This window comes from Salvia hispanica, chromosome 3 (assembly GCF_029641045.1).
Source record: "Salvia hispanica isolate PSC_SH4W2 chromosome 3, Shi_PSC_v1, whole genome shotgun sequence".
NCBI lineage: Eukaryota > Viridiplantae > Streptophyta > Magnoliopsida > Lamiales > Lamiaceae > Salvia > Salvia hispanica.
In genome coordinates, this window is record NC_142694.1 from 38,094,108 (window position 1) to 38,209,313 (window position 115,206).

At 36.2% G+C, this 115,206-nt stretch overlaps 13 protein-coding genes and 1 pseudogene across 29 annotated transcripts; 9 read left to right on the top strand and 5 right to left on the bottom strand.

The window, feature by feature from the left end:
* The first annotated feature begins 6,449 nt into the window (after positions 1–6,449).
* Positions 6,450–15,479, top strand: ESP4 (HEAT repeat-containing protein). Of its 3 annotated transcripts, none has more exons than XM_048113964.2 (27): positions 6,450–6,769; positions 7,008–7,167; positions 7,329–7,421; positions 7,495–7,606; positions 7,698–7,866; positions 7,963–8,146; positions 8,459–8,593; positions 8,680–9,216; positions 9,330–9,956; positions 10,045–10,113; positions 10,620–10,736; positions 10,824–11,069; positions 11,578–11,625; positions 11,729–11,854; positions 12,353–12,508; positions 12,592–12,654; positions 12,755–12,862; positions 12,938–13,021; positions 13,426–13,473; positions 13,612–13,686; positions 14,117–14,212; positions 14,289–14,369; positions 14,443–14,514; positions 14,633–14,677; positions 14,751–14,834; positions 15,051–15,154; positions 15,228–15,479. In XM_048113964.2, exons 1-27 carry the CDS (start codon positions 6,549–6,551, stop codon positions 15,364–15,366), a joined length of 3,999 nt encoding a protein of 1,332 aa, XP_047969921.2. In that variant the 5' UTR covers positions 6,450–6,548; the 3' UTR covers positions 15,367–15,479. The 3 variants fall into 3 exon arrangements, with proteins under 3 accessions (XP_047969921.2, XP_047969920.2, XP_047969924.2); XM_048113963.2 differs by having other exon boundaries at positions 6,451–6,769; positions 7,492–7,606; XM_048113967.2 differs by having other exon boundaries at positions 6,634–6,769; positions 7,500–7,606.
* Positions 15,480–18,235: 2,756 nt separating this feature from the next.
* On the top strand, positions 18,236–20,691 carry LOC125211806 (selT-like protein). Its single transcript, XM_048111742.2, has 4 exons — positions 18,236–18,441; positions 18,963–19,027; positions 19,271–19,589; positions 20,395–20,691. The coding sequence occupies exons 1-4, from the start codon at positions 18,277–18,279 to the stop codon at positions 20,488–20,490; spliced, it is 645 nt and encodes a 214-aa protein (XP_047967699.1). The 5' UTR covers positions 18,236–18,276; the 3' UTR covers positions 20,491–20,691.
* LOC125211805 (uncharacterized) lies at positions 20,591–30,763 on the bottom strand. 3 transcript variants are annotated; one of them, XR_007174569.2, is made up of 25 exons: positions 30,320–30,763; positions 30,102–30,229; positions 29,501–29,585; positions 29,248–29,301; positions 28,770–28,861; positions 28,585–28,688; positions 28,045–28,120; positions 27,454–27,907; positions 26,616–26,930; positions 26,327–26,524; positions 26,151–26,249; positions 25,985–26,054; positions 25,347–25,474; positions 24,215–24,488; positions 23,912–24,135; positions 23,721–23,842; positions 23,479–23,596; positions 23,032–23,087; positions 22,845–22,938; positions 22,574–22,760; positions 22,359–22,430; positions 22,179–22,279; positions 22,034–22,096; positions 20,960–21,176; positions 20,591–20,814 (listed from the first exon to the last, which is right to left on the bottom strand). XR_007174569.2 is itself a non-coding variant. In XM_048111740.2 (24 exons), exons 1-24 carry the CDS (start codon positions 30,362–30,364, stop codon positions 21,069–21,071), a joined length of 3,267 nt encoding a protein of 1,088 aa, XP_047967697.1. In that variant the 5' UTR covers positions 30,365–30,763; the 3' UTR covers positions 20,816–21,068. The 3 variants fall into 3 exon arrangements, 2 of the variants coding, with proteins under 2 accessions (XP_047967697.1, XP_088925263.1); XM_048111740.2 differs by lacking the exon at positions 20,591–20,814 and having other exon boundaries at positions 20,816–21,176; XM_089069137.1 differs by lacking the exons at positions 20,591–20,814; positions 30,102–30,229; positions 30,320–30,763 and having other exon boundaries at positions 20,816–21,176; positions 29,443–29,553.
* Positions 30,764–38,916: 8,153 nt separating this feature from the next.
* TBL3 (trichome birefringence-like protein (DUF828)) lies at positions 38,917–40,845 on the top strand. 2 transcript variants are annotated; one of them, XM_048113278.2, is made up of 6 exons: positions 38,917–39,086; positions 39,174–39,411; positions 39,497–39,668; positions 39,741–39,940; positions 40,082–40,580; positions 40,663–40,845. In XM_048113278.2, exons 1-6 carry the CDS (start codon positions 38,942–38,944, stop codon positions 40,801–40,803), a joined length of 1,395 nt encoding a protein of 464 aa, XP_047969235.1. In that variant the 5' UTR covers positions 38,917–38,941; the 3' UTR covers positions 40,804–40,845. The 2 variants fall into 2 exon arrangements, with proteins under 2 accessions (XP_047969235.1, XP_088925264.1); XM_089069138.1 differs by lacking the exon at positions 40,663–40,845 and having other exon boundaries at positions 40,082–40,649.
* Positions 40,846–52,134: 11,289 nt separating this feature from the next.
* On the top strand, positions 52,135–54,754 carry MSFC1 (Mitochondrial substrate carrier family protein). Of its 2 annotated transcripts, XR_007174424.2 has the most exons (4): positions 52,135–52,627; positions 53,243–53,839; positions 54,105–54,207; positions 54,595–54,754. XR_007174424.2 is itself a non-coding variant. In XM_048110529.2 (2 exons), the coding sequence occupies exons 1-2, from the start codon at positions 52,235–52,237 to the stop codon at positions 53,768–53,770; spliced, it is 921 nt and encodes a 306-aa protein (XP_047966486.2). In that variant the 5' UTR covers positions 52,135–52,234; the 3' UTR covers positions 53,771–53,995. The 2 variants fall into 2 exon arrangements, 1 of the variants encoding a protein (XP_047966486.2); XM_048110529.2 differs by lacking the exons at positions 54,105–54,207; positions 54,595–54,754 and having other exon boundaries at positions 53,243–53,995.
* Positions 54,755–57,242: 2,488 nt separating this feature from the next.
* LOC148930672 (uncharacterized) lies at positions 57,243–58,297 on the top strand (annotated as a pseudogene).
* A 1,419-nt stretch (positions 58,298–59,716) lies between these two features.
* On the bottom strand, positions 59,717–70,469 carry LOC125214213 (uncharacterized). 3 transcript variants are annotated; one of them, XM_048115137.2, is made up of 24 exons: positions 70,011–70,468; positions 69,798–69,907; positions 69,309–69,381; positions 69,050–69,111; positions 68,753–68,894; positions 67,799–68,005; positions 67,561–67,627; positions 66,922–67,321; positions 66,635–66,782; positions 66,386–66,546; positions 65,913–66,012; positions 65,134–65,208; positions 64,925–65,059; positions 64,503–64,592; positions 64,228–64,404; positions 64,037–64,141; positions 63,794–63,952; positions 63,662–63,706; positions 63,354–63,575; positions 61,539–61,645; positions 61,391–61,447; positions 61,236–61,296; positions 60,891–61,136; positions 59,717–59,926 (listed from the first exon to the last, which is right to left on the bottom strand). In XM_048115137.2, the coding sequence occupies exons 1-23, from the start codon at positions 70,149–70,151 to the stop codon at positions 60,975–60,977; spliced, it is 3,006 nt and encodes a 1,001-aa protein (XP_047971094.2). In that variant the 5' UTR covers positions 70,152–70,468; the 3' UTR covers positions 59,717–59,926; positions 60,891–60,974. The 3 variants fall into 3 exon arrangements, with proteins under 3 accessions (XP_047971094.2, XP_047971095.2, XP_047971093.2); XM_048115138.2 differs by lacking the exon at positions 59,717–59,926 and adding an exon at positions 60,408–60,795 and having other exon boundaries at positions 61,236–61,293; positions 70,011–70,469; XM_048115136.2 differs by lacking the exon at positions 59,717–59,926 and adding an exon at positions 60,456–60,795.
* Positions 70,470–77,372: 6,903 nt separating this feature from the next.
* On the bottom strand, positions 77,373–81,402 carry LOC125214205 (DNA primase). Of its 5 annotated transcripts, none has more exons than XM_048115127.2 (13): positions 81,251–81,402; positions 80,908–81,133; positions 80,683–80,829; positions 80,553–80,604; positions 80,240–80,414; positions 79,962–80,044; positions 79,409–79,621; positions 78,963–79,079; positions 78,660–78,816; positions 78,405–78,512; positions 77,996–78,061; positions 77,698–77,903; positions 77,373–77,606 (listed from the first exon to the last, which is right to left on the bottom strand). In XM_048115127.2, the coding sequence occupies exons 1-13, from the start codon at positions 81,336–81,338 to the stop codon at positions 77,517–77,519; spliced, it is 1,728 nt and encodes a 575-aa protein (XP_047971084.2). In that variant the 5' UTR covers positions 81,339–81,402; the 3' UTR covers positions 77,373–77,516. The 5 variants fall into 5 exon arrangements, 4 of the variants coding, with proteins under 4 accessions (XP_047971084.2, XP_047971082.2, XP_047971083.2 ...); XM_048115125.2 differs by having other exon boundaries at positions 77,373–77,609; XM_048115126.2 differs by having other exon boundaries at positions 78,660–78,819.
* An 876-nt stretch (positions 81,403–82,278) lies between these two features.
* On the top strand, positions 82,279–83,936 carry LOC125209926 (DUF21 domain-containing protein At2g14520-like). Its single transcript, XM_048109503.2, has 7 exons — positions 82,279–82,459; positions 82,544–82,620; positions 82,693–82,776; positions 82,852–82,965; positions 83,030–83,116; positions 83,186–83,325; positions 83,390–83,936. Exons 1-7 carry the CDS (start codon positions 82,279–82,281, stop codon positions 83,934–83,936), a joined length of 1,230 nt encoding a protein of 409 aa, XP_047965460.2.
* A 3,018-nt stretch (positions 83,937–86,954) lies between these two features.
* Positions 86,955–88,219, bottom strand: LOC125214206 (heavy metal-associated isoprenylated plant protein 12-like). 2 transcript variants are annotated; one of them, XM_048115128.2, is made up of 3 exons: positions 87,736–88,219; positions 87,521–87,596; positions 86,955–87,431 (listed from the first exon to the last, which is right to left on the bottom strand). In XM_048115128.2, exons 1-3 carry the CDS (start codon positions 87,739–87,741, stop codon positions 87,079–87,081), a joined length of 435 nt encoding a protein of 144 aa, XP_047971085.2. In that variant the 5' UTR covers positions 87,742–88,219; the 3' UTR covers positions 86,955–87,078. The 2 variants fall into 2 exon arrangements, with proteins under 2 accessions (XP_047971085.2, XP_088925480.1); XM_089069354.1 differs by lacking the exon at positions 87,736–88,219 and having other exon boundaries at positions 87,521–87,605.
* A 185-nt stretch (positions 88,220–88,404) lies between these two features.
* LOC125214207 (large ribosomal subunit protein eL36y-like) lies at positions 88,405–89,874 on the bottom strand. Its single transcript, XM_048115129.2, has 3 exons — positions 89,723–89,874; positions 88,675–88,874; positions 88,405–88,576 (listed from the first exon to the last, which is right to left on the bottom strand). The coding sequence occupies exons 1-3, from the start codon at positions 89,822–89,824 to the stop codon at positions 88,546–88,548; spliced, it is 333 nt and encodes a 110-aa protein (XP_047971086.1). The 5' UTR covers positions 89,825–89,874; the 3' UTR covers positions 88,405–88,545.
* Positions 89,875–96,552: 6,678 nt separating this feature from the next.
* On the top strand, positions 96,553–101,180 carry LOC125212157 (ATP binding microtubule motor family protein). 2 transcript variants are annotated; one of them, XM_048112242.2, is made up of 16 exons: positions 96,553–96,835; positions 97,455–97,617; positions 97,733–97,933; positions 98,030–98,210; positions 98,316–98,512; positions 98,593–98,948; positions 99,041–99,080; positions 99,398–99,487; positions 99,583–99,732; positions 99,826–99,907; positions 99,990–100,255; positions 100,330–100,376; positions 100,623–100,644; positions 100,734–100,802; positions 100,885–100,923; positions 101,006–101,180. In XM_048112242.2, exons 1-16 carry the CDS (start codon positions 96,621–96,623, stop codon positions 101,045–101,047), a joined length of 2,160 nt encoding a protein of 719 aa, XP_047968199.2. In that variant the 5' UTR covers positions 96,553–96,620; the 3' UTR covers positions 101,048–101,180. The 2 variants fall into 2 exon arrangements, with proteins under 2 accessions (XP_047968199.2, XP_047968200.2); XM_048112243.2 differs by having other exon boundaries at positions 97,458–97,617.
* A 3,298-nt stretch (positions 101,181–104,478) lies between these two features.
* Positions 104,479–110,805, top strand: LOC125215465 (uncharacterized). 2 transcript variants are annotated; one of them, XM_048116887.2, is made up of 10 exons: positions 104,479–104,706; positions 105,715–105,902; positions 106,748–106,890; positions 107,082–107,126; positions 107,202–107,255; positions 108,012–108,116; positions 108,225–108,431; positions 108,801–108,886; positions 109,193–110,208; positions 110,321–110,805. In XM_048116887.2, the coding sequence occupies exons 2-10, from the start codon at positions 105,722–105,724 to the stop codon at positions 110,536–110,538; spliced, it is 2,055 nt and encodes a 684-aa protein (XP_047972844.2). In that variant the 5' UTR covers positions 104,479–104,706; positions 105,715–105,721; the 3' UTR covers positions 110,539–110,805. The 2 variants fall into 2 exon arrangements, with proteins under 2 accessions (XP_047972844.2, XP_088923795.1); XM_089067669.1 differs by lacking the exons at positions 104,479–104,706; positions 105,715–105,902; positions 106,748–106,890; positions 107,082–107,126; positions 107,202–107,255 and adding an exon at positions 107,291–107,803.
* A 517-nt stretch (positions 110,806–111,322) lies between these two features.
* Positions 111,323–114,683, top strand: LOC125216639 (short-chain dehydrogenase TIC 32, chloroplastic-like). 2 transcript variants are annotated; one of them, XM_089067670.1, is made up of 8 exons: positions 111,323–111,615; positions 111,995–112,226; positions 112,466–112,545; positions 112,723–112,876; positions 113,313–113,391; positions 113,837–113,921; positions 113,999–114,050; positions 114,353–114,490. In XM_089067670.1, exons 1-7 carry the CDS (start codon positions 111,510–111,512, stop codon positions 114,031–114,033), a joined length of 771 nt encoding a protein of 256 aa, XP_088923796.1. In that variant the 5' UTR covers positions 111,323–111,509; the 3' UTR covers positions 114,034–114,050; positions 114,353–114,490. The 2 variants fall into 2 exon arrangements, with proteins under 2 accessions (XP_088923796.1, XP_047974354.2); XM_048118397.2 differs by having other exon boundaries at positions 111,331–111,615; positions 114,004–114,050; positions 114,353–114,683.
* Positions 114,684–115,206: the final 523 nt, after the last annotated feature.

Sequence of the window (115,206 nt, forward strand, 5' to 3'; positions counted from 1 at the left end):
CTAGTTATCCTCTTGTTGAACAGTTGATTCCACTTCTCATCATCCGCTCCAAACTCCCGAACATTTCTCCCACTTTAGGTGAAGAATGGCGTTGGGTACTCATCTCTGAACCATTCGGTCATACAATGGTACGTATCCATTGCGATCGGACCATTCTTGGTAAGTGCGAAATGGGCAAAGCTCAAGGGCTCATCTCTCAGCAAGAACAATTCACATAGTAAAAGACACAACCACTCTCCCAATTCACATAATAGCAAGGATGAAAACTTATGTCTGGTTTTTAACTTATCTTAACTTGGTTTAAAATGACAGCTAGTTTTTCTCATTTCTAGAAGACATGTCATTTTTTTTTCCTTGGAATTTCTCTCTAATATATATGCTTATGCTCTGTGGGGAAAGTATCAGGAAAAAAAGGTGCAAGCGTTGTCGAGTATCTTATCCAGTTGTTCCACAAGTGCCTTGGGGTTTGACGACAAGCAGGTTAGTATAAACTTCACTATTATGGTTCTTGGCCATCTCCCATATCTTTTTAACATGTAATTAGTGATTATATAAAACTATTATTTATGTCTTTTCACTTTGAAAAATGAGTGTGTTTTGTTCTTTAGATGATGTATAAGTTGAGCATGTTGTAACTCTTTTTACAAAATCAAACCTTTATATTTGGCGTTAAGATGAGGGAGTATTTTGAATTCAGGAAGTCAGATTAATATCAAATAAGGTGACAATGTTCGAGCTCTTATAATAATTCATTTATCTCTTATTCATTGATTTTATATGCTTGTTATGATAAAAGTTACATAGGTGGTACTTGGTAGGTGTAGAAGGTGTTAGAAATAAGTAGCTATATTGGTTGATACTCCACTTTCCCATTCTCATATCCCCAAATTAAACTGCATAAAACAATTAAACTCAATCATAGTATATTATTCGAAAAGCTATAATGTATGGAAAGAAACTATTTCTTTAGGCTGAGCTAAGGGAATACGTAAAAAGTTTAATTGGGTGATAAACTGATAAGTGGTGTGTGATTAAATCGATCCTGCAGAGAATCGACATGTAATGTCTGGTGATAAAGATACATATGTGAGAGTGGTTTTTTGTTAAAATGTCAAAACATGCAAGAATCTAGTATGCTATATCTATGTACTTATTGGGTCATTTCTATCTATTTTGGCACTTTTTCTACTTTGCTTTTGGGGAACAAGGATTTACATGCTCTAGTCAGTATATCAGAATTACAAGGAGAAGATTGATTTTCATGTTTTATCTTAAGAATTTTTACTTTGGAGTTATATTTATGTGGATGACTCACAGGTAGCCTTTATGAGGATTCTTGAAAATGTTCCAATTAAGAATCAAATATTGATTAATTAAGGAGTTATTTATCCGTCAATGTGTCACGCCTGCACTTTCGAAGGATAGAAAGCACGATTGATCGCGACTCGGGGAGGAATTAAGAAGCAGAAAAGAAAGAGGAATCAAGGAAATATCATACTTGGACATTCTCTAATGAAGGAAATGACTTATATGAGTGTCAATGAAAAATAAATTCAAACAAAATATTTGTCTTAGCAGAAGCATTCAAGAGAAAAGAATGACGTCATGTATGAAGACATGACTCATTCGATAGGATAGACATGAATAGACTTCAGAGGCTTCACTCAACACTCACCGCGTCCGTCATCGCTCAACCTGCACATTTTCAAAACATATGCAAGGCTGAGTACTTGAAAAGATACTCAATGGGCACGTGCCAAAATATTTCATATAAACATATTTGTTAAGCCACCATAGGTGCTCTCGATTTTTCATACTTTTCAAAAGTCTGAGACACCAAAACATTTCCATTTTTATCAAATTCGAGTGATCACTCATTTTTCCGTTGCTCATACCATATCAGAATAAGTGAACCGGGAATGTGGCCACATTCTAAAGGGCCGTTGGATCGGCCAAATGCGCGACAAATAGCACACAGTCTCCACATGGTATACACTAGCCTAAGCAGGGTTTGCGGCCCATACTTAGATCCGAATTTGATTTAAACAGGCAACCAGCACAAAGCCAGGGCAGAATGGTATTCCACAAAATCCGAAACATGGCAACACAAATAATTCAAATATTTTTGACATCATAATGGGCTCAAAGCATTTTAGCATAGTTGGGAACAAAACCCAAAATAACATTTAAAAGGTATTTTCTTACAGTAAAAGAAAGTCCACCTCGTTCGTTTAAAAAGTTTCGCAAGTTGATAAATCATTGTTCTGCACTTAGAGTCTCACATTAATATTCCTTCTGGCGCACACAAATAATAGCACAACAATTAGCGCGAGAAAACTTCTGATTAGAATGTATACACCGTAATTTAAGTCTTTTAATTCTTTTCTCAATTTTCGTGTATTTTATTAAGAGTATAATCCTCTTTTGGTCCTAAACATATGACTAATTTATGATTTTGGTTCAGAACATTTGACCCAATTAGCTTACGAAAAAGCTCTCGAATAGGTCCTTTTTTTACGGTTCCGTCAATTCTCGACGGTCAACCGTCAATTAGCGAAAATTTGACCCAATTTGCTTATTTTAATTACTGTATCTAATTGAATTTATTTTTCGGATTTTATATTTTTAAATCCTAAATGAAAATAGTGACAATACTAATATTAAACACAAAATCCAACACTTATTTCATTCAAATTTCTCCCCCCTTTTCTCCCGCTCCTTCTTCTTCTTCCTCTCCAAGAACCCTAATTCTTTTTCTCCATCTCTGCAACAACCAAACACCTTCAAACATGGGTCGTTTGACGTGTAGCCGGAACTCCATCGACGTCGCCAGCAACTGCGACCGGGTTCGTGACTTCGGAGACCTCCGATTTAGCTACGCTTTCTGCTATTGTAAGAAGACGGCGGCGCTTCGTATTGTCAACGGACAAGGCAAGCCGTAGAGGGAGAAGCTTTACTTCATATGTGAGAGGAAGGAATGCAGTTTCTTCAAGTGGTACGAGCCAAATCGTGATGTCGAAGCTCGGGCCTGTTCTTCGTCAACCTCAGTCGGTGGTGCCGATTTTGAGGAGCTGGCTTTGAATTTTACCGAAATTAATGAAAAAATCCAGAAATTAGTGAATGTTTTGAGCTTGTTCTTTGTTGTTGTTGTTGTTGTAACACTTTTGTTTATGTTCAAGTAATTTGATGTAGTGTTTGCAAAGTGAATCGTATTTGAATTTTGAAGTAGATAAGTAATTTGAATTTGTTGTTGTAACACTGTTGTTCGTATTTGAATTTTGAAGTGAATCATTCACAATCTTCTTAGAAAAATCGCCAGAAAGCCCTAATTGGACAATTCTAAAATGCAAGACAAAGTAATCCTTCATATAAATTATTTACTTCCATTTGGTCCTAAACATTTATGCACACCAATTGCAGACTTACAGGTACAAAATTTTGTAGGTGATGTTGGTTTCATACGTTATGGGATTGCTTCTTCGTATGTGATGCTTCTTCGTCGACTATGTCTATAAACCGACATCAAATTGAACCAATAAATGGACAACAAAATAAAATACACAGTGGTCCTTCATATTCATTTTTTAATTCGAATTGGTCCTGAACATTTACATGATCAAAAAGCCATTGGCATAAGGTACTGCATCAATCCTACCACCAAGAAAGCTAAAAAACAACCACAGTTACATCCACAAAAAAATATTGTCATAAGGCAATGTATCAACCTTAACACCATTAACATCCAAAAACCATTAAAACCCAAAACCCATCAACACCAAATATTCATTGTATTTGTTACACAACATGACACGATTTTTTGACTTGCTTCCTCGTCGTCTTCAACTTCTGGAATCGGAGAACAATGGACTTCTGGAACCAGAGGAGAAGAACTAGGGTTTGAACCCAAAACATCCGACGAAGCCGACGCTCCTTGTTCGTCAGGCGGACGTCCTTCTGTCGTCTTCCTCTTTCTCGAGTATGCGTGTTTCACTTCACCGAGACCGTCGACGTAATGTAACAGCGAGTTGGGCATATTCCAACTAATGAAAACTAACAATAATCGGTCGGAATCGGGCTTTTTGGTCGGAATTGGAACTAGGGTTCTTAGGAGAGGGGAGCGAGAGAAGATAGAAAAGAGAGTGACATTTCGTGTTTTTCAGACTTAGAAAATTTTGGAAGAATGGAGGGTTTTAATTTTGGAAGAATGAGGAGATTTGTCTTTTTATTTCAAAGTCTAATATTGAATTTTTTAGCAAAATAATTAACATAATATTAACCAACTAATAATCTCAGATTAAGCCTAAGCAGGTTAACTTTTCGCTAAATGACTGTTGACTATCAAGGATTACAGTTCCGTGAAAAAAGGATGCAAACGATACCATTTTTCATTTGTTTTGGACTTACTTTTTGAAAAGTGAATGTTCTGGACCAAAATCATAAATCGGTCATATGTTTAGGACCAAAATAGTACTATACTCTTTTATTAATTATTCGGCGGCCACCCAAGGCATCATGCGCGACGCCGGTTGGCCGCTTGCGCCACGATCTCCTTTTTCGACTCCTCGTATTTTCCTCAATGATGTAGAATTAAATCCCAAGATTTAATTAGGCGTGTGATTAAAATTCTTGTAATTCTTTTCCTCGAATTAAAATATTTCAGACTTAGAAAAATTATCCACCCTTCCAATTATGCCGGAAATTAATTAAATAATTCTCCATAATTAATTTACTGTCAGACCCATTAAATTAATCGCAGAAGCAGTCCACTACATTATAAATAAATCAGCTCAAGTCTTTTTTATAATCTGACAGGCTAATAAAAAATTATATGGCCCAATTAATTAAATTATTTGGTGGCCCAACCCAATTAATAAAAGATGAGCCCAAAATTATACTCCTTTCTCCGTCTCGGTTCAGTGATGATCATTTATACCATTTCCTACTATATACACACAATCATGAGTGATGGATTCCACCATCAGTTATGGAATAGTAAATGGCATAGGTGATCTCTCTCTCTCTCTCTAACCACGCACCAACCACCACTGCTGGAGAACCACTGCTATTGTCTGGTAGCCTCACGAACTCTGTTGGTGTCGCTGAGAGAGCATCGCCGCTGCTGTTCGTTGGCCGCTGAATGTGATGTTGCTCCGGCAGCCACGAGTTTCTGCTCGTCAGCCCGATGTTGTTTGGACAATGCCCGATTACCTCCGAAACAGTCCCTAATGTTTTGGATGGTCATAATATTGGTTATACGGTGTTGATTCCTTGAATGTCTTTGATACTATCTGACCCAAGGTTGTCATTCAAATTTCAACGGCGACAGTTTTTTTAGTTGTGTCGTATGCTTATGACGATTAATAAAAGTCAAGGTCAATCACCTTCTCTTGTTGGATTGTTTTTGAGAAAATCTGCCTTTAGCTTATGTTGCTGTATCAAGAGTCACAAGTCATGAAGGTTTAAAGATTTTATTGTGTAAAGATGAAGCAACAACACAACATACTCGAAATTGTTAAGTCTTGACATCTTGGTTTTGAAACAGGTGATCTATTGTTAAAGATGAATAATAGCAATATGTAACTCTGTGCCAATGAAAGCCACATAGGAGGGTGTGGTGCGGTTTCCATAATCATTTGGTATAACCGAAGACTGTGTTGGTGAAGTTACAGACAACTTGAACACATTGGATGGAAAATGAAGGACTCGAAGCCATCCTTAACGGCTGCCCACGTCTCGAGTCACTTGACATCCGACGATATCATTTGATACCAAACGATGTGTTCGATAGCAGTGGTGGCCATTGTTAATGTTGTTCACATGAGGTGTTTCAAAACTTACGAACTTTTTGTTCGTTGTTTGCTTCTAAGTTTTTGTTTCTACTAATTAAAATGTATTGTCTTTGGCGTTCAAAACTTATGAACTCTTTATTTATTGATAATCTAAGTTGTGAGTAATTTTTGTTTCTTTTTACAAATTAAAATGTATTAATTTTTTTTCCTGAATAGAATTTTTTTTTTAGATTAGGACTAGATGGTAATTCTTCTTTTTTTATAAAGCATGCATAGTGATAAAAAATTTTACATTGTTTATAATTTTTATTCATATTAAAACGTGCATAGTGATAACTTTTTTTAATTGTTTATACTCCCTCTGTCCTTAATTAAATGTCTCATATTTAACCGGTATAAATTTTAAGAAATTGTTTAGCTTTATAAAGTAAAATGGATAGAAAAAGTTAATGAAATGTATTACCTTATTTTTATATATTAGTTTTATTATAATAAAATGAGAGTGAAATGAGTTAGTGAAATATATAATCCATCTAACCAAATAAAATAAAATTGAAATGAGATATTTATAGGCAAACAGACGCGGACGAAAAAAAGGAAAAATGAAATTTTTAGTAGAGAATTGTTTGGACCGTATATAATTAGCATTAGCATTCGATTATCGGACTAAGGACAAGCGGGAGTATCCCTCTCGATTCAGTCTTTACTCTCTATGAAACCACTCCGCTTTCCTCGAGCAACCTAGGGTTTAACGAGGCAATGGTTGCTATGGCGCCTGCGGTATCGCGGGAGAAGATTGCTGCTCGAATAAATTCGATTAAGTACGGAGCCTCCGCCGATCTGTCCCCGAAACTCGACCACCTCCGGCGACTGCGGGAGGAACTCATGTCGGCGGATTCCCATCTGGTTGTGGAACTCATTTCCCCTCTTCTCGACCTTCTCTCAGACCGTTTGAGCCCCGTCCGCAAATTCACCACTCGGTAAGACCTTCTGAGAATGTATTCCACTCCTATCTGACTGTGTATGTGTGTGCTCTGACATTGCTACTTCCATCAATCCTTCAATTTGGTCAATGCGAGTACATAGAAATGTTTCTTTCACAATTAGTATTAATTGCATTCGAAAATTACTCCCTGCTGTGATTTTATGATCTTTTTGAAAAGGGGGTGATATTTTGTTTGCTTTCTGTTTAATTTCTAACTTAGATAATTGGTGCAGGATGATTGGTGAAATTGGTTTAAAGCACTTGCAATTGTTACCTGAAATTATACCAGCACTCGTAAATGTTCTGAAAGATGATACACCTGCTGTTGCTCGACAGGCTATTTCATGTGGTTTTGATATATTCCGCTATTCTCTGGTCAACGTCGCCATCCAGGTCTGTTGAGAAGCAAAACCTGGCATGGAGTTGTTGTTATGCTTTTGATGAGGCATCAACACGGCATATGATTCTTTTCAGTCATATTTTAACATTTGATATATGTGCAATATGCTGCTTAAGCCTCTGTGTTACTCATGATGTTGCTCATTCTACACTAGGGGTTGTACTCGAGTGAGTTTGATGATTCACTGCGTTCATCATGGGCATGGGTTATCAAGTTTAGAGATGAAATATGCTCAATGGCATTTAAGGTAAGGGTCACTTGGAACTCAAAATGTGCATTGGATCTGAACATTGCTTGACTTCTAAACATGTCTTAAGGAGGAAAGTGAAGGGAGAAAGTTGCCTGCATTGAAGTTTGTGGAATCTGTAGTGTTACTTTACACCCCTGATCCTAATGGCTCTTTGGAGCCACCTTCTGATAAAAATTTTCAAGGTATATAATCATATATTTGTGTATTTGTTTTACGTTGGCATGTATTTCTTATATGAATTCATGTTCGTTGTGTGCTACTTAATTTTCGCAGGAAATTTTGATGAATTCAATGTCTCATGGCTACGTGGTGGACATCCCCTTCTCAATGTTAGAGATTTGTCAGCTGAGGCAAGCCAAAGTTTAGGTCTTTTGCTTGATCAGCTGAGGTCCCCATCTTTGAAATCACATAGTTATTTGGTGATCATAGTTCTAATTAAGAGGTATACAATCTCCCACTACCCAGATGGACAATTGTCTCCCCCCTGGCTCTTATGTCTCAGTCTCTCTCACTTCAGTTTTGGTTTATATTGCTTTAGTCTTTCAGCTGTTGCAAGAAAGAGGCCTGCCTTTTATGGCCGCATTCTTCCTGTTTTACTTGGTTTGGATCCTTCAAGTTCTGTAACTTCTGTTAGTAAAGGCATGCATCTTGCTGGGGTGCATCATGCTCTGAAGAATGCATTTGAATCTTGTTTGAATTGTACTCACCCTGGTGCTGCACCGGTACATTATTTTCTATTCTTTGTGCTCCTAACCTTCATTATTCTGTTCTGCCATGTGCTCTCTCTTTTGGCTTCTTCATGTATCTTTGCAGTCACTGGTACTAATTTGCCATATTTCTACTGCTTATATATAGATATAATATACATATGCATGCATAATTTTAAAGTCATCTTCGTTTAACTACCCAGTAGAATTTAAGTATTATTAGCCAAATATGCTATAGATTGGGTTAAATCAGGTAATATCTTTGGCATTTTCAATTTCCAATTCTCCACAATGAGCTATAAACTCGTCTTGTTATCTGTTTCGCAGTGGAGGGATCGTTTAGTTAATGCACTAAAAGAAATTAAAGTTGGAAAGCCAGTTGCACAAGCTGCCAATGATATGTCAGAGAACAATGGAAGAACTGAGTGGACAAGGGATTCCGATGTATCTCAAATTCTTGAGGTATATTCTATCAAAAGTTTATCATTATAAGGAGATCCATCCAAGGAAAGAGTCTTTTCTCAAATGATCGTACGAACTTCTTACAGGATGAAAAACCTTCTATTAAATCTCTGACAGAGCATGGTAATACTGGTCGAAAGAGAACTGGAGGGCTAGTTACAGTAGATGCTACTGAAGATGATAACTCCGGAAAGCGTGCAAGATCAACACCTGGCGATTTAGATGGACCAGGCAATGAAAGGAATCAGGGACAAGATAGAGTGCCATCTAGTGGAACAACACCATTTTCAGATGTAGATAGTGGGCCAGTGCAGCAGCTTGTGGCAATGTTTGCTGCATTGGTTGCTCAGGGTGAGAAAGCGGCTGCTTCTTTGGAGATTCTCATCTCTAGCATTTCAGCCGACTTATTAGCCGAAGTAGTTATGGCCAACATCTGGAATTTTCCTCCAGAAAGACTTCAATCTGAAGGGGATGAAGAGCCGCTCACAAGTGCGGCTGCTCATACTGAGATGGTTGAAAGTGATACCCACATCAAACATTTGTCGCTGTTGCTAAAAGATACACTGTTACAATTTACATCCTCTCAAGAGACAGAAACTGGAAATGGAGATAGTGAGCTTGAGGCATGTATTATTTTCTTATTTAATTTAATCTCTTCATGGTTTGTGAATTCTTCACTGCAATGGTGTTGTCCATGACATTCAGTGCTTTTGACACACTTTGATTGGAATTGCAGCAAAATCTAGAAGAGGAACCACCAGTAACCTTGGCTGGCAGTAATGTTGCACATGATGACTTGAGCAATACAAGGGAACATACTACAGTCCCTGTCAGTGAGTCTGCTTTTTCTGGGGACATTTCATATCCAATGGAGACTGGTTATGCAGTGATCACATCTGAAGTCACTGATATTGAAGGTAGAGAAAATGAAATTCCAGGACTATCTTCAGCTACTGAGGGTGATGGATTAACTGAGAACATGGATACAATTCCAAAGGGCTCGGTTCATTCAGATGATGCTAATCAAGAGAAATCTACTAATTTGGGTGGGATATCAATAGAAACAGATAGAACACCAAATGAATTAGCTCAATCTTTATCCACGGATAGGTCTGAAGAGCTTAGCCCTAAAGCAGCAACCACAGATGTGAGTAGCTTGAATTCCTCAACCGCAACTTCTATTGGGTTAGCTTCTCAGTTGGTTCTCCCCAAGATAGGAGCCCCTGTCATCCACCTAGCTGACGAGCAAAAGGATCAGCTACAACAACTTGCTTTCGTGCGCATTGTTGATGCTTATAAACATGTTGCTGTTGCTGGTGGCTCTCAAGTCCGTTTTTCTGTCCTCGCACATGCAGGATTGGAGGTAAACCCAGGGATGTTGTGATATACTATAGTATATTTTGACAATGCCAGTCACTAATTGCCTGTTATGATGTGATTGTTTGATGTAGTTCCCTTCTGAGCTAGACCCATGGAAGTCACTGCAGGCTCATGTATTGTCAGACTACGTAAATCATGAGGTAACTGAATACCTTTGTTTTTCCTGTGTATTTTGCATCTCATTAGTCGAATTTTCCTAGAGTTCTACTGAAAATTTCCTGACAAGAATACAATGCTATGTAATGCACAAGTAAATAGTCTTGTTTAGAAATCTGAAGATCTTCTAAATTCTGCAAAGAAAGGAAAAAAATGTAATGCTACTTCAGTCATTACTTACTTTATGCATCAGTTGCTTTTCATTTGTGTCCCATTGTGCAAGTTCTTTAGTGGGCCTTTTTTCTGAGAGCATGCTATCTATATTTGAAATGTAAAAGAGTTATGATGATTAAACAATACTTCCTAACTCATAATCCTTTCAATTTTCTTTTTCATAATCATGGATATTCTTTAATAGTACATTGTATACCATAGTACTTCTACTGCATGACTTGTGTTAAGTTCCAATTTCTCTATCCATCTTTTTGTGGCATGATTGCTTAAACCCTTTATATAATCTATGTTGTGGCTGATTAGTGTATATCTTCAGGGGCACGAGTTAACATTGCGCGTCCTCTACAGGTTATTTGGTGAGGCAGAAGAAGATCGTGACTTCTTTATTTCAGCCACTGCTAAATCTGTCTATGAAGCATTTCTTCTCCAAGTGGTGGGCATATGTGTTGCATCTGCTTTTTAACTTATAACAACTGTGATGGAGTATTCTTTTCAGATCTGGTCATTTTTATAAATACAGGCAGAAACACTTAGAGATTCTTTTCCAGCTTCTGACAAATCTCTGAGTAGATTGCTTGGGGAAGCCCCGTATCTTCCAAAGTCAGTTTTTGAAATGTTGGATTGCTTATGCTCTCCTAGTGCTGGTGCTATCTCAGACAAGGAGTTGCCTGGTGGAGATAGAGTTACCCAGGGGCTCAGTGCTGTCTGGAGCTTGATTTTGCTCAGACCTCCAATTCGCGATGCTTGCCTCCAAATTGCTTTGAAGGTTCTCTACCATGTGCTAGATTACATGGGTTGGGGGGGGGGGGGGTGTTAAAACTTATTATTAGAGGGAAAGAGTTATATGTCTGTTTTCCATCTTGAATCTTCTTTTCAGCAATAAAGACACTCACACTCTCATTTTATACACATAATTCCTGATTGACATTTGGATCATTGACAACTAGTGCTGGCTGATGTCCTTAAATAGTTAATTTCAAGTTCGTGCTCAGAATTCTGCACTTATGTAGTGTATAGGAATAAAAATGTATAATTCCTCTTTCTTGGTGATGTAGGTAAGCGTTAAGGGTGTTATCTTACAAATCAGCAAAATTTATTTGGTTAGCTTCATTTGGGATAGTTTCACTTCAATTATGATAGTTTCAAGCAGACGTAGCAGAGTAGCTTTGTCCGAACACATTGCAGTAGCTAGGCTACGACTCCAATCATTTTTATTGTGCTCTAGTTTATCCTTCCATTTTGGTTAATCTGACTATTATAGTTGTTCTGAACAGAGTGCAGTGCATCAATTAGAAGAAGTTCGAATGAAGGCAATACGGCTGGTATTCATGTGCAACAAACCTTCTACTATACATTTTTATATGTTTTTGAAAAGATTGCCACTTATGTTTATCCCACATATATTTTCTTATTTATACATTTTAGGTTGCAAACAAGCTTTATCCTTTATCAACAATATCTGGAAGAATTGAAGATTTTGCGAAGGATATGTTGCTGTCTGTTGTAACAGATGATGGAATCTCTACGAAGGAGGCTAATGAGCTGCAGAAGGTACCTATCTAAAGTATGCCATATGTTTCTAGTTCAAGTTTGGATATGCAAGTTTTTCCGTCATAAAGCATAAGAAATAAGAGAAAATTTAGCTATTTAATCTAAAATATCTTGATACGAATCCAAGCACGACATGGATAGCCCAAGACTTGTTCTTGTAAGGAACAATAAAAGCAACACTGAGATAGGGGTTTCAACTTTCTACCAACAGAAAGTTGAAACAAACATGAAATTTAATGGAAGACGAGATGGTAAGAAAAGTATTTGAATAGATGACCTTCAATGGAATCAAAGAACCCCCACCAAAATTATGGTAGCAACCCTTGACAACCATCTACAAAGCTTCATTCCTAGTTAACACCCAAACTAGGGACATATAAATGGGATTAAAAACTAGTGTTTAAGGGCCTAAAACTAGATTCTGAATCATACTGCTTATATTCCAAAATATTTCTTCTTAGATCTCCATCTTTAGATTTATTTTATTTTATATTTTAGGATGAAAATCCTTCAAGTGAAAACCAGCCAGGTAGTTCAGCATCTAAAGAGATTCCCCCAGATGGTCATCATATGACAGCATCTGAAAGCAGTTCATCTTTTACTGTGGTTGAGGTTCAGCGTTGCATGGCTCTTTATTTCGCACTGTGTACAAAGGTACTATCAATCTGTAGTCCAGTCTGATTTATGGCTGTAATTTCTATTCTTTCCTGCCTAATAGTACTATGTTTGCCTAACAGAAACATTCTCTCTTTCGACAAATTTTTTATGCGTATAAAGACACATCCAAAGTAGCAAAGCAGGTTTGGTGCAATTTCTTAAATTTGACCCTGACAAGGATTTCATATACTATGTGCCAATCTGCTATGAGGCTGTCATGATATCAGTTTTGTCATGGCGCAGGTAGTTCATCAACAAATTCCATTACTTGTTCGAACTATTGGCCCATCTAGTGATCTCCTTGATATATTATCTGATCCACCAATAGGAAGTGAAGGCCTAGCAATTCAGGTCTTGTTTTTTTCTTTCTCTTGTAATTTAGGCTTGATGGCATGTGTCTGATCATGATTGCTCATACAACTGCAGGTAGTGAATACACTGACAGATGGAACAGTTCCTTCTCCAAACTTGGTATCTACCATTAAGAGGCTGTATGATACAAAGCTGAAGGTAACCATGTATAATGTCTTTTTTCTGTTCGCTATTTGTGGATTTGTCCTATTCTATCTAGTTATCAAGTACTCTCTCCTTCCGTCCCACCATAAACGATTCGTATTCCTTTTTGGGATGTCCCATCTAAACCGGTCCATTTCCTCTTTTGGAAAAATATAACACAGTTACTCTCTCTTACTTTATTTTCTCTCCACTTAACTCACTAAACATCATTTTCTTAAATCATGTGCCCAAAAGAAACGCCTTGCTTATGGTGGAATGGAAGGAGTATTGTTTTCTTCTTAAATATGAACCAGATAACATCCAGAGCACTAGCATTAAATGTTTGGGGGAATATATATTTTTGTCCTGAGAAACCCTGGGTTGACTTTTCTGATCTATTATTGATTATCAATTTTCAGGATATTGATATTCTGGTTCCTGTATTACCTTTCTTATCAAAAGATGAGGTCAGAATCATCCATAACTTCCTTCAATTATTTAATCCTTCTTATTTGACACTCTGTATTGAATTCTTTCTTATTATATTTTTCCTTCTACTATTATCACCTTTCCTCAATAAAGATAGATCTGCTTCTGCTTTCTAGGTTCCAGTACTTTTTCCCCATCTTGTGAATGTACCGCTGGATAAGTTCCAAGTTGTGCTTTCTCGTCTTCTTCAGGTGCTCTATTCCTGATTGTATCTTAACCTGCCTTGAATTTCATGTCTTTATTATAGATAGTACCAAAGCAATTTGGAGGATATGGATATATTTTTTGGTGGAATTTTATTATAAAATATGCACGTGTTTATCAAATTTTCCTTTTGTAACAGTTATCCCCCCTTGTTGTTGTGCCTTTGGCCCTTACCTTTACGGCAATCTTATTAAGAAAAAAACTAATTCTTACACTTTCCCTGAATTATTTATGAAGAAGCATGCCGAATATCAGTGTCTTAGAAATATGCATCTGACATTCCTATAAGTTCTTACTCTGGCCTTAGATACAAATGAGCCATGCAGAAGCAGGCCACAAGGATATGAATCATAATCTTTTTTTAATAGTCCAGTTTTGCCTCCTTACCAGTTTTTTTGAAATGTTATTATCCTGTAGGGGTTCAATCATTCTACTCCAGTCTTAACCCCTGCTGAAGCATTAATTGCCATCCATAAGATTGACCCTGAAAAAGATGGAGTTCCTTTGAGAAAGGCAAGAATGCTGCTTTCTTTTTATGCACTTAGTTTTTCTGAACTACTCGTTTACTGAATATATTTCTTGCTAGCAGATAACAGATGCTTGCAATGCTTGTTTCGAACAGAGACATACATTTTCGCAGCAAGTTCTGGCCAAAGTGTTGAATCAATTGGTAAAGATATCCTTTTGCAAGTGTCCTGCTATTTTGTTAACACAACATACTATAAGGTTACATGATTGTGCAGGTTGAGCAAATTCCTTTACCCTTTCTATTCATGCGTACAGTATTGCAAGCAATTGGTGCTTTTCCTTCTTTGGTAAAGCACATAAAACCTATGTTCTTGAATTTTTATTAAGTTGATAAATTGTTTCTGGTATTTATATCGTCAGCCTTCTCTTTGTCACAAAGATTTTATTTTTATAAAAAAATTCCAGGTCCAATTCATAATGGAGATTCTATCCCGTCTTGTAAGCAAGCAGGTACCTGGTTAACCATGCATTAATGAATCCTCTTTTTCAACAAGATACTTTATTAACTACATTTGAAAAGTAGATTTGGAAGAATCCAAGGCAGTGGGTGGGTTTCGTGAAGTGTGCTCATGTGACCATGCCAGATTCATTTGGTGTTCTGCTTCAGGTTAATTATTCTACTGCAGTCGTTTTCTAAGTGTTCGCCTCCATTAAGTGGTTTGAGTTTAACTACTCATGTCCCAACCATGTGTTTGGGCTAGCATGCAAATATTACTAAAGAATTGATATTTCATCATGTCCTGAATCTTCAGGATAGCATCTTCTATGAATGTGTTGTGAAATGTTTTTAGTTGAACCAAGTCTTTTTAACTTAATTTTGCAGCTACCGGCAGCACAGCTTGAAAATTCATTGAATAGAATACCAGCTCTCAAGGCTCCTTTAGTTGAACATGCAAGCCAACCGAACATAAGATCCACGCTTCCGAGGTTTGAGCTGGCACCATCATATTCATCTGTTTAAATGATTCATGTCACCAAATTAACAAACTTTGTTATACAGGTCTACATTAACTGTTCTTGGCTTGGAGCAAGAGCTACCAACCTCTACCACACAACCAACTCAATCTCAAACTCAGACCGAAGAGGCCGATAATTTGGAAAAGGAAGCAGCGACAGAAAAGTCCAAAGAATCTATGTAAATCTATACTAAAACTGATTAGTCTTCTCCTCCCAAAAACATCTAATCCACAATTTCCATACAAGTTTTGTATTCTAACTTTTGGAAAATAATAGGCCTTATCGATTAATTTCACCTTCTCATCTACTAAAATAAATATTTATCTACCTGAAATTCAATACTCTTCTCTAAAACCAGTTCGGGGTTTTACATTTTAACAATCTCAATCTGAAAGAACTTGAGTTTTTTTAGATTTTCTATATCTATACCCAATTGAAAATATCGATCCCTGACATTTCCAAAGATAAAAGGCATCCTGGAATCGAGATTGAGTACAAAATTCTAGTTATATAAATGCATTGGGATCTTACTATAGTGTAATCTATATCTTTCTTATAAATTAATAGAATATGGTCAAAATTTTAGTCTGTAGGTTGTAGGAAAGATATAGTTTGCAATTGATTAGAGCAATTCTAATTTAGGAAAATTTTAAACGATTAATAATATGGACCTTATAATTTGTTAATTCTATTCTATCACATTTTTCTTTCCTCCCCTCTTTTTTTTACTTTGTCAATTACACATTAAATTTGTGTCAAATGTATATATTTATTGAACGGAGTGAGATTTTGTCATCCAATTCTCCACTCCATTTTGTTTCCAGACCGAATTTTGGCAACGTCCACGCCTCCTGCCTGCTAAGGGGCCATAATTGGTTTCTATTAGAAAGATAGCTAAGTGACTCCCTCAGTTTCCTAATATTAGGAACTTTGTTTTAATACAAAAATTAATAAAGTAAACAGAGATGAAGGGAAAAAATTGGATAAAGTAAAAGGGAGGAAAAACAATAGTGTAATTAGTATTAGTGGATTGTGGAGTTCATTTTCTAAAATGAAGAGTGTCTACTTTTAAAACACAGATCAAAAAAGAAATAGTTTCTATTTTTAGAAAGCGGATAGAATACTAGATAACTGAATTATGAAATTTTGATTATATAATGTCCAGTTTAAATTGTGATTCTATTATGGATGCCTCGGGTCAGTTCATTGGGCTTAGGCTAATCGGGTTATAAATTTTCGTCCATACTAGCCCAAAGGGCTAATATTGGCATATGATATGACACAGAAACTAAGATAAAATTGGTAAAAAGAGATTATGAGAAGGGTAATTAAAGTAGTGTTAGTTGATAGTAGGACCCGCATTATTATTAGTGTTTTAGTGGTGGTATAAGTTGTACTCCAAATAACTTGATGTATATGTGTAATATATTGAGATAACTTTCATATATGAAAATGCCCATATTTTTATGGAATGGATGAAAATGAAAAGTGCACATAATTTTATGAGAAATAGAGAAAAAATAAATAGTTAAAGTGGAGAAAGAGTAAAGTATGAGAGAGAGTTATGATCAATTGCTAACTAATTACCAATCATAAGTTAAGACTAAATCTTAGACATTAGATTAAGAGATCTAGTGATTGAAATAATGACACGAAGATTATATTTTAAATTAAAATAATTGTTAAATAAACTTAAAGGGTATTAATGTCAATTCTTATATATGGTACTCCCTCCGTCCCAACTAAGTTGAAACAAAACTTTTGGACAAAAAGATTAAGAAATTATGTTGAAAAGTAGGAGATGGGAATAAAGTAGGAAAGATAAAGAGAGAGCAAAATAGATGGTGGAATAAAGTAAGATTGATTGGATGTTTTGTTTTTTGTTAAAAAAAGAAATGACTCAACAGATTGATTGGATGTTTTGTTTTTTGTTTTTTTTTCTTTTCTTTTTTTTGTTTTCTTTCCCTTTTTTTTCTTTTTTTCATTTTTTTTACGAAGGAAGTAGTTAAAATTAACCACTTTTTCTCTCCTCAAAATCATTTTAAAAAATTAAATTTATGTAACTCTCTCGATTTATATTATCTTTTCATAAAAATATATAAAATTAAAGGTAATTTCATAAGTATTCTAACGAAATCTCAATTGTGGAACACGATCGAATGATGAAATTTTATAATTTTTATTTCAATTTTCGTATATGTTGATAAGCTGATTTTATATCAATAAATGAATCAAATAATGTCAATATAATGCATGTACGATATCAATAAAACTGTATTGATATTTTCTGGTAATTGTGTTGATATTTGTAATACACTATGTTGATATAAAAAAATCGTGAAAATTATTACTACCTCCGTCCCTGAATGTTTGACACAGTTTACCATTTCGGTCCGTCCCTGAAAGTTTGACACACTTCACTTTTTACCATTTTTGGTAGTGAAGACCCCATATTCCACTAACTCATTCCTACTCACATCTTATTATAAAACTAATACTTTAAAAGTAGGACCCACATCCCACTAACTTTTTCAACTCACTTTCCATTATATTTGTTAAAACCCGTGATGGGTCAAAGTGCGTCAATATTTGGGGAACGGAGGTAGTATGTTAGAACAGATTAGCTATTTTACCCTTTTATTAATGTTTTATCTATTTATTGAAATATGTGAGCTTTAATCTTATCAAATCATTTTAAAATCTAATGGTGTAGGATTGGTCTTAGTTGTGGATTGGATACTGTATGCATTTTAACACTATGAGAGAATACTCATTTCAGTTTAACTATTTATTAGTACTCCCTCCGTCTCAAGGAAGATGACCCCTTCCTTGGGCGGCACGAGAATTTATGCAACTTTATTTTGTGCGGAAAGTGTGGAGAGAGTAAAGTGAGAGAGAGAATAAAATAAAGAGAAAAATGTTTCTATTTTTAGTAATGAGTCATCTTGGCTGAGACAAATAAAAAAGGAAAGTGAGTCATCCTCAATGAGACGGAGGGAATATTATTTTTTAAAATTAAGGGCAGAAAAAAAAATTACTCCATCATAGTACTACTATTTTTGCTCCGACAGTCTGGTGGAGTTGGGTCACAAATGGATCGGGCACAGCTTCTGTTGGTAGGTCTCCCCCTTTTCCTCTTTTGCTCCGACATCTTCAGACTCTTCTCTCCGGCGCCGGTGAAGCCCGCCGCTCCCCACCACCACCACCTCCACGCCGATTCGCAGCCACTAATCCAGCCCCTGGAATTTCCTACTCAGGTTTGACTTTGACCTTAATCAACAATTTGAGGATATGATTGAAATTAAGTGAAGTTCTCTGATCAATAATACAATTTGAGGATATCAATTGAAATTAAGTTGATTCTACTGAGCTGATTACTGTGATCGAATTATTATGAGAGAATCATTTGTTTTAGCTTGTTTGCATTATTCCTTCGTTCGCGATATTAGGTTTTGTTTGGCTCCATTTTTGGTTGAGATTGTGTGGACTCATCTATTAATTGAAACTATGTGAAGTTCTCCAATCAATAATACAATTTGAGGACATCAATTGAAATTAAGTTGATTCTGCTGAGCTGATTACTGTGATCGAATTGTTATGAGAGAATCATTTGTTTAGCTTGTTTGTATTATTTATTCCTTCGTTCGAGATATTAGGTTTTGTTTAGCTCCCTTATTTTGATTGAGATGGTGTGGACTCATCTATTAACGTGGATAGGGTTAACTATTCAATACTAACACACTTCTTTTCTTTTCTTTTCTTTTCCTTTTTGGTTCAGAAACCAAGTGGGATTGGTTATGGAAACACTGTTAGCATTGACTTCTGTTCATCTTGTTCTTACAGGTATTTATACATATATATATTCAGTTATAATCAAAATTTACAAGTTATGGACCTATGGTTGATGTTTATTGAAGAGAACAAAAGAGAATGGTTTAATATATCCTTGAGAGTTGAGAAGGTTAGAAAAATAACCGTGATGATTACAGTGTGATCAAGAATAAAAAGTCAGTGAGATTGAAGACTATGAAAAATAAAGTTTATACTGTCTTGTAGTAGTACATTTATCTGCTTTCATTTTGGCAGAGGGACTGCAGTCACAATGAAGAATATGTTAGAAAGTCAGTTTCCCGGGATCAATGTTATACTTGCAAATTATCCTCCTCCTCTGCCTAAGCGCATGTTAAGCAAGGTCGTACCGGTGATACAATTTGGTGTGATTGGCATTATAATGGGTGGTGAGCATATTTTTCCAAGGCTAGGATTTGCTGCACCACCCCAATGGTACTATTCCATGCGTGCAAATAGATTTGGGAGCATGGCAAGTACTTGGCTACTTGGAAACTTCCTTCAGTCCTTCCTGCAAAACTCTGGTGCTTTTGAAGTGTACTGTAATGGTGAACTGGTAATGTTCCTCCTACCTCTCATAGATAATAGTTAATACTCCCTCCGTCCCTAATAATTTGTCGCCATTTGAACCAGCGCGAATTTTAATAAATGTATAGAAAGTGGGTTGAAAAAATTAGTGACATGTGGTTCCTACTTTTATGTATTAGTTTTATAATAAAATGTGAGTGAGAATGATTTAGTGGAATGTGGGGTCCACTACCAAAAAAGGTAAAAGTTAAAGGTGACAAATTTTTAGGGAGGGCCGAAAACGGAAATATGTGACAAATTTTCAGGGATGGAGGGAGTAATATGTAACAGCTGGTAATTTGTGCTGATAAATTTCAATTATCGACTTGTTTAGCTAGATACTGAAGTATTTGCTTTGGGAAATATTTCTTCTCTAGCTTTGTAGTCTGTTGGAGGATCAGATGTTTCATAGTATTTGCATATATTTTTGAAACTATAGCAATTACGGGGATGCAACCTTTTTAGTAATATGTTGAAGATATAGTGAGACTAGAAATAGTTAGGGTTTGTGATCACTTTCGCCGGCAGTTGAATTGTACATACTGTGGCGGAAGATGTGTTTGTGATCACTTTTTAGTACCTTGCCCCTCAAAAGGTGCAATGTTTCCCCCTAGTTAGCGATTGCAAAAGTTGTTACTTGTTGGTTCCGTTCATCTAGGATAACAACTTAAGCTTTCGTTTGTAGTAATTCTATTTAAGGCTTGTCATATTTAGGAAACAGGTGGTGTTTGAATGGTTGCATACATTACTTTTTCTACCAAATGATTCCTGAATCCTTTGTTTCTCTGATGCAGGTGTTCTCCAAACTTAAGGAGAATAGGTTCCCTGGAGAGATAGAGTTGAAAGAACTCATTGCTCGAAGGATTGTTAATTCAAGGGTGATAATCTGATTTTTATCGTTGATGCTCGTAGGATTGTTAATTCAAGAGTGATCATCTAGTTTTCATCGTTGACGGGTCTTAGAAGAGCTAGTAAAGTTATAACATGATATAACACAAACTTTTTGGTTTTTTCATATGGGAAGATATGTGTACAATTTGGAATCATTAGTACTCGTTTACAAAGACATGCTGCTTCTAGAGCTTCTATTTTGCTGCAGTTTCCTTATTGAATTCCATCACAACAAAATACTGTGCATGGATGAAAGCAAGTCGCAACAATGGTATAAATAGATAGAGCCAGGTAGCCAATTCTAATTGTGTACTATGCATTGCCTGCAAAAAAAAGTGGAGACTAAATTACTCTCACAATCATAATATTTAGCCATTACAAAAAAAAAAAAAAATTCTCATTCACTCTACGTGATATATATATAAGCTCATTTCACATATATGGGCTCACTAAAGATGTGTAATTTACATAAGAGAGAAGAGTTCCATCATCCATGCTGCAGACTGGTAGCAACGAAGCCAAGCCGTTGATATCCAGCATTCTCAACAGCGAATTTCCAGAAGCTTCCACAATGCTTCTATATTTGATACCACTTCTTGTTTTCCATTGCCTTGACAAGCTCATTGGCTAGGGAGGCGAAGTTTTCAGCTCCGTTTTGTAGGTCTTCTGTTCGTCTACTAATTTTCTGCAGGAACAAAGACAGGAGAATAGCCTTCTGTTATGGATGATCCATGGCTTAGATTATTGAACCAACATTTCAAATAACCACGAAGAAATCAATAAATACCCAAAACTGGTATGAATTAGCATGTGGCATCATGAAAAATCATGGAAGAACATAAAAATCGGAATCAAAACAGTTTTTGTCTAGAGTTCAATATGTGAGGCCATTCCTCGCCCTGTTACAGCTCATTTGCTATATATATAAAAGAGATTAAAAATATGGATTTATGCTTATAATTCTAGATATCTAGATGAACAGAGAGGTCTATCCTGGTTCACCTATTACTATTAAGGTATGCTTGGTAGGAGGGTATGTTAGTCCAACTAGATAAATTTAATCTTGTCAGGGCAGTGCAAATACACAGAAAAGTTCTGCCCACAACTAAAATGCGATCCACATTTTATTTAGTATCGGCCCGTTGCTACAGTACACTTTTACAACTGTTCAATCTCGTGGCGATGATTTGGGCAGCAGGGGTGTTAAGGCGATTAGAAAATAGAACTAGAGCTTCTTGATGTTGATGGTCTGTTGGGCGAGAAGGAAAAAAAGGGAACAGAGGCAAGAGGTGATTGATTAAGAAATAGGACTATAGCTTCTTGGTCCTTATGTTTCGAGTTTATCTCGCTTTTATCTTAGTCACACTGCCAAACGAACCCTCACTAATTCCAGCTTCTAATTTGGTTTATTTCATCCCTACCATCTATTTGCTGCATTTTATTTTCTTTGTTTCTTAACTCTTTTTACTTGGTCATCATCTACCTATAAGTTATTAGTACAAAAAATTTAAGCTTAGGATCATTCTTTTGCAGATATGTGACCTCAAGCTTCTCTTGGCGTTCCATAAGCTTGTTTTTTGCTTGTCCAGCTGCAGACGAGGCATCCTGGAAATGGAAACACAGATCGATCAATAAATGATTAAATAGCCTAGTGGTGAGAGCTGAAAGAACCAAAGGCATAAATTACCTCCGTTTTTCTGTATGTAGCAATGATCTCTTCCCGCGTTCTAACTCTGGGTTTAATCTCCGCATCATCATCAAACAATTTTTGTCGTTCGGTTTTTGTGTCTGCAAGATAATAGAAATCTCTCTTATTCCAAGAGTTGTCCAAATCATAAACAGCCAACCGAAACAGCATTTCGTGTACCTTTATTTTTCTTATCTAATTCATGGGATGAAGCAGATGACGAAGGCCCAGGCTCATCAATGTCAATATCATCTGTAAACACGTACTGTTAGCCACATGGGTCTAAACAAGAAAGAATTCTCACAACAACGCTAAAGCTCTAAGCAAGACAGCAGATTACGACACAAGGTACCATAGCAGAAAATTATTCAGAAATAGGCAGAGATGAGTAAAACCTATGGTAAGCTCAATATCTTCTGGTTCATCTGCTGTTGATAATGACCCTGGAACTATGTTCCTTTCGAAGATCTCTTCAAGGTGACCAAAATCAGCACTAGAATTTGAGTCATGATACACAGCGTTGTTTGGTTTTGGTGCTCTTAATCCTTTTACAATACCACTGAGAATGCCAGGATTAGCTCTCTGCAATAAAAAGTCCATCACTACCACCAAAACTGAAAATTGAAACACATAAACACTGAGAAAACAACAGTCAGCCTTCTTAACCTTTTTTCTCTTACGATCAGAAGATATACTGATCGCAGCATTGGCAGCAGCTGCAAGCACTTCATCATGAAGACCGGGAAGGGATTCTGGGATACTAGAAAATAAAAACCTCATTCATTTTTTGCATTCTGATGATTGTATAGCAACCAATTAAGTACTGACGAAATGGTAAAAACATGAGTGATACCTGAAATCATTTTGACCCTCCAAAAGGGAAACAAATGCCACTTCGGAGCCATTTGCCTGTGTGAAACATCCAACAAGAAAAGACATTCTTATAGAGTGCATAACAGAAGTACAAACAATGAATCCATTATGTTATCAAGACTCAAATTTCATACAGTTTACAGAAATTACGTTTAGCAGAGAGAACACAAGCAATAATTATTGCTCTCCGTCCCATTCAAGATGTTCACCATTTCTTTTTAGTTTGTCCCACTCAATATATCCACTTTCTTTATTTGGAAATAAATCCCTCTCTCCTCTCTCCTCATTAAAATATTCAACTACCTTTTTTTTCTCTCTACTTACTCCACCTAACAACTCCTCCTAAAATCCCGTGCCACTCAAGAAGGTGGACATCTTGAGTGGGACAGAGTGAGTACTTGCAGAATAGGCCATTTATAATAATTACCAATGCAATATGTAAGTTTTCGGCAGAGCTGATCATCCTTTCCAAGTTTGGCTTGAAGTTCCACCTTAACTGTGACAGTAAAGAAAATTCTTTCACCAATTCCAGATCAGGCAAAGATCTGCATAAGAGTCCCATTGACGGTGAGCTTCGGGAGGAGATATCCAGAACACCTAGTTATAAAGTAAATTATTCTGATAAAAGCTAGAGTCTCAGCTGGATGGAGTTCAAAGAAGGCAGGAAACCTGATCTCCATTTCTCCTGTCGGGTAGAATACTGCCAACCCACCCACATGATCTGTCCGGAACACAGAAGTCCAACAACAGGGCTTGGAAAGTTTGACTTTGCATATGTATTTGCTTTGGCCCTGATCAACCAAATCATGTTAGGAAAACACAACATCAAACAAAGGAAAGATGAAAAATGTGAGACTTACTTGAACCACAGACTTTGCAGGGTATATGAGTAGTTTATCTCTGCAACAAACCAGAACAAGCAACTCCTTCAAGCTTAATGTAGATGGATTTTTATCCAGAGCATGGTCTTCAGTTTTACATTTCTCACTCCGTAGATCAACACTTAGCAAAGGCTCATTTTTCAGTATATCGTCCTTTTTCTCCAGTTGCTCATCTACAAAACTAAAAGCTGACGTCTGGTTTTCTGAAAAATAAAAGGCCAGTAAGTTAGGGGATTCATCACAGGAAGAGAAAATAAATCATTTATAATATGATATACTTGCCTATAAAATGCAAAGAAATTGCTGTTGAGTTCTTCAACTGTATTGGCCTTGAGCTAATCATGCTACCATTATTGCCATCAATAACATATATACTTCCTTCCTTGGTTAATACGAATATGGACTCTCCTCTCTCTGGAATTATTGGTGCAGATTCATTTCTTTTCTTGGGCATTTCATACTCAAAAGCTTTGTACGCTACAGATATTACTGGGGATGTTTGTAAAGAGTCTGTTATAAATGCAACGGATGATGACTGCACATTTACCACTGCAATCTGAAACGGTACACATAAGCCTGTAAGTATGTATCATGCACATGATAACAATAAGTAGGGCTGTCAAAACGGGAATCGGGTATAGGGAATACCCGACCGGAAATCGGACACCTGATACCCACAAAACGTCAGGATGCTGGTATTAAGCTTTGCGGGTATACCCGATTACCCACACACAGCCCCCCCCCCCCACCCACACACACACACAACACGCACTTATTTATACAACACTCATCCAAAACATAGTGCACTCCACTTCAATGAGGGACAAAATATGTTTAAATACCCCTATCATTATGATACTCCATTTCTTTTTCTCATGGAGGCCATATTGTCCTATATTTAGTTTCAATCAGTTGTCCTTCAGCAAACTCAGTAGAGGTGATCCTGGAATATGTGAATGATTCTTCTTCAAAATATATATTGATGGACTCCAATTCTCTTTAAACATGAATAGTTGAAACTGCTACGCATATTCTATGCCATGATTCACCCATTGATAATATTAAATAATGGCTTCCTCAAAAAAGATTTAACTAACGAAAACACCATATGCAATGCTCTTATGGGTGTAGCTATACTGCAATTAAAGAAAAAAGACTCCCACATTGGTAAGAGAAGAACTAAATCTCCACAGCATTGTAAACAAAATACCAATGGCGTCTTGTCAAAATAATCGAAGGGTGTGGGTATCCGAACCTATCGGGTGTTGATACCAGATGCGGGTTTTCGGGGTACCCACGTTACACTTCGGGTCGGGTTCGTATATCAAAATATGTGGTTTCTCCGGTGCGGGTACACAAAAATTTGGGTCCAGATGCCCATTATGACACCCCCTAACTATAACTTATTACTTACTCGTGAAGATTCATGTACAACGATAAGTCTGGAGCCTTGGTTTATAAATTTTAGTGCCTGAACTCCTGATTTATGAAGATTGAAAACAGCTCCACACCTGGGTCCCTGAACTTGAGCAGAACTGCGAACTGCATGGAGTCATGATAAATAACAAGGAAAAAAAGCCATATTATGGCCTACATGAAATTTTCCTCTCAGCATGCCTTGTATATCTTCAATTTAACTTTGTCAAATAATAGGGAAAAACATAAAACTCATAGACCGACATAACATGTTTTCAAGTTTTAAATGTTTTTATCATGTCAAGTATTATGTTCAATTGTTAAACCTGATAGTTATGTAGATTCTCCAAATTCATGGAACTTAGGGAATAATAACATGGTCTACTCCATACTGCTTGCCATTCCTTCAAAAAGACTGGAAGACAATGTTTCTAAAGGAAAATAGCAAATGAGTTAGGAATCTCTCTTACTTAATACTCTCATAGTCTCATATACTGTCATACAAAATCTCCAAATATTGACTAGAAGCAAGTTAAACAAGGAGGATATGCATGGCACCAGATTTGTCTCAAATGGAAAACATATTTCTAATGACATGCGCCATCAAAAGAAACTGTAAATCAAAGGTCAATTTACCTTCAGTTTTTGTTTCTGTGACAAAATGGATGGTTGTCTCATTGCTGCTGCAGAGTTCGTAAATTTCAACCTGCTTGAGAACAATCAAAGGCAAGAAAGGATAGTGCACTGAGAGAAAGCTTGTTTTCTTTCCGAGCATGTAACAACTTTAAGAATAATTTCTAACCCGACCGCATTCATTTGCGACAGCTAATCTCAACGTGGAGGAGCATAAATCAACTGTCGTCAATGAGCCACCAGAATCAACCAGATCTTCACTGTTAGCCTGTCATTCATCAGAAAAAAACTCACATTAAGTTTGATGATTAACTTTATAGCTCTACAGATCCATTAAATTCTAACCTCATTTGTCAAAACACAGAGAGGAGAAAAAACTGGATAAGTAACATCCCATATTCGAACTGATCCATCATCATAGCCCGCTACATACAGTCTCTGGACCTTGTAATCTTTTCCAAGTGACAATTTATTTGTTACACCTCCAGTTAAGGGCCACCGTTTATTTCCAGGCAATGTCACTGTTGGACTTGCTACAGCTATCTAATTATACACAGACTAGTCGGTATGAAGTAAGGATAAGAACCATTAAAATAAACCAGGACGAATCAGGATAATGCATAAACATTATCACCTCCAATCCTAGGCCCTCTGTGCTTCCATTTACATAAAAAAGCTCTGCCACCGTAATCAAAGGATCAATCGTGGGTATGGTTGCTGGAAAGTTTACAGCAGAGACAGGTAAATCCTTCCCAGGCTGCAACTCTGAGGAGTATATACGTATACAACCAGGGTTTGACAATACAAACAGAGAAGCATCTGTAGTACTCCCAGTCGTACCAGCAGTTGGAACAATAATCATATCAGCAAAAGAACCATTAAGTGTGAGGTCAGTACGGCTAGTGCATCTCACTGCTTCCATTCCAGATGACCATTCAAGACTTAGAACCTGCCCAAAAGGAGTTTCTGAGAACATCTCAAACTACTGACTAGTGTTATCATCAGCTCAAATTTCTGCTAGAGGAGATTGTATTGTGAATCTAATAGGTGTATGACAGACCAAATAATAAAACCTCACATATGCAGAGGCATAGGTGGCTTCAGTTTGTATTCAGTACGAAAGCTGAGTCTACATTAATGAAATTGAAAAGAGAAAACGAGATAAGTATAACCTAATTGTTTTGCATGAGCTATTTAAGTTCATTAGATTGCTGTCATTTACCAACAAACAAAATCTTCAATCAATCCAAATATGTCGAATACACACACTCTATTATTCCAGATAAATTTTCTCTGCATATCATAAGGCAGAAAATACAAAAAGAAACACAAAAATTTTGCAGGTTTCAAATCATATATGGAACCCCCATGTTTGATAAGTCAAATAATTAACCTAAGAGTATCAACAATTATACTGAATAAATAATCTTAATTGAAAGAAATATCTTTCAAGAGTTAAGATGATAACCTACCGTAACAACTTCCTCACTGCCTATCTCATCACCACCATATATAAGAAGTTGACCTTCTCGGTGCTTACTGGATTTACTGTTGTCCAGCCAGTGTAAAACAATAACAGGTAGCCTCTTTTCAGAAGAAGACAACTGCAGCTTGACAACATTTGGGGACATCCCAGCTTCTTGGTTTTTTATGGAAGAATCTTTTGACATATTCCAGAACAAAATATCCCCGTCCACATATCCCATAGCGAGAATGGACCCATCAGTTGATGCCCAACAAAGAGCACTGATCTCTTTCTCCTCTAAGTCAAGGGAAGGTTCATCGTCAACTATATCAGTAATCCCATCATTTGGGGGACAAACATTATTTTTCAATTGCAGGACCCTATCACCTCGCACAACAACAGGTTGTGCTTCGACCACATCCCAGAGAACAATCAGCCCACTCTCATAAGCGATCAATACCCTACAGATATAGAAGCTTGTTAAGCATTACAGAAGAATAGAGTTTTCATCTTAAAGTTTAAATTCACCTAATCATATAGTTTCCATCAAATTTGACAAGAGAAAATAAAAGAAAAACAGGGCATAATCATATCTTACCTATTTCCGGAAGAATAGGGTTGAGGAAGGATCCCGACTATGGGTTGCCCACTGGAGACTGGGATTCCAGTTGCTTCTGTTGAAGAAGTATGAAAAAATTATTTACAGATGGCACCAACATGATAGGGAAGCAATACTGGACGTAAAACAGAATGTCTTTCATGTTTACCTTGGCTAACGATAGTAATTTATCATTTTAAATTTTAGAATCAGTCAAAAGAGTTCATAGTGAGTAAATGCATTGTAAAATAAAATATATTACATGCCTGTCTTTATTTTTGTGTGACAGGCATTTTGGACCTGTGAGTGAAACATGCTTCTGTCTTATGTGCACAGTGCCGTGAAGCAGAATTAACTTAACTTTAACAACCCATAGTCACAAGTAAGCTAATAATTTCGAGGACTTTAAAAGAACGTTTACAGAAAATAGCAGTTAGAACCTAAAACTGGCTTTTACTGAACCAACAAAGCAAAATAAATTGACAGTAAGGGAAGCATGTCTTCACTTAAATAATATTCGTGACTGTCAACAGTACTCACCAGCAAGAAAATCAGAAGATAGTTGATATGGCAGTCGCATAAGCTGTCCACTTTCTGCATCATACTTCAAAACAGACATCAATCCGTATTCATCACCAACATACCTAGAAAGTACAGATTAGGTCAATCAATCTCCATGGTGGAGAGTTGCAATATATAATAATAGACTTTTAAGCTATTCATACATAAATGAAGAGCCATTGATTACAGAGAAAGCAGTTACAATGGAGTCCCACTGTAAGCTACATGCTATTGACCTCCTCTCTAGACTCCAAACCTGCACAATTATTTTCAGAAGATTCAGTATTCGCGTCAAAACTGCAATACAACAATAGCAACCCGGACTGCGTAATTTGCGCTGACATTTTAGCACAAATATTGTTTAAAAAAAAGGTTGCTTTGCTTGAAATGAAAGAACTAGTTTGGTAGTTAATCAAATCTATAAAGCTTAAGTGAATGATACTACAATTATTTAGCAAAAAAATGATGCTTCGAACTGACCGATGTGTGAGAATGTAAAGGATTTACTTGATAACAATGTGGATTATGATGTGTACATTTTAATGAGTACTACTAAGACACTGAGTTGTGATTCTAGATAACCAGGTATCTGAAGCATGTTTTCAGTGATCAATAATGAAAGATCAAGAGAATTACGCATACCTGAATATCATTGTCGCTTGTAATGCTAACTATGAAGCCTTGATTCTGCAGAAACTGCAAAAGAGAAGTAGAAAATTATAATTTTGAAACATATTAGCAACATAAGAGAGACACACAACAAGATCACTAAGTATACACACACCAATAGAAAATGACATTCTATCAGCACTACAAAATTTGAGAGAGAAAAAATACCAAACTAATATGCCTTATAACAGAAACTGTTGGTATCATCCAAAGTCCTGAAACTGACCTCTAAGTATTTTAGAGGCAACAGCTTTGGAGAAATCAGAAGTCCTTCAACATTATCACCACCAATTACCTTGATCCTGCCATCCCTGTGAACAAATACTATGAATCAGATTCACGAGAGCAGAAGGTATGTTGTTAATTGCTGCTAATGCAGGAAAACCAAATAGTGGTTGACAATTGACAATGATTCAATAATCTGCCATCTCTCTTTAGAGTGATAAACTGCGAAAAAGAATGTATTCCAGATTTTACTGAACCTTAATCATGAGAAATGACTCAGTCTGACTATGATAAATATAGGATAACTCAACCAAGCTATAGACAAGATAAAAGAATAAATCTCAAGCATATGATACTTATAAGCCATAATTGAAACAACCAATCCAACCAATTAGCAAAAAAATCTACAAGAATTTTATCGTAGCTTCACGGATGACCAAATATCGATAGAATTAAGCAGAGAGTTGCCCGCAATCACCCTAAAGAGAGCTTCCACAGCATAATATACATCAAACTCACTTTCACATTCAATAGCAACTCAACTTACAAAATTCATAGCGCAAGGAACAGTTAAATAAGAGGAAAAGCAGACGCAAACTTACAATGTGCCGACGGCCAGTAGGCGCTGAATCGGATCAAAAGCGAGCATCGACGCCGTAGATGGAATTCCGTAGTGCACATTAATCCGGAAATTCAATTCATCCGGTGACAATGAACTCTTTCCATGACGCTGAATCAAACACGCACACAATTCAAGTTCGATAAAATTGAGTGAGGGAAAAACAGTGAAAGTCAAAGCAAAATTAGATGATTTTGTTACCTCTGGACGATTAACGGTCTTCTGAAATAAGCGTTTCTTGAACATGGCGATGTTGAGCTTATCGTCGGCGAGGAAAGATCGGAGTTTGGAGTAGAATTGAATTGGACGTGAAGCTTCGCGTTTTGTTTGAGAGTGGAAAGATCAGAATACATGGGACTCACTTCTCGGTTTGTACGCTAATAAGTGCACTCTATCGAAGACTTAGTAAGCTCAAAAGTGGAAAGGATCGCCAATGTAAATTCTTGGTATACTAATAATACATTGACAATTGCTTCCTTTCTTAATTATTAACTTTGGTAATCATCAACGCTATTAAATAGTACTCCATCCATCCCCCAAAATTCGTTACCATTTGATCCGACACGAGTTTTAAGAAATGTAAAAGAAAGTGAGTTAAAAAAAGTTAGTAGAATGTGATACCTATTTTTATATATTAGTTTTATAATAAAATGTGAGTGGTAGATGAATTAGTGGAATGTATGGTCCACTACCAAATATAATAAAAGTAAAAGGTGCCCTTGCCCATCCCCCACCTGTGAAGACTCCCCTGCCACCCCCTTGCCCTTGCCCCTGCCCTTCTTCTTCGACTTCCCAGCAGAAGAACCCCGACGCCCTACCGCCGGTGCACCCTCACTAGGAGGCTCCCTTATCGGAGATAAACCTAACTCCTCTAGTGAGAAAGTCTCAAGGCCGGTGAACTGAGTCCCCACTGGAGTTGGAAACCACCTGTCAAAAAATCCAGAGAGGGTCGATAGTAGGGAAGTCAATTGGGCCAGCCCGTTGTGTTTCGGTCCAACCCTACTTGGGATGCGGGTCAATCGGGTGCGGGCTGATCGAGTTGTGATTTTTTTCGACTTATAGAAGTTCAACCCTAACCCTAAAAGCTCAGGTTTCGAGCTAGCCCAGCGGGTTAATCGGGTTGTTGCCGATAATATTAACATGCGATTAATCCAATAAATAACGATTAAAATTAGTTATATTCATACAATGTAAAACCTTTAATTATGATATATTTGAGATATATGCTTAAACTCAAACATAAACATGATCAAATGCTAATATTTGAGATATTTCGTTGAATTTTAATGCATGATTTAGAAATTTAAATATTTTTTTAGTTAACTTGAAGTTTTTAATTTATTAATCGATTATTATATTAATAAAAATTTAATATATAATTTGTATATTTAATATAAAATCGAAAGTTATTTTTTTGGTTATCTGTACTATAAAATTAATCAATAAAGTGTCGAAGTAAAAAAAATAGAATAATAGAAATTTTATCGGGTTTTCGGGCCAGCCCATCGGATTTTCAGGTCTGGCGCTAACAGGTTGCAAGTTAATCGGGTGCGGGCTAATCAAAACCTAGGGTTAGAAATTTCCAATCCTAACCCTATAAATTTGGCGGGCTATTCGGGCCAGCCCACAGGTTATGGGCTACACTGACGTCCCTAGTCGATAGACATTGTCCCCAGTCGATTGGGGGAACCCCACTCTACGACCCCCGCAGCGGCAGGCATGCCCTGCATCATCCTGCTCCCCATTTGGGGCACCATCCCGCTCATCCCCGCCATTTGGGGCACCATCACCCCATCCCGGCACTCATACCAGGCATCACCCCGCCCATCATCCCGCCAGCCATCGCCATTATTGCGGCACTCATGTCCGCCATTTGGGGCACCATCCCACCCATCCCTGCCATCCCGGCCCAAGGGTACATATTGTAGTACCCGAGCATCATCCCCGCCATTTGGGGCATTACCCCGGTCATTCCAGCCGTCCCGCCAGCGTTCCCGCCCATTCCAGCCACGTATCCCCCACCTCCAACGGGGAACGTCGGCGTTTGTGATTCGCTCGTGGCAGAAGAGTCACTATCGTTATCTATTTTATCTTGAGTAGAAATGAGAGTAGAGAAAGAAAAACTCGTTAATATAAGTAGTGGAAATGAAATGAAGTGCAACGAGCCGTATATATAGAGTTGAAATAAAAAAAAATTAAAAATAGCGTTTACTGGTCGCTTGTCCGTCGCGTCACCGCAATAGCGGACGAGCGATCGGCTAACTCCCCACCCCCGCGGATGAACGCTCGTCCGTCGCCCGTTAGCCAACTCCAATAGTGGGCGGACACGACGGACGAGCCGCTAGCCAGTCGCTCATCCGTCCGTTCGTCCGCTATTGTGGATGCTCTAAACCCGACAGCAATGCCTCAGTGGCGGGAGCTGTAATCCGAGCGTCCAACTTCCCAAGAGCATAGCGAAACTTAGGGGTTGTGATAGGTCAGGGAGAAAGTCATCATTGGTGGCGACGACAGATGGACAGTTTGACGGGGATCCTTTGGCAGATGAAGGGTTGACAGAAGAAGAATCTGAATAACCAACCAGGCGGTGGCGAAGCGACTGACTGCCATTTGTTGGAAATCGAATAAGTGGAGGCAAATTGTAGGGGATAGAAGAGGTGGTTAGCAAGCATCGTCTTCTTCTTCGCTTAGTGAGTTGCCTCTCTCCTCGGGTGATTGAACTCGCTTTTAAGCAATCAGAGTAGGGATCTCTCTTCAATGAGTCAGGCTAGGCTATGATTCCTAGATAGGAAGAAAGAGCATTGGCCACTTCAAGCTAGTTAGTAGAACTCCCTCCTTACTTAGATCTTCGTGACCCAGGGGAGAAGCTTGGGCAGTGGAGATTATCCACGGGGAGTAGTAGGGGAAGACGTTAGTTTGGAAGGAGGACGAGAGAGGCAGAGGAGGCCTCTAGTGATCTGGGATTCCTGTGACTAGCGACTAGCGACTAGCGACTAGCGACTAGCAGTGGGTGCTTCGAGGCATTGTGGTGGTGGTGTTGCTTTGGCCTTTAGTGGCGGCGATTTGATGGTTCAAGATGTATGGCGGAGATTACGAGTAATAATTCAAGAAAAAGTAGTTGAATTTCAGCGGACAGAATTTATTCTTTTTTTATATTTTTCTTTGAGTGTATTGTGTACACATGTCAATTTATGAGTAAAGGCCAAAATTGATCCTGAACATATGGTCATTTTACGTTTTTGGTCCTAAACATTATCTTTTGGATTTTTTGGTCCTGTACATATGGAAATTTGATCATTTTGGTCCTCCGTCAATATTTTCGTTAGAAACTAACGGTGAACGGGTTTAAACCCGATTTTGACCAAAATTAACATTTTAATTCTGATTTTCTCCTAATTAATTCACTAACTATCATTATAAATATTCTTTTAAAATTAGAAAATTAGAATTAAATATTATGAAGAAACTTGGGGGGATCGTTGAGAAGGGTCCAGCACCGCCACCGAAGAAGTGCTGGAGCTCCGGGTGGTGGTGGTCGGCGATGCTGAACAGCGGCGAGGCGACGGCGAAGGTGTAGGGGTTCGCCGGCAGGTGCATTTGCGCGGGCGGGACGAGCGGCGGAGGGCGGGGCTAGGAGGCCGGAGGTGAAGTAGTCCATGGGAGTGCAGGACCAGTGTCTTGGGGCGGTGGAGTTGGAATTACCGATTCCGCCATTCAAGAGCTCGGTGAAGGAAGTGGCGTGAGAGATATGGTTGAGAGAGGGCGGATGAGTCGACTCCTTCTCCTTCTCCACGACTCGCTCCTTGGCCCGCTCCCTCGCCTTGATTCTACTCTCAGATCTAGACAGAGACAGCCCCGACCCCTTGCTCGTTTCAGATGTGCTGCTGCACGCCGACGATTTCGTCACCTGCTGCAAGTAATTCAAATCGCCGCCGCCGTCCAAATTGACTTCACCGGAGTTGAAGCAGAGGTGAGCGCAAATGCACCTGCCGGCGAACCCCTACACCTCCGCCGTCGCCTCGCCGCTGTTCAGCATCGCCGACCACCACCACCCGGAGCTCCAGCACTTCTCCGGTAGCGGTGCTGGACCCTTCTCAACGATCCCCCCAAGTTTCTTCATAATATTTAATTCTAATTTTCTAATTTTAAAAGAATATTTATAATAATAGTTAGTGAATTAATTAAGGAGAAAATCAGATTTAAAATGTTAATTTTGGTCAAAATTGGGTTTAAACCCGTTGACTGTTCGTTTCTAACGGAAATGTTGACGGAGGACTAAAATGATCAAATTTTCATATGTGCAGGACCAAAAAATCCAAAAGATAATGTTTAGAACCAAAATCGTAAAATGGTCATATGTTTAGAACCAATTTTGGCCTTACTCTCAATTTATCATTGTTATAGCAGGAAAGGTTGTAGGAGATAGCATAGGTGATCTTCCTGGCATAAAATAGCCTTCAACTTTAGCACAAAATATGCAGGGCTGATGGAATGGCCCTTAACTTCAGGGTTTGATGGAATAGCCCTTAACTTCAAGTGTCTAACGTCCGTTCCTTCGCTACTATAGCCCGTTTCACCTGTAACTCTACATATTCTCAACAAAGTTGTTAACCAATGATTATGTGATTTATTGAAAGCCACGATTCAAACTACTATCAAACTTGACAATGAATACAAAAATAAATTAATAAAACCTACAAAACTAAGAGTTTATTTACTCCTCCAAACTAAAACCCTTGCTTGTCCCCGAGCAAGGAAGAAGTAACTCAAAATAAACTCATGCATAGGGGCTTAGATTATCATCATTGCTTCATGCAGAAAAATTAAGATCAATGTTTTCAGTGGCATAGCAACAAACATAAAAAGACTGGATAAATATGTTTTAACTCGTAGATCACTTTGTCAAGATACCCTCACAAATACATATAGTGTGATTTTGTCTCACTATCAACTGGATAGGATGCGTCTATACAGTCAAATCAAAGCATCATGAAATGTTTGCTATAAACTTATATCAAAATCTAAGATCTCATATGCTAAAGCATGAATGTAATCATAAAATCAAATGTCTTTAAATTAGATTATAATGTAGACTATAGAATTTTTTTTAAAAATCACATAAATATCACAAAAAGTGAAGTTGTTCAAGTTCCATTTTATAATCAATCATAACACTAACAATAGCAATTAAAACTAAACTTTTATTATTCTTTTATTTCTTCCTTTTCTTTTAACACCATTTATTCTTTTATTTCATCCTTCAATCATTCTTCCTTTATTTTTAATTTTTTTTCTCTTTATTGATATCTTTTTATATTTCAGTGATGTTACTACACAAGAAAATCAATTATCTATTTTGAAGAGGAGTTTTTTGAGTTTATCAAATTTGGTTATTTATCATACTCCTTTGGTTCCACTTTTAAGTATAGTATTTCCTTTTCAGCATGGGATATTGCATAGTGTTATTTTCTGAGTTAAGTGGAGAGAGGATAAAGTAAGAGTGATAAAAAATAGAGTGTGATGTTTTATTAGAAAAATATGTCATTCAATATGGGACATCCAAAAAAAAAAAACATGTCATTTAAGATGTGACAGAGGGAGTAGTACTTTTTATCTTGCATCTCAGCTGTAGTAATTCATGTAATGTTTTTTTTAACTCAATTAAATTTGTTTTATACTACCTTTGTTTGCTAAAACCTGACACATTTTGTCATTTTAGACTGTTCGACAATTAAAGACACTTTTTTTTCACCTTTAGTATACCTCATGCTCCCTTATCTCATTACATTCATATTTATAAAATTAATATTCCACCTGTTCATAAAAGTAGTCACATTTGTGGACGACACAAATTTTAATGAGAAGTTGGTAAAGTAAGAGAGGAAAAAAAATGGATAAAGTAAGAGAGATAGAGAAAAAATGTGAGTAAGTATGATAGAGATGAGAAAAGGTGGATACAGTATGGGGAAAAAAAAATTCATTTCTAGAAATTAGACTATTTTTTGTGGGCATCCCAAAATGGCAAAATGAGACTATTTATCGTGGACGGATGGAGAATATAAAAATGGAAAGCACATTCTGCTATCTTTTTTGCTAATTTATTTTATAAAGTTAAACAATTTCTTCAAATAAATGCCCGAGACAAAACATGTCGTTAAATGGCAAACGGGGAAATAGTTTGTGTTCTTTTTCTGTATTGGATTTCTATTCTACTCCTATTTCATAGTTTCATGTTAGGAATAAAATATATACTATTAATAATTAAATGTTATTCCGTCCATCCCTGAAAAATATGAACTACTCCTTCTGTCTCACAATAAGAGTCATGTTTTGCCTTTTCGGTCCGTTCCATAATAAGAGTCATATTTCACTTTTACCATAAATGGTAAGTAGATCTCACATTCCACCAACTTATTTCCTAACATTTTATTATAAAACTAATATATATAAATGAGACCTATATTCTACTAACTTATTTAACTCACTTTTCATTACATTTCTTAATTCCGTGCCATAGCTAAATAGGACTCATATTCTGGGACGGAGGGAGTATTTCGTTATTAGTCTGTTCCTAAAAGTATGAACTTTCTAATTTTGGAATAATTAAACAACACATTACCCATACACATCATTTTTTTTACAACTTATACCATTACACTACACTTCTAATGATGTAGAGCTCACTCTCCATTAACACTACTTTCTACTTACAATATTATTTTCTTTCTCTCTTACTTTATCAATTATTTCCTCCGTTCTGCGGTAGTAGAGGCGTTTCTTTTCGGCACGAGATTTAAGAAAAATTGTGTTAAGTGGGTTAAATAAAGGAAGAATAAAGTAAAAAGTGAAAAAGGTAGAGAGATGAAGAAAGAATAAATTAAGAGAGAGTAAAATAAGAGATAAGAAATGTGTTGACTTTTGCTATAAAAGAAAATGACTCAACTACTATGGAACGTATCAAAATGGAAAAATGACCCAACTACCGCGGAACGGAGGGAGTACTACTTATTATACATTAAAACTTATATTGAACCAAATATTCGTACTTTCAGGGACAGATGGAGTATTTTATCATGCAATTGTTGTAATTCAATTCAAATATTCTTCTAGATTATTTTTACTTTACACTCTCTATTGTTCTTCCTTAATAGAGACATTTCATTTTTTACACTCGTTTTAAAAAAATAATAATAAATAGTTAAAGTGGAGAGAGAGTAGAGTAAGAGAAAGAATAATGTAGAGAAGACTTTTATCTAAATTATTCTCTCTATGAACATGGGGAGAAAGTAGGAGTATTTATTTTTTAAAATTGTATCACAACATATTTGTCCATTTAGTATTTTTCCAATACAAAATTATTTGTAATTCTAATATAATAATTTTTAATTCTATTTTGCATTGTACAGTTGAGTTAATATAATTTTTCTATATTGTTTTACGTAAATTTTGAATAATAGTGATGTATATAATACTCCCTCCCTCTGTATCATGTTATTTGCATTTTTATGTATGATGTTATTCGCATTTTTTTTGTTTCGACTTGTCCCAACTACTTATACTATAGTCTTAGTTAGGTTAGAATTAGGGTATTTAATTGATAGTATATTACAGTTAATTAAGTGTTCCCTTATTAAGTGATCTCTCATTACCCTAAACATACTAATTTAGTTACACTAAAAAATCAATCCCAAATTAACTGTCTATAATAAAAAGTACGGGTAACATGGTACGGAGGGAAGAATTTATACTATATCCGTCCTTTTAAAAATATAAATATTTACATAAATAATTTACCTTCTGTATAATTTTATCTTTAACCATTTTATTTTTTAATAATATTTTACATTTTGTGTGTAGAAAATTTAATGGGTGCGGTGATTTAAACTAGTTTCCTAAAAATACATATATGGATTCGGCTGAATCACAGATCTCTTCTCTACACCATGCTTGTAAGTAAAGCAAAACTTAAAGAAGATCATTTTGAAAAGTAATCCACACAAAATAACGGTAATATATGTTACTTAGTATTTAATGAAATGTCATTATTATTATATGGTGAAAATACGTTTACATGGAAATATTAAAAATATAAACTGCACAATGCCCATTAGAGGATTCAGAAAACATTTAAAAAATATACGCTAGAATAAACAAAACAGTGTTATATAGTACTGCCATAATAAGCCCAACATGTATTTGAGTACTTCCTCCGTCATATAAAAGATGTCACACTCATAAAATTGTACGAGATTTTATGAAGTTTTGTTTTTTTGTTTTAAGTGAAAAGAGAAAATATAATATTTATATTATTGTGAGAATTTTTTTTTTTCTAAAAATAAAAATGTGATATCATGAGACAAGTTAAAAAGGAAAATGAAACATTTTTTATGGGACGGAGGGAGTAATATTTTTGGAAGCAACATTGTACTAATAGATTAAAGTTGGATTTGTTAAATTATCTACGCTTTGGATTTGTTAAATGAGGATTGACACCCAATAATAGATAAAAAAATTAGTGTAGAAGCTGAGCAATCGATTCAAGCCTATGAATGGTTTTAATCTTATGTAATGAACTAAATCAACATTGTCTTTTCCCGTTTGGGCTTATCTTCCATTATCTTATCCTATTTATGTTGATTTGATAAACAAATTAAACTTTTGAAAGCAAGATGCACCAAATCAATAATGTTACTTTAAGTTAAAGCCTCACTTGTTTCCCTGTATCTATCAGTAGTTGGACCAAACAAACTTAAAGTTAAAACCTTGCAATATTTATTTCACAAACTGAAGAAAATATGGCTTTAGCTTCACTTGTGAACAACTGCAATGGCCAATTTCAGAGGAAATGTGCCGTTAGCTACAATCACCATCACAATCTTGGCTTTCGCCGCGCTCTTATACACTGAGAGACTAGGCTCTTTATCTTCAACAGCCAAGTTGAGGTTCAAGCCATGCGCTAGAAGTAATGCTGGTGAGAAAAATCTATGTTTTCACCTCAAACATATTTACATCGTACGTAGTACTATTATTTACTGTTTCATAACCACCAACTTTGCAGTTGAGAGATTAGTTGATGTGAATGGCTTCAGTTATGCAGATGATGAATTGTTCGATTTTGATCCTGATCAATGCAGCCTGAATCATGGGAAATGGGTGTTTAATCGCTCCATTGAGCCCCTATATTCGGATAGAACTTGTCGATTCTTAGACAGGCAGGTTTCGTGTGTGAAAAATGGTAGGCCGGATTCGGATTATAGGTACTGGGAGTGGCAACCGGACAACTGCAGGCTGCCGAGGTAAAATGCCCCCATTTTTTAGCTATAGGCACATAATTGATCTTATTATAAAAAACTTGAATATATCTTAAATTTTGTTTTGCAGGTTTGATCCAAGAATGGTTCTGAGGAAACTTAAAGGGAAGAGGCTAATGTTTGTTGGGGACTCACTTCAAAGAGGGCAATGGCAGTCCTTTGTTTGCCTTGTTGATTCAGTGATACCGAAAGGAAAGAAGTCGATGAAACGAGGCCGTTTGCATTCTGTTTTCAGAGCAAAGGTGAGTAATAAGTAAAAAAATATGAAAATGTTTGGGCACAGATGTTACCTTGTTCTTTTTGGATTTGGTTAGGAATACGATGTGACAGTGGAGTTCTATTGGGCACCTTTCCTGGTAGAATCCAACACAGATGTTCATATAAAAGCAGATCCAAAACAGAGAATAGTGAAGGTGGACTCAGTTGAAAAGCATGCCAAACACTGGTTGGGTGTTGACATCCTCATCTTCAACACTTATGTTTGGTGGATGAGTGGCCTCAAAACTAAGATATTGTAATACTACTATAATAACATAGCATAGCATGTTTGGTAAGGTAGATAATTGAATTCTATGAACAAAAATGATCTATCCCACCAAACATGCGCTTAGTATAAACCCATGTGTGTCTCATCGCTCATATTGTATGCGCGCAGATGGGGTTCGTTTGCAAACGGAGAAGAAGGCTACGAAGAGGTGGAGACACACATTTCGTACACGCTAGGGCTCAGAACATGGGCAAATTGGGTGGATTCAAACGTTGATCCCTCCAAAACACGAGTGTTCTTCACTACCATGTCGCCTTCACACCATAGGCCAGCAGACTGGGGGAATGAAAACGGCACGAAATGCTTCGATGAGAGGCTGCCGGTGCTGAAGAAAGGGCACTGGGGAAGTGGGTCAGACAAGACGATGATGGGCGTGGTGGGCAGCGTCATGGCAAGGATGAAGGTGCCGGTCACACTGATCAACATAACGCAACTATCGGAATATAGAATTGATGCTCACACCTCAGTTTATACTGAGTTGGGTGGAAAAGTGTTGACGGGAGAACAAAAGGCCGATCCCTTGCATTATGCTGATTGTATACACTGGTGCTTGCCTGGACTTCCCGATACTTGGAATCAAATATTCTACACAAATTTGATGTTACATGTATGACATGAGCATAAATTGATTGATTTTGCCGCTAAATTTACACCAACCAAGTAATTACACCATTTTTTTCACATTGCAGCTGCTCCATAAATTCAATGATTTTGGAAATTCGACTGATTCGGGTTTGCATTTCTTCGAAACCCAACTGTTCACGGAATCACAAGCTAATTTATTTGACTTTCCTTCATATTTTGATAGTACGTGTGTCTCTCACCCCTAGATAGTCTTGCATCACATTTCTTCTTAGTAAGCAAATAATGTGTAAAGCGATTGTTACATATTTTCCAGTATTGTACTACTACTAGAGCTATATAACCTTTAGAGCATTCACAATAGATCACAGACTAGCTATATGCTATCCAAAAACTCCTCCTACCATGCTATCAAGGACTTCGCACAGGCTGCCACATCATCAAGGACTTTCCATAGCCCAGCAATAGGCTAGCCAACGCCCTAGCCTAGCAAATAAATTGACAAAAATAATTAATTCATTTTAATTGCTGGTGTTTTTCAAATATTAAAAAAATGAAGTGCAATGAGTTGTAAATATAGAGTGTAAAAATAATAATCAGTTAGCCTATCGAGCGGCGATCGGCTAACACCTATTGTCCGCGGATAACCGCTCGTCCGTCTTCCGGACGTCCTTCGCGTTAGCCTAACGCAATAGTGGACGTCCACCACGCCCTACCCGCTAGCTTATGGCTAGTCTGTGCTGACGTCCCTTATTATGAATGCTCTTAACATTCCTATCAAATCTATATAGATAATAAATTAAATATAGACAACTAAGAAAATTTAGACAATGAATAATAAGATAAAATACTAAATAGTGATCGAATGCAAACCCTAAATATTATACAAACTTCAAACTATGATCTGGATCACTAAAAAGTGTCAACAAATGACAAAATAATAGCAATAAAAAATATCAACAAAGTGTCAATATTTGAATTGTATCACTACCATACTAAATATATATAAACATTTTTATGCAATAGTAGTCGTGCTCTAATATACAAGCATTTAACGTATTCATTATTGAAGTAGATGAGAGTCCATTTATGTACAAAGAACTAATCAAAATTGTCACTATAAAATCAAGCTTTGTTGTACCTAAAGCTACTATTCGACGCATAATCATTATTTGATTATATGGTAATCGGTTGATTGTGATTGAAAAACTCTTACTCCATGCAATAAAAAAGTTGTAGAAACAAAAATTAATTATCATAGAAATTTGTGTGCAATAGAAAACCTATATAAACAAAAATCAATTAGAAAATGTGTTGGCCTTGGAGATAGGAGACAAAGCACGACAGTGGCGTGGCAGCACAACTTACAATAAAGACAAAGCACATATGAAGAGAGAGAGATTGGGATCGAGTATGCAACTTACAATACTGTCGATCGATCATATAAATGTATTCTCAGATGTTCTATATAAAAAAGAAATTCTCGTATCCAACAATAAAACTTAGATATTACAACCTGTTAAGAACAGGGTGGGTGATCACAATTCACAAACATAGTACTCCACTCATTAAGGCCATGGTACTGTTGAGCAAGCAAAACCTTAAAAAGTTTTTTTTTTCCAAGCAAAACCTTTAGTTGTTCAATCTTATTGTTCATATCATGACTTATTCAATTTTTCTAACTATTTTATAAGGACTTTCTAGTATTGACAATGCAAATTAGAAATTAGCAAAAGTCAAAGTCCATATTACCATATAGTCTGAAATTTGAGAGTCCAAAATCGAACTTGTTGCTGACAAGGGGATGTGAATGCGCTTCACTTCAATCCGAAAAAAATTCTACTGCAGTCGTTCACTATAGCTACAATCAAATAATTTGATTCAAATAATATGGTGTAAATCATCGGCAAACAAAAAACAATTGGAAGCAAGAATGTATTATACCTTCAAATAATTTGATTCAGTCAAGGGATTAGAAGGAAGAATACAATATACCTTCAAATAATTTTATTCAATCAAAGGATGCGCCGCCTCTATGAACCTGGAATAGTTTAGTTTAGTTTAGTTGGTGGAGCTCGAAATGTTAGGGAATTTATTTGTCTTATTCATATTAGAATAACGCGTATAGTAGACAGTTTAAATATATTATATTTATTATCATATAAAAACTAATCAAGTTTTACATTTTAGGGATAAACATGTTCGGCCGTGTACATACATATTCATAGGGGTGCGTTAGGCTCCTTTGCACCCTAAGTGTCCTATTTCCTTCTTAATCTCAGCCCTTGGATCATTGAATTGGATGGTTGTGATCAATGCATTATTAGTCTATAATGTTGCATTATTACCGTTGTGCATTATTAGAATGAAAATGTGCATTATTAGTCTATAATGTTGCATTATTAGCCGTTGTGCATTATTAGAATGAAAATGTGCATTATTAAATGACACGTGGCATTAATCTAACCGTCAGATGACAAAATCGTGGGGCTAGGATTAAGAAGGAAAAAGGACAAAAGATATGAAAAGGATTTGAATACATCCCCATATTCATATAAACGGACGTAATCCCTTGCTAACTTTTTTGAAGTTGCTAACTTACTGACTTATCAATGCAATGTATTAAAAATGTTAACACAATGATATTGAAATGTCAACATAAACTTAAGTTGATATTTTAATACATTATGTTAACATTGATATTTAAATATCAACACAAATATATGTTAATATTTTAATATGATCGTATTGACATTTTTAATATTATACATTGACGAGTCACTAAGTTAGCAATTTAAAGAAAGTTAGCATTTTAATGGATCTGTTGTCTAATATTATACAAAGTCACATATATTTATACATATTTTATTATCTTACAGATATTTGCAAAAAATATACTATTGTATATTAGAATAATACTATTAATATTATATTAAAATATTAAATAAATCATTCATTTATACATATATAGTTTTGGCCATAAGATTAGTCTTTATGCATTTATGGAAATAATAATTTTAGGGAGTAAAAACTAATAAAAGGCTGGAAAAGCTATTGTGTGACTTCCTTCTCCCACGTTTGGTAGCGCTTGATCTATTCAGACGACATGGAACAAAAATGGCTGATTTTGCAGGAATTGATATTAGTTTCAGCACACGAGGCATTTCACTATCTGTGAAAATTGGTGGTATAATTTTTTATCTGCTTCTCCGAAAATCTGAATTGGATCTTTATACCTAATTTGCCCTTTCACTTTTCCACCTCTACAAGCACGTACCCATAACAATATGATCAGCAGCCAGTCATTTGTGGCGGCAAATTCAGCAGGTAAGCTGGTGCTGCTATGAATCCCTCATTTTTTTACCCCCTAAATTTTGGGGTTATACACTAACAGCGGACCCATGTGGGGTCGAGTGGGGTCAGCCGACCCCATCGTTGGTCCATGATTGCTGTTGGAAAATACCACTACTCAGCCCGCCGACCCTCAAAAGCCTCACCTCTGACCTCACGCCAGCCTTCTCCAAGGAAGAGAAGCAAAGAAGACAATGAAACTAAAATTTAGAGAAAGAAGGAAGAGACTCAATTTGGTGAAGAAGAAAAACATACAAGATTTCGATGGGAAATTTGGAACAAAGAAAAAAGAGAGCTGAGAATTTTACGGAAGAGAAGTTTGGGAAGAAGATGCGTCGGTGTTTTAACTTATTCGATTCATCCTTCATTCTGTAATTTGATATTTGGGCTTAAAAAATGAAAAAATTGGAGATTTGGTGATACGATCATGGAGGCCGTGCGTCAAGGATTTCAGCTACAACTGAATTCAACCGGCAACCGTTCTGTCGAGATGATATCCGAAAGCTATGAAACTACCACCATTGTCTTCATCTTGAAAACAGCTTCGAGTGGGTATCTTGCACATCCCAATCGGAGTCCGAATGAGGGAGTTATGGCGGTTTTACGGAAATCGCACAGAAAAGGCGGGGAGCTCCAGAAGGAACACCCGGGCGGGTGTTTTTCAACCTGAAAGACACCCGACCGGGCGAAATGATTTGGAGGTCCAGAAGGAACACCCGGGCGGGTGTTTTGCACCCCGCAATTCACCCGACCGGGTGAATAACCCGAAACTTAGATTTTGTGGGCCTTTTTCCACATTTTGGACCCTTGGTATAAATATCTTTTGATGTCATTTTTCATTCTAGATAAGGTTGTGATTGAAGTTATCACACTAGTGAGTTTTTCCTCTTTGAGGAATGTATCCAATTCCTTCCTTGAAGGTTGCTTGTCTCAATTTCATAGATTGATTCAAGTAGAGGTATGCATCAATGGAGTGTATCCATTGAGTAGTGGAGCCAAGGGGTGATAGAGCTATTGAAAGTTACCTAGGGTTGTTTCCATTCTTTTGGTCAAGTTCTTATGGTCATAACTCTTTTATCTCTTCATTATACGCATGCTTTTCATTCCTAATCTTCAATCAATTCTTGTTTAGATTCAATTTTTGTTGGTTGAATATTTTATTATCTTTTGTTTTGTGTTGAGAAATTGAAAATAGCATCACAAAAATAGTTAGATCAAGCATCATCAATGTGTAATTTCTTGGGAGATGGATCATAAAATACATGGATCCTTATCATTTGGTATCAAGCATCTTATGATGCTTACTATGATTTTACACAAGTTACATATGCATGATGTTGTGCTTGTTATACATGTGGAGCATAAACATTTATGGATACATTGTGCATATGCTTTTGACCACTTTTTGAAATTGCTGAAGCAAGTGAGTGAAATCCATTGTGATGAACTTGATTTGTTGGTTGATACACCTTCTTGCAAACTTGGTGTGTGTGGAATCCGGATTTGAGGGCCAATCCTTTCCAAGAAGGGGAGAATATATGACCATGAGTGCTAGATGTCAAGTGTCTTCACCTCGACGTGAGCCATGGATTGATTGGGGTCCAAGGAAAAGAGTGAAGACATGCCAAGGATTCAATAAAGCTATAGGGCTGCCCGAGGATGCGAGGAATAGAGGAGGCTCGGATTTGAGGACAAATCCTTTCCAAGAAGGGGAAGATGATACGATCATGGAGGCCGTGCATCAAGGATTTCGGCTACAGCTGGATTCAACCGGCAACCGTCCTATTGAGATGATATCCGAAAGCTATGAAACTGCCACCATTGTCTTCGTCTTGAAAACAGCTTCGAGTGGGTATCTTGCACATCCCAATTGGAGTCCGAATGAGGGAGTTATGGCAGTTTTACGGAAATCACGCAGAAAAGGCGGGGAGCTCCAGAAGGAACACCCGGGCGGGTGTTTTGCACCCCGCAATTCACCCGACCGGGTGAATAACCCGAAACTTAGATTTTGTGGGCCTTTTTCCACATTTTGGACCCTTGGTATAAATATCTTTTGATGTCATTTTTCATTCTAGATAAGATTGTGATTGAAGTTATCTCCCTAGTGAGTTTTTCCTCTTTGAGGAATGTATCCAATTCCTTCCTTGAAGGTTGCTTGTCTCAATTTCATAAATTGATTCAAGTAGAGGTATGCATCAATGGAGAGTATCCATTGAGTAGTGGAGCCAAGGGGTGATAGAGCTATTTAGGGTTGTTTCCATTCTTTTGGTCAAGGTCCTATGGTCATAACTCTTTTATCTCTTCATTATACACATGCTTTCCATTCCTAATCTTCAATCAATTCTTGTTTAGATTCAATTTTTGTTGGTTGAATATTTTATTATCTTTTGTTTTGTGTTGAGAAATTGAAAATAGCATCACAAAAATAGTTAGATCAAGCATCATCAATGTGTAATTTCTTGGGAGATGAATCATAAAATACATGGATCCTTATCATTTGGGTTGTGCATATTCATAAATGAATTTTGCTTGCTATCAAGGACGATGGAGGGTGTTGCTGTCATTTTCTTCCCAAAAGTAAGGTCATTTTAGTCATCACATAATGTGATATAATGTTGGCCTTCAACACGTAAATCATACCAAACAATGGAGTAGGTGTATAAGCATCTTCTACCAAACAATAATTTACAAAGAATTGCTATCCCTAATCATAGGAAAAAAGTGTTATCTGTAAACTCAATAAAAGTTTTTCAGCGAACCAATCACGCCCTTAAAATAATACTAGCATTAATGTGAACAAACATTTTTATGGCATTTTATTGACTATGTAGCATTAATATTTGATACGAGTGTCATGACATATTACTCTCTCTGTCCTCAAAGAATATGCACTTTGAGTTCGGCACAAGTTTTAACGCAAAATTAGTAAAGTAAGAGATAGATAGAGATAAAAAGTAATTAAAGTACTATTAGTGGAGAATGAGTCACACCTCAATAGAGAAAAAAATTTCCAAAATTAAAAAGTGCATATTCTTGTGGGACGGATTCAAAAGGAAAGAATGTTGAATGTAGTAAAAGTCCATTTTTCTAGTAGTATCCGTCCTTATTCTATGTAGGATGAAAATGTGTAAATCTTTCTCTTTAATAACTCATTCTCCAAATGTCATGATACTCACCAATCTACAACCACTAAAAATCGGCTAAACTCACTATTTTCCAATGTTTTAAAAATCGGATCGGACTGGCCGGTTCGACCGGTCGGACCGCGAACCGGTAGGTAGTCCGGTCCGGTTCACTCCTCTAAACCACCAATGCATTGAACCGCTGTGAACCGGCAGAACCGGCCAGCCGGACCGGTTGGACCGTGAACCGGAAACCGGTTTAATATTGTTGTGTTTAAAATTTGTTGTTGGTAGGAGTTGAACTCATGACCTCTCTTCTACATAAGAAGACCTCTACCACTCCACCACATGAGGTCATTGAACAATTTGAACATCAAATATTTTTATACATTAACCATTAAATTTTTATCTACAAAAACTAATCATTCATTTTAATTTTATATTCTTTAATATAATTGTTAATTATAATATAAATAATTATCATCCTCTATATTTTAATGATGCTCTACTTACCATCTATATTATTATTAGTACCATATAAGATTCATTATTTACTATAAATAAATTTTTTATATTACATACTTAATTTATATACCCTAGCTATTGACATCAATGAATATTTTTATATAAACTTAATACCTAATTCGTATTTAATTATAATATTATTTTACGAAATAAATTTTCTTAAATTAATAAACATCATCTATTTTAATACATAAAAATATTAAATTTCTTAATAATATTTAATATATGTGTTTATTATATATTCCGGTTCAACCAATGGTTCGACCAGTGAACCAGTAACGACGCCGGTTCGCCGGCCGGTCTGATTTTTAAAACATTGCTATTTTCAGTGAAACTCACCAATATCAACTGTTTGTTTTGATTTTAGCTGGTTAGTGTTAAGTGTTTCATTAATATAGTAATACTAAGAGTGTTCATAATAAGGCAAAACACTCACGTCACAGTAAAAAAAAAATTGTCCGTCTAGTCATCACAACCACAAATATTATCTGGAAACTTATGACCTTAATTCGGAAACCCGATCGAGCAGGATTAGTCGGATTCCGCTGAAGGCTGGTCGGTACACCTGTGGTCAAACCAAAAAAATATGTCTTCTACAGTTACACCTACGACTACAATTCTAAATTTGCATAATGCCACCTATAAATTTATATATTCCACCATCAAATTTCTATAATTTATATTTTGATCCTTCAAATATTTATAAATTACAGTTGTTAAATACTTTAAATTTACATGTTCTTTATCAATATACAAAATTTTTATAAGCCCCCAAAATAAAACGCCTAACTGTATATATCCAAAATTTTAATCCTCAACGTGCTTAATACGGAGTATGCTACTAGTACTAATATTTTACATAGGTGTGACTCAACTAGAAATGTGGTTTTTAATTTTGGTTCATTATTGCAAGATATTTATGTTTTTGTCAACTAAAATGTTGTAATTTGACAAAAAGGCTACTCCAAGCATTTATGTGAAATTAATGATTTGGTAAAATAATTTTTAAATTGCTGAATAATTACTGATAGCATAACATATTATCGGCACATTGGTTCTACATCAACTACATAAACAACACAAGTACTACAAATTTTAATAGTCTAATCCATCCAATAGAGCATAAATAGATTGTCTTGCGCTTCTTCTATTTCCTGAAAAATCTGCATAATCTGGAACAAAGAAATTTGATAATTTCAAATGTGTAACAAAATAACAGAAAAGTAAAAAGAAAATAACTTTCATAAATAATTCAAATACCAAATTCTAGCCACATGTATGAAATATAAAAAACACATTGGAAGAAAACACATTGTAATGGCAAAAGTATTGAATGCATAAACAAACTACTCCCTCCGTTCCATAGTAACGAAGACGTTTCTTTTCGGCATGGAAATTAAGAAAAATTGTGTTAGATGAGTTAAGTAAATGGAGAGTAAAGTGAAAAATGAAAAAGGTAGAGAAATGAATAGAGAAAAAAGTAAGAGAGAGTAAAGTAGGTGTGAAAAAATGTGTTGACTTTTACTAAAAAGAGAAATGACTCTATTATTATGAAACGTACCAAAATGGCAAAATGATTCTATTACTATGGAACAGATGGAGTATTATTTATAACTCCAATATAGCATTTCATCGAGAACACAGAAAAGTATTGAAAATACAATACTAGCAATATAATTAGTTAATTTAATTTTAGAGTTTCTGGAATCCAAGTATTGCGAGCGACTGCTGCTGCCGCTCCCTCACAAATCGCCCTGAACTTTAGAGACTCTTGGAGAATGAGATATTTGTTAGGGAGATTCAATATATAGAACAGAAAAACGGATATCTGAAAGTCGTGATAATCACTTTCAGATCAAATCAATTTCGGTGGTTCTACCAAACTTATTTGATCGGATAAAATTCAGAGAATTCAGAAAATTCATATGTGTATTTGAGATCTCTGAGAATTGATCAGATTTTGAAGAAGACGAACCGGTGCAGCTGTTGACGAAACAGTGCATCCATTGGGAATATTAACCAAAAATAATTGATTTTCAAAAAGTTTCCGAAATTGCAAATTAGTCCTTTGACTTTCAGAAATTATATTTTCGGATGAATTTCTAATACAACTAGACCCCAGCCAGGGGCGCTGCCCCCGGACCCCCGTTCATCTGTTTAGGGGCTTCGCCCCTAACATCATAATGAATTCAAATAAGTGTGCACTCCGCACCTTCATATTTAAATGATGTATCATTATAACAATAACCGATCAATCAAGTTAATCCAATTACACTAAAATATCCAACAATATTCGTCCAATAGTTGAATTTGGGATGCTTCCCATCCCCTCGATGCATCTCGTACGACAGAGCCCGAATGTCGGAGGTTGTTCTCGTGGATGCCCACGAACCTCTTCACGGCAGCCTGAATCCCCCCCCATTTGTTGCGGATCTGGTCCGCATTCCTCTCCGCCGCGCCGGCAACAACTCATGGTAGGCTTCCAGGACGCATGACCAGTAACCGCTTTCTGTCTGATCCGTCCCAACGCCCGCATCCTCCATGATGGAGTACCACACCTTTGACACATCAATGGACTCCTCCCTTGAGTTGTACGGCCCACCCCCTTCGCTCCGGTCGCCTCCGCCTCTTCCACCGTCGCGGCCACCGCGTTGGCCGCCTCTGTGTCTCCGGCGTCGTACTGGCGTTGCCGCGCGTCCTTGTACCGGTGTCGATTAGGGGGGCGGTACAGGATTCTCCCACCCCTGGAGTCAAAACCATCTGCTCAAACATGAAAGAATAAAAATCTGGTTGGGACAAAGGGAGTAGCGGTATCCATCTGCCGATTGTTGACCATGTCCATGTTGGGCTGGTAGACCCCATATGGTGATTGGGGTCGACCCACAGTCCTTCGTGAGGAGGACTAACCCCACAGCTGCGGTGGAGGGAGAGGGGCAACCCACGTCTTGGATGCGTGGGGAGGGGCACCCCACATCTGGGATGGAGGAGGAGGGGCACTTCACGTCTAGGATAGAGGGGGAGGGTCACTCCACGTCTGGAATGGAGGGGGAGGGGGACCATACCAATATAGCCGGCGTTTGCCCCCACATCGACGGCGGTGGTGCTAGTGCCGGTACTCGCGGCACTAGACCCGCAGTTGTGATACCCATTGCTCGGGTAGTGCGATTCTCCGGTGCCAGGGGAATCACTCTCTTGGCTTTGCATTGTGATAAATCTAGAGAAATGAAAATAATTGTAGTGTGGAAGTGTGAAGTAGGAAAAATGAGGAAGAAGTTGTATTTATAAAAATGAATAAATAAATAAATAAAATAACAAAAAAATGGAACCGCGGTGGCCACATTACCCGCTGCCTCCACCACCACACAGCCGCATGCGCCGCATTGCCCTCCCTGCAATAGACCGCCGCGGCGGTCCTATAGTGGCCACTCTAATAACATACGTAGTAAAATTCACGAACCTTAGAATAAGTAAACAAAATCCAAAAAAGAGTTTGTTACAGCTTGGACCAGAAACGAACTCGCTATGAAAATAACATAGTGCAACCGAACAATTTTGGGAGTATTATATAATGAAAGTGTACCTAGACCAAACCTTTGGATTCAAATATGTACGTATTGATTGATTCAATTTAATTGTAAAATGAAAGTGATCATAAGCCAAATATAAATGAAAGTGTACCTATCATAAGCCAAATATGTAGTTACTCCGTATAGATTGATTAAATTAAATTATATTCAATTAATACCAACTTTATTTTAAAAAATTAGTAGTATTTCGTAAGTGAATGCAAAGAAAAAAATTACTCCTTTATCTTTTAACAATAGACCATGTTCGTCATTTCTTGAGGTCACTTAAAAATAGATTCATTCTATTTAAGAATTATTTTTTTTTATCTAATGAGGTGGATTTCATTTTCTATTAACAATACTCGAATCACTTATTTTCACTGTCTCTCTTACTCTACCATTTGTAAAATAAAACTTGTACTCCCTCAGTCCTACCGAAAATGACCCACTTTCCTTTTTAGTTTGTCTCACTCAAGATGACCCATTACTTAAAATAGAAATCCTTTCATCTTTACTTTATTTACTCTCTCTTACTTTATTCCCTCCACCTAACACACAAAATAAAATCGCATAAATCCTATGCCGTCCAAGAAAGGGGTCATCTTCCTTGGGACAGAGGAAGTACCTTTTTAAATATTCTTTATATTTATATTTGAGAAACAAAGAAAGTACATCTTCCGTCTCATAGAAATAAGTCATATTTCCTTTTTCGTCCGTCTCATAAAAATGATTTATATCCATTTATGGAAATCTTTTTCTCCTTCTTTCTCCTTTATCATTTATGGGCCTCGTATATAATTTCAACTATTTTTTTTACTTTTTTCTTATTTTATTAATTATATATTAAAAGTTGTATCGATCTGAAATGACCTATTTTTAAAATAAATAAATAAAAGGCTACTTAAAAACCAGCAAAATTAAATATCGCGGACAAGAAAGGAATAGGGGTGAGTTAGTTGTTGGGGAAATTTGTGGGCCCCTATCGATCACAATTCACAAACACAAATTCGAATCAATATTCTCTCATACACGACTGTCAAGTGTAAACAACTAAGCTTCGTTTTCATAACCCGATTATACCCTTTCCCCCTCACGCGTCGGTGCTCCGAAATCCCATGGCGGAGCAATCGGAGAAGCAGCCCAAATCCATCCCTCCCTACATGAAGGCTGCGTCCGGTTCATTCGGCGGCGTAGTCGAAGCCTCGTGCCTGCAGCCAATTGACGTCATCAAAACCCGCCTCCAGCTCGACCGCACCGGTTCGTACAAGGGGATCCTCCACTGCGGCTCCACCATCGTCCGCAACGAAGGCGTCCGCGCATTGTGGAAGGGCTTGACTCCTTTCTCTACGCATTTGACGCTTAAATACGCGCTCCGGATGGGCTCCAATGCCTACCTTCAGTCAGCCTTCAAGGACTCCGAGACGGGGGAGCTCAGCCACCATGGCCGATTATTGTCTGGATTCGGTGCCGGAGTGCTCGAAGCTCTCGTTATCGTCACTCCATTTGAGGTTACTCAGAATCTGATTAATTCGAATTATTTGGGGATTTTAGCTAGTTCTACTTAATTGTTCTCACAATTCGAAGGATTTTGTATTTGATTGCTGAGAGAAGTTGTTGTGGTTGAATGCATATAATTGAAATTGATGTATGATCTCGATCGCTGTAGATAATGCCTATTTGAAGATCTCAATCATTAATTCCTCTATCTGTCAGTGCAGGTTATAATACATTGGTAGTTTAGCTTTTGTTGCTGCAAATAATTTTTCTACAATTTGCAGTTGATGTGCTTTTCAGATCACCTAAGTTTCTCTTAGAATCGTGTACTCAACTACTGAATAATTGGTGGATTTATTTTAACTGGTTGTGTATGAAACATCTGTTTCACTTGTGTTGTCCTTCAACATTTGCTTTTGACCATTGAAAATATACTCTGCTGCTCTCCTTCTTGTCGTTCATTGTTGCCCTTTTCTCGTGCTTGTTTACAGTGACCGTGTGACGTTCAAATTCTACCTATTTAGTTTGTTTCCCATGAGTTGTAATGTAGCGTGAGGCGATCATCTAAGTCTGTTCATTCAAACTTGTTCTCGGTTGCTAGAAAGTTGAACCTGCTTATTCAAATGCAGGTGGTGAAAATTCGACTGCAGCAGCAGAGAGGATTGAGTCCCGAACTCTTCAAGTACAAGGGACCTGTACATTGTGCTCGTATGATTGTCCGTGAAGAAGGGTTGCGTGGTCTGTGGGCTGGAGCTTCCCCAACTGTGATGCGTAATGGAACAAACCAGGCTGCCATGTTCAGTGCTAAAAATGCATTTGACGGGTTATTGTGGGGGAGATGCGAAGGTGATGGGAAAATGCTCCTACCTTGGCAGTCTATGATATCGGGATTTCTTGCTGGAACTGCTGGTCCAGTATGTACTGGGCCCTTTGATGTCGTGAAAACAAGGCTCATGGCTCAAAGCAAATCGAGCGGGTTGAAATACAGAGGTATGTTTCATTGTATCACAACTATATATGCTGAGGAGGGAATTCTTGCATTGTGGAAAGGATTATTGCCAAGGTTAATGAGGATCCCGCCCGGGCAGGCGATCATGTGGGCTGTGGCTGATCAGATAACTGGATTTTACGAGAGGCGATACCTACAAGCCTATTGAGCATTTTGTAATTCACTTGGAAGTGAAAGTTTCAGAGTTTTTGATGCCCTTTATCTCGTGTAGAACTCGGTATTTTCTTTGTTCTACATATTTAGCTTTTAATTTGCTCATTTGTAGGACATTCTTTATGTTATAACTAGCGTCAATATTTTGAGAGCGAAATTGTTGGGTGTTAGAATTTCTGCTGGATTTGATTCATTGAAATATGTAATTCATTTTAGTAAATTGGATGATTGGTTTCATTTAATGTCGAATGAATTCTTGATTGATCAAGATCTTCATTGGCTGGTCACATTGTAGCAAAAATAATGGAAGGGTTTTTACATTTGTGCAGACAACATGCCCTTGTTTCAGCAGCCCATGCGCGGATGTGGCATGCGACTGTCTTGGGTCTTGGCCAATCGCGCGCAATATACCCTGCTTCTGCCCGCTTAGATGTATGATTCAGCGGAATTTTAATGTTTTCTTTTTGAAAAAAGAAAATCTTTGACAATTTGAATTTTTAATTTTTAATTTTTTCAGTTGAAATTCAACCATTTTTAATCAGTTTTTTTTTTTAGTCCTAGCTATTGAAAAACTATTTTAAGTTTTTTCACAACTATAAATATTAGTATTCATTTCGAATACAATTCCAATCCCTGTCCAATTTGTTTTCAATTTTTTCCGTTCATTTTATTATTCAGTGATAGTTCTTTATATTATCTTGCGCGTTTTAGTGTTTTTTGTTCTCTCAGATTTTGCAATTGGATTGATTTTCTCTCTTCTTTTTATATGTTGCAAAGTAATAGTGAGTGAAAACTGATCAACGATTTTATATTATGCAGGTGGGTGCATCTAACAATTTTGGAAATTTCCAAATTTCTATCTCCATTTTACGTATAATTTCCACTGAAGATCTCTTCTTTTATTTTAGCTCCACGTGGAAAAAACGATTGTTCTGCTCTTTTAATTTTTTTTTTATCTACTAGGCTGTGCTTCCCCCCATTTTAGTTGTTTTGTTAACGTGTTTGCTTGAGTGAAATTGCCCACAAATTATTACTGCTCTGATGCCTTTTAGAGCATCTCCAACCATTCCACTAAACTCAAACTCATTTTAGTGTAAATCTCACACTAAATATTGATTTTACTCCAACCATTTACACTAAACTCAAACTTAAAAGAATATTCTCTATATTATGCCTTTTTTACTCACAAAATTTGAAAAACTTTTAGGTATTGGTTTAGTGTAAACCTAAAGATAGGTATTTTTTTCTCAAAAATTAAAAATAGGATAGGTTTTTGAGTACTATTGGAGCAAAATACTTATCCCATTTTAGGTTTTAGTGTACCCTTGGAGATGATCTTAGACACCATCCATTTCTAGAGTTTTGGGAAGCCTCTTGATCTGGGGATGTGTTGTAATAGCTCAACGTAGAGGATAAACTAAAGTCATTAGGCATAACATTTCCCACAGTAGTACAGACAAGCACACAATCAGCATATTATGTTATTATAATTGCTTTGATTGATGAACTAAGTATGTAACTTTGCTGTTACATGTTGACCTAGATTATAATGATAATTTCTTGGTTCTCCCTCTAATAAAATAATGATTCAGATGGTTAGAAGATTGCAACTATGACTTTCTAACAACTCTTGCTAACTGTATGTATTTATATGCTATTGAATCTTCTTGTTTTTCTATGCCAAGAGTTTATACCATGTTTTTTCTTTTAAGTTTTGATTATGTTTGAGAACTTTATTATATTCACTTTTACTTTCTCAGGATGTTTTAGAAAGATGACAAAAATAGAATCAAATTCAAAGATACTTCTTTGTCTTATAGCTTGTCTGCAAATGAAGAAAATGACTATGTTGAAGCTAATGATGTTTGTAATTAGAACTATCACTAATGATCATTTTTGAAAATATTATTTAAGGCCCCACACATTCAGAATGAGAATGACTGATCACGCTGCATTCATAAATTAATCTATGAGATTGATGTCACATGCTATGCTATGAAAAATTACATATGGATAGATTTTCATTTAGAAGATTAGTTATCATGCTTGAAACGGTTGCAAGACTAAGGACTACTAGTAATCTAACTGTTGATGAGCAAATAGCTATTTTCTTGTACATTCTAGTACATCATCAAAAGAATTGTACAATGAAAACTAATTTTATGCGGTCAGGTGAAACAATTAGTAGGCATTTGTACTTAATGTCTTTCTAAGGCTTTTCTAAGGCTTCATGGTCATTTACTAAAAGCTCTGCCCCTATAACTAAGAATTCCTCTGATGTTAAATGAAAATATTTTAAGATATCATAAAAAGTATTGCTTTATTTTTATCTTATATACATAGATCTTGAATATTGATTGAATTAAAATTGTAGAATTGCATAGGAGCTCCGGATGGTACCCATATTGAAGTGAAAGTATTCGAGGTTGATAGACCTAGATATCGAAATAGAAAAGGTTATACTTCTACAAATGTTCTAGGAGTATGTTCACAAGAAGATTATACTTGCGGGCTAGGAAGGCTCCACGGCAGATGTTAGAGTGCTTCGAGTTGCTTTAAGTAGAAGAAATGGATTACCAATATAGGATGGTACGTAAACTATATGATATTAATAATTTCGATGAATTGACATGAATAACAACTACTTGAAAAAATTAAAATTAGGTTACTACTCTCTTCATCCCACTCTAAGTGGAACATTTCTAATTCGGCACGAGAGTTTATGTAGTGTTGTTTTATGACTAAAGTGAAGAGAATAAAGTAAAAGAAAAGGAAAAAGTAGATAGTAATATTTCCAAATTTAGAAATGTGTCATTTAGAGTGAGACATCCCAAAAAGTAAAATGTGTCACTTAGAGTGGGATGGAGGGAGTACTATTTAGTTAATGCAGGTTGTACGAACGGTAAAGGCTTTCTTGCTCCTTTTAGAGGCCAACGATATCATCTTAGTAAGTGGAGGAATGACGTCAACCAATATCTCTAGAAGAATTTTTTAATATGATCTGCTAGAAATGTTATTGAGAGGCGTTTTGGAATGCTAAAGATGCGTTGGGGAATCATTTGAAATTCGAATTTTTATCCAATCAAGCAACAAGACAAAAGTATAATGGTGTGTTTTCTTCTTCAAAATCATATTAGAAAAATGTGCTTGTTGATCCATTGAAAATAACTATGTGATCATTCTCAAAATGAAGAAGTGGTTAATGGATTAGATGGAGAGCCAATCACTTTTGTTGAGCCAACTCAAGAATGGACAGATTGACAATATAATTTCTCTAACCAAATGTTTAATAATTGGATGCAACATAGACATGTTGCTTGATATTATTATTGTACTTTTTTCACAATATTTGAACTTTACTTGTCATACTGTTACCTTGGCTTTTTATGCAATACTTTAGGATACTTATGACATTTGAATTGCAGTGCTTAATACTTTTTTTATTATTCATATAAGTTTTTTATTAGTAGATTCATGAAAGTTGTTGGTTTTTTAGCATTAACTCCATTATATTATCCGATAGTGCTATAGTGATTTGTTGAGCTTTAATTTTTTAGATGGCTCGTCGCGACAAGAGAGGTAATTATGTATGGACTATTGAAGAAGATACGAAACTTGTAGAACCAATTATTGAGTTGAAGAGGAGTAGGAACTAGGACGGTGAAAGTGGAAGTCGGTTAAAAAAAAGGTTTATCTAAAGGAGTTGGAGAAAATATTGCCGGAAAAGTTGCCAGACCATGGTGTTAGAAAAACCACATATTGAATCGCGTTGTAAGTTATTGAAAAAACAATGTCATGATATTTATGATGTGCGTACCAATCGAGAACTAAGTGGATTTGGTTTGGATGATGAAAGAATATGTGTTACTGCAAGTGCAGACGTGGGATTATTACTTAAAGGTAAAATAAATATATTTCTTATTCATTCGTTGCTTCAATATTGTACGTTAGTATCAAGAAATCATGTTACTATATTTGTGTAGAGCCATCCAGATTGCACTTTCATGAGAAACAAACATTTTCCTTTGTTCAACTATCATTTGTTAAGGCAAAGATAAGGCAAAGATAGAGCTGTTGGACCAAATGTTGAAGCTGCGGCAGATATGGTTGAGGACTTAGATAGAGATCAAAATGTCGATCAAGGAGATGAAGAAATTGATGAAGATGGTGCACCTTCAATAGTTACACATCGAGGTGAAGGAACTTCAAAAAAACATGAGCAGAAAAGAAGGAGAAGTTCTGATGGTTTGATATTAAGTTTGGAGCGCATGACTAATATGTTTACTGAGCAAATGAAAATTTCTAAAGCAAATGGGTAAGTTTATTGAAAGTTTTAACGCATGTGACAAAGACAATCGTCACAAGCTTTACCAGAATTTGGAAGAGATTGAAGGCTTATCAGCTTCTAAAAGATAAAAAGCTGCAATGAAATTTGTTCGAGATCCAGATTTATTAGATTAGTTTTTTCACTCTTCATGACAAGAGTGCAAAAGAGATATTTTAGAAAGAATTATTAGGATGAATTTAGTTCACTTTTTTTTGCGGTTCTTAACTTTTACTCCCCTTTTACTCCCTTTGTCTGCGACAAGAGTCTCATTTCTTTCCAGCATGAGTTTTAAGAAATGTTAAGAAAAGTGGGTGAAAGAAAATTAGTAGAATATGGGTTCCACTTGTATATATTAGTTTTAAATTATATGTGAGTGGAATGAGTTAGTGGAATATAGGGTCTCTTTACCATTTATAGGACTCCTTCCGTCCCTTGTTAATAGAGGTGTTTCTTCTCGGCACCGAGTTTAAGAATAGTGTGTTAAGTGGATAGTGAATAAAGTAAGAGAGATGAAGAGAGAATAAAGTAAAAGAGATAGTGGTTATTTTTTGTCAAAAGTAGAAATGACTCAATTATCTTAGAAATTACCAAAAAAAAAATGACTCAATTAACATGGAACGGAGTAATTATGAACCAAACTCCTATTCGTGACGGAACAATATGAAACTCTATTTAAAAATTATTTATTGTTTAGTTTCATATCTCTTTTAGATAAATGCATCGTTATATTTTTTTTTCTACATAATCTTTGATTTTATATTTTATAATTTTCTTAATTATTATAGATTATTGTTTAATTAAAAATATAAATCTAAATTAATATAATATAAAATTAAAATTAACCATTATATTCTTAATTTAATTTTAAAAGTAAATATAAAATTCAAAATATTGTTACGTTTCCAAATACATTAAAATAAAGTTATCAGCAATCATATTTTATGAATCATTTTTCCTATCAACTTTACTTTCTGACAAACAAATGGGGCCGAAGGATTTTTACATGTGTGTTGACAACGTGCCCTTGTCTCATGTCATTCGCGCAAAATACCCTGCTGCTCCCCGCCTAGACGCATGATTCGGCAAAAATGAATGTCTCTATTAATATGGAACAGAGGGAGTGTGTGGTAAGTAGGATTGATCAATTAAATTCAAAAGTTTTGGGTCTCTTCTTTTTATTTGTAGAATAAAGATGTCAGCGAGGCAATTCAAGAGTGTTGAAGGAGTCCTAAGTCATCAAGGTTGTATTATGTGCCAGAGTTGATGATGTTGAATTTGAGGGAAATGAGGTGTATGCCATTGACATTGTTACAAGTACTGGTGAAGGCGAGGCAAATATGTCTCTACTTGTTTGTTTCACATATCATTTCGAAGTTTTTTCCTACTTTTTTAATTGTGGCTTAGCATGGAATCTTATAATTAAACTTACAGCCAAAATTGTTTGATGAAACACAAACAACTATTTATAAAAGGGCAGTTGACAAGAAGTATCTCCTAATGATGAAAGCATCTCGGTTCATATTCAGTGAAATAAGCCAGAAGTTTCCGATCATGACATTATCTACAAGGTTTGTTGTTTTGTGTGAATTGTTGCAGTTTTGAGGTTTCCAATAATTATCACCTTGGAAAAGTGTCATGTTCGTTTGGGCATAGTAGAATGTGTAAACAATGATCTTTTACAAGTTTAGTGTAAATAGTCGTTATTGTGACTTAATCCTATGTGCATTACAGGTGACCTATTTGCCAACATCAAGTTTACTGTTTTGCTTCTTCCAAATGGGTCAGATCGAGTCACCTTCAAGCCCACAAAAACAGTTGATAATCCTGAGATCAAAAAAGAAAGGTTAGTTTGAAATTTGAATTCACATAGCTTCAAATTCTTCATTATAGATTCCTATCTTCATGACAGTGAAAACAAACAATTTTCACAAGGTGATAAAATAGAGAACTAAAGCGCTCTAAAACTGCAACTTCTCAAAAATGAGAAATTCCCTTCTGCGCTCTGTACTTTGTTAATGAAATTTTGTTATTGCTTTCTGGTGAATTGTTTTGCACACACTGCTCTGAAATGTTTGATCCATTTTGAGACTAGCATTGGACCTAGTACCTCCTTTCCTTCCAACTCCAATGTGCTCGTGTTCTTGGGTCGGTTGTTTTGGATTTTGGATTTGAGTTTGTTTTACTAAACACATCAAAAAGGGCAAAATAATATTAAAGATGTAAATATAGTTGACAGATATAGTAGGTTTAGCCTTATCTCCCTCTATTTCATCAATTGACACCATATATTTCACTATATAGCAGATACTACGAATATCTATTTAATAGATATCTTTCTGTTAAGATGATCTCAGGTATCAAAACAAATAAAAATATAACATATGGCATCTGGTGGAAGAATTACACGGGCAAGGCAGCCTCTGAAAATTTCAATATAATAATGCCCCAAATATATTAGCTACCCTAGAAAAGTTCGGTTCCTCATATACCTCAAACTCTCACCCTAATGTCCCCAAAAACCATGACATGAAGGGATCACCACTATTTACAGTGTGGTTGTGCTGAACGAACACCGCTCGATAAGATAATCCACCATTAAGCCAGATGATGAATCGGAATAACATCAAGAATGAAAACAAAACCAAAGGAATTCGACAACACCCCTTGCAAACTCAAAGTACATTCAAATTCACCTGTCAAAACAGATTGTTTTAGTTGTTGCGTAATTTGTGAGTAAAGCTGATGAATGCCAAAATTTATCTTATGGTTGGCAGGATGTATGTGTTACCTTTCAAAGATTGACATGAATATGGTGGAACCTTTCAGATCACAAAATTGTATCACCACTGCTTCTTGGAAAGCCACACCTAGTTTATGGCATATTTAATGCACGTTTCAGTTGAGCGAATGAGGAAGGATGAATTTTGGACATAGCGGTATTAAACAATTCTCCATGGAGGGCAGAGCATGTCTGGAGGTTGTCCTTGAGCGAACTCTCCAGCGGAATTTGGTTAATAGGGTCAGAGAACTTGATCTGGAAATGGAAATACTAGGTTATTCATATGACATGATTCTGAAGCTAGGTTATTCATATGACATGATTCTGAAGCTTTCATTAAATTCGGAAAAGTACCTGTCTCCTCCGTAATTCTTTGCTAGGGACCTCCATCTTGCTAGATTGCATGTTATCGCTACTATATGGCATAAGGATGTCATTGCCAAAATAACAATGTCATTATATGAGGACATTTGAGAAAATCAACCACTGAGAATGAGTTGATAACTGACCTTGATTCCTCTTCTGTCAACTCCTCGGTTCCACCCAATATCACACTTGTGCATACACTGATACGAACATAATATAACAGAAAATTGAATTAAAACTTGTGTCAGTAGAACTGGAAGAGATAAATCAAGCATCAAGTAGATGAATTACCTAAGGATCTGCTCAAGTTTATCAAGAACTTGAGACATTCTCAACGTTAGAATTATAGAAAGGGCAAGGGCAAATGTCTTTCTTTGCGTGGAAATGACATTATCAACCTACAACACCGGATAAAGAACAAGCTTTAATAACCATGGCTGAAATTAAGACAAAAAGTTGAGCCATGTCAAACACAAATCAAGCTTCAATAAATCAGAGCATATGTCAGCTTACAGCCGGCAACCAAAAAACTGGCACAAGGTTATGACAGTTAGCATGAAGGGATATGCCGGTCGATAAATAAATAAATTAAACATTACTAATTACTAATATACAAACATATAATACTTATGAAATATAAAAAGGAAAATTTTTGAAAATGATAAAAATATAATATCTCTAATCTTAGAACAATTAAAACATAACGTGTAAATCATTATGTCTTGAAGTGTTAGCTCAATAATTAAAATGTATAATCTCCAGACATCAATGTATATTATGTCTAAATTCACATCCTCCTGAATCTTCATCAACCTCAGCATAGTCATCCTTGTCGTAATCATCGACATCCAACAAAACAAATCCTTCTCCCTCTTTACCTTTGGATACATCAATATTCTCAATATGTTCTCGCTCAAATTCTTCATCTACAAGCCATCTATTTCAACGACGGTCGCTAATTTTCCTTTCACTTTTGTAGATGCAGTTGTGGTTCTTGTGTCTCTTTTAGAACCTCTAACACAACTTGACGAAGTGGGACAACCTTTTCTTTTCTTAGACCTAGAATATGTTAAAGACTCTCCATCCCCCAAAGCCTTGTAGACAGTATTCTAATCAACCGAATCTCCATTATAAACCTAATAATTGCCAACACCATCAGCATCATCCAACTCTCCAACTACCACTCATTACACTCGTCAAATTTTTGGTTATATTTAAGTCACAAACCAAATCCTGCACCTTCATAGGCTTGAGCCTATCTCTTTTTTTGGGGAATGAATCTGCTGCATAAATATAATTGTAGGTTTGTAAGTTTTAATATTATATTAGAACTGAATATATAAATACGTTTGGGCAGCACTGAACAGAAGGCGGTGATTGGGCGGCGGCAGGAAGATAGATGTAGAATAATACGCGAGTTATAAAACCTGAATCTGATAAATATGGAAGCTGTAAATGGATCATATTTAGTAAATGGGTCGAATTTCAGGCAAATGTGACAAATCATTTGGGAAAATGAGCTGGGTAGCGGGTTAAGTGGGACAAAACAGCCGCCATAAACGCCATGGATCCACCATGGACCCGTGGAGGCCGCCATCAAAATCTGCCACAACTCATCGTGGCAATATTGTTTATAAATACGCCGCCACAGAAAGCGACATGGTGGAGCCATGGCAGGTATTTAATACACCTTCCGTCCACGAAAAATAGTCTCATATTGCCATTTTGGGTTGTCCACAAAAATTAGTCCCATTTCTAAAAATGGAAAGTATTCTCTACTTTACTTACTTTTTCTCTTCTTTCTCATACTTTACCCACTTTTTCCCTCATATCTCTCTTACTTTACCTACTTTTTCTCCTTCTTTCTTACTTTACCAATTTCTCATTAAAACTTGTGCCGTCCACAAATGGGACTATTTTTGGTGGACGAAGGAGTAACACTTGGCATGAACGAGAGACAAGCAAATTGTCATTGTTTGACCAGGCTTGACAAGCGACATATAAAGAGAGACTGAAGATGTGCTGATAACTTGAGTCAAAATATTGATAGTTTTCTCAGGTGAAGGAACAAAAGACAAACTTTTGATGTAAAAACCACTTGCTGACCTTGTCAAGCCACACGTCAACCAGGCAAAGAAGTATGCTTTCTTCACTTGAGATCCCAGCCTTTTGAAGATGTTCTAACAACGATGGATCTGATGTGAGTTGTGCAAGATAATTGGTATTCATGACCAAAATCCTTGCAAGTATCGCAGCTGATGCCGTTTTCACTGCTGTCTTTGAAGGATCATGATCATCTCCCCGGCTCAGGCATATGACAATTAGTTTCTGGAATATCATTGTAAACTTATAAAAACCCATAGAAATCAAGATATGAAATCATACATTATTGTAATGGATATGGAGAGAAATACCTGCACAGTGGTGCTGATTAGTTGGGGCACTTCAGCAGGAAAGCACTGCATTGCAACAAAGTACACAAATTATCATTATATTGAGTTCTCAAGTGATGCTCTGCTGTTGCAGCATCAAGACCGGAGACATACCTGAACTAAAACATCCACTAGTGGAAGAATTGAAAGCAGCCCTTTATCATTGACATTACCAATAACCAGATCAAGCAATTTTGAAAGTGTCTGTGCATGCATATTGAGGAACTCTAAACCACCAAGTACTATGTAGCCTTCAATAATGCTGGCAGCCACCTATATATAAAGTTTGATGTCAAGCCACTGTATTTTACAAACGTAAAAGAATATACAACCACCAAAAGGAGAAATTCTGTGAACCTTTAAATAATCAAAACTCCTATCCAAGATTTCAACCAAACATGGGAAGAAACCCAAAAGCTGAGGCACCATTGCAACTGCATGAGTAAGAGTAGCCTCCCATAACTGTATGATAAGGATACAGAAGAAATAATGATTTTGAATGCTAGAGACTATTTGGAAACTTGAGTCATGCTTAATGGACTACTGACCAGCATGCTATCTTCCAAAAGTTCATCAGGGCTATTAGCATTAATCACACTCTGTAATATGGGCATCAACAAGTTGTAACAGATAGATGACTGATAACCCAGTGCAGCAACAAAGTTCTTTAGAGCTGTAAGAAGCTGAATCTGCAGAAGGCTTTCACCAGAAGATTCTTCCCAAGCCTAAGACAATAATCAAGTGAATGCTTTAAATAAAATTAATTTTAGAATCCTTGTGTATGATTATTATGCCTACAGGATAAAATAAACATGTAATATACCTTGTGGAAAAACATCACCAATTTGTTTGCATAAGGAATAACTTCAGTGATGCGTCCAATAAGACTAGAAATCGTATTCAAAACTTGAACCTGGATATTGGATATAAAATAAGAACTTAATAAGCAAGTATTGCAGTCAACCTACAATCAGCAGATTCTTTTTATATATAAAATGACTGATGTTTAGAGTGTATGACAGAAGAGTTTAAACTAACCAGGCTATAGTGATACCATAAAAGAGAAACAATTGACAGACAAAATCAGATCATACTAATTGCAATTAAAGAACAGAAAAGGATAAGAATTGATAAAGAAATTGGTAGCTTGGTTTTATAGTTTGACAAATATGGCAAGCGGAAGCCCATTCAAGGATTTCATTGATCTCTGAGTATAAAATGGAAAAATAAGAGCCTGTCACTTACTTTTGAGTCAAATTCTTGTACATCTTCCACCAGTTTGAAACATGAGTCCCAGCATACTGGAAGAAGATCTGAAAAGTCTTGCTCTGAGAAATTTGCATCTTCAATATGGAAATACAAAGATCGGGATGCAGCCAACTGAAACAACAGGTCAAATGTTGAAAAAGAAACAAGGGAAATTCATAAGCTAGTTACAGATGTACACATCATACCCTGACACACAAATCTCCCTCCTGAAGCAATTTTATTAAAGCGCAATATACTGGTCGTCTGGTATCATCCTTAATCTATAGATGAAAAGAAACAAGGCACAAAAGTCAAGAAACTAGATATACTGAAAGGAGTACATCCAAATATTAGACCATACAACACTTTATTCAGTAAGATAGAAAATCACTCCTGCCCAGCCAATCACTGATCAGGTCATTCAATTAGCCTCACCCATCATGAATCCAATCACAAAAAGTTCACAGCCTAAGAAGACTCCTGCCAGAAATGCCTTACATGGAAGCCCATTACATAACCTCTTCCCACCAATCTAAATTCACAATATTCAAGCTAAGTTCTTTAACAGCACATAAGTTCTTCAATTCAATATCCATTCTTGATATAGTATGAATTCAAAAATAAGATTTGATTTGAGCTTTGACCTGAGATCTCAGTCACTCTTAGAAGGCACTAACTCTCAAGGCCACCATATTACCAAATTTGACATATGTTACAGAAGTGCTCAGCATTAGCTAAATTCATTAGGAAATACTCAATCAACCAAGACAGCAAGCTGCAAATAAATAGATAAAACAGAATATCAGATCTGCAATCATTTGTCTTCTGATATCAGTACCTTTTTCATATGAATAGTTCAGATCGAGCATGCTGTAGTTAGATGCAGAAGCATAAGAGACAATAAAATAGAGTTATGCAGACATGAATTATAGGTGATCTAAATGGTGAAATGATGGCACATGCACACAGCTTGCGAGTAATTCACCTCTGAGACCCACTGCCCCAGGATCAATGCAACTTTCCTGTGGATGATCCGCATGTTTGGATTATCATTTGTTAGTTCAACAGATAATGCGCCATTGAACCTGCATAAGAGTCTCAGTGAATTTCCAATATAATTATAAACCCACTACAAAGTAAAATAAATTCTCTGAAAAAAAGACTCTGTTCTGACTGTCATCAAATGAAATTCTGAAGAGACATTGATTCTTATAGAACATTGTCACTATCATCTCTTAATAACAATTAAAACTTGCCACAAATTTCCGTCTACATTTTTTTCATTTGCAACAAGCTTTTGGGATCAATAGCAGATAACCACTAAGGTTCCCATTGTCAAGGAATAAAAAGAACAAATGGTAAGAAGACTGAGCACACCCTTGGCCCAATTGGATAGTAGTTAACTTTTTGAATGAGAAAAGGCTCATAATCTCGCAGACAAAGAGAGAAATGGCTTACCAGTCTTTAAAGGTAAGATAATTTGAGAGTTCATAATAAATGTATGCTGCCGCACCATATGCAGCATCCTTGAGAAGCAATTGTGGATTTATTTCAGTAACAGAAGAAGGACATCCGCTCATTGCCTCCTGAAGAATTGAAACCATAACTGGACCTAGCAACTACATCAACAGATATCAAGCAGACACAATCAGTTACAAACATGTAAATTGTCGGATATAAATCAAAATATACATCAAAAACACCTACTTGGCTGTTATTCTCAAACAACACTATGTACAATGCTTCAGCACATGGTCTTAATCTCTCTGACCACAAAATAGAATCCTGCTCGTGATAAAATGACTCAGGATTCTGATACCATTCTTCTACATCACCAGCCGTCAAAACAAAATACCTGCTCAAAAGAAATACCAGTGGTCAGAGGAATACCAAATAGGATCAGAAGGTAAAGGGAGGAAAGGCAGGAGATGATGACAAAAAACAAAGATGTTTCCTACTCTCATAATAACAGAGTCCAGATAACCTAGACTTACCTCCTTATCAATATGTTACATAGTAGCACCACTCGCTCACTGGGCAGCAATGAAGCCAAAAAGCCAGCAACTACACTTGATACATTCTTCTTCACATCCTGAAGTGAGACCCGGTTGTCATCCATAACACGACCAGTCAAGAATGGCTTGTATTCTTTACATTCTAGGACAGACTTCATCATCACCATGCACTGGATCAAGAAACCTTCAAATGACAATACATCTGGCTCTGGATTCGTTATCTTATTCAAGCAGAAATCAACAACAGGCCGAATGACATTTTGGTCACCAAATGAGTAAGGATGTCGTTGCTGAAAGGCTATTGAAATCTTCATCAATTTAGTGCATGATTTCTTCAGGAATTCCAAGAATTTAGGATGTTTCTCTTGAAAAGAAGAATCTGCACAAATTGCATATCAAAATAAGTTCCCAAACCAGATAAATTTGTAGCAATAACAAGTAATCTCTAGGTCGATGCCCAAAATCAATTCCCTTCCAAACATTTTTATATGGCTCCGGTGGAAGCTAACAATGATCAGTTGGTATGCAATAAGCAAAGCACATAAACTGCAACCAAAAGGGAGAATTAAAGTTGGTGAAATACAGAACAAAAACTAAAGGATATGACAGAAATCTTACTGTATGGCAAAAATGACTGGATTGCATTCAGCATAACCGGGCAGACCTTCTTGACAGGCTGTACCTCCTAAAAGACAATACAATTCAGTTTATACCCCCATAATCATGACAATAATCAGAGTGAAAACTGGAAGGTATGCAGAAATGGAGATGATCAAGAAGTCAAATGCTGCAACATAGGCTCAAAAAATAGGCAACCAACAAGAAGAAGAAGAAGAAGAAGAAGAAGCAGCTTTACCTGTATAGATTTTGAATCACTTTGGAAGCCAGAAACTATGAGTTGGCGTATTATCTTTGAACATAGAAACCATCTTTCACAGATCAAGTACATATCATCCTGGTGCAACTCAGGATTATTTTGAGCTAGCAGAAAAAAACCATGCAACATTTTTTGTAGGTCAGTCTGCCAAAGGTCCCAGCTGTAATCAAAGAATTGAGATGCTATCTGCCAAATGAGCAAGCATGAAAAGTCCAGTGAAAAAGTAATATATACAGTTAAAAAGATGGAGTGAACCGCACAATGGGAACGTCAAGTCAACAAAGTGCAAGATAAACAACCAATTCTAAAAAAAAGAAAGTTATAGTAGTGGTGTTCTGATGGCTCACAATGGTGACAAAGAATAAAAGAGAAACAACCAACTCTAAAAAAAGAGAAAATTTAACAATCTTGTCCACAATGGTGACAAGAATAAAAGAAACAACCAACTCTAAATAGTTAAGCATCGTTACAAAATACTAGAGGTTTTTCTGACTCACAACTTTTAACTAGATATCTGAACAATACATACATCCAAATCCCAAAATCTTATCCGACAACAATAATGATTATGTCCTTGACTGGGATTAAGGATTAATTTGGCAATCACAAGTCATAGAGTCAATAGAACCAACAGCAACATTTGAACATTCCAAATCTTGTTGGCAAAGCCATACGACGATCAGAAGAAAAAATTAGAAAAATACACAATAAAGTTAAACACCTTATTTATGTCACACAGGATAAATAAATAAATAACTAGCCAACATTCTTAAATCGCGGATTGGTAGGACCAATTTCTGACAATGATATGTTTATTGTTTGAATAGTTTGAACATGAGACTTCAGCCCGAGATCGGACATTAAGGTTAAGTGAAACGCATATGAACATAAAGGGTGAAATTTAAAGAAAATAAACAAAATTATAATATGCACCTCAGAGAAGGTCCTTTGGTCAGAAGTAAGACGTTTGGTCGATAACTCCTTCAAAATCCGGAAAAGAATCAAGAATATTCTATGTGAAGTTAATGTATCAGCTGACCGAAGCTCTTGTGCTAACACAGAAAGCAAGTGTGGCCTGAAAGTAGAGAAAAAGAGGACAAAAGTAAGAAGAAAATAAATTATAGGAGTAATAAGTAAATCCAGTGGTAAATGAACATGTATGATGCCACGGATAATCTTTGACTAGATTCATTAAGGAAATTTCCACATAGATGAAGTAGAGAAGCATACCATTCTTTTGGGTAGTCTATTCGAGCGATTTTTGAGATCAATACGGCCAAAGTACGAGCTATCTGTAAAATAAGCATGATATTCAAGATTAAACTAGAAAAACAAAGGAAAATGTCTATGAGTTGCTAAGATAGCAATGTATATAAAACAACACAAGTAAAATGCTGCAGTACTCAGCTGAGCATGATTCATTACAGATAGTTTGAGTGAAATACAAGGCAACAAAGAGACTACTAATAGATGTACATGCAAGCATTACCTGGTGATTTTCTTCTCTCAAGTGTGACAATAACTTTTGCCGTAAATGCAATTTCTCTTCATTGCTCAGTCCCCTGAAAAAGGCATTTCCACAATCACAATCTAGAAAACCTTGGTTACCAGTCAGCCAACTTAAAAGCAAAACTAACTACAGTCACCTCAAAGTTAGAAGGATAAAAACACTAAGCTATATCTTCGGAACACCAAAAAGAAAAGGTAGGAAAGTAAAATGCACATTCAAGTTGCACAACACGTAAATCCCCACTTAACGAATCACTCTATTTGTTTAAAAGTTGGCGATCTAGTAATATTTCTCAGGGCCGTGAAGCATATTTCACATCTAGAATCCTGGCCACAAAGGTTCACCCGATGACGCTGAAAATTAATGCACTCGAGTGACAGTGACACTTAATTCTTTACAATTAAAGTGACATGAAATGGCAGTTCCTAATGTACGAGAATGAAACACAAATAGCATTAAATCGCTTACGTTGAATCACGCCTGTTCCTCCAATACCGATTAACGCTGTTCTTAAAATAAACTGACGCCATCAATCTCACATCGGTCTGCGATGCTAAATCCTTCGCCGTTATCACCTCCTGCACATCACCAAAACCCCTCGTCGAACAAATCCAATAGCTTCACAGTCACAATAAACACAAGCAACTAACGAAACACAATAAACACAATCACTTCAAATACCATTAGACAAGAGCAGAAACCAGGCCTACTCTCCAATTGCACGAGAGCATCTTCCGCCGGCTTCAGCACATTTACGTCGCTGCTCACTGAATTCGCGAGCAGTCCGTATATCATCGGCAAGTCTGAGACGGTGAGCGCCATTTCCGTTTGTGGAAAAGTCTAGATAGAACAAGCGTATTTCGGAAACAGAGCTCTGTTTGTGCGTCAGAGCAGTTTTGGATCGAGGGGTTAAGTGGAGAATGTGAAAACGCCGCAACCGATACAGGGGAATCGACAGCTTATAGAATTCGAATTTCGGAGGCGGCGGAGCGGGGGGGATTTGAATTTTCCGGCGGAGGATTAAGCGGTGGGGTGAGGCGAAGGAAGGGCAAAATAAAACTGCTGCTGAAGTTTACGAGCTTGGAAGGAGATGAGTTGTAAATTTGTAATCGTTTCAGTGCATTTCTCTTCAGCCTTGATTGGCTTTCAATTTTATTCCTTTGTAATCTGGGATTGTTAAATGCTGTTTTAAATTTAATGATGTAACCTAGTTTGAGTTTAATTAGTAATTTTAATGAACTTTTCAAAAGTTGTTAGCCTGATCTTCTAAGTTTCAACTTCAAATTTTTTGGTTCTCTTTAAAAAGATTTACCACTTTTTATTTGTTTTATTGTTATTTTTAATTTTGATGAATCAGATAGCAAGATTTCAATTAATCAATAATTGAATCTATTAAGGTTAATTGTTGATTACTAGTAATAATTAAAAAAAAATGGCTCAATTCCAATTTAGCCTTGGTATACAGTTTTTCAATTCTCGGGATTAACCGAGAATGGAAAACAATGGTCTCGGGTAGGGCGGAGTGACCACAAAAAATAGTCGAAAAATTAACCGGAAACGAACCGAACTCTAGTTAGACAACATAAACTGGTTTGGTTAGATATGATCTGTTACGGTACTAACTGAATTCGACCGAAATGAAAACTTAATTCAAACATAAACAAAAAATAATAGATTAAGATCAAATCAATACACCAAGCTTTCACCTAATAATCGAGTGCTTGACTTTCAGTTTTTCACCCATAAAAGTTTTAAAAAAAACTCATAATCAAGTGCTTGATTTTCATGATGTTCATAATTCATCTTAAAATATTTTAAAAATATATATAAGTATATAATCCAGTGCTTTATTTCACCCAATAAAACATAATTTTCAAGTTTAAAGTTTAAAGTTAAATCGTGGTATTTTAATTATTAATACGTAAAACTTATAAATTTTACTTGTTTGCATATAAAAATAACAATCCACTCTCATAAATTCAACTTACTGAAAATTGATATAAAAATACATAATTTATGTATATATGAAAATTTTAAAATATTCAATTAAAGGTTATTGTAAGTTATTCTTGATTTTTTGATACATCTAATAAAGAATTTAGAATTAATTTTATATTGAAATTAAAATTAAATATAAAAATGAATTCGACTTTATTAAAAACGTAAAATGGAACCGACCCGAACACCGTTATTTTAAGTTCTCGGTTACCCGATAACCAACCATTTCCGATTCAATTTTTGGTTAACCGAATAACCGAGAACCGTTATTCACCCCTAGTCTCAGGTAGTGAAATCAAGTTGCCATCGGTTATCAGTTGGTGGAACCGACAACCTTTAAAATTTGATTTGTAATTTCATTATTTAGTTTTATATTCATTTTAAATTATAATTTTAATGTTTTTCTTTCAAACTTTACTATTCAGATTTGAGAAACATAATTGAAAGAAGTTGTTCGATTTGTGGATCGTTGCGAGCTTCAGGAGCCGTTGGATGACGATTAGTTAGATTGTTTTAATCTCAGCCATCTGATTGCTAGTCGTTAGTTTTGATTGTTGAGCTGAAAGATCAGTTAGTTTGTTAAGCTCTTCACTTCTGTAGCTCATCTCTCTCTCTCTCTATCCAATTCAGTTTTCGGAATAAGATCAATTTACTTTTTGTCAATTAGTGTTCTTCAATTTCTTAGCTTGCAAATCTAGTTCGTTTCAATTGGCACCGTCTGCGGGAACCATCAAATGTTGTTTTCCCCAAATTGTAAGTTGAAGATTGAATTTGGGTTCCTCGCGATTCTTGAAGATGGCATCATGTTTTGAGGCAGAGAATTTTACCAGCAAGAACGACTTCGGACTTTGGAGACTGAAGATGCACGCAAGGTTGACCCAATAGGGGCTCACATCTGTGTTGGAGTTGAAGGGGAAAGATAAGAAAGAAAAAGGGGGTTCTCGACGAGAAGATTATCATGAAGCAAGCTGAGATCGAAGCCAGAGCGCATAGCATGATCATATTATGACCTTGTCGATAAAGTTAAGGGAGGTGGCAATGGAGACAAATTTTGCGGGCGATTTGGGTGTGGCCTGATCCAAACTAGAGCTTGAAACAATTTAATTAGATAAAGCCAATTGGGTGTGGCCTGATCCAAAGCTCCATAAATCTCTGACTAGACCCAATATGTAACTTAATAAATCGGAGAATAAATGAGAGACAAGAAATAAAACATAGAAATTCTCTCTCTCTCTCTCTCTTTGGGTGGCGTGAATTTCTTCTCCCACAATCTGTGAGATTTCTGTCTCTTCTTTATTCAAGTCTTAGTATTTTGATAAGATCAGCACACCTTGATATCGAAAAACAGTTCGGGAACTAGTCAGAAGATCTGTGGTCTAGTGTTGAAGATCATCGCGGAGATGGCGCAAGCAATCGTCCATTATTTGGAAAATCAAATTGGTAACCCTAAACCGTAAAATTCATGTTTTAGCATTTATATTCTTTGAGCATGAATTATTTGTGTTCTAGCATGCAATTATGTGGTTAACATGTGAATTGATTAATCCCATAATCTATCAAATATATCTTATGCCTGATCTATTTGCTTTGTACAAGTCTTTCGTTGTGCAAGGGGCACCAAACCCCAACACTGGGGGAGCTATGATCCATGTCCACAAGGGAGAGCTCACCCAACGGATGAATAACGAAAGCACTATCTTCAACATTTAAGATGCTTTGAAATTCCATGGGAAGGAAGGAGCAGAAGGTTAGGAGTGCAGTATCATCCAAGTAGTCACATATTGTTTGGGGGAGGTTGAAGTCACATTCCTATTAATGATTTATCTAACTATGGAACTAATTGATTCGCTCGGATTTTGCATTATTTTAAGGTCATTATTTGGTCAATTTTGAGTGTCAAAGTTGTTAGAGTTTGTATACTAGAAATCACCTTTCGAGTGATTGAATACTGTTAAAACTCTTATTTTATTTTCCAAATGAATAAACAGATTATTTTTGTCATAATGTTGTTATGTTTTACATTTAATGGATGTTTATTACATGTTTAAATGTATAAGTAACTTAACAAAGTCTAAGTCTTTGTTTTAGTAGACCGGTTGTGGGCGTCGTTCACTTTAAGGTAACACAGTCAGTTCTAAACAAAGAAAATGAAAAATTTCACAATCTAGATAGGCTTACTGAATTGGATCTAACAGCGAGACATGTCTTTATGCTATCTACTGAAAGACGAGGCCTCGTAAATTATTGTTTCTTAAAATATGTATCACCGTTAACTTTAAGGGTATTATTGTACACAATATTTACGAGGCCTCGTAAATTATTATTTCAAGTGTGTACATATATTAAAATACATCTAAAAGTTAACGGTGATACATATATTTCAACCATTAGATTAGAAGATCTTGTGGTTAATATATGCCAAGTGTAATATATTTTAAATTTAAATAATTATTAATTAAATTAAAAGGGTATTAATGTCAAATCCTATATGTAGTAATTATAACTAACTACTTTCTCTCTCCTCAAAATCATCTCAAATCTTTAAATTTACGTAACTCTCTCAATTTAAATTATATTTTCGCAAAAAATATATCAAATTAAAGATAATTTAATAAGAATTCCAACGAGATCTCAATTGCATATGTTCCGACGATGTTCGGGTGATGAAATTTGATAAATTATATTTCAATTTTCGTACATGTTGATAAACAACTTTTATCAACAAATACAACAAAAAATCTCAATATATTGTAGGCAAAATCTCAATATTATGCATGTCCAATCTCAATAAAAATGTGTTGATATTTTCTTGTCCTTGTATTGATATTCTAATGTCATATTGTTGATATTTGTAATACACAATGTTGATATAAAAAAACACCCACGAAAATTATCATATGATAACATAATGACGATATTACTCTTTTGTTGATATTTTGTCTACTATTTATTGAGATTTGTGAGTTTTAATCTTATCCACTCATTTTAAAATCAAGGGTGGAGATTTAGTCTTAATTTGTATTAGGATGCTATAAGCATTAAAATAGGACCTGAAATTGTATACAATAATCTCTTATTAATTACCAATTAGTAAACATTTCACACATAATTACTCTCATTCCAAAAGCATAAATCATTGCCATTTACAAAATCTTCTCTTTTGGCCTACGCCATTCTCTTCTTACAGTGGGGTTATCGTCTTCCTCTACTTTAATCATTGCCAAATCCTTGTAATCAGAATTGCAAACAAAGATTACAAAGGAATAAAAAGAAAATCAGAGAGAGAATGATGGCAGACTTAACCGGCGGAGCCGCATCGTCGTCGGTCAAGAGTGAGGGACGTGAGCTCAGGTTTCATGCCCCCTTAGTCCAATCCAATTCGACTCCCCACCCTTCCGATTTTCAGCGCGCCAAATCCGTACACCGCCACCATCCCGCTAAAAACAACGAGAATTTCAACCCGGAGCCGAACGGCAGCGGATTAGACAAATTTCCTGCACCTATCTCAACCATACAGAGGAAACAACACCGACAACGATTGAATTCGAAGGATCACCATCCCTGGGAGGTTAGGGTTTCTTCGAGGCCGGACACACCGATTAAAAATGAGAGATATAGAATTGTTCCTTCCAGATTCAGGCAAAGCGTCAGCGGTTAAAATTTACCGAGCAGTAGCAGCGACGGATGCTCCGCCGTCACTGTGACGGCAAGGCTGCTGCAGGAGGCCACTTCCGATGCAGAGATGAAGAAGCTTTCTAGTATTTCGACATCCAGCTTTGATGAATCGGACACCTGCACCACCGCCACTTCGAATCAGGGCCCACAACTCTTCAATTAAATCCTTTTGGAATTGAATATGAGCATCCACTTGGCGCATGTCAGCATGTGCCTGGAGGCGGCCGGTTTCATCGTGAGGTACCCCCGTTGTATGTTGGCGGCGGCCACACCTTGGCTTGGACCGGCTCATTATCGTCGTTGACCCAACTAGTCACTTGTACACCTTCATCTTCGACAATCATGTTGTGCATGATAATACAGACGTACATTATATCAGCAATGCAGTTGACATGCCGCAAACGCGTTGGACCCATAATTGCGCGCTTCACGTCCTTGCGCGCCGACTTCTGCCGTTCCGCAAAGTAGGTCTTTCTGTCCTCATTTACGCATCTGATCGTCTTCACAAAGACGGGCCACCTAGGGTATATCCCGTCCGCCAAGTAGTAGTTCATATCATGCCGGTTGCCGTTGGCGACAAAACTGATGGCCGTACCGACGCCCTGGCACTGCTTGTTGAAAAGGGGTGACGAGTTGAGGACGTTGAGGTCGTTGTTCGACCCGGCTACCCCAAAATACTCATGCCAAATCTACAGCCGATAATAAGCTACGGCCCCGATGATCATCGTGGGATTCTTTCCCTTGTAACCGGCGGTGTAGAACCCCTTCCAAGCAGCGGGACTGTTCTTCCACTCCCAATGCATACAATCTATGCTGCCTAACATCCCCGGGAACCCATGCTTCTCCCCGTGCATCTGCAACAGATCCTGGCAGTCTTCGGGGGTAGGGTTTCGAAGATACTGCTCACCGAATATTTCAACGACGCCCTGACATAAATACTTCAAACACTGCAAGGCAGTCATCTCACCGATGTGGAGGTACTCGTCCCACATGTCTGTCGCGCCTCCGTAGGCCAACTGCCTGATTGCCGTAGTGCACTTTTGAATAGTTGAGTGGCCGGGTCTGCCAGCCACATCGTGCCTGAAGCGGAAACATAGATATCGACGCTCCAAAGCGTCAACGATACGCATAAATAGCTCCCTGCGCATCCTAAACGCCACCTGAACAGGTTGTCCCCAAACCGCGGCTGCTCTGCGAAGTAGTCGTCATATAGCCGCTGATGTGCAGCTACGTGATCCCGATCAATCACTGTTCGGCGGTGGACAACGGGCCGAGGTACCTGCGGTGGCGGCTGCAAGGCCCTTTCTAACCGCCGCTATGCCTCGCGGATCGTATAGGCCTCTAACTCTTCCAACACTTGCCATTCGAACTCCTCCTCAGCATCCACTATCACCCACGTTACTCATTTCGCTTATTGCTCTTGTACAGAAATTTAGAGAGAGAGAGAATACTCGTTAAAACAAGCGGTGCAAATGAAAATGACGTTCAAATTGCGTATATATAGTGTTTTGGAATTAAAAAAAAATAAAAAAACCGTTGGTCAATCGCTCGCCGATCGCCAGCCTACAATGGCGGCGAGCGCTCGCCTATTTTTTTGCCGATTTGGCGCTCGCCGCCCACAATGGTTCGGCGAGCGGACCGGCCAGCGCCGGGAATCGGCTAGCCGGCCCGCCCGCCGCCATTGTGGATGCTCTAAGCAGTGAATTGAATTTTGAAGTGTATTTTTTATTTTAAATAATAATAATGATATAAAATTATATAGATGGAGTACCTCTTTATTAAAAAAAATTAAAGATTACTAAATTCATCAATTGTATTCAATTAATTTAATTACTACAGAAAAATAGTTACGTATACATAACTATTTTTCTAATTATTATAATATATTAATTGGAATATTTTATAAATACTCCAATACTCCAATACTCCATGATGGAGAAATACATAATCATGAATTCATGATGCAATTAGATTAAACACATATCTCAATTGTAATCTAATGGTACTAAATAAATACATAAATTCATTGAATCTAGACATTCAATTTGGGCCTAAAACAATATTTACACTTTTTTTATTAAGTATCTTTTGAAATCAAAACAAAAATAAATACACTTATCCGAATATTTTTTGATAGTAATATTTATATAAACATGTTAATAATTGATTTAAATAGTTAAATTTTGATTAATTTATCAAAATATTAAATCAAAAAATTATAACTTCATTCACTTACAAAATGTTGTCATTTAATGATGTTCAAAACGATTACATTAAGTTTTTTATTTCTTTTCTTTTTCTTTTATTATTTTAATAAAACACTATCATTTTAAATATCACAAAAGGCTATGTTTATATACGAATGTGATAGATGAGAAAAATTAGAACTTTGTAATTTAACATTTTGATTTCAAATGTTATGGAACTGAATTTTTTTCACTAAACTTCATATATTATACGTAGTTGGAATATAACTTGGTCGATGACAAATGGGGATTAATATGGCTCGAGCTACTAGGTTCCTTGAAGGTATCTCAATTCAGTCTCTGATGCTGTATTGACAGCAGCCATCCACCAGTTTTCATCTTCTTCACTTGCTTCATCCTGCTAGACAAGAGAAAATGGTTTCTGACTTAGTCTAAATAAACGAATTGGGACTTGTTAGATGGAGAGTATATACGATATGCATGCTAACCATCTGAGTAAGATCCAACGCTGTCTGTATTTTTTCCACCTCCTCTGCAACTCTTACAGCTTCAATCCACCATTCTTCTTTCCTGCAGCTGTCTATTAATTTCTCATCACCAGCAAAACTAGTGTCATTTCCTCTTGGAAGATTGCAGAATGAAACTGGATCAGGAATAGCATCCTCGGGGACTTCACGCAGTGGAGATCGATAACCTGTTGCATCCAACAGTGTGTTACAACTCAAATCCTAACATGTTAGAAGGTGTTTCAAAGATGAGATGGACTGAATGTATTTGATACTCTACCTCTGCAATCTGGATCATGGCACTTTTGATAATAAAGAGCTCTTCTCAGGTCAACGACATATATAACTGAAACAAACATCGCTTGTCACTATACAAATTTATCTATAACTTGGTATGATAGAATGGAATGGCGGAATGGTATGTGATTCCTACTTCCATTCTATTCATTTGCTTGGTGTGATGGAATTAATGAGAGAATAGATGAAGATGCAAAGGAAAAATCCAAAGAAATTGACATTTCATTCCTATCTTCATTCCATTCCAACCTTCACCCCATTCCATTCCATCATACCAAGGAGCCCCTTAAAAATATGCAATCATAACAATTATGTTGGAATATAAGTATTATTGCAGAAAATATAAGAAATTTTCAATATACTAGCCGCAAATAAAAAAAAGTGGAAAATACCATGATTGCTTTTATGTTCTCTGCCAATTCGTTCACAATATCGGTTTCTGGACATACTGTAAACGATCAATGCATATTCTGAAAACCAGCACCAGCTTCGAATTTTTCCTGCAAAATGTTGAAGCAATATGACCAAGGAATAGAGGGAAACATAAAGAAACAAGTACAGAAAACAGGTACCATATCATTAAATTAACTACTACTACTATTGATACAGAATGGCTACAGAAACGGTGTTGTGTGACAATGGCACACCTGGTACATTTCCATTAGAAGCAATGGCTATAATAAAAGCATCCAGAGCTGGGAATGGTGATTTTTCCATCAAGCAAGTTGTTGAAGGATCTGTTGTCCAGGCATTGATATCAAATTTTCCGAGGCGTTCAGAATGTCTCTGGATATCATTGGGAATCTGCTACAAAGAATTTTTGAGATATTGAGTGTTAATATTATCACAGAGAGACACACACAACACACATACACACAGAGAGAGAGAGAAACTGAGAGAGCAATAAAAAAAATCATGAAGAAGAAGATAATGGAGCAAGCAAAGTTTACCTCAGTCTCAAAATGCAAGGCTTTCACACAATCTAAATCCATTTTGCAGATCAGAAGTTTGGCAGAATCAACATCCAAGTTGCAAATCAAGGAAGCCATAAATATTTCTTCTTCACTCTGCCACAAAAGTTGCATCATTGTTTAATATTTATAGGATTCCCAAAAAATATATAGATTTTGCACAAGTTAACAGATTATGACATAACTGAGCACGTCCAGCTACCAAGCAACAGATAAATGGTTCCAAGTTGAAGCACATGTTTCAAGTCCTTAAAAACTATCATAAGCATAAAAAGTAAAAAGTAAAAACTGAAACTGATATTGTTGAAATGATTTTTAGGTTAGTAAAGCATATGCAGAAATTCGAAAATACAAATCACTTAAGGCAATCAAGGTATACATCAATAAGATGATGAATTGCAACTTAATGTTTGTAAAGTCCTCACCATGTCCTTACATCTAAAACGACCACTGGGCAGAAGAACCGAGTTCTTCCCTGCTTTTGACGAAAAGGGTAGTCGGAAGCAACGGTTCCTAGAATAAACAGCTGTATCCACAAAAAGATGGAAATCACTATCAATGGAATTGCCACCCTTGGAAATTAATAGTTTGTTATAATTTTGATCTCTTCCTCTGTAACTATGAATGCGTGAACATATCTGCAAAAAAAAAAGTAAAATGAAGAGGTAAGACATTTTGACATTTAGTGAAAAACAGAACAAACCAAAAAATACATCTCCACATTCCTATTTCGAAAAAATAGAAAATTAGTGTTAATGACCAATTCACTGGTTGCAAAATAACTGCTTAATAAAACAGCATCACAGTATACTCGTGGAGATGTTCTAGTTACCAAGACTAGACAAAATAATTGACTAGACATATAATTGACAAAGAGTACCAAAAGATATTGATTTCATTTGCTAACAAACATATAATGACTAGACATAAAGTTTATGAAGAGGATACACCATTCTGGTAATTCCAACGGAAACATACCTCAGCAACAAAAGAACCAACATGTGAATTGTCTTTAAATGCAGTCTTGGGTAAGCGGATGATTAAATGACGAGAGAACTTATCTGTGAACACATTAAATAAATACTGAAAACAAGATAAAACTCAATATACAAAACTATGCATGAGTAAGCAAGTATTTGTCAGCATGCTTTGATGTTAATAAAATATTGTAAGAACATACAGCTATCCATGTAGTAATTATCAGAGGAAGACGTAAGTTACAAAATAGGGTGGCAAGAAGATGGCAAATGTATTACCTTGAGTTGATGAATCAAGCTCTATAACAAAATCTTCGCTTCCTTGGATGGAATACTTCTCAAGTAATGCATCGAAGGTGATAATTAACAAGAGATCCACCATTTCATCTCCATTTCTATCAGCATTTTCCTTTGTATTGTACTCCAAATCAAAATAGAGGTGGCATGGTAGTGCCTAAAAACAAATTAATCATCAGAATACAAGAAGAGTTTTTTACTGTGGAACTTAGTTTAACTTTCAAATCTAATAACAAAATTACTTATCGAGCTCATTTTCTTAAGACTGGATTTCAGGCAAAATGCAAGGCACTACCTCTTCAATTACTTCATAATGGTGACGAAATTTTGAACTCATTTCTTTATACCTGTATAAGACAAACAGCCGCAAAGTTATGTACATATGCCACACATATGAGATAAAACTAGAAAAGCATCAAATTAACCTCCGCCAGAACTCCTTGTATGAAGAAACAAGAAACCTCCTCTGACCATTCATATGATCTTGGTAGCTAAACAAGCGTACATTTCCGTGCTGTTTAGCGAATTTCATCGCATCATCTTGCCTTGGAAAAGTAGTCCAAACATCCTCCCTGACAAAAACATCATTGATACGAATTCTCAGTCACCAATAATCATGGCAATACCCCGATTAATACAAAAGATTTTACCTTAGCTTATTTTGTTCGGCGAGATCAATGCGAATTTCACGCAACAGCTTCAGCAAACGAGCAGGCCTTTTCGGAGGAACCCCATGCGGAGAACCGTAGAACACAACCGGAGAGAACTGTTTGGCAGTTTTCAAATTCACACTCTTATTTGCAGAAATTGGGGGTTCTTGTGATTTAGGTTGCTTTAACTTTCGCTTTCCTTTTCGTTTTTCTCTGATAGCAGATTCTAAAAATGGAACATTGTAAATTGACAACTCTAATTAAAATCCAGACATAAGCAAAAGTGGGATGAAGTTGTTAAATACTGCTAGTATAGAGGAAAAAGGGATGTGAGTGACATTACGGGGAGGAGAGACTCCACATTTGAAGCATTGGAACAAACGATCGACATCATCCATGGTAGTTTCCGTTTTCCCGGCGAACAACCTCATAGATTGAAGACTGAAGCCGCTAGGCGGGAGGGAGAGAGATTTTGGAAGCACCTTAGTAGATTCTTTAAAATTTCTATTTCCCCCCCTGTATTTCTCTGCCAAACATATAATTAATTTACAAATACTTTTTTTTTAAAGGCTATCAAAACCAAGTCTATTGTGCAACAATACTAATCTCCAATGGCACATGGATCTGTAAATCGAGAAGCATTTAGTTGTAGACACATTCGTATTATATTTAACCTTTCATGCTCTATAATTGTTTCAAGATACAAAATGATCATACACACTCTATAACCTTTATTTGCTTGTGCTCTATATTTACTGAATTAATTCATGGCAAATCACCGGGGTACACACAAGCTGATTAAGATAAAGCACTTAGGTACACACAAGCTGATTCTTAAGTCCAATTCAGATCTCACAATTTTATAAGTTCATTTTGGTTTCATCAGGCCCAACCCAAGCTTATTCACTTACTTAGATGTTTAATAACTAACCAAAGCAAATAAACAAAGACACAAAACAAATGGGACATTAGTAGATGACATTTCGATGTGTTGCAAAATTCCAAATCTTAAATCTTTTCTCTAACTTAATTGATATGTAGGTGTTGTCCCATTAATCTCGTCAATTCCAAATATTCTATTGTATATATACTAGTATATGATATGCGTAATTAAATTCCAGTTTTGCATAGTGTCCAAACGATAATTTCTTGTCATTTTATTGGGGCAATATGGCCGCCTATTAACAAGTTAATTGAATGTTTATCATTCATGCTGTATATTTTGTACTAATCAGTCCAAGTGTATTGTAAATGTCACCCTTTTTGGCAGTCCCTTGATTATTTTTTGAAATGCCAGTTTTGTTGATTCTCAACTATGATTAGTGGTATAAGGTACATTGAATTTGTAATATTGGAGTTAGAGTAAGCAAAATGGGAGAAGAATACATACGATGCTGTGACAGACAGTTCTGGATGGATGTTGTAGTCTCCTCAGGCCTGGTTGTATTTGCGGGCCTCACATCTGGGCTTAGTCTCGGGCTCTTATCACACAGCAAGGTCGATCTTGAAGTCCTTGTGAAGGCTGGCTTGCCCAAAGATCGGAAGAATGCTGGTTTTGTTATCTACCTACATTTTCTTGTTTGATAGAAGTAATTTGCAACTGTAGTACTAACTTTTCGACTGCTTTTGTGACCAGCTAAGGTTCTTCCCCTTGTCAAGAATGAATGCTTCCTCTTATGTACGCTGCTCATTGCCAAATCCCTTGCTACCGAGGTATGCTTGCTACTTTGAGTATAAGGATGTTGATCTCAATAGACTGAAGTTTTTTTTTTTTTTTTTGTACAGGCTCTTCCCCTTTTCCTGGATAGAATTCTTCCATTCTGGTTTGCCATTCTGGTTTCAATCATTCTTGTGGTGGCTTTTGTAGAGGTGATGCTATTTATAAATCTTAGGCTAATAGGCTCTCTTTCTCTCTCTCATGATATTAGTATTTGGTGCACGTAGGTCATTCCTCAAGCTGTGTGCACAAGGCATGGTTTGGGTTTCGGCGCAAAGTTGGCTCTTTTTGTTCGGTTCCTGCTCTTAATATTAAGCCCTGTATCGTATCCTGTCAGTAAGGTAACAATCCAACATCAAGTCACATACTTGCAATTCGAGGAGTAACAAGTTTAGGTTTGGGCAGGTGTTAGACTGGCTTCTTGGAGAAAACCATCCCCTAATATTCAGAAGAGCAGAGCTGAAAACATTGGTGGATTTGCACGGCGTTAAGGTTCTGCAAACGCAATTAAGTATGTGTTTGATGATATGTTGAGATTTTTTTTGGCATTGTATGTTTCAGGCTGGAAAAGGCGGAGATCTAACAGATGACGAAACGAATATCATAAGCGGAGCGTTAGGCATGGTGGAGAGGAAGGCTAAAGACGCCATGACGCCATTGTCCAAAGCCTTCTCCCTCGACATCAACTCCAAACTCGATCTGTAAGCATCGACCTTCCACTCTTTTATCTATCTCCACTCACTCCAATAATTTATGTTGCTGAAGCCACACTATGAAGACAATCTCGGGCAAGGGCCACAGCAGAATACCGATTTATTCGGACAATCCAGCCAACATCATCGGCCTCATTCTTGTTAAAAACTTGATGCTGTACCATCCAGCAGAGGAGACTCCCATAAGAAAGGTAACGATCAGGAGAATCCTGAGGGTGTATGAGAGTTGGTCGTTGTTCGAGGTGCTGAAGCTGTTTCAAGAGGGGCATGGTCACATGGCGGTGGTGGTAAAGTCGGATGTGAGAGAAGGAAGCGATAGTGTTAGTGATCCACCAAGAATCATCATCGAGTCGGATTATAAGATAGGGGAGAGAGAGATTCTGGAGGTGTGCAAAACTCCATCCCGAACTACATCTCTGGACATATTGAGGGAGCACTTGCATGGGAGCATCTCGAATGAGGAACTTGAGTCTCTGACGAGCAGATTCATCGATGAAGAGGTGATCGGCATCATTACCATGGAAGACGTCTTGGAAGAGCTTCTGCAGGAGCAGATCATGGATGAAACTGATCATCACGTGGAGATGCATGACAAGTGAGTGAATTAAGCATACATGATACACTCACTACTCACTACTCACTACTCACTACTCAAATAGTACTAATTTTGTTGTTAATGGGTTTCCACTCTAGAATAAGGGTGAGGTTTCCATCATCGATATCCTCATCTTCGGGCAAGTGGACAACGGCGGCAGCGTCCTTCTCTTCGTTGAGCTCGCCTGTGCCTTCATACATATCACCATCTTCGCCTAAACTGCATTCTCCCAGATCCTTGAGCACACTTCGCAGATCTCTATTAGTCCACCAGGTACTACTAATTTCATACTACCATTTCTTTCTTTTTTTTCTTTTTTTTCTTTTTTTTTTCTTTTTTTTTTTGCATTTTAAGAAGATTTATATACGTTTTCTCTCCATCTTCAGCTTTCCTCCATATCTCAGCACATCTCCAGAAAGTCGGACCAAGCATTTTGAACATCCATGCACGAGAGTACTACTAGTACAAATTTGTTCACCTCCAATCAAACCAAAATCCATGCAAATCAAATTAAGATTTGAATTGTCATCTACTCCTGATTTATCATCATCAACTCAAGTTGATCAGTTTTTTTTTATGAAAAAAGGCACTTCCTAATTATGAATTTAAGTTATTGGAGTATTTGTCAGAGTTCAGAATCTATTTAAACTTACTTTCATAACTTACAACTATTTATCAAAGTTTTTTGCTAATTTGTTAACTCATAGTTATGGATATCGTACTTAGTATACTCTTTTTTGGACTTTTGTGATCCTGTGACTGGTAAAATTTCAAGTAGTGAGTGTTGTCATACTACTTTTTACATTTAAAAATATTTATTGATTAATGGACGTATTATATAAATAAGTCCTATATACATCTACCTCATTCACTTTTTGAATTCCTCTTTCTTTTGCCGTTTTTGAATTTATTATGTTTAATAAGAAAGTAGTGATGAAATCATATTATGTCAAATACATATAGACAAAAAACTGTACATCAGTGGTCCTAAAATTTGGAATGCATACTTATTAACAATTTGAAGCTGAAATCAAATATAAAAATACAAATTAATCGGATTATGCAATTCTATAATTAAAATAATTTAGCTCAATAAAGCAAATGATATCATTGCAGATGATCCGGAATTAAATTATTAAAATCATAATTCATTTTAGTTTTATCCTATATATATGGACAGTGGCGGAACCAGAAAATTGTACAAGCCGGGGCTGAAATTTAAAAAAAAAAATATAAATATATATATATTAAAATATTTAATTTTACATGTAATGTCTGTTCAACTTTTAATTACAAATTACAAGCCGGGACTTACTACTGTACTACAAATTTTAATTACATTTTATGCAAATAAAACATAAAAAATGAGAAACTGAAAATTGAATCATAAAATCTGAGAAACGAGCCAAGCTGCTGCACTAAGCCCTAAATTGCATATCGAGTTTGATATACATCACCCATGGACCGTCAATTGATTCAATTCTTACCTGAATCGTGAAAGGTGCGGCTGGAAATCTCTAGCAGATTAGAAGCAGCGAGAGCGTTGTCTCACAAGTCGCGAATCTCCAGCTCCAGGCGTGAGAAAATTTGGGAGAAAATTTGGGCCAATTGTGTATGGACTTAGAGCTAGGGCTGGCACTATTAGTTAGTTAGTTTATTAAATTAGAAGGCCCAAATGAAAAGCCCAAGTTGTAAAATAAAAAGCCTAAACAAATAAGCCCACTTTCTTCTTCTTCCCCAATTTTCAATCGCGTAACAGCTTCTTCCCCAATTTTCAATTGCAGAATTTACAGGTAACAGGTGACGGAGTCAGGGCTCGCTCCGGGGCGGAAATCGGTCGGAGCACGACGGTATAAGGGTAATTTAAGGTCTGGTGCCGGGCAAGCCCCCGCTGGCGCGGGGGCTTGGCACTGTGTAGTTCCGCCGCTGAATATGGACAACCAGTGCTAATACGAGTAAATTTGATCAGTTTATTTTTGTCTTTAGTTTTAGAAAAATTTATTGTACATATTTCAATAATTAATAAGAACTATATTGTCATTTTCCAGCATTTTTTACATATTCAACTATAACTATTGTTATTTTCTTTTATAAAATTCGATTTGGTATATTTGTAGTAGAAATTTAGTACTTACCCGCCGTTTCACGATGACGATATTTCATTTTCTAGTGTGTGTCGGTATTCATCACTTACATCAGAACATACTCAAAATTTTAATTACTGTTAGCATAATTTTTCCAATTAATGCCAAAATTGGACGGCTAGTTGAATATATTGTCATATGTTGGAGCCATATACAGAGGTATCAAACTTCAATCTAAAATTAATCGCATAAGATACGAGTTTTAATGTATAATTAATAAAATATAAGAGGGTATAATGAAAATGTAATTAGAGTAAGTTAAAATATGAGACGGATATAATGAAAATGTAATTGGAGTAGGTTAATGGAGAATGAAACTCACTTATTAAAGAGAAAAATGTTATTAAAAATAAATGTTAGACTATTTTTATGGTAAAACCAAAATGGAAAAGTCTCTAATTTCATGAGACGGATGGAATATTGCATAAAATTAAAATTGTATTGGTTGGTCGGCAGTAATGCTCACTGCCGAATATATTTAAGCCGCGGTTGAAACTTTTCGAGATTCTGTGCTTTGTTTCCGTTCTACAAATCGGGTCAAGTACAAGTTAAAGTTCCTATTTATTGTGCGTTATTTGTTTAATGCCAAAAACAAATTGCATCTAAATTCCATTTACCAAATGCAACTATATGATGACTAGTCTTAAACCAGCGCTTACATCTGACGTTATAAATCAATTCTATGAAATGCGACATTTTCAATCATAATCCACGATAACCAATTGTGTATTTACGTAAGGAATTTGCATTTCTATGCGACAAATATGTCAAAACCGTGGCCCATTTTCGATATGTTGAAAAAATCCAATCGCCGACTATTTGGAAATATTCAAGCCATAAAATCAATAAAGCTCAACTAGTCTCAATTAAGTACTCCATTTGGCAAAAATAGGATATACTATTTAAATTAATAAACCTCTCAAGTATAGCTGAGTTAGAGTATATACACAGTGGATATTCTATAAATCGTCATTACTTATTCGTAAAAAAATTGAGGAGAAATTAAGAAATAACGCAAGCATTAGGATCCTCGTCGGCGCTCCTCTGATAATATGCCGGGTAGGGCAGGGCGGCGTGATGATGCTGGTAGTAGTAAGGGTTGTGATAGTAAGCTTGTTGATAAGCTTTGAGTAATTGGGCTGCTGCCTCTTCGGCTTTCTTCTTGTCGTCGGCCGCTTTCTTGGGCTCTTCCTTCTTGGGCTCCTCCTTCTTCTTTTCCGGCTCCTTCGCTGGCCCCACTGATATGATCTCTGTGTTGCAAATCTTCCTCAGCTTTGCCACCACATCTATAGGATCTATGTTTCCAGTTACAGTCAGCTTTTTGTCTTTTGGATCCAGTGAGATTGACTCCAGACCTGGGGTCAGAAATGGGATTAGCACGTGTTTGTGGCTTCTTTTATACAATAGTATACGAGAAGATCTGGTTTATTTTAAAATACACTACCTGATAGGCCGGAGACTTTTTTCATGGCTTTTTGTTTGGTTTTGTCGTCGGCTAGATCCAATTTCAGTATAACCTTCTGCAGCATATAAGGATCAAGATCAATAAAAAGATTTTTAGCTTACAGCTAATATATAAAATCATTTCTACGAGGAAATATGCAAGAATCAGAATCGAAACACAGAAAAGTAGATGCTAAAATGCGTGCGCACACTGACCATCATCTTTGTTTGGATTTTGGAAATAGTACTATATTTTTCTTCTTCTTCTTCTTTTGATTGTGTTGAAGGTAGGGAGGAGAAGAAAATTGAAGAAATAAAAGAATATGAAGAAATAATTGGATGGGATGTGCGGGTGCCCAATACAATAGAGATGTTTATATACTGGCAAATGGAGTGACTGAGTCAACAAGAGTCAAGATGATTAGTCTACGGTCAAGATTTTCATCATTCATGGATGAGATGAGACTTTAGGGTGGGCGATGAATCCAGAATGCTTAATTTTTAATATTCCCCCGGTCCAACCATAAGCAATGAATTTAGTAATTGACTAACTGATTTTTGCAAATAGCAATAATAACACAAATACACAATACAAGAAAACAAAACGCATAGCTTATTAAGAGTTTGTCAATACAACATTTCAGAAACGATATAATGGACCATGAGAGACAACCCAAAGATTATACAAGTACCTCAATGAACAAATTTTATTTTTATTTTTATATAGTACTCCAAGTACTAAAAACTGCTACTTGAATGTATAAAACCATAGGAGTATTTTTTTACTAAAAACTTTCATATAAGCTTAAGCTAAACTGCCACTTGCATGTATAAAACCATACAAAAATTTCTTTTCCAAGTAATAAAACTTCATTAAAACAAGCGTCAGAGAAGATAGTTCTGATAAAGTAAAACCAAAATGTGTCTCATTTGTGCAAGTCATTAGCAAATAAACAACTGATTGAAGCTAAATCAAAGGATATTCCTAATCAACTCTCACAAAAATTAGATCCAAGAGCATTTTCTCTATTTCTTCTTCTCGCCACCACCGGCAGCCCTGCTCCAACAAGAACAAAGAACAATAAGATATACTAGTACTAAAGAAAGAAACATTATTTCACCATTTCTTTTAAAGGAGGCACAAAGATAATTCACCTCATCTTTCGGAGAGCGCCAGACATCTCCTCTCTCTTCCTCTTTGCCCTCTTGTGGGTGCCTAACTTTCTCTTGGCTACTTTCAAAGCACGCTTGTCCTTCCCGACTTTGAGAAGCTCAGTGATCCTCTTCTCATAAGGTGCAAATCCAGCAACTTCTCTGATAAGGTTCCTCACGAAATGCACTCGCTTGCTTGTTTTCTGAATTAAAACATAGGTTTTGAGCATAAACAAGTTGAAAGACCAACTGGGGCTACCAAAAGCAGGGAAATGGATTTTCTACACAATCAATCAGACAAAAAAACATTCCCATACAAAATGTCTACGTTCCAAATCTTAAACGAAATCCAAAATTTTCAACTATCATACACATCTAAAAACAGTTATTCCTTCGAATATCTCAACTCTCTGAATCAGCTCAAAGAGTTCGTGTATCACTGAATTAGTGCGTAACCAAACAATAAAGTAAGACAGCGTTCAGATTTGAATAACTAAACATCAGCAATCAAAATTCTTGATCATATTACTACATTTGTCAGTGACTACATACAAAATGTCTACCTTCAGAGGCTAGTATATCTAAAAAAGGTTACTCCTTCAAATATCCCAACTCTTTGAATCAGCTCAGAGATCATGTATCACCAAATTAAGGCATAACTAAACAACAGAGTAGCACAAGTTCCAAATTTGAACAACTAAACATTAGCAATCAAAATTCCTGATATCCTACAAAATACATTTGTCAGTGACTATGAGTTCATAGAGCTCATGTATCAGTGAATTAGGATTTAGGGCATCACAAAACAACAGAGTGAGACAACTTTCTAATTTGAATAACTAAATTTGAGCATAATGAATCATTGGCTACATTTGTTAGTAACTATGATTCTAGCAAATGAATCAGTAATGTGCGTATATTTAAAGATTATCTTTAAGAATTGCGAAAACAAAAGGAGCAAGTTAGTACATGACACAAATTCATGAATTATATAAAAATTAAAATAGACAGCACTGGATGAAATTGCAATAACAAAAGGCATTCAACTCACCCCTTTCCTATCTGAGGGGCGCGGCGCTAGCTCCTTTGGGGTAACGACATGACCTTTCTTCAACCCCACAAAGATACCACTGTTTTGCTGCTTTGGAGCCATGGAGTAGATGGAGGCGTCCCTGGAAAGAAAGATGGAGGTGAAGAAGTTTTTAACCTAATTATAGTTAGTGACTTTGGGCTTAGGTTTGGGCGTTAGTAGTGGGCTCTTTAGTGGGCTTTTTAACTAACCCTAATTAGTTAGTAGATTTGGGTATGATTAGTGGGCTCTTTTATAGTCTCCAAAATTTACTACTAAATTTGATTTATTTATATAAATGAATGACTATGATCCATCTGTGCTTTTATGAGGAACGAATGGTAGAGATAACAAGCACAAGGATTGTGTTTTTTTTTTTTTTTTCACTTTTCAATATATGACTATGATTTATTTGTGTTATTATTTATAAGATTTAGGCCAAAATTGGTCTTGAACATATAGCCATTTTACATTTTTGGTCATAAACTTTATCTTTTAGATTTTTTTGTATTGCACATAGGGGTGTGCATTTGGTTTTTCGGTTCGGTTTTTGTCCAAATCGAACCGAACCGAAAAAACGAATTTCCTTGAAAATCAAAACCGAACCGACCCAACCGAAAAACCGAAAACCGAAAAACTGAACTTAAAAAACCGAATTAAACCGAAAAACTGAAATTTTCAACAAAAACCGAAAAATCGAAAAAAATGTGGAGTATATATTAATATATACTTATATATAATTTATTTATTTTATATATACTAATATAAATTAAAATATATGATATAAAATTAATAGAATATATATAATACATACTATATAAAATATATTCAAAGTATATAGTATTATATACTCCCTCCGTCCACGAATAGGAGTCTCATTTCTATCCGGCACGGGTTTTAAGAAATGTTAAGAAAGTGGGTGAAAGAAAGTTAGTGGAATAGGGGTCCCACTTGTATATATTAGTATTAAATGATATGTGAGTGGAATGAGTTAGTGGAATGTGAGGTCTCTTTACCATTTATGGTAATTATGAACCGGGACTCCTATTCGTGGCCGGACCAAAATGGAAAAACGGGACTCCTATTCATGGACGGAGGGAGTATATCATATAATATATTTAAATTAATAGAATAAATATATATAATATTATATTTAAAATATTATTCGGTTTTTCGGTTTTTTTTCGCCCGAACCGAACCGAAAATTCGATTTTTTTTATTCTTAAAACCGAACTGAACCGAAAAACCGAAAAAATCAAACCGAATTTCAAAATTTCGGTTTGGTTCGGTTCGGATATTCGGTTTTCAGTTTTTTTTGCTCACCCCTACTTGCACATATGGAAATTTGACCATTTTGGTCCTGCACATATGGAAATTTGATCATTTTGGTCCTCCCGTCAATAGTTCTGTTAAAAACTAACGGTCAACGGGTTTAATCCCGATTTTGACCAAATTAAACTCTTAATTCTGATTTTTAAGTCACTAATTAATCTCTTAATTATTTTAACAAATATCCATTTAAAATTAAAATTAAATAAATAATATAAAAATTAAAATGAAATACAACCCGTCGATTTCTCTCTCAATCACTCATGGGGAATTCTCTCAACACCAACACTAAAACGTCTCTCTCTCTCTCAACGATTCACTCACTTCTACGGAACCCTCCTCCGATCGGCGACGGCGAATCCAGGCAAACGACGGCCAAACCTAGTCCTAGACACGACGACGATGACGATGAGCACAAGGAGATGAAGGTCAAGCTCGTCGTCCGCCTCCCCCGATCCGACGACAAGGAGACCCCCAAAATCAATAAGAAGGATTTCGCGCATTCAGCGTCGGAGCCGGAACCCGAGCATGCCTCCGAATCCGAACCGGATTCTGGCTCCCCCGCCTTCGAGGATCGAGACGTGAAGAAGCGGAAGATCAATGACGTCGATCACAAATCTGAAGGTGCGGTTTCAACTCAGGTGGGGTTGAATTCTGCCTTGGTTGCCCCCAATTTTGAGAATTTAGGAATCAGGGAATTGGGAGAGAGTTTTTCCCTTCTGAAAATTAATGAATTTCGAGGTTTTGGCAGTTTTTTCGTAAATGGAATTTTTATTTTGGGAATGGAATTTCGGAATTTGAATGCTGGGGGTTTCTTTTGGGATTTCGCTCCATAACTAGGGTTTGAGATGAAGAGGAAGTGAGAAGATGAAAGATTAGAGGAAGGAAGAAGAAAGAAGATGACGGATGAAGTGAATTGCGATGCGATGTTGAAAAAATAAAAACCCAAGATTTAATTCTAATTTTAAATGGATATTTGTTAAAATAATTAGGAGATTAATTAGTGACTTAAAAATCAGAATTAAGAGTTTAATTTGGTCAAAATTGAGGAGGACCAAAATGATCAAAATTTCATATGTGCAGGACCAAAAAATCTAAAAGATAAAGTTTATGACCAAAAAGATAAAGTGGTTATATGTTTAGGACCAATTTTGGCCTTTACTCTATTTATAATAATAATTGAGTTCAAAATTACAATAATTGTTTTTTTCTGCTTTCTACTTTTGAACAAATGCCTATAATTCATTTCATTTCATTTTTATAGTGAATAGTTGAGAACTTGAGATAAATAACACACTCTGGGTTAGTATAGCTTATCCAAAGGTATGTACACTTTTCATGGTTTGTAATGAAAAATAGAGATATACATGGATTGAAATGAGGTTTTGATATGTGTTTCCGTTAAGTTGGGAGCTACAACACTTGCGAACTTCCCTTGGAGTCTCTTACGTCAGCTGCAGGCATATGCAGTGCCTCTGCTAACCTATTTATACTTTTGTTTGTGAAAAATGGTATTCATATGTAGTAGTAGTAGTACAAAAATATGTACATATTGACTAGACATGAGTTGTTCATAAATTTTCAAAAAACACTAGCATATAATTCTGGTTCTGGTGCAAGAATTCAAGAACTTCATTAATCTACTCATTTCAAACTTGGTGAAATCTTGTCGTTGCTACTGTGAAGATGACGAAGATCATCCGCCCAAACCAAGAGACGGGAGAGCTGGGACGAGCTGAAAGGAACGAGTCTAGTCACATGTTGTTGAGGAAATTACCTAATGGCTATGCTTGAGTGTACTATATATATATGCATGCTATGCATCTGAAATTCTGAACATAGCATCGTTCTTTAAGCGTGTTTGTGCACATAACAGTAGACTTATATACATGTTCATAGATTGAATTAAGTGTGTTGAAATAATATAAACCCAATCTTATCACTACTTACAGCAAATCAACTGGTAAGATCATAAAAGGGTATACTAACAAATACACCATTATTTATTACTACTACCAAATCATCCTTTTACAACTTGCATCAGTATTCAAATGAAAATAAAAGAAAAAGCTGAAGGATTAAGCTAATTAAAACCTCAAAAATCGATTTTTTTTTTCAAGATGAAGTGGGCTTCTTAATTGAGCACGCGCTTTTGAAAGCTTCGATTTGTGATCGGCATTTACTCTGATCGCCTTTGTTCTCTTCCAGACATTTCTTCAGCGCCTCCACATCACACGGCGACATAATTTTTCTCACACTATCGCTATCGCTCATGTCTGTCTTATTGATTGTCCCACTTCCTCCCATTTCTGAAAAATTCCAGTAGCGAAGAAGAAAATGACTAAATGAGCTTGTTCTGCAATTCGGCTGCTATGGTGAACCCTAGGCAGAAAAGAGGGATAAATTAATGGGGTGAGAATGTGAGATCCCCTGCGGCTAATAAATTCAGGCAAACTATTTTAAAATAGAAATTCAAAAAAGTTTCAAAACCCTACTTAAAATTCAACAACGGTCCAATTTAAAATTAATTAATTCAAAATTTTTTGGCACGAAAAATAGGAGAGAAAAATAAAATAAAATATATTAAGAGTGAATTGATGTTTAGTTTTTTTTTTTTAAAATAACTCCAACTCAACTTAATTGAGACATAGAGAGTGCACTTAATTAATTCAGATTGCTTGTTACTGACTATCTGAAGTAAAAATGGGCAAAACATTCATCTCAAACGTTAGTAATAATCCATCCGTCCCCGATTAAGAGTCACATTTTTTCATTTCGGTTTGTTCCCGATTAAGAGTCACACTTCATTTTTACTATAAATGGTAAGTAGGTCACACGTTCCACTAACTTACTTTACTCACATTTTATTATAAAACCAATATAAAAAAGTGGGTCTCACATTCCACTAACTTTTTCAATCAACTTTTCTTTAAATTTCTTAAAATTCGTGCCCTGTCAAAGTGTGACTCTTAGTTGGAAACGAAGGGAGTAGTAATTAATTTCTGAGCATCCACAACGATTGGTCTGAAGTAATGTTGGCCCTTCCGCAGGACATGATGGCATGAGTCCATCATTGCAGGTGATTCGTCCCATCGAGCGGCCTTTGGAAGGCTTGAGCCCCTTCTGATGGGACACATAGGGGTGGCAAATCGTGCGTGTTGTGTCGTTATTGTGTTGACACGATAACGACACGACACGATAACAACAAACACGAACACGACCCGTTAAGAAAACTCCAAACCCGAACACGAACACGACCTGCTACCCTCAGACACGAACACGACACGAACCCATTAACGACACGAACCACTTCGGGTCAACACGACACGATAACAACACATATATGACACGACACAATAACGACACTATAATAATGATATTATAATATATAAATATTATTTCTAATATTAAATATTAAATTTTAATTTTAAAATTTTAAAATAAATAAAATAATAATATTATTATAATATTAATATTATTTCTTAACGTGTAACACGAACACGACACGAAGTTTTCGTGTCCTTATCGTGTCGACACGAACCCAATAAGCTTTGACACATACCCATTAATTTCGTGCCGGTTCGTGTCGTGTTATCGTGTCGTGCCAAAAATTGCCAGCCCTAGGGACACACTCCCCCACCCATGTGGCACATTTTGGTTTGGCGGTGACATGCACTTGTTAGCTCGCAAATAGGCATCCTTTTGTCCAATTAAACACTTCCTAGGCTCTATTATAAATGAAATATTTGTTTTTCGGCATAGAATTTTATTTAGTGTTATTATGTGAGCTAATGAGAACAAATAAAGTAAGAAAGATGGAAAATAAAGATGGCGTTATTTCCATTTTAAAAAACGTTTAATTTTTAATGGGATAAACAAGTAAGAGACGTAAGGAAAGGAGTATATAGTGTATATATAGAGAGATATTCCAATTCTAAAATTATATTTTAAAATAAAATAAAATTATAATTTCACCATGATGCATACTTTAAAGTTATCTTTGTGGATTAGCAGAAGATTATATTTTATAGTATGTGAGTAGGTTTTGTTTTACTCGAGTGAATCTTTTATACGACAAATTGGCTATTTTATAATTTGTTTTAATTTCAATATTTCTTGTGATTTTGACATGTGACAATTGTTTGATTCGGCATAAAATCAATATTTAGTCAAATTATAAATTTGTTTTGATGAATTCTAGATATTGTGATTTCAAACTTCAAATCCAACATTAATTTGTTTTAAATTTTGATTTTTGTTATATATTTTTTATTTTATTATATTTTTGTGTTTTCCTTTTTTAATAGCATATAAATATTTGTGATTAAATTAATTTGTATATACTCCCTCTGTCCCAAGATTAGCGAAACACTTTTTTGGACACAAGGTCTAAGGAATTGATATTTCAAGAGTTTAAGTAGAGAGAAAAAAGTTGAGAAATAAAGTAAGTGGAGAATAAATTAAGAGAGATGATTTTTTGCTAAAAATGAAAATGACTCTTATAGTGGGACATCCCTAAAAGGAATATATATGTCTACCTTATCTTGAGACGGAGGGAGTCATATTTGCGGATTTTCAAAATTATCATCCTTCATCAAACAAATAAGATATCGACACCTAATATCATGGAACTTTCAAAAAGTTGGGTTTTTCCCACGAACTTTGAAATTGACAAATAATATCACGAACTTTACCATGAGTTTGTTATTTCCCAAATCCCACCAACGAAAAAATTAAGGCAAATAATTTTATTTTACGAATTTTTCTTCGTAATTTCTCGACAACAACTTCGAGAGTTTCAAGTTTTTCAATATTTGAAAATAGTTTTTCTTGAAGCACACCCTCCAAAATTGTTCTTCAATCTATTAATATAGCCGAAACTTTTTCATTGGTGGGAAATAACAAACTCATGGTAAAGTTCGTGATATTATTTGTCAATTTCAAAGTTTGTGAGAAAAACTCAACTTTTTAAAAGTTTCATGATATTATGTGCCAATATCCCAACAAATAAATAAATAGATTTGTAGATTTCAAAATTTTGTAGTTTCACTAATTTTATATCATTAAAATTTCATTATGAAACTAATACTCCATTCGTCCCATTCTAAGTGATATATTTCATTTTCTGGAATGTCCTACTTTAAATGACATTTAAAAAAAAAAAATCACTCTCTCTACTTTTTCTCCTTTTTTACTTTATTCTTTTCATTTAACACACAAAACAATATTACATAAAATTTCATGCCAAAACGCAAATGCACCACTTAAATTGAGACGATGAAGTATATAAAAATAAGATTCACCTTTCACTAATCTTTTCAATTCACTTTCTACTACCGTACATTTCTTTAAAAATTGATTAAATTTGACATTTATTTGTGGACGGAGGAAGTAATGGGCTAACTCATCTCACACGCACGTGCAATACACATGCGCTAAATCAAAGATTTGAAAACAGAAATCACCGCCTACCAATCTCGTCCATAAATCACACAATCACGCTCCATCTCTCCCAACGGCTCTCACACTCTACCACAATTCAAATTCTGCAATGGTTCTCGAAGCTGCTGCAACCTCCAACGCTCTGAAATCTAATCGCTGCTCGAATCCAGGAAATGTTCGAATCATCGGGAAAATTAGAGGTTTAACACACAGGGAATCTGAATCACTAAACCAAGACTCGAAGCCATGGATAACTGTCAAAAATCCGGAAGAGAACGGCTCGTCTCAAAAGTGTAAAGTCTATTTTGAGACTCAATCTACCAAGTAATTTCTTCTCCTTGTAATTCTAATTTCTCGCTTGAGTTATTTGATTGATTGCTGGTGTTTTATTAGGTCCATGGTGGTATATTGTGCATTTTTTTTTTTTTAAATCTTAACTTGTTTGGAGATTATTACATGGAATTTGAGGAGTTCTATTTAGGGCTTATGTGTCTGAGTTTTGGAAAGACTAAAGAGCGTTTAATTTTTTAGGAGTTTAGAGTATCAAGTTTATGTAGAAAGTTCTGAACATACGGATGCCAAAACTTCTAGATTGTGCACTTTCTTAATCATCATAGGAAAAACTCCAGCTTCAGTTTATGGTGCAAGCTTGGCTCCGGTTTCGATAGTATTTTGTCTGACACCTAGAATTTATAAATAAGCTATATATGTTGAGATGTTGTCTGTACTATGTAACAACAACACACGAATCGTGACTCATGTCCAACATACATGATCTACTAAGTGTTGACATCCTTCTAGTTTTTTACTTGTTTATGCCATATCTTGAAATATTAGTAACGATTATGTATCAAGTCATTGATCAATTTGAAGAAAAACATAAATCCCAAGACTGACATGGTTTTACTTTGATATAATCTTGTTTTGTGCCATCTATGTGTAGAAGGGTTGGTTATGAGCTGGATTATTGCTATGAACAACTTGAAGAAATTGATAGAATATATACAAGGGAGATACAACCTCTTGTGCGAGAACTTTTTGAGGGTCGAAATGCATCTGTCATTGCTCTGGGAGCTAAAGGAAGTGGCAAAACTTTCACCATCCAGGTTTATGCTTTCTCTGACCATTTGCTTCTCTTTCTTAAATTCTTAATATGAAGTTTGCATTTACCTTCACTGTTGAAATAAATCCATTCTAAGCTGCTTCTCCTACATACTGAAGGGATCTCAAGAGAAACCTGGTCTAGCAGTGATGGCAATGTCTGACATCCTTGCAAAGGCAAAAGAGACCGGAAAGTCAGTTTCCATGTCTCTATATGAATTAACGCAAGAAAATGTGAAGGATCTCTTGAACCCCGACCATCCTGCTATCAAAGTACTGGATGATGCTCATGGCAAAGTCAATATTATAGGACTTTCTAAGGCAAGAATTATGGTTTTACTTCTACATTTGTTATATGCATTCGTCTTCTTTTCAGTATCAGTCAATATTTACGTGGAACATGGATTCTTTTGTCAGGTTCCTGTTAATTCTATTACAGAATTTCAGAATATGTACATTAGTCAGGTCTGTTCACAGAATACTCAGAAAGTAGTAACTGATCAGTCACACCAGAAGGGCTTGATGGTGCACATATCGTCAGATGACTGCAAAATGAAAGTCAAGCTGGCCAACAAGATTAATTTTGTTGACCTAGCAGGTGGATTTCTAATGAAAATGCTCTTTGCATTTTGAACTTTATTAGTTGTTTAAATGATTTATTATATTTCCTACAATTGCTTATTTTAAGTTCTAATGTATACAGGCTATGAAGATCTCAGGAAACAAGGGACTACACCTGTTGATAGTAATAGGAAAAATAAGTCACTTTATGCGCTACTGAATGTTATTAGTGCTATCAGTGCCAATGAAACACGGGTGCCATATCGCGATAGTAAACTCACTCGGATTTTACAAGATTCCCTTTGTGGAGGAAATCGTGTTTTACTGCTGACTTGCTTGGTACATGAGCTTTACTAGTAACATTGCATCAGTCTGATTATCAATTTAAATGTGTTATAATATTCTGATACTCCCTGCAGAACCCTTTCTTTTGTCAAGACTCTCTTAGCTCCATAAATTTAATCTCTCATCGTCAAAGCACCAAGCAAGTGTTGACAGACTCAACCAATAGAAGTCAAACCCCAGCAAAAGTGAAAACACTTTCATCATTTCAAAGTGGGAAGACAATATCAGCTTCTGTAAGTGCAAAGAAGCCGTTTGGACATAGTCAGCTCCATTGTGACTCAACCAATAGAAGTCAAACCCCAGCAAAAGTGAAAACACTTTCATCATTTCAAAGTGAGAAGACAATATCAGCTTCTGTAAGTGCAAAGAAGCCGTTTGGACATAGTCAGCTCCATTGTGCAGCAAAGGATAGTCGCAACTTGAAGGGAAGGTAAAACTACTTTCATGGTTGGTTTCAATGGGAGGATTGAGGTGCTGCTGAATTTCTAATAATATGCTTTAATTTTTTTTTTTTGTTTAAAGGAAGCTCTTTGATGAAAGGAAGAAGGTCAACTCTAAGCAGGTATATGCCTCAAATTGTGAAGCTTCCCTAATCAATTGTTGTTTCTTTCTCAGCATATTTTGTTTTTCTACTAGTGGATTTAATGTTTGTGCTAAAAGAGCACCCCTTCATTCCATAGGAGGTTGTAAAATAGATGCAATTAAGATGCGATTTGAGAGGTGTAATATGAGGAACCTCATATTTAATGAAGCATTCTAAAATGATTGAAAATTTTAGTTTTCAGTGCCAGATTTTGTTTATTTGGTTGTTAATCTAATGCTCATTATACACTTGTACATAAAATTATTAAATGTATGTTATTGTTTGAAATGATGCAGTTAACATGCCAATCTGAAGATACTTCATGCCACAAGTCCAAAATTCCACCAAACCATGCTTTAGCTGTTGCACCGTTTTCATTAGAAGAGGTACGTAAGTTAGAGATATAATTTCTTGGTCATGGTTTTGCATAATTGTCGACAATGTCTTTAACGATACAATTTTATACCTATGAATGGTGCAGGCTACACAAGACATATTAACTTCAGAATGTAGTTCATTTGTGGAGCATATTATAGATTCAAATTCTGAAGCACTTGTTTCACAATATTCTCCAAAGTTTGAGGGTACCACTTGTGCCACCACTGATGATCTAACTATCTTGATGAAAACGGTATCCAATTTGATGTCAGAGTAGAAATGAAATACGTAAATACTACTTGTGCTTAAATTTTTTAACTTGGCTTTCTATTATGCGTTTTCTCAGGATAGTAAGGTATGTGGGCTTGAAGAAACTCTTGACAACATATCAGATTTAAAAGTTCATACACGGTCTGAATCAGAATCAGGTAATTTTATTTATTGATATGATATAGTATCTGTACGCTATAAAGCTTCACTTATTTTGTTGTTTTATGCCAAAAAAATCAGCTACCACATGCAATGAAACAAAATATTTGTATACAAAAGGTGATGGATCCCCACCACTCAGTGAAAGAATTAGAGAAATATGTAACAACCTAAAGTCTCTATGTGAACCAACTCCATTGTCTATAAAGATGCCAGATGAGATAGCCACACCTTGTAACAATGAAGTGAACTATAATGATAATCAAGAACCAAAGACTCCGGCAATGGACCGTACCAGATATTGTACACCACAGGGTATTTTTGACAGTTGCAGTTCTAAACTAAAGGTACATGATGAAAAATATATTTATGATAGTATTCATTTTTGGTTATCTTAATGTCCATTATTTTTGTGATGCAGAATTCTATTGTCCTCGAGTACCTTACCTTTTTTAATTCTGCCAACAAGTAAGTTGATCACTATTTTGCACTCCATCATGTTCTGCCCTTTATCATGCACTCCAATTTATTGATAGAGAAATGCAATCACTTATTCATTTTGCTTATGCTGGAATTTAAAGTATATTATAATTTATTTTGTAACTATATTCTCATCCATCCATTAAATGTTTACATTTGAAAGATTAAATCTTTTTTCTGGGATGATAATGAATTTTCAAGAACTGATTCTTTTTTCATTGTTTGTATTTGCAGGGAAGAATTAAAGAGCTTAAAGGTATTTAAAATTTCGCAAGTCTCAAACTAATGAGTGCATTACCAAACACTAATTAGTGCATTACCGGAGTAATTCTTTTATTAATACAGGGTATTGGAGAGAAGAGAGCTACATACATTATGGAAATGCGCGAAGAATCTCCTGAACCATTTAAAAGTGTAAGAATATCTTTTGGTAGTAACACGTTAGATACGTCTTTGCGTACACAATCTGAATGTTGCTATGTTTAATATAATACAGCTCGATGATTTGCAAGACATCGGCCTTTCAGCAAAGCAGGTTGTTAGCATTTTTGGCTATCATGTTTCTTTCTCTGCAGTGAAAACGTTAGTCTTTACATTTTCTCTATTTGAATATGCAGATAAAAGGCATGATGAAACAAGTTGTTGGAGGTCTTTTCTGATTTCTTAATTTTTTAATTTCGGTGTTAGAGGAAGAAAGTGCTTTGATGAAAATTTAAGAGACAAAGTTTGTGTGTGATGCTGATGTATATGAAACAACATCTATTATTGTAACATGTTTACAAGTCTCCCATACATATATATACTCTCTTCGTATTAAAATAGTTGAATCGTATTCTTTTAGGGCATGAAATTTGATAATTGATGCTTTAAAAGTTAAAGTGGAGAGAGTAAAATAAGATATAAATAAAATAGAAAAGATTAAGAGGGTAAAGTATAAAGGATGCTGAAGTTACTGCAAACTATCCCCATAAAATTCAAGTTTACTTTATATATATTATTGAAAATTGGTCCTCATTCTACATAATTCTAGAAATAGATATTTGTTAATTTTTGCCTATGTATAAATCTAGAATTATGTAGACCAAATTAGAGATATAAGGATGGTATTATAGATAAGAAAGAATTATAGATAAACATGGTATTAGTGATGATGAGATCAGGATTACCTTATCCATTATCAATTATATATATGTATGTAAACGCGTAGTTTCATTTTGTGAAATAAGAGAAGCCCTATATTAAACAAGAAAGACTCCGTTCTATCATTCAAATATACTTCTATGGATCACTAAACTGGCATAGCTAGTTTTCACAACACCTCTCCAACCCCATATCTAATTTCTCACTATGGCCACACCTTCAAGTAACGATCAAAACCCAATCCCACATTTTCAGAGTTTTGAATTTTGAGATGCTAAAGAAGACCCTTGCTTATAACTTTGTTAAATGCGTGTTGACACTCTTTTTGTTTGGTACATTGTGAGATTCTTCGTATCACCCTATGAAAGCGGTGGGCATTGACATTCATTCTCTTTATGCCTGTTGGCTTTCGTTCTCATTCAAACACTGTTGTGCCATTTTCACATGCAATAAATACAAGTGTACCTGTTAAGAGCACTCAACTAGATCAATGGAAGATGTAGGTCGGGCATTAGGCGTGGCTCCAGCAGTGGGTGAGACAAGTCAAGATGAGTGCATCTTTATTTCTGAAAGTGGTATGATAGAGCTATGAACAATTGGATATTCATTTGTTATGACTTTAAATGATACTAATATCTTAGGAGGACTCTGGACCATGTGGATGAATGAAACGTATTTGTATGTTTCTGTGGCTCGAAAAATAGGCAGTTGATCTTTCAGCTTTATGCACTTAAGGGATTAGTTGTCATTCATGAATGATACAATTGATAATAAGGTCCTTGTACATAACATGAATGTGGTTGCAGATGCTATATGATTTATAGATTTTGATTTTGATAAGATAATATTCCAGGATTCGAAATATGAAGAACAAGAAATACATGATCTGGAAAATGAACTAAAAGCATAGTACTATGGTAGTCATTGAGAAGTCGAAACAGACAGCAGTTAAAGAGCCATATCGATGGGAACATGGAGAAGATGTCTGGGAGGCTCTGAGTAAGGGAGTAGAGAATGTTAGTCTGTAGTCTTCTATTATCTTTTTCTTTAGAAAACGAATGGTGAAATACTAATGATAGGTTGGTTTGCTCCCTGCCAGAGGTGAGAATCGGTATTTCTTTGTTAGTGGTAGTATATTGCAAACTCTCTTCTCGTCTAGAATGCTATTTTTCAATAAGGAAAACTATCATTGGAAGATAATACTACTCCTAGTACTTATTTCGATAAGGAAAACTATCATTGAAAACTATCATAAACTTACAACTATGCAACATAGACATAAGCACTTGACTTCCATGCTTCCTGCTGTTGAGCATAAGATGGTTTCTTTTCATCAACTTGACATTTACTGAAGTTTCAGAAATTTTAATTTTCCTTGCAAAGTCTTTTATCCGGATTAGCTCCATTTCATTCATTACTTAACATATAAATCTGAAAGATGCGATAAGTTATAATGCTCAACTCAAGCTGAGGCAGCAGAAAATCTTTTGAAGGACGAGATTAACAGAACTAAAGAAACTGAGGAACTATTGGTCAGAGTAAGGCAAGAAACTGAGAAAATGAAAAATCTTCTGAAAGAACTTCAGCTGATCAGGGTCCAGAAGCCTGCATTAGAAAGACAACTAAGTGAGGCCCGCTGCTCAGAGAGAGAGCTAGAAGACAAGCTTGTTCAAGCTGTGAATCTCTTGATAACATATAAGGGGACATGGGATGAACTCCAGAGGGAGTAAGACTCTTCTGTAAGGAAAATTAACAGATATAGGGCAGTGCATACAGAATATCCTTCAGTAATATTGCCTGCACATTTTTTCGGAACCAGTTTCTCTGATACTATCATTGAGGCTACCGAAAATTTTAAACCATCTCAAAAAGTTGGAGAGGGAAAGTATGTAAGTGTTTTCAAGGGAATACTTAGCCATAACAAGGTAGCTATAAAGATGTTGCTGTCCTCTGGTTCTCAGAGCGATTCAGAGTTTAAGATTAAGGTAATCTTTTCAGAACCTTAAGATTTGCCTATTAGCATAATAGCGTTAAAAATTCTCAATTATGTCAACATTTTGCGTTTATGAATTGTTTGAAACAATGATCATTTTCTAAATTAAAATTATGTACTAACTTCACAAGGTTTGGTTTCAAAAGATCTAGAGTACATTGATCCGAGTCTCTTGAAACTGGGGAGCTCACTCCTGAATCAGATGTATATTCATTATGAATGGTACTATTAAGGCTCTTAACTGCAAGAGCAGCTATAGTGGCAGTGAGGGATGTTAAGTGTGCACTCGAAAGAGGAAAATTAGACAGCATCCTCGACATGTTAGCAGGGGAGTGGCCGCTCGGGCTAGCCAAGAAGTTGGCTGATTTAGTTTTGAATTGTTGTGATAAGGATAGCATGGATCGACCGATACTGTTTCGCAAGTATGGCATTTTCTTAAGCCGATGAGGGTCCGTGGATTCCGGAGGTCAGGGTAATGCATGCAAATGCATCTTTTTCATTTTATCCAAGTGCTTCTTCATCCGTTGCCTTGGTCACTGATCGAGTAGGGTGATCGCGCAGGATGTCATGAAGGATCCGCATATAGCTGGACGAAGCAGAGGCGATACAAGGATGGTTCAGCAGTGGTCACAAGACTTCACCTATGACAAATCTAAAGCTTGACAACAGCGACCTAATTCCAGATTATGCCCTTTATTATGCTCTCATATTTTCACATGCCCCCTAATGTAATACTACTACTACTACTACTACTATTTAGTGCAAAGTGATGAAAAAGAAGAAATTTCAAGAATTATGTTCCATTTCCTTCCGGGTTACAAGCATTTCAAATTCATAGTATTTAAAAATCTTAGTAGGTAGTAGTGTAGTACTATGTACCTCTCACCTTATATACGAAATATAATAATAATATTTTATTCAGAGTTTCGGAGTGAGTGAATTACTGCTTACAATTTTTTCATATTATATGAAATCATTTTACTTACATTTTCGAGAAAACCCCAAAAATAAAAAGAATTTCATAGAACTGGTGTGAATATAATATATAGCCGCTCGTGTTTTCATCTTTTTTTCCCTATTTGCATTCGCTCTCGGCGATTCCTGAGTTTCTTTTTCATATATACATTTGGCTCCATTTCCTGTTTACGCGACGCCGTTCAGTCGCCGGTGATTTCTCGTTCAGTGGTAAGTGGCCTTGGATTTGGTCACAGATCACCAGCACACTAACCCTACAGCTGTTTTGTGGATTCTTTTTTTGTTTTCTTCTTTTACCATTATTTGTTTTTGGTAGCGAATTCAATTCAATCCAATGTCGGTTTTCTTGGTTCATCATATTGATTTTCGATCATAATGTTTGAATTTGATTTTTATGGGTTGCGAATAAGTTTGAATTGAAGTACGAGTTTATTAAGATTTAATACTCGCCTGAACTGGATCCTATGTAGTTAGAATGAGGTTTTGCACTAATTCTCAATCTTCTTGCTTTAGTGTATTTCTGGTTCTATTATAGACACTGTTATTCTGCTGAGATAGTTAAATAATCCATACTTTGGATGTTAGGCACGGTAGCAAATGATCAAATGCTTATGCGTGTGACTGTTAGGCTACATAAAAGTAAGCAATATGCTGCACCCTAAGGAAGATGTGCGAGATTTTTACTTACATATTAGTTTTATGGATTTCTTGATAAAGACATGCCGAGATGAGTCATGTTTTGGCATCAGGACAATCATGAAACTCTCTGATCTGTAATAATGATAGTTAAGAAGAGCAGTTTCCTCTGATTTTCATGCGATGTGTTTCTTTTTCATTTTAACGTGCAACTTTATTAGCTTATTAGTTGCTTTATGGAAGAATGTATTCAATTTTATAAACACTCCTTTTGTGTAAGTTCAATAGTTCACTACACATTTTAAGTAGCTTTACTAATTTTGCTATGTTCGTCTGCAGCCTGTGGTTCGATTAATCAAGTCTTCTCATCCAATAACAAGAAAGGAATCATACCTAAACCATGCTTATCATTTTAGTAAATGTTGTAGGACATTAGGAGCTTCATTTAATGAATCTTTGCATTCTTGTATGAGCTATCTCTCTTTTATCGTCTGACTTTTTTTTTTGTCATTTTGCAATTGATATATGATCATTTATGTCATTAAACTATGAAGTGTTTCTAAATGAGATAATTGTAATCAGAACCTAAATGCCTGCTGCAAAGCTCTACTCAAGTGGAACTCTCAATGCTATGAAATCAGAAGCAGGGAATGATTCCCTAGGCACCTTCATCAGACAAGCTACAGGAAAGGAGCCTCTTGTCCCTTTTCCAAGGACAGTGGATGGTCCAGTGCAGTGGATTCAATTGCTTAATGCCTTAGATCAACCAGGTATTAATATCGTTTAACAGGTTTGGCTGTCCGTACACAGTATACGAACAAAAAATACCTTAATTGTGTGGTTATAAAATGGGTTATGTGATCCTATCTTCATCATTTAAGGTATACAAATTTAATACATACAGATGTGATACACTTTGTTTGCAACAGTATAGAACATTGTATACTTCTTTTAATAACATTTACGGTGTGTAAGTGTTATGTACTGAGAGTAATAAATGTACAGACCACATTTCCTATTAGTTCAAGTTTTTCGTCGGTTCTTTATTGTACTAAATAATTGGGCTATTTGCCGAAAGCCCTGCACTCTATGGCCCATAGGAAAGAGAAAATTAGGGTTGTTCACCTAACAGATGGGCTCCTCATTTCTTGCCTCAATAATTAAGTTACCGCCGCTCCTCTACAATCTTGTAATTGTCCTCTGCACTTGATCAGTTACCCACAATTCTGTCTGAAGCCAGCACATTTTCTGTAAAGAACTTTGCAAGTAGAGTAGAAGTGTATTGTGTCCTATTCGATTTGGGTGCACTTAATTTTTTTTATAATTAATTTGCATTTGATAGTTGTTTCATTATTTTCACAATGCTAGATACAATGTCCAACATTTAACAATAGCACCCAGTGGCTGCTGGTTTTTGGCATATGTCAAACACTGCAAGCACCATCGGCAGGCGAAAGGATTTCCTTGATGTTTGTCACTCATTCCAGTGCAGTGTTTACCTTCACTGGATGCTTGATTTGTACTAGATCTTGTTTTTTGTTTTGCAAAAGGGCATGTTTGGTAGGTTCTGGATATTAAATTTTGTTTGGCTATTAATGCTTGTTTCTTCTTTTAGTTGTAGATTTCTCTGGTTGGCCCTTGCTGGCACCTGTAAAAGTTCAGATGCAAAAGTGTGAGAAGTGTCACCGGGAGTTCTGTTCTCCTATAAACTACAGAAGACATATTCGAGTGCACCGCCGCTCCTTAAATATCAACAAGGTTGCCAAACTTTTCTGAAGCACCTAAGAAACACACACAAATTAATAGCCTGCTTTCTATGAAGCATTACTTAAACATCTATCCATATGATACATTATCTATTAGTTGTTGATATCTGGGAGAATATCACCAACATTTTATTTTGAGTCTCACATTCTATAATACTTAATGTTTGTGTGGATGCTGTGTAGGAATGGCACAAAAATAGGGATTTATTAGCTGAATTTTGGGATGAGGTAATTACTTTCTTTTTTGCATTCATTTTTTGCTTTTCCACTATATTTCAAAAATTCACTTTTTGCTGTGTGCAGCTTTCATTGGAGCATGCTAATGAACTGGTGTCATTTAATGACATAATTCTTAAGGTAGCTATGCTCTCCCTTTTTTATCTCTATATAATTTGTTTGTTATGATATTATGATTAATGCAAAACTTAGTAGCCTATGCCATTTAACATGAGGAGTCATCCATTATGCTATCATACCTGGTGAATGTGAATAATTATTGCACAGATGACCCTTAGTGTGCACAAAGCTTTAATGTTTTGATTTAGAGTCTTGAGTATTATGAGCTCCTATTTCAATGTAGTTGAAATTGGTCTTTATTATTTCTTTAATCATTGACAATTTCACATCCTTCCAATTGATTCTGAAAGAATTTTTCTAGAAGTGGAACTTGTGGTTCTGCTCATTTATATTTTGAAAAGTTACTTTGAGCTCCTGAACTATAGTACTATATATGTGGATACATATTGCTTGTTCTTAAAAATTCTTTCCCCTTTCTCATTGATTGAACTTAGATTTGTTTCAATGTTTATATATTTATGGAATACTGTTCTAATTCTTGTGTTTCTCAAATGAGATTGGATCTCTTTGGATTCTGCAGTGGAATATCTCCTTTCATTTACATTTTGGTTAGTAGGAGTCTTTAACCACTTTCCGTAATGTTATGAGGTGTATGTTGTATTCTTACATTAAAAATATTACTTTGCCCATGTTTTCTGTCAGCACTATTTAGTGGTAATAATTCACTTTCTTTTCTTTGAATATCTTCCGGCATACTTTATTTTCATCCAGTATCACATTCACATTTGTTTATTTGGTTTTCAATCATCCTCTCAGGATATTCCAGGATCATCGGTAGTTAAAGCTTTGTCTTCCTCTCTCCTTAAAGGAGGGGTTTGGACTCTCCCACAGGCTTATGTGAAGGCTGGTGCCACACTGCTGGTGAGGAGGCTTCATTTATTTTTATTCCGTAATGCCCTTTGTATAGTTTTGCCACATGCAATGCCTTCATTTTGTCAAATGTTTCATACAATTCTTTCTTCATCCCAGGATATCATCCAAGCTAAGCCTTCCAGATTACCAATATCCTCACAAGAACTGTTTAGCATCCTTGATGATGCCAGCGAGAGAACGTTTCTGTGTGCTGGTACAGCTGATTCTGTGCAGAACTATGTTTTTGATGGAGAAACTGCTAAAAATAGCCTTGAGTTGAAGAACCTAGTAGCGCTTACAAGCTTCCTCTTTGAGCAACTACTGGTATTTGCTCTTATTTTCTCTTAGTTTTCAACTTTTCAGTAATTAGCAAAGAATACCCCACCCCTGCCGTTGTTAAAAAGTAACCATGCACAGCTCTGCATAATCTCAGTAGGGTGTCACTGAAAAAAAAATATACAGGTTCAATATTATTTAGCCTTTGTCATTTATACACATTCATTCTCCTAGCCTTATTTGTAGCTTCAACCAAATTCTTTCTTTTCACGTTGGGGGAAGTGATGTTTCAGTAACAGGAAGTATATTTGACCTCTGCTATGTATCCTCCCCTTATCTTTGGCTTAGTTGTCATGACTTCAAATAACTTGGATTTACAGTATACTACAGTTTAAGTTGTTACGCTTTCACAACCAGGTCAAGGCATGGGTCGCTGACAAGGATGCAGAGGCTTTGAGATGTCAGAAGCTACTTGTGGAGGAGGAAGAAGCTGAACAAAAAAGGTAGATTCCATTTGTTGACGCAAAATGTTTCTGCAGATACACAATATTTGTTTGTAGGTGTAATTTTGCATGGTTGATTTGCCAACAGAGGGTAGTGCTGTGAATGCTTGGTTATATTTTAGTGAGATATGCTTGCTATATTTGTGTGTAACTATTCTTGAACTGCTTAGACCTGAGACATGTATAACACCGATAAAAAATTCATACGAAATTAGGGTTAAGACATTGGGCATCCATAAGTGGATTAGGTTGCAGGAACTGGAACAAATGATTCAACACTGATTACTTTGTTTGAAATATTACTAGGCAAGCGGTGATTGTGGAGAGGAAAAAACAGAAAAAGCGTCGTCAAAAAGAACACAAGGTCAGGGAGCAATACTGTGGGTGCGGCAGCAATTTGAATGTCTACATTGATGCTGTAGATAGGCCAACTTCAGCCGAAGCATCTGATATTTCATCCCCATCCGGCTCCAACTCAAACTCACAAGATGTGCCTACAACCATAGACTCAGTTCAACCCCAAAACAAAGAGTCAGATGAAGATATAGAAGAGCAGTTTGATGCTAGCAGCGAACATAAGAAACAGAGGGACTCCCCAGCAGTTGAACTCCAGATGTTGGTTGCAAATGGTCACCGGCATGCAGCCACCAACCGCTTGCAGGCTCTGAAGTCACAAAGGGGCAGCCGATATGGCCTCCATGCAGACTTGAATCCCCAAACATTAAAACCTGAACTTATGCACAAGCTTGGTCCATCCAAAGACCGAAGAATTCAGAATGGATGCAAAGTCTGGACCAAAAAGTTCAAAAATAACAATGATTGGGAGAACCCGAGGCCTCCTTCTTTGCAAGAAGTGGAAAGTAACCGAATAGAACAAAATAGCGGTGAGGTGATTATCGGTTCTATACCTGTCACGCTGAAAAGTTATTATGATCAGCAGCAAGCAAGTCCCCCAAATGAAACACAAGATACTTGCAGCGCAGAGCAGCTTAAGAAGAAAAATGCTTCAGAAAAGCCTGTGAAATGTAATTCTCTGCAGTCTGGCACCAACCGAGCACCTTCAAAACTTTGGAGGCCTGTTAGCCGTGGTGAGACAAAGAACGTGCTGACAGTTGGTAGAATCAATGAAGATCTCGAGGATAGTGCTATGTTGACTAAGGTTCATAACCATACTCCCTCAAGTGAAAGATCTGGGCAGTCACAGTCCTTGGACAGTGATGGTTGTCAAAACGGGAAGCAATTCCATGTCATCTCAGATGATAATGCTCAAGGAGGATTGATGCCTTTCTCCAGTGAAGCTGTGAAAGAGTTTCTTGCCAGGAGTATGCCTTGTTTTACCTTTAGCCCATTCTATACGGACACAAATTTCCAAGTTAAATTCTTGTATTACTTTATTGCCTTGCAATGAGCCTAATAAATCCCAAATTGGTGCAGGATGGAAGGAAGCTATTGCCGGAGACCACATAAAGTTAGCACTTTCATCAGAGCGTGAACCTCCTGGACGCCCTGACGTTCAGCCAGCATCAGGTCCTCCTAGAAGCAATGGTGAGAATCAGTGTGGCAGAATCATTCAAGTTCAGGTCACTAGAAAGCCTGACAAGAGCGTGAAACTCAAATACATACCGAAACAGAAACAAAAAGCTACCCCATAGGTACATTTGATTGTTCAGAATTTGTTTAGTTTAGGACATTGCCCTCAAATTTCTCTGCAGAGGTTACAGTTTTACAGTGGTCGTCCATCGGACAAGTGAAGGAAATTTTATCGAGGAATCCGATTTTTTGTTTTCGAGCAGTGATCAGCTGGGGGGGTTAGACTGTTTAGGAGGTTGGAATCTTGGAATTTTGCTGCATTTGTAAAGTAGGTTTTATTAAATGTCCTGTCGATAATTTTTGTCTATTAATTACAACTTTTTGGGGTATGTGTGGTACTGGTTTACTTGCTCAATGTATGAATGATAGTCAAATTGGAGCTGAAAAATAGTCTTTGGTTAATAAGAGAAATATTAACATCGATAATTTTATCGCTTACCAGAAATATCGCCCTTATTAACATGAGAATCAACATTTCATTCCAAAGATTTACTTATCATGCAAACTAATGGCCCTACTCGTGATGTGACAATAATGTGGGTCAATATTAGTTTTGTTAATACAGATAAATACTCAATAGTACCCAAAAACCTTCTCGGAGGGGCAGCTGTCCTTCTCCGGCGGATTCTCGCTGCCGATCCGCGTGTTTGTGCCGGTTTTCTACAATTCGCGGGAGATCTGGAAGGCGTTTTGGTGCTTCAATTTGTTTGGGTTTTTGCTGCCTGTTTATCTGCCCAAAGCCTTCAGGATTTACTACCAATCGTCGATTACCAGATTCTATAATTCATTAATTACACTGTTTCTACTTTCTTCATCTACTTACTTTTCATCATTGGATTGTTATGGATTTACAACAAACTTAAAAAATCTTAAACAATTGGATCATAGTATTAAAAATTAAAGTCTAGTCATTATGTAAATAAAAAGAACATTGAAAATGAATATTTTAAAATAGTGGATTTGAAGAAGGGCCCACACTATCAAGGGTGGTTATGATATCTATCAGTGACTGTGTTATGCCGTGAGGAAGAAAATGTGGTTCTTCAGCAATAAAGGGCCCTTTGGCTATTATGCCACCTCCACGGCGGAGCAAGTAACCCAAGGAATTGATGGCTCCGGTCTCACCGCCATTGTTACAGGTTATTCATTTTTACCTCTGTATTTCTACTAATATGCGTCACTCTCATTGTTATATATTCGAGCTAATTTAATCTGCTGAAACTTGAATATTCAATTCCTTTTGCAAAGATACCAGTGAATTTATTTCTATCTCTGCTTTCTTCCTAGGAAAGACAATATTCTTCCTTGTTCCCTTTTTAATATGCAAACTTCTAATTTGTTTGTTGGAGTTTCGGTGGATTAGATGACATCGGTGGATTGAAGTTATTTTTGATCAGTTTATAAGATCGATTTATATCACAAATAAGGAAACCAGAGCATCAATTGTAATTTGCTGTGTATTATCATATCTTGTGCGAAGTCAGTTCATGACCTAGCCTTGCCCCTCTCTGTTCACAGGAGCTTCAAGTGGTATTGGGGCTGAAACTGCGAGGGTACTTGCCTTGCGCGGTGTACATGTCATTATGGGAGTTAGAAATGTCGGTGCGGGTCATCGATCTAAGGAAGCAATCATCAAACAAGTTCCAGATGCAAAACTTGATGCAATGGAGTTGGACCTCAGTTCTATGACATCAATCAGGAATTTTGCGTCAAATTTCAATTCTTTGGGCCTTCCTTTGAATGTGCTAGTGTTAGTATCATTACTCACACATATATATATTCATAGCTACTAATAATGCTCATTAGATAAGACCACGATGGCAACACAGGATAAACTTCACCTGTATTTACCAAACATACTGAATAACCTCATCTCTCTTTTCTGGGCATTATTTACTAAGTCCTTGGCTCATTCTTTTGGGTAATGGTTCTAATGATTTATATTTACCTTTTACGTTTAAGGTGTCTCCTTGTTTTGCTTTTTGCTAGAAACAATGCTGGCATTATGGCAACACCTTTCATGCTTTCAGAAGAAAACATAGAGCTGCAGTTTGCAACAAACCATGTAGGCAAGAATTTTCAGCACTCAACGTATATCATGGACTGAAATTAGTTAAAATTTTGATTTCGATAGGATACAGGTTGATGATTGCTGATTGACAAAAAATTATATAAGTTATTAAGAGTTGCATTCCTATTAAAGTATTTGTATTAGATGACAGCACTCTAGTTGTGTCTTTTTGCAGGACATTTCCTCTTGACAAATTTGTTGCTGGAAACCATGAAGAAAACTGCTGATAAATGTAAGCATGAAGGAAGGATCATAAATGTCTCTTCCCGAAGGCACAAATTTCCATACAATGAAGGAATCCGTTTTGATAAAATTAATGATGAATCAGGGTATGCTCTTAAACAGCAGAAATCTATTTTATATATCTATTGCAAGTCTGTCTTTCTTGGTGTGATAAGAATTATGCTGCATTCAAGATGCATTTACCATAAGTATAATGAATGAGAGGTTTGTGCACTTCTGTAAATTGAGGCTTCCCATTTGTAATGCATTTAATTCAGATCGGTATATCCTAAAAAGGTTGATAAAGAAAAATAAGTCTTGATATAGCCTAGAAGTTTTGGGAAAGAGTTTTTTCGTTTATCTCTGCAGCAGGTTGGTAGTTGCGATATTTTTTGAGAAAAAGTTTCCTCTCAGTTCATAGACTGATAAAAATGGGAAATCCAAGAAGTACCAACATATATCTATGAAAATGTTCAAAGAACCCTTAGATTTACCAGTGTTATTATTCCAGTCTCACGAAATGATGCATGTGGTGATGTACAGGTACAACAGCCTATCTGCTTATGGACAATCAAAGCTTGCTAACGTGCTGCATGCTAATGAACTTGCTAGGCGTTTGAAGGTATTGGTTGACGAAAAGTTTTTTGTCAGCTGATCTTCATATAAATAAATGTCTCTTTCCCATCCTCACAATAGTGGATGAAGAAGCGCGCAAGATATTTTTTTCTCGAGATATTAGAAGGCATTCCTTGTAGCTACCTGATCATAAAATCTCAACCTTTCTAGTGGGCATGCCATGACACATGTGGATAGGTGCCTTATTTAGTTATATTCTTAACACGCTTGACTGTGTAGTTTAAAGCGTAGAAGCTACAAATATGTTTGACTCAATTACGTTGGTGACTGAAGATGATTTTAATAATTAACATGCAATACATTCATTCAGGAGATTTGTTTATCCCATTTTTGCATCCACAAGTTTTATTTTTCCAAATGTGCCTAGCATAGCAACTCTCATTCATGTCTCATTCAGGAGTATAATAAAGTGTTCTTTCTTTTTTTTGAAGGAAGAAAATGTGCAAATAACAGCTAACTCCCTTCATCCCGGAGTAATTGCCACAAATCTTTTCCGTCACTACAGCTTTTTAAATGGTAATATATTCTTGTCCAGTTAATTCATCTTATATAACTGTTAAGTATCCGATCCAATTCTTTTCTCTTTTGGCTAGTTCAGGTCTTGTTGCAGCTCTTGGTAAGCACGTGATGAAAGATGTTCACCAGGTATTTTACCTCATTAGCAAGAACAGTCATGTTTATCTTTCTTTTTGAAGTAAGTTTAGGCTCTTGAGATGGCAGTAAAACATAATGAAATAGCGCTGTTTACTTCAACATCCCACTTTGAGCATGGTAGTGTGTGTATATATATGCATTGGTGGTCCAAATGTGTCACTGTCTTCTGATAAAATCCGCAGTTTTCAATCTGGTTATGAATTTTAGCACCACACAAATTTGGACAGTGGTGACCTGTGCAAGAAAGCCTCCAATTATAGACATTTGGCATGTTCGTCTTGAATGAATTGCAGGGAGCAGCAACAACATGCTACGTCGCATTGCATCCGGATGTTAAAGGCATGACTGGGAAATACTATGCTGACTGTAACTTGGCTGAGACAAGCTTGCAAGCTAAAGATCAAGATCTGGCTAGAAAGCTATGGGACTTCACCAATAACCTCATAGACAAATCTACAACTTAGTCTAGAACTTTGTGTTATATTTTGTAGAGAATAATAATCTGTTTGGTTACTTTTGGACCATGTTAGTGAGAAAATATAGGTTTCTGATGCGTTTTCAGTGAATTGGTTCAGAGAAACCTTATAATTCTGAAAAGAAGTCACCCTTTGAATTTCTCAATTAGCCCAATTATTTATTTTAGTGGAGTCCAGTTATTTATTTTATTGAAAAAGACAATATGAAAGAATAAATTGGGCCTAAAAGCCCATACAATGTGCCTAAAGCCCATCTTTTATTAACACATAGTATGAGATTTACTAAAATAAACAGAAATATTAAATTGAGATAAATCTGGTTATTGAATAAAATAAAATAAAGTAAAAGTCGGATAGATAGGAGTAATAATATACTATATTAATTATACAGTTCTGTTATACTCTTTTTATAAATTAATTGATATAGTTTTTCATTGGAGGAAAATTAAATTGTGATCCTTTAATCTATTTCCTGTCTACTTTTATCTTTAATTTTATAAATATACTAATAATATTTATACAGTTTGAGATGAGATGGAAGATTAAATTACGATTTATGCACTTCATTTTTGCTTAATCTGTAAAACAAAAAGGATTTAATGATATGGGGTGATGTTGAATGTAAGGAGGAGGAGCGAAAAAGGGTGGTGCGGCATCCGCATTTCACACCA

Bases quoted from the DNA above. Each gene is read 5' to 3' on its own strand.
- ESP4 (XM_048113963.2), top strand. From the start codon at position 6,549: ATGGTTGCTATGGCGCCTGCGGTATCGCGGGAGAAGATTGCTGCTCGA. The intron at 7,867-7,962 runs GTATACAATCTC...ATATTGCTTTAG, and splicing joins ATCATAGTTCTAATTAAGAG to TCTTTCAGCTGTTGCAAGAA. The intron at 9,957-10,044 runs GTAAACCCAGGG...TGTTTGATGTAG, and splicing joins TCGCACATGCAGGATTGGAG to TTCCCTTCTGAGCTAGACCC.
- LOC125211806 (XM_048111742.2), top strand. From the start codon at position 18,277: ATGGATCGGGCACAGCTTCTGTTGGTAGGTCTCCCCCTTTTCCTCTTT. The intron at 19,028-19,270 runs GTATTTATACAT...TCATTTTGGCAG, and splicing joins TGTTCATCTTGTTCTTACAG to AGGGACTGCAGTCACAATGA. The intron at 19,590-20,394 runs GTAATGTTCCTC...TCTCTGATGCAG, and splicing joins TGTACTGTAATGGTGAACTG to GTGTTCTCCAAACTTAAGGA.
- LOC125211805 (XM_048111740.2), bottom strand. From the start codon at position 30,364: ATGTTCAAGAAACGCTTATTTCAGAAGACCGTTAATCGTCCAGAG. The intron at 28,689-28,769 runs GTATGAATAGCT...TGTACTTTCTAG, and splicing joins ATCAATGGCTCTTCATTTAT to GTATGTTGGTGATGAATACG. The intron at 22,431-22,573 runs GTTTTACTCATC...ACGTGTTTACAG, and splicing joins AGATATTGAGCTTACCATAG to ATGATATTGACATTGATGAG.
- TBL3 (XM_048113278.2), top strand. From the start codon at position 38,942: ATGGCCAATTTCAGAGGAAATGTGCCGTTAGCTACAATCACCATCACA. The intron at 39,087-39,173 runs GTGAGAAAAATC...CCAACTTTGCAG, and splicing joins ATGCGCTAGAAGTAATGCTG to TTGAGAGATTAGTTGATGTG. The intron at 39,941-40,081 runs GTAATACTACTA...GTATGCGCGCAG, and splicing joins GGCCTCAAAACTAAGATATT to ATGGGGTTCGTTTGCAAACG.
- MSFC1 (XM_048110529.2), top strand. From the start codon at position 52,235: ATGGCGGAGCAATCGGAGAAGCAGCCCAAATCCATCCCTCCCTACATG. The intron at 52,628-53,242 runs GTTACTCAGAAT...ATTCAAATGCAG, and splicing joins TTATCGTCACTCCATTTGAG to GTGGTGAAAATTCGACTGCA.
- LOC125214213 (XM_048115137.2), bottom strand. From the start codon at position 70,151: ATGGCGCTCACCGTCTCAGACTTGCCGATGATATACGGACTGCTCGCG. The intron at 67,628-67,798 runs GTAAAGCTGCTT...ATTGTCTTTTAG, and splicing joins GTGATTCAAAATCTATACAG to GAGGTACAGCCTGTCAAGAA. The intron at 61,448-61,538 runs GTAATTCATCTA...TGTTCGTATCAG, and splicing joins AAACTTGAGCAGATCCTTAG to TGTATGCACAAGTGTGATAT.
- LOC125214205 (XM_048115124.2), bottom strand. From the start codon at position 81,338: ATGAGGTTGTTCGCCGGGAAAACGGAAACTACCATGGATGATGTCGAT. The intron at 80,415-80,552 runs GTAGTGCCTTGC...ATTTGTTTTTAG, and splicing joins ATTATGAAGTAATTGAAGAG to GCACTACCATGCCACCTCTA. The intron at 77,904-77,995 runs GTAGAGTATCAA...TGGATGCAACAG, and splicing joins CCATGATCCAGATTGCAGAG to GTTATCGATCTCCACTGCGT.
- LOC125209926 (XM_048109503.2), top strand. From the start codon at position 82,279: ATGGGAGAAGAATACATACGATGCTGTGACAGACAGTTCTGGATGGAT. The intron at 82,621-82,692 runs GTATGCTTGCTA...TTTTTTGTACAG, and splicing joins CCAAATCCCTTGCTACCGAG to GCTCTTCCCCTTTTCCTGGA. The intron at 83,326-83,389 runs GTAAGCATCGAC...ATGTTGCTGAAG, and splicing joins ATCAACTCCAAACTCGATCT to CCACACTATGAAGACAATCT.
- LOC125214206 (XM_089069354.1), bottom strand. From the start codon at position 87,605: ATGCTGCAGAAGGTTATACTGAAATTGGATCTAGCCGACGACAAAACC. The intron at 87,432-87,520 runs GTAGTGTATTTT...TTCTGACCCCAG, and splicing joins AAAAGTCTCCGGCCTATCAG to GTCTGGAGTCAATCTCACTG.
- LOC125214207 (XM_048115129.2), bottom strand. From the start codon at position 89,824: ATGGCTCCAAAGCAGCAAAACAGTGGTATCTTTGTGGGGTTGAAGAAA. The intron at 88,875-89,722 runs GTGAGTTGAATG...GTTTTAATTCAG, and splicing joins GCCCCTCAGATAGGAAAGGG to AAAACAAGCAAGCGAGTGCA. The intron at 88,577-88,674 runs GTGAATTATCTT...TTGTTGGAGCAG, and splicing joins GGCGCTCTCCGAAAGATGAG to GGCTGCCGGTGGTGGCGAGA.
- LOC125212157 (XM_048112242.2), top strand. From the start codon at position 96,621: ATGGTTCTCGAAGCTGCTGCAACCTCCAACGCTCTGAAATCTAATCGC. The intron at 98,949-99,040 runs GTAAAACTACTT...TTTTGTTTAAAG, and splicing joins AGTCGCAACTTGAAGGGAAG to GAAGCTCTTTGATGAAAGGA. The intron at 100,924-101,005 runs GTTGTTAGCATT...TTGAATATGCAG, and splicing joins TCGGCCTTTCAGCAAAGCAG to ATAAAAGGCATGATGAAACA.
- LOC125215465 (XM_048116887.2), top strand. From the start codon at position 105,722: ATGCCTGCTGCAAAGCTCTACTCAAGTGGAACTCTCAATGCTATGAAA. The intron at 105,903-106,747 runs GTATTAATATCG...TTCTTCTTTTAG, and splicing joins TAATGCCTTAGATCAACCAG to TTGTAGATTTCTCTGGTTGG. The intron at 107,256-108,011 runs GTAGCTATGCTC...TCATCCTCTCAG, and splicing joins TTAATGACATAATTCTTAAG to GATATTCCAGGATCATCGGT.
- LOC125216639 (XM_048118397.2), top strand. From the start codon at position 111,510: ATGTGGTTCTTCAGCAATAAAGGGCCCTTTGGCTATTATGCCACCTCC. The intron at 112,546-112,722 runs GCAAGAATTTTC...GTCTTTTTGCAG, and splicing joins GTTTGCAACAAACCATGTAG to GACATTTCCTCTTGACAAAT. The intron at 113,392-113,836 runs GTATTGGTTGAC...TTTTTTTTGAAG, and splicing joins AACTTGCTAGGCGTTTGAAG to GAAGAAAATGTGCAAATAAC.